Here is a 144,179-nt window from a genome sequence, read left to right on the forward strand (position 1 = left end):
GCCTCTTTTGAGATATTATACCTGTATAGTATACACGTATAATAACGGGAGTGCAGATGATTGAAAGAAACGTTTTGCTCGTTAGCAGCGCGTTTCGAGGATCGTTCAGGGGGCGGGAATTTCCGGGATTCGGAACATGCTCACGTAACAAGGTTAAATTAAATTACGCGGTACAGCGATACACGATGCGGAGGGGGCGCTGCAGGTTTCGGGTTTCGGGTATAAGGGGTATAAGACACATGCCGGTCGGGTCGTACATACCCAGAATACACCGCGGGACGAAGTAACGCGTTTTCGAGACGGAACACCCCCTGCACAATATTCCCGCGAGTCGTGATTCTACCTGTGTGACCATAATTCATACACGCTACAGCGATATGTGCGACCGCCTCCTGCCGCCCCTTAATCTCTCGCACTATACAGCACATACCACCCGGGGCTTTATATATGTTACACACATACCCGCACTCTATATACCGTAGATACGTACATATCGGAACCCGGGAAGGTAGATAGAACCGTACATACAGGATATGTAGATAAATACGCACCTCCCATACGCAAACAGGACCAGCTACGGGGCCACGGGGTGTTTTATTTTCATTTTCTTTCCTCCTTCCATCTGTCAAAATGAAGAGAAATGCTCTGAACACGTTCTCTGAATTGGTTATATAAACGCGGTAAGAGTTCAACGAACTTTTTTTTTATACGGTTAATCCTAACATTCATCTAGGGTGACAAAAAAATAATATCTGCGAGCCTTTTTTTTTTATTTTCATTGTTCCGTTTTTTTTTTTTTTTTTTTTTTTTTTTACAATTCTTTCTTCTCCCATTTTTCACCGGACCAAAGTCAATGCGGAATTCGATCGACGTCAAAGTTTCATATCTATATGCATACTTTTACCGAACATTGACGCAATTTAGGAATTGTCACGTATTCCTGCCCAGGAATAGTTCTCGGTTCGAAGGATCCTGCGGTACGAGACGCGTCCTTTGATAATATGGTCAATGACATTTCGATTCACACTTTGACGGCAATGCTGTGTCTTTTCAAATATATGTGTAAAAATGTAATGCTACTCGAATATCGAATTCTGCGAATAATATGATGAATTCTGCGAAAAAGATCAGGGAGTCTGAATGAATTAAAGTTTCCACGTGAAATGACACCGGGCATGCATCAATAAGTTCTGTTGTGTGCCTTACAACTTCTTGGGATCGAAATTTAGAAAAATTTTCTATTCCCAATATCGTCATTTTTTTTTTTTTCTTTTACATTGTACAAAGGTGGAGACTGAGTTTGATCGCGCAAAGAGAACGTTTGATGTGGTTCAAAAGTTGGAAATATTTCTTTAAACGGGAATATGCCTTGTGCGTATTTTTTTCTTACTTTTTCCCCCTTTTTTTTTTTTTTCTTACACCGCAATTTTTGGCTTCCGTCAAGACAAATTTAACGACCTGTGACAGAACAGCATTTTCACGGTTAACCCTCCGTTAGTCACGCCTTTTGAAGTTGGAGATTGCCGAGTTTCCCTCAGTGCCTACTCATATATACATATATGTATACGTATACATGATCCAACGCCAAGAAAGGAGACTGAGAGCATGCCCAGCGTCAGAAATTGAATACCGTTGAAAATGTGTAGGGGAAAAAAGGTGAAAATCAAGATAGACATTCCTTGCGAAATAGCTGTTTTGCAGAAGTGAAAAAAAAAGCGCCGAAGAAAACAGAGGAGAACTCAATATTCCTAACGTAACAAACTCGTACAAAAGCTTTGCGTTTTCAGTGTAGATGCGGATGATGATTTCGCTACGGCAGCAGTTGTGATAACAAAACGCTGGGGTCAAATTGAAACTTTTATATAAATATGCAAAGATGGAGTGCCAGAAATATTTTTGGTTTTAAAATCTGCGACATTGTTTTCTAATACCTATTCACTTAAAATTTCTTCTCGAGATTCTATATTCTAGATCGATAACTACATAATCACACTAATTGCAAGTGTGCTGCTTGTACTGTGACAATTTTTTGCGATAGGCTATTCACTTACAGATCAAGTGACGAGCGTTTAAAACGTTTCAATGATTTCAGCCGATTACAGATGATTTTAATTTCTAAGATATCCATTGATTTCGAGCAACTATTACCGTGATTTCAAAAGATTTCCAATCCGTTCGAACTACAACTGATTGTTGCTTGGAACTCGAACGATTTCAAGTAACTCCCAACCAATTTCTCAGAAGTCGCTTGACACAAAGTGCTTCGCGATATTCAAGAATTGAACAGCCCCTCGCTTTCCAGTAATTCGAACAACGTTATAACACCCGTTATTGCACCGACGCGATAACAATTTCACTATATAATCATCCATTAACCATTATATGATGAATAAAATTTCGTCCTCGATGAATCGCAAGCATAACAATTAACGCTTCACCCGTTACGTGAAGTAAATTTGTGGATATATGTGCGCGCGTTACACTCGGGCGTATCATAAAAACAAGGGGTGGATATCCAAACAGCCGCATTTCTCCGGTCTGATTCCTTCGGGCGTACGGAAAGGGGTGGTTTTGCGGTTTAAGCAAAACAACGCCGCTTTGTTTTTGCAATTAACATCCGCTTACGTATAATACTCGCGTGGAAATTCAAGGAGAAATTATTCGGAGGGTGTCAACCGCAGGAGGTACCGGCTCTCCCCCACCTCCCTACCGCCACCCCCTCACTGACCACGTGACCGTGTCACGTGCGAAAGGCCTAAGGGTGGAAGGCTCCGCTGTTTTCATCCCCTGACGACATGACGACAGGCCAAACGGACCGGTCGAACGTCATCGAGGGTGGAGGGCGTACAGCTACGTCCGAATAACCCAGCATCCCTGCAGGGTCGCATCACCCTCCACCGGGTGGAGCTCAGGTCCGAAATTGCCTCCAAGCCCAATACAATAACTCTCTTAATCCACTTTCAAGCTCGCATTATTTACTCCGTGGTGCAGACGGGGCAACGCCTTCATTTCACACTTTCTTCTCTCGTAACCGGTGACCCTGCATCTTTACCTGTTGGACGCAGCCTGCCAACTTAATGTGGAAATTTGCAACTGTCATTTATTTCGATACCGGTGGTGGGATTATTGTTGCAATGGATAATGGTAATCAATTCGGTTTTGGGAATTACCGTCGATCGTGATTCGGATAACTGTGAAATTGCAATACACTAATCGTAAGATCACGTACAGGGAAAAGTAGAATAAACTGTATATGATCATTTTTTATCCCCATCGTCATCTGAATATGTATAATAAAATCTTGCACGAACTTCTGAACTTCGTGTTTTGTTCGTTAGCTTGTCGAAAAGTGAAATTTCGATTAGTTTTCAAAGAACCTATTTTCCGACACATACTCTTACAGTGGCTTGAAAACGTAAGGATTCGTCGTAATTGGAGGAAGTAAATTTCAACGGAAACCAATACTTTTCTTACATCTGAACCATGATATAAGTTATACAAAGTAAAAACGTGCGCTCAGCTTTAATACGTATGCCAGGAGGCAACCGACTGATGAACTTCCGCCTATTCCCATCAGCCGGAAATCACGTGAAGTTCCTTTGCACCGAGTTAAGTAAGACCAACCAGAAACTGAGCTAAGCTTTATACTTGTATCCATGTTACACGTACTGATAGAAAATGGCAACAACACTTGCAATTAGCGTTTCAGTATAACAGCCGCAAGGTATCTGGCTTTGCGAGGTGTTGCCGGCTTGATTGGAGCAGAAATTAACTTAGAAAAAGAATAATAATAATGATAATGATAAGAAGAAGTATAAAAATAAGACGTAGAACAAGAAGCAGAAACAGCAGCAGCAGCATCAGCAGCAGCTTCAGGCTACGGGAATAAATTCTTGTTTAGAGACTTGTTTTTATCATGCAAAATTACTTTCAAGAGCTGTGTATAAAGATCTCTGTTAGAAAAAGTTGCAAAAAAGTTGTCGGTTTTTCAGAAATTTAATGCCGGTATAACGTCGGGCTTTTCTGATATTACACCGCAGGGCTAACAAATTCCATCAAAACCCATCGAGCTCATTGACGTAGCAGCATTAACAGTAAACTTTGGCTCGTGGATACCCGAAGAATGCGAGTAACTTATTTTCTGTTCCGTCGAGCAAATCAGGGAGAAAAATCCAGTCTGGCAATGAGGAAAAATGCGAGATGCGGAAGAGCGTCAACTCCGATCCTTGGTGTCTGTACCTATATTAATAAAACTCAATTCGCGAAATCTCTTGGATTCCCAACTTTCCAAGGATTCGCGGCTTTTAAAGCGTAAGGTGTTACGGTATGCATTCGAACGGTCGAAACGTTCATAAATACGTTACTACAGCCGTGGATGAAGTGGCTTGAGAATAATCGGAGGATAAAAATGTAGTTTCATTTGGACTGTCGCCAGAGTTGCAGACCCGCACTCTCGATCTATGGCGACCCGGACCGTTACTCAGTAAGAGACTTGGGCAAGCAGCGAGGAATCTCGGACGCCGAAGGAAGGAAATGACTCTGGCCAAGTGCACCAGTTCAAAAACAAGCCCTCCGGCGATGAAGCCATTTATGCAGCGCTTTGAGGAAGCCGGTAATACGTGGTCCATGCGGATGCCTGAAATGCCAGAAGTAGGAAGTACATCGAGCAGAAATATACCCTCCGATCTTCATCCTAGAATTAGCCGAGTTCTGGCGAACGTGAGTACTGTATTACACTCTTTACCCTGATCTGAAATCGTCTATAAGTTATGGGTACCTATAAAAGATTGTACTCTAAAAAAATTGGTCGAGTTAAAATTGATCAAAATTTTGCTAGTGCAGACTACTATAGAACCATTTATATGGTTCCTTTGAAACTTGACCATCACATAGTGTTAGACTGACATCAGACTTTTTTTTTGTCTATAGTTGTCCATGCTGAATTTCTGTTTCAGTGTGTATCAAGCATTTTCGTGGAAGTGCAACGGGGACCCCTAATTATAGGCAATTTAGGGTACAAGTCCACTCTGAGCAGCTCCGAGTTTCGCATCAGCCACGTTATACGGTAACAAATGGAAAACGGAATTGCTCAGAGTGGAGCATATCAGGTGTGTTCTTGCGCATCACTGCCGCTTCGGCCAATGAGAACGTGCCCACACATGACGTCATACCGAGCATCATTTCAAAAACTTATAAAACAGCCATTCATTCTTACGTCCACCGAATCATATTTGATGGGGGAATAATTCTCAAATGTTAAATAACTGGTTTCAACGGTTATGTTGTACTTTTTATACGACAGAAATGGATTTCTATCGTGACGTCGTGCGGGGATCACGTGACTTTGCTACTGCGCATCACCGTTTAGAGCACACCTTGACCTCACGTTGAGCATCCAGAAAACGCGCGTTTGTTAACGTGAATAATCACTCTTATGCTTCCTATCGTCGTATAATAACAATTATCCAAAATTGAAGGAATAAGGTGGGCTTCTCGTTAAATTTCTTTTGCAAAGCAAGGAGATACTTGAGAAGTTATCATCACGCAAATATGAAGGCTTTGGATGTATGAAGTGGGCGAAAGTTTAGGCGAGATGAAAGGCTGAGATAATTCACGTAACGACTCGACAGCTCGGTTGATGATACGGGTGGGTAAGTTACTGGTAGACTTATACAGACGTACAATTTACGTTTCAAATTTCAATAACCTGGACGTCCCAAGGCTTATAGATGGCTGCTCCAGAAGGAGCCTCGCGCCATGGTGTGATATGTGCGCCACGCAGAGTAACGCTTATCTGCAGGCACTTGAATACGAACTTTAATTAACTTTTGAAGACGCTGAAAGATCAACCTCTGTTATTTCAAGTATATAATGGCCTACGGCACACGCGTTACTTTGCAAACTTGATAGATCCTACCGCATGAAGCAAGCCACCCGAGAAGCGACGAGGAGAATCCACAGGGCCGTTAACCGGGGAATTTTCATTGCCGGGAAAGAAATTAAACCGTAAACCCGCTAAGTGGCTATATCGCCCCGACCAAATCGAGGCATTTGGGGGAATTCGTCCGGCGGATCAGATGTTTACCTTTCGTTAAATTCGCGGCTATGTGCGCAGGAAACGGCGACAGTTGGACACGGAATCAGTGAATAGACGATAACCAACGCCTTTCGCCGAACAAAATCGCAAAACTTTTAGTAGCTTTGTCGCACCCCGGTAGTATAATATAATATAATGATATACAGGATGTTTTCAAGTAAACGCCGAAGTCTTTTTGGGTTGCCTACCACTGAGGGGAACAAATGTCGGTAAAACAGATCCACCGAATCATTATCGCTTTACTCAAGTCGAATCTTATAGTCATTTTGAAGTGACTCCGGGACGCGATCACTGAATGCTTCAGCTGGATGACATCGGTTATAAACAACGAAACAACTGCTTAGCTTAATCAACACAACTTGGCAACACGGACAGTTTCAGCTTACTCGCGAGGACTTTAAACGCGCTACTTACCGATACTTAACTCGTACCGATATTTGTTCCCCTCAGTGGTAGGTAACCCAACATACTGTGGCGTTTACTTGAAACATCCTATATACCTTGCGTTCTGTTTACGTAAGGGTTTATACCGATACGGTTTCACTGAAATTTTCTGCAGTAAATATACCGAACGAAATTTTTCCTGCAACGAATGTTCCACAGCTCTAGCGTGGGAAAAAAGCGGGAGTATTAAAATGCAGTTGGTAGATGTCATGGGATTATAACCTGCAAAGTGGCGGGCATTACTCGAGGCATGACGCTTTGCGGTCACGAAATAAAATTAATTAGAACTGCGCGCGCCGCCCAATCGCGCGCTAAATAGCTTCGTTAAGTGCTCCGCTGCGTGTTCGGGGATTCCCCAATTTGAATGGTTCGTTCAACGACCGTTCGCACGCGCCGGGTCAGTTACCCATTTACTGGACTACGCGCTAACCGCTGAGGAAGAGGCATCGCCGCGATGCGTTTCCGGCCGGAAAAAGAGGCGGACATGGCATGGAACGGGAAATGGAGATACGGAGAAATGCGAATAGCCCTTAAATGGAACTCCAATTTAACATTTCAAGTCCTTAAAATTTATCAAGCTTGATTACTACCGATTTACATATCTCATCATAAAGTTTTCAAATGTTTTCATTTGCGTTCTAGACAATTTCCAGGGACTTCCAAATTCATAGAAGATTGCAACAAACTACTGAACGTCATCTATAAGGAATAACTGATTTGGAAAACAATAATTCGCACGAACATTATTATTTTATGAATACATGCAGAGTAAAAGATATCTGCATACATTATAAGGCATTGGACAGCTAGTTTTCTCGGCACGGGCTAGGAAATCACAATTTCCGTGCACAGGTATTAAAGTTGACATGAAAATCACGCAATAAAGTGCAGCACGATACACATTGTGGTTCAGAACTTGCAGATGGGTAGTTGCGCATGAGGCCGAAGCAGCTCGTAAACCTGTTTATTGAGACATAAAAATGGCAACAAAAAAGGACCAAAAAACCCATACAACTATCGATTTACACTGCAGGGTTAACTGAACCAAGAGTAGTAAATCGGCTCCGCATCAGACATAATCCAGTCGTCGATGTACATTATACTATATAATTTTCCGTGAATAATGTAGCGGTCAAATTGCAAAATGGCGACTTGAAACGATTGGTTGGGCAAAATTCGAAACATTAAATATTTATGAAATAATTGCATTCGTCAGTGACAAAGAAAAGCTTGGATATCCAAGCTTTGATTCAAAATCTTAAATCGCTTCGAAATTATTTTAAAAAATCTGATAGATTCGTTCGCTTTTCGTCTACGATTGCTCAATTTTACTCAGACGACTATTTTTTACAAAATCATTGAAACGGACCTTCTTTTTTGTAAACAGTTAATGCGATGTTTCATTTCTTGATCATAATTAATATCACGATGTTATAGAGTCAAATATTGGAAGATTTTTGCAGCCTACGAATACAATAATTTGTATGACTAAATGAATGAATGTCTTCTTATCAAATTAAGGAAAGTATCCTTCCTTATATTCTAATTGGTTCATTGTTCTAATCTGCTCGCGTACGATTAGATGAGACAATTGTGTAACTACTGTATGACAATCGATCACAGGAAGGAAACGCGGCCGTCTGCCTTAAACTTAACGTGTTAAAATTATGGGGATTTCCGTCAGCAATCTATGCAAATGGTTGACTTACGTCGGGCGAATTAATACCGATTCCAATCATGTTGACGTTATTGTATTACATCGCAGCGTGTTCAACACCCTGGAATAAATCACAAACTCTAGTTTAGGGGTGACAAATCCTAGTGAGAAGGACCGGGCGCCATTTTGTGGCAGGAAAACGAGAATATTATACGTGAGATCCGTGAGATTGTTGTCAGGTATAGTATGCTTTTCGGAAGAACCGATGGTCTCGATCGTCTCTATCATGTATTGTATATACATACATATAATATGTTATCTATTAAAAGGAATAACAAACGGAACTACGGCTTTGATTCGGCTGAGATGGCGGCAGTGAGGTTACGTTTGACATTGCTGTTGACGATATTCTCAGTCGGCGTATTTCTCCGTTGATTTCGCGACAGGATCAATTAAGCCATTCATAATTCAGGGAGGAAATTCCTATGCCAGAAGCAATACCTTCTGGATTTCCTTCCTCGGCCTGTCCGATGGCTAAGCCGAGTAGAGATCAGCCTGGGGTTAATTACGCTGGGCAGTGTTTTGGAAAATCAATTCCTCTGAAACCCGTGCCTAACGAAAGCTTTCCCGGAAATTAGGAAACTGCTGTTCGAACGTTAACCGAAAACGACAAGTTGTCGAACGTTATACTTTATTGTTTCATCCGTGTGATATTCAAGACACGTGATCACAGAGTACGCTGAAGAATTCTCTCGGAGAATATCTAGGGGCACGATAATAGGATATTCAAGTTATTATACCGGCAGAATAACTTTTTCATCTCCATTGCAACAATGCAGGCTTGTGGAACACACGGATTACTTAATTACATAATGAATTTAACCAAATAATGCAAATATATGTATAATGCCCGGTAAACAGTGGCGTACTTTTTGATTTTAAATTACGAATAACTGTAGAATTTTATGCTCGTGCATATAAGCCGCAAAACTTTCCTCATCGATGTATAGCCATTCCGAAATTATATTTCGTCATGTGTTTACACAGTCGGAATAACTCATAATATTAAATTCTATGTTCAATTTCTAAGTTAGTCGAGACACGTGTATATAATGTATAATTCACTGCAGGAGAATGAAAAATAATGATTAGAGTCGTCTGAATGTAATGAACCGCTATTCATTCGTTATTTGAATGAATAAATCACTCGTATACTAATTACACCTGCAGATTAAAAGTACGCACATACTTCTTCAAAGCTAATTAATTAACCAGGGTAATTAGGTTATAACACGAATGCAAACATTGCGACAACGATGAGGATATTACGGAGCAATACTGCGTGTCAATAAAGTTTAATTTATAGTCTAATAATGCGTTATTATTCAATTAATGCCTAATTAATGAATGTGTGCATAAGCATACATTTATTAGACATCGTGAAAGTGTCACGATCGTGATTATCTCAACTCTGATAAATGTCCGGTAACGCGATACTGTATTTATATTAAAAATATACACATGTATCACGTACATTTATAGGCCTATTCTACACCATTACTTATTGATACATGACAAGGTTCCATAAAATCCGACAAATTCTATGTAAACAGCATCTGCGCAAAACTTTCCGAAGAACATATTTATCAAAATGCCTGAAATATCCAGCTATCAATTTAGACTAGATATTTGCGATACTGACCTACAAACTAGTCTAGACTTTATCCATCCAAACTTTATAAGATTGGGATCTCTAATTTTTAACTCTTATGAATCTCTATATGTTATACGATCTATGTCATAGCGTCAAGCTTGAAGCTAGCCGCAGTCTGCTACTGATCCGACAGCACCTGCCACCTGGTGGAACTTGTGGGTACTAAGTTTCTTCGGGGTTGAGGACCGTCAACCGATGAACACAGTAAACTTGAAAACTGTGTCGAATTCATTCCCACTACCGATAGGTAGGTAAATACTAATAATGACTGGGTTTTACAGAACCTGCAATAAGACTCAGAAGTACCATACCATGAAACTACACACCGAATTAGCTATTTTATTCATTCTTGTGATCTTCCATATCTACATTATTGTTACATAGTCGATGTATCTGATGCATCCTGCATTGTTGTTTATTTTAGTCTCGGTCGATAACACGTGGCAGAAGGATGTCAGACTGACAACACCTGTCGGAGAAACGCAGCCACTGCGTCGGTACAACCACTGCAAACTAGCGAACCACCAATTGGTTATTATACCAGCGCTCACTTTCTGCAGAATAAGTATTTTGTACCTTGCACCCATGGAACAAAAATTTATCTCCATGCGTGAATGAGTAATTTACTAATTAATTGTAGATAATAGGAGTATTGATTGATTGGAACTGATTGAAATAATAAAGACTGCAGCTTGTGAACCAGTAGTTGATGGAATAAAACGTACAAAAATGATCGGGTAGCATAGGACTGTTCTTCACAACTGTACCTTTTTCTGAAAAAAAAAAAACCCCGACGTCTTCAACCGTGTGATTTTGCATGATATTCAACGAGTAGTGGATAGTCTTGTTGATACGCCGTATTGAGAAGAATGTGAGAAGAAAAATTATTGCAACAGGTCAAAAGTCGCTAACATGGAAAGGTCAGAAGGTACGAAAGATACGAGCGTAGTGATTTTGTTGGATTTCTCAAGCGGCAAGATGAATTCTATTCGAATTATGCGTCTTCGAATATTGCGATTAGAATCTACAAGTAAAAAATCTTTGAACAGCGTCTCAGCTCTTGGTTCTACGGTGACGTGCATGTTGTTTTTGGATTCAACGAAGAAAAATTGTTGGTTCCAGAAATAGCAAATAAAAATAAAAAGCATGGATAACTTCTTTGTATTTTTTCAGTCGCAATTTAACCGATTTTAAATAATGATGAAAATGCGTCATTGCTGCACTATATCGACTATGTTTTTCTTTCCATTTTTGCGGATGTTGAAAAATGCTGAAATCGATGTGTCCAGACTCCATGTGACCGTCACTTTGCGAGAGGAAAGTTGCGTACAGTCTCGAATCGATGTAAACAACTGATGAAAGGTTACAACTGAAAACCATGCAATTTGAACTGGGTTTTTGGAGGCAGATTTCAGTTCAATTTAAGTTTATTCAACGTAAGTTAGTATAATACAAATGTTCAAGTGTGAGTATACGCAACTTTACCAAGGTTTCGAAGAGTATGATTGTAATGTGTTATACTAATACATTGTACTAATAGAAATATGTTACACCAATGTCTAAGTATTATAATATTATATTGATTGATATAGTAAGTATGATATTTCCAATAGTATTAGAGTTCAAGCCAAACAAAATGAAATGCATAGAACGAAAATTGCATGAGAAGTCTGACTACAGTCTAGGGAATAGAAATACAATATACATTTCATCAAGCAGAGTATTACCGATACTGTATAAGATAGTTATTATTATAGTTCGTGAGAAGAGTTCAAGTTCCTTTCTGCATACAGGTCAAATGCCCCTGCCCTAGATATAATATGAACACTATTGTATCGCTACTATTTTATGTAACCTGTAATAAAATTATTGATACGTAAATAAATTTCACCGTTTGTGTTTTTGGCGAAAATTTTCGCGACTTTGAAAAGTGCTGGAATCAATCTTTTGGTGCACTATATCGACGTGATTTTGCGAGGAAATTCGATTGAGCGCAGTCCCAACACGCTGCGAGCAACGGATCAAAAGTTACAGCCAAAGAACGAGAACCTGTGTTTTTGACATTTTTCAGCTGGTGCTCTTTTGATCGTCATTTCTCTCCTAGTGGTCCCACGCTTATTTTGCTGCGTTTTCTGAGTTCCTTGGGGTCCAGTTAGTCTGGAAATAGTCGTACAAATCGAATCTGAGACTAAAAATTTTTCGCCCAAAAAAAAAGTAAGGCTAACCCCTTTGTGTTTTTGGCGAAAATTTTCGCGACTTTGAAAAGTGATGGAATCAATTCTTTGGTGCACTATATCGACGTGATTTTGCGAGGAAATTCGATTGAGCGCAGTCCCAACACGCTGCGAGCAACGGATCAAAAGTTACAGCCAAAGAACGAGAACCTGTGTTTTTGACATTTTTCACCTGGTGCTCTCTTGATCGTCATTTCTCTCCTAGTGGTCCCACGCTCATTTTGCTGCGTTTTCTGAGTTCCTTGGGGTCCAGTTAGTCTGAAAATGGTCGTACAAATCGAATCTGAGACTAAAAATTTTTCGCCCAAAAAAAAAGTAAGGCTAACCCCTTTGTGTTTTTGGCGAAAAATTTCGCGACTTTGAAAAGTGCTGGAATCAATCCTTTGGTGCACTATATCGACGTGATTTTGCGAGAAAATTCAATTGAGCGCAGTCCCAACACGCTGGGAGCAACGGATCAAAAGTTACAGCCAAAGAACGAGAACCTGTGTTTTTGACATTTTTCGGCTGGTGCTCTTTTGATCGTCATTTCTCTCCTAGTGGTCCCACGCTTATTTTGCTGCGTTTTCTGAGTTCCTTGGGGTCCGGTTAGTCTGAAAATGGTCGTACAAATCGAATCTGAGACTAAAAATTTTTCGCCCAAAAAAAAAGTAAGGCTAACCCCTTTGTGTTTTTGGCGAAAATTTTCGCGGCTTTGACAAGTGCTGGAATCAATCCTTTGGTGCACTACATCGACGTGATTTTGCGAGAAAATTCAATTGAGCGCAGTCCCAACACGCTGGGAGCAACGGATCAAAAGTTACAGCCAAAGAACGAAAACCTGTGTTTTTGACATTTTTCAGCTGGTGCTCTTTTGATCGTCATTTCTCTCCTAGTGGTCCCACGCTTATTTTGCTGCGTTTTCTGAGTTCCTTGGGGTCCGGTTAGTCTGAAAATGGTCGTACAAATCGAATCTGAGACTAAAAATTTTTCGCCCAAAAAAAAAGTAAGGCTAACCCCTTTGTGTTTTTGGCGAAAATTTTCGCGACTTTGACAAGTGCTGGAATCAATCCTTTGGTGCACTACATCGACGTGATTTTGCGAGAAAATTCAATTGAGCGCAGTCCCAACACGCTGGGAGCAACGGATCAAAAGTTACAGCCAAAGAACGAAAACCTGTGTTTTTGACATTTTTCAGCTGGTGCTCTTTTGATCGTCATTTCTCTCCTAGTGGTCCCACGCTCATTTTGCTGCGTTTTCTGAGTTCCTTGGGGTCCAGTTAGTCTGAAAATGGTCGTACAAATCGAATTTGAGACTAAAAATTTTTCGCCCAAAAAAAAAGTAAGGCTAACCCCTTTGTGTTTTTGGCGAAAAATTTCGCGACTTTGAAAAGTGCTGGAATCAATCCTTTGGTGCACTATATCGACGTGATTTTGCGAGAAAATTCAATTGAGCGCAGTCCCAACACGCTGGGAGCAACGGATCAAAAGTTACAGCCAAAAAACGAGAACCTGTGTTTTTGACATTTTTCAGCTGGTGCTCTTGTGATCGTCATTTCTCTCCTAGTGGTCCCACGCTTATTTTGCTGCGTTTTCTGAGTTCCTTGGGGTCCAGTTAGTCTGGAAATGGTTGTACAAATCGAATCTGAGACTAAAAATTTTTCGCCCAAAAAAAAAGTAAGGCTAACCCCTTTATGTTTTTGGCGAAAATTTTTGCGACTTTGAAAAGTGCTGGAATCAATCCTTTGGTGCACTATATCGACGTGATTTTGCGAGAAAATCCGATTGAGCGCAGTCCCAATACGCTGCGAGCAACGGATCAAAACTCATCGCCGAAAACATCAAATTTGAACTGGGTTTTCAAAAAGGTGGAAGGGTAAAATCACAAATTCATAGATGCTGAGTCTCATTTGTATTTCATTAAACATATCTTATTTCTAGTACAAGTGTTCGGGTGTCAGTGTATCGTACCTCACACGTAGACAAATAGTATTCACGTGATACACAAGAAGAAATGCAACATAACGATTTCACATTACATCAGAAATCTCACTATTACTTAAGGAGTACAAAGAAGAATTTACATTACTCCAAGTAAAAAGTAAAAAATGTTGTACAGAATAGTTATTTTTGTAGTTTTCAACTATAGTTTAACTTTCTCCTTATTTCCTCAGCCGTTGGTTCCATGGTGTCCCAGATATCTTTTCTAGCGTTCTCAGGGTTCAATTAGTGCACGAAGGATCGTACACAACGATTATGAGACGAAAATTTTTTCGCTCTAAAAATCGAGAAAAAAGTAATGGTAACGCCCTTGATTAAAAAAAACTTAAAAAGCATTTACCTCAGGGGCCATCCATTAATCACGTCACACGAATTTTAAAACTTCCAGACCCCTCCCCCCGTCCTTGTCACAGGTTGTCACATTTTTAGACCCCCCCCCCCTGATGTGACGTCACAAATTTTTCAAACTTATGCATGTATTTAAAAATAATCAAAAGAAAGCAGTTATTTTCATTTCATTCTTATTTTCATTAAATAATCTTCATATATAAATTTCATGTTTTAGTACTTTAAATTTTAACATGTGAGGTCACAAAACTTTTGACCCCTCCTACCCCTTATCACACTATGTCACATCACGGTGATACCCTGCCCCCCCCCCCCCCCCCCCCCCCCCCGTTAACGTACGACGTAATTCATGGATGGCCCCTTATTCCGAAAAACCTTTAATTAAACAATACCTTAGACAGTATATCGACATCTGTTCACGAGAGAGAACAGTGCATAGGCTCATTTATCCAAGATTATTATGTCCATAGTTATAGCCAAAATACACAGAATACACATATCAAAATAGTCATGGTCCGACGAATATCTCAAAAAAATCCTCAACCCATCAACCAATTCGTTTGTTTGATTTTCTCACAAATATTCTTTGAATACACCGAGTTTCCTTAGCACGTAAGAGGTTCGCAATAATTTTTCTGATACAACAAAGTTTGCGATTCAAAATTGCCATACTGTGATAGGTAATCACTTTCTTACTTTCCATATAACTCGCACATTCACTTGTGAAAAGATTTTACAATATTCTTCGAAACACTTCCTAGAACGCAGCCAATGCTGCTTCGAAGAAGTTGAACTTACTGCTATACTGCACCGGAATCCTCATCTACTTGTAGTTTTGCGTCCATACGTGATATGATGTTTTGTAATCTTTGCTTCCATAATTCTCTGGTGTAAATAGAATCGAAATTTTTTCCTGTTTCCAGGTTAACACATCCACGCATTTATCGAAGGCTAATGGCAATCTCAAAGTTAGTAAATACAAATCTACCATGAGTTAAAAGCTACAGAATCATGTAAACCAAACATGTTCTCCATCAAACATGTACACAAATCGTTCAATTCTAAAATAAGAAAAATAATGCACAACATGAAAGTTCACCTCTAGCGACTTGGTCCGCAATCTCATAGGATTAATGGTAAGAATTATTGACAATACGCCGTGCCAGGTGTAAAGTTAACCCTGCGTCGGCCACGTCGTGTTTTTGTGACTACGCCGTTCTTGGCCATTTTTAACCCACTTAGGAGTGTCCAAAAAATCTAAAAAAAATTCAGAGAATAAGATTAACATGATTACTCAATGATCCAATAGCTTTCATTGCAATATTTCTAGTTGTTCAACAAACAGAAATGTTTAAACATCAAAAAACTCCCGAGATACTGAGAAACCCAAAAGTCAGACGTAACGGTATCGTGTTGACAGTGTTAACGATACAGATTGCAACGGTAGAGTTGTAAATTATTACTTTTCAATTAAATTCAATACGTATATGTATAAAGTGTACAATTATACGATGCAATACTTCATACAAATACTATAATGCAATACATGATTATAAATCCATTTATAAATATACAATACATTACAAACATATGAAGCGAGACACGTATAACGTTATATACACAGAGTACTGTATGGAGCAATGTGACAAATCATGAGCAGTCATAGCTTAGATACACGGACCCATATATGAACATTTATACCGTCACCTTATCGTATACGGTTCCGCTTTGGGCGAAGAACGGGATGAGCGTATGACCGCAAGGACGTCTGCTTCGCATCTCGTCACTACAGCTTCGTGGCGTGGCGCGAGGGGGGAAGTTGGGAAGTTGAACGATGTCTGGAAGGGGTCAGCTAACCGAGGGGTAAAAATTGTATCATCGGACAAGGACTAAATTTACTTAACCAACTTGGTAGTAAAAGAACTTAGGATAGAAATCGTAACAACAGAACGAAAGACTGTTGATCTGAATCTAGAGGTTACGGTGGATTAGGAATTAACACCGCGTGTCCGACCACATGATGAAAAAAGGGATAAGCAGAGTAATAATAATAATTATAAGAAAAGGAAGAGGTAGAAGAAGAAGAAGACGGCGCGGAGAAGGAAGAGGGATTTGAAACGCCGAAATTTGGCAATCGGCATTAGAGACGCCGAGGTATATATCTCGCTCGGTACATGTGCATACCAGACGTTGTAAAGCATTCATATCCGTTACACCTAGCCCAACGACGCTGTGACGCGAGAGTTTCGAAACGTTTTGAAACGACAGATGAAGAGAAATAAAGAAGGACAGTAAAGTAATAAAGAGAACAGCGAAGGAATTGAACAGAGATAAGGAACTATAAAAAAGAAAACAAAAATAAAAAAAAAAAGATACGAACTCGAAGCCGCGAACGGCTAAAAGGAAACGAACGGGAGAAACAAAAGCGAAACGTAATAAGTACGAGTGTAAAAAAATAATCACAACAATTCATAAACACAGTGAAAACAAAATACGGAAAAAAGAATATCATGAGTGAAATAAAAAACGAAGATCTTCAAGAGCTGCTTGTCCATTTTGCTAAAAATACTTATCGTGCCAAAGATGCTGACAGTACGGTAATGCATACACCTAAATAATATTATATTACCTTTAATCTTAACCCACGTTTAAGGTTATGTATCACGAACGTGGCATGCTTCTCTACGTCTGCTCAAGGCCAACGTAGGTGTCGATAATTTTAAGCTTGTTCAAGAAAAAAGAGGAAAAAACAACGCGGACAAATGACTTCTTTATTTTTAACTTCTTTTCTCGGCACTAGCTAGCTTGAACCTCGACCTAACCTAATCTAACCTGGAATTCGTGTACACGCCACCTTCGTGTTTCTAATTGTCTCTATTCTGATTTCCTACCGCATCGTATTCTCAAAATTTTTTTTTCCACCCATCAGCACTTCTCATCGCACTTAAATTGTTCGCAGAGTCAAGCGATAATGCAGCGATGCCTGCTAATTTCCGACATCGATTACTCACATTCTGTGATAAGCAATAACGGTGGTGAGCTTAGCGCTCATTATCCTAGTCAAATGATCCTTTTCGAAAATGAAAAAACCAGAAGTTCTAATTCCGATTCACCGACGCCACCGCCTAGGACGACAGATACTATCTATGAGAGCATGTATGATATCAATAAGCTCAGGGAACTTATGAAAAATGCAAGATTCGCAAGATGCAGGTCCAGGTTTCCCTTGCCGGTCATACTCTACAAAGGGAAATATATCTGTCGTTCCGCCACGCTGTCTGGTGGACCTGAAATTTACGGCAGGTCTGGTCTGGACTATTTCTTTTCGGGTAACGACGGTGCCAACTCTCTCCCTCCTGAAGAAGAGGTCGACGAGGCTACTGGCGGAGAATTGACTTCTGGAGACTGGCAGCTGTTTGACAGAGTCAGAAGCCATGATATAAGACTGCTCAAAACTCTCAATGTTGGGACTATCGTTGACTTTATGGTAGAAAAGAAGAAGGTGAAATTTGGCATGAAGTAAGTATCAATATCATTAACAATAACCAATTTCAGGTGTTAAACCCCTTCGACCATTTATCTTTATGTATTTATAATATATAACGTTGGTTTGTCACAGAAATCGGAGTATAGTTTTTATTCCTGAGACAAATAGATGATTTTTTTTCTCAAACGTATGCATAAATTCTTCTTCAATTATATTCAATCCCAAATTTTATATAAAATGCAGAAGACATTGTAACGCTATATTTAAAGATGGCACAAAAAACCAAACTACCCTCTTAATTATTACTTAAACGCAGCATTTCATCATTTAAGCAAAATATAAAAAGCAAAAGTGAAAAATACGATATATACTTTTGTTTAAATAAGCTGTCAAAAGGAAACCTGCAGTCGTTGATTTTTTACTACAATAATTGTGTTGAATCACTTCACAGTGTCTTTTCACTTTTTTTGTATTGATGATAAATTTATTGAACTAAGCAGTGCTATTTTGTCCGGTACATAGTGTCACGTCTTCGGAGAAGGTCGACAAGGAGAAAAGGTACTCAGACTTTACCATTATCTCACTGCCATATCCTGGGTGCGAATTCTTCAAGGAATACAGAGACAGGAACTACAATGGGAAGGGCCTCGTGTTCGACTGGAGCCAAGCTCATGTTGATGCGACCATTGGCGTTCCAGAAGATCCAGTCTCCACTCCGCTCAGGGTAAATTGGGACCAGTACAAAATCTGGGATCTAGTCCAGCTAACGCAAAACTACATGAAGCTCGTTTTACGTTATTTAACCGACAATGGAAGCGGTTTATTAATCCATTGCATTTCTGGTGAGATACTATAAGGACGTTTTTTTTCTGAGAATCATCAACAGGACTAGCAATCGCCACTTCGTTTATGAAATACTCACTTGACTAACTCCTTTTTTTTAGGGTGGGATCGAACTCCATTGTTTGTCTCGCTGCTCAGACTAAGCTTATGGGCAGACGGAATGATCCACCAGTCACTGGACGCACACCAAATACTTTATTTCACCATAGCGTATGACTGGATGTTGTTCGGCCACAACTTAGAGGACCGGCTCAGCAAAGGAGAAGAAATATTCTTCTTTTGTTTTTCTTTCTTGAAAAACATAATGGATGAGGAATATAGCATATTGGGTTCACGCTGCTCAAAGACTAAACACCCAGTACTTAGAAACGACAGTGATTGCCAACTAGACAACGTCATGTCTGATAACGAATCCTTTGTCACGATTAGTTCGGTTAGCTCAAATTTAAGCCTCAACAGTTGGTGCAGTTCCGCTAGTCAAAATAGTCGCGATAGTCAAGACAACAATCCACCTGCTATCTCTACGGTTTCCCCTGTCAACGAAGGCCAGGAAGAATCTCAAAATAATGGGTATGGCTACAGTTGATTAATCCTAACAGTATTATGTTGCGTTCCAGGCTCGATTTCGAGGCACACTGTAAACCCGAGGAATGTTCGCTATCATCCCTGGTCCTTCGTTTCAGATCCGCCTCCTGAACGCCCTTGAATCAAAGCAGGCATTCCAAACCCAAACGACCATTAAGTATCCCTGACCCATACTATTGACGAAGTCGCTGAATTCCCTAATCTCTTAACTACCGACTGCTACCGTGAAATAAATCCGATTTTTATCTATGTACTTCAGAAACACGGTTCCACGGACCTTGCACACTACCCACAATCGGGAGAGTAGCGGATTGGGGCCGCGTTCGCCTTTGCCGCAGACTCGAACATCTCCTGTCGCCGTACCTGTTTCAGGAAGGCTTCGACAGAGAAATGAATCCACATCCTCAGTCAGCGGAGGCTCTTGGCAAATAATATCAGGTACCGGAAGTCTCCGAGGTTCAACAATGGCCAATTCTTCCGGAAGCGAAACTACTTCTGGTGCCTGTTCAACAGTTTGTAGACCAATGTGCGAAGTTTGTCCTGGACAATTATCGCATGATTCTAGCTGCACCATTACGGAAGATGGCCTGTCCCAGACCACTCTTGATCACCTTACGCAGTACGTGACCTTGATGAAAATAATATTTCTGTATTTTTAATCCGGAAATTGATCTGAGCAGATATCTTACATCTTGGCGTGAAATATTACTTGAGATGAACATATGCAAGTAGTGTCTATAATAAATTAATCGATTACGCCGGCTTCTGTAGCTTTAAATCTTTAACACTTAGAGTTTGGAGAGAAAAAAAAATTATTTTCGTTTGCTTCCAGAAGACGGAAAGAAAGACTCCACAACGTAAGAACGTTATTTTACAACGTCTACTGTTCGGCGATCGGGTTCAAGTTCAAAGACGGCGCGGATTCGGCACTGGGTAATCTGTTGGGTAATTTTGCCGAAAAGGTTGGAATCCTTTCAACGCAGCGTACATCGTTGTGACCTAAGCCGTTGATCATCGTGACATCTTAGCTTCTTCCCCTCATCATGCTAATCACAAATAATTAATTTATCGTTATTGATTCTTCTTTGATTCAACTGAGAAAATTTTATTAATATCATTATTATTCACCTGACTAAAAAGAGTGACGTGCACACATATTGATAACTCACCATTGTTGCTGACGTGTATATCATCATCATGTATCGCGATTGAAACGTGTCGTGTTCGGCTTACGTATACGTCTCAATAAGACTTGTTATTTTTGTATATAATATATCGTACGTTATCCTTTTTATAATAATCGAAGTCTTTGAATCGTTCGCGCGCCTAATAATTAACACATATATAAAATAACGTTTACAATATTACACGTACGTACTTGTATTTATTATTATAGAATTCGAAAATAGTATCGTTGATCACAAAAAGAAGATTCGGGATCGAGTCATCGACTCGCTGTATAATCGGTGAATATTAATACAATTTTTCATGTTATTTAAATCATTTTCACGTTATGAGGTATCCGAAATTCGAAGAATATTCTTAGAATTAGGAAACACCAGATCCACGTAGTTAGCTAGCTAGTTGATAACGGGAATAAAAATGTGAATTCTGAGCTGGGGATTGAAAACGTCATAGACCAAATGAACCGCAGACCTATTGATGACAAACAATTAAAAATCTATTTCTACTGCATGAGAGGACGTTATCGCAAGATTAAAGAAGAATGAAATTGTTATTGTAAAATGAAAAGTAATGGTAATTCATAATTGGCTTGTAACATATTATACCAAATTGTACAATATTTGTAAAGGGAATCATCGTTTCTTCCGTTGTTAAAAATTGCAGGCACTAAGCCTTGAACTAAACTAAGTACGTGAATTAGAATAAAACATTTATCTACTTAACACGAACTACCTATTCCATATTGAAAAGTTTACGATAAAAATCGAGCAACATGGACTATGATATAGCACGTATAACCGTTGTAATGATAAAAAAATGAACATACGAACGGCAAAAACATGTTTCACTTAAATTCTGATTTCAAATAAGATTGAAGATTTTTAATTTATTTCTTGTGTACAATGTAATTTGGAGAAAAAAAACTTTTTTTTATATATTTTAATCAGATCTGACATCGGTTGTTTGTGTTTTATTTTACCAATCTCTCCTCTTTCACAACTGGAATTTTAAATTTTTCCCATAAGTTGTTGTAATGGGTTATTGCGTGATCCTTCATCAGTGTAATAATTATAGCCAAGCTTATAATGATACAAAACGTATTTATTATCAACAAGCGAAGGAATTGTTATTATTTGGCATGCATTTACTTTTTTCATGCTGTGAAACAATCTCCGTACCTAGTACATGTATCTAACGGTTTGTCAAATTGGAATGGAAATAACGCATGTGTGTTTGCCACTTTTTTTTCTTCTCTGCCCGCATTTCTCAAATATTTAATAAATATATAATTCTAGATGGATGGGCATACTCTCTGCACAATGGGCACTGCGGTCTGGCGGCAAGCCAATCAGAAATACACTGCCAACAGAAAAGATGACCACAGGGTGTTGCGGTCGTTGGTACAACTTCGAGGCATAATTGGCAGCTACGTGAATTTGTGCCCAACCCTTTCGTGATTTCAACTGTTTTTGCCTCCTCAGATGCTGATAACTGTCGGCTGCTCCAGAGCTTCAATAAACATTGAGCGATCGTTGCCACCCCCAACAATCGCAAACCCCAACTTATCCCTTCGGCTGGACGACGGCCGTATACCTGCGAAAAATATTTGCAATTTTTACTATCAAATATGCTTTGAGCAGGGGTAGACAGTACGGTCAACGCACCTTGATGTAATCAACACCAGCGATTCTTTTGCTGAGGCTGTAATACCGACCAAGAATATAGAAGAGACCTCGATGGGCTAGAATTACAATGGGAATAGCAGTTCTGAGTCTCGTCAATGAGAAATTTAGAATAGATTTCGCCTCGGGTGTTAATTCGTTTCCTGGATTGTTGATTGAGACCAATAGTCTGTCTAATATCCTTATCAAGACTTGTTCGCCAAAGCATTCCAATAGTATGGCTAACGTTCGTGCCTGAAAGATAATTTCAGTCTGTTTATAAAAACGGGCATTTGAATTCAGCGGATGTTCCAAAACTGAATACCCACAGCGAGCGATGGAACTTTTAAGGCTTTCAGGTCAGCTTGAATAATGCCAGTGTACTCCTCACCAATAGTCTGATTGTTCATTGCTGTAGTAGCAATGAAATAGGCGAATTTGGCTGGTAGATCGGACTGTACGATGTGTAGAAGTAATTTGCTGCCACCGAGTTTGTGCATCAATTCTGATAAGTTTTCCCGCAAATTTGTAACAAACATATCATCCCGCTGACGGGCTCTTAATATTTCTGCCTGATTCGCACCCTTCGATCGGAAACCACGTGGAGTAACTCGCTCCATCGTTGACCTTCTAATTTCATCTGATTAACAGTAAGACCAAGAAACAAAAGACATTCGAACATTTGAATTTCTATACAAATTAACGCAAGATCGCGTGCACGAAGATCCGATACGTCTTCAAGTTTTATATTTCGCGGCATACGGAACTGCCAACTTAAAGAAAGTAAATTAATTTTCCGCACTCTCCATTGGCCGAGAGTGAGTAGAATTATTTGAGATTTTTGGCAGTTACCTCGAGTTTATAGCTCCGAAATAGGTAAAATCGACGCTCGTAGTAACGGAATAGAGCAAAAATTGCTGCTTAAACAGGTACGAAACAATATCCTGCTCGAATCTGGCGTTCCGGATGTCGTTCGGTGTGTGGCTGCGTATGACTAAGCGGTTGCGCTTACGTTGGTCAAATGGCTAGTGACGTCATCACATAAAAGCTGAGTGCCCATTGGGCTTGACCGACGTAAGGGAGCCCCCAATTGGCCGACGAAAGGTTACGAGAGAAGCTATCGGCGAACGTTCGTAGCGACGTGCCAATGGAAGACAGGGTGAGCGAGCGGCGACGAGCAGAGTAGGCATCGCCCTAGATAACGGTAGAATTGTGATTCGCCGGGCGTTACTTAAGGCCGTGTTATAAATTGATACGAACCGACAGAAGGAGTAAAACGTGCGGTGATATAGAGACTCTGTGGAATCGAATGATCCGTAAGAGAAAAAAAAAAACAACAAACTAGAGAATTTAAATTAACGAGTAAATGAACAAAGAAGTGTTGCGGGGAAAAAGAAAAAAGATACGGGATACAAAGAAAATAATAATAATAGTTAAAAAAAAAAAAACAATACAATTCAACAAGACTGTATAAAAGGTAAAATTAATTACTGTTATATGCTCGCGAGTTCGGCAGTAGTGCGGTGTGCGTGGAAAGGGTGCAGCATCGGCGACACGAGGCTTAGAGGGGAAGAAAATCTGTGAATGTAAAGTTGTAATAAAAGTTTCGTAGGAAGACTTTAAAGAGTTACGAACGAAAAAAAATAGAGAAAAGATATTCCTTCATTCGTGAACCGAGTATCAGTGTCACAACTCGACGACAATCTCGGCGTGCAATTGGTACGTACACCTACTCAACTGCCTGCCTACCTACCTACATCGTGACTCTGGGTAGTAGTGGGTATTTTCTCTCTCTACATGAAGTCATGGCGGTGTAGCAGCAGCAGCAACAGCAGCAGCAGCGGCGGCGGCGACGACAGAAGAAGGCAAAAGCGAACGACAGGAAACAACCAGAGAATCTAATCACAGTCAGACTTGGAAGTCGTTGCAACGAAATCGAAACGGTGGAAGTCGTAAAAAAACAAAAATAAAACAACAACAACAACAACAATCATACACCATATATCGTAATATCTACGGGAAATCAAGGATCCCCAGAGATACCAACCGCGAGATAGGCGTCAGGTATGTAACTAAGAAAATTACACACATCTACTTCATTCCGTCTCTCTTCGCTTATCTTCATCTCCGCATACAAGCGATGCATCAATTCATCCCTACACTGAAAACGCCCACAGTCCGAGCTCTCAAGTATCTTGACGTATCTCATTTTAGCTCGACAGTCGATCCCATCCGCTTCCCTCTGGTCCTCTCACTATGCAACAAAAAACAAAAAGTTAATTCGCGAGTATTCGATAATCGGAATCGGATGAATAAAGGGAGAGAAAGCGAATTTTTCTTCTTCTGTCGTTTGTCGCATATCTAGGAATTTATTATCTACGATCACAGCAGCCGGATTTATCTTGCGTTTCGACCATCCATAGACTAAATACTTGATCCACATAACTGAGAGCGTGCCCTCCCTTCCTTTCAGTACCACGTTACCGATGTTCCTCTTTTTTTCTTCTCTCCTGCTATTGCCCTTTTATTACTGTCAATCCTGTCAATTTCTTTCAATTAATCACGGTAACCAATCGCTTTTATCGGCGAACGAGGCGCGTTTTAAAATCGACCTATTGTACTGTCTACGATAAATAATTTATCAGTAATAATTTAGTCGGCTGTTTCACGTTACGAGGCGACATCTAGACATGCAATATATGGTTGTTGGTTGGCTTTACCGCAATTACGATCAGAACAAGTGACGACACGATTCAACTTACGGATACATACACTAAAAATAATCATAATCCTAATGTGACTCATGTTATAAAACGCCGTACGCACGTATTATACGGTGTATCTATGCACGATGTAACACGAGCGTGTATAAACGTCATCCATTCCCCATCATCGTCATCGCGGGACGAAAATCCTTCATGTGTTTAAGGGTCTTCGACACCCCCCCTCTGCACGTTGCGTGCATCACGGTCGTTCCTTAAATAAAATCAATTAACGTACTGCACATTTAATAATAGTACCACGCTTATACGGGCACTGATCTCGCACTCTCGAGATTACCTTCTACACGATTTTTATAATTCACGTCGAATGATTTTCAAATTTTCTTGACTGTTTCTCAGCTGTTACATACCTTCACACAGGTAACATAAAATCGAGTCACGAGAGCGGGAAATTTGAACTTGATAATAACTTCTCTTGAGATAAAATGCTAGTCATTTGTATAAACAGCATAGAATAATCTGTGTAATCGCACACGATTATATCATCGATGATTACACCGATCATGGAAATAAAATTCTTTCTTCCGTCATGCTTTTTAGACATCGATGTATCGATTATATTTTTCTTCAACCTGGCGTCATAAACGAGGACTGTACGGGTCTCTCTACGACGTGTCTTGTTGCCAGTGTTTATCATGCAGGTTATTATTAAACGCAACCTCATTTACTCGTCCGTCAATATTGTACGTACTAGTCTTAAACGTAAGTCGAATGAATATATAGTAAAATTTTCAAAGTTTTTAATGCACGTTATACAATGTAAAGAAAACTCGGCACGTTGTGTATGATTATTATATTATTCCATAGACTATTATCGGCTTACAGCAGCAGGGGGAATACAATTAAAAATTAATTCACACAGCAACGAGAAGAAAGCAAACCACCCCTCATCCTGCAGAAAGGTACAACACGTATTGTGGGAGTAACATCGCGAAGTATACAGAAACAGTTGTACGTATACGTTACAAAATTATCAACTTGAAACCACTCGAGGGTGTATACATATGTACATATAGGTAGAGACTCGTTACGTAAGTGATACCAATTATCCTTGGTGTGTGTAGGTATGTGGTTGAACTTAATCGACGAAACGATACACTCCATCTACTCAGTTTCGCCATTCTGGCAAACTGCAGGAAACAAGCAGCAACAAAGATAGAAAAAAAACACATTCCCTCGTAGATCTATTTCTGTACCATATGTCATAATTCGTACTAATTTAAAGCGATTCGTCGATTTTCCGGTAATCCTTCGTACCAAAAACGGGGATAAACTCTACACAAAAATAATCGTTGCGCCTCCTCGAGCAGCATCAAATTTCAATCGATTATCCGAAGATTGATCTGTTATTGATTGATGTTCGTTCTTAAATCAGTCAACTTCAAGCGGTTGATTTACTAGAAATAGTATTTAAATACACTTGTATAGAGATGGAGCTGTACCATTATTTAAACTTGAATTTTTATGAGTCTGAAACAACAACGGGATACATTATGTCATAAAAATTTCTCTAAACGACTGAAACCGAGCATCCAGAAATATTCTATGCACAGATAAGGATATCGCATTACACAATAAAGCTAGTCGATGATGATATTATAACGATAAGAGTCGTCCGTACGTGTGTGCGTATGTTTTTCTTACATCAACCTATTTATTATAAACGATGTATAGTACGTTATAAGTTGCAAACGATTTATTAATTAGTTTAATTTTCGTTTTCTTTTCTTCTTTCGTTTCATCGGCAAGAAACACACATGTGTTTCGAGTTGTTTTATCGGGGTTAACCGGCATTGATTTCGCTTTTTTCACTACCTTATTACACGTGTCCGATTTCGACTACGATATCGAGTCCCCCCTGACACTCATATGTGCATTTTATACGTGGGGACCCACGCTGGGCCCACGCCGCGTGCCCCACCCTCTGAACAACGCGTGTCAGCCAATAGAAAGTGAGTTGAGAGACCGACCGAGCGAAGAAGGCTGCCGCGGCTAACTACCAAGTCCCTAACCGTAACTATATAAACATAGAGAGAGCGTCGACTCCGTGGAATCCACGGGAACTTGGTTTAGAAGTCGGCAACGTTGCCAAGCACTTAATGCTGCAGGAAAGGTAAAAGGGTTCTTTTTTTATGCTTTTCTTCTCTCATTTACAAACTTGAGGGCCTTTGACTTTCCTTTCGTTCGATTACGACAGTTTCACCGTTCGGAAATGAATCAAAGAAAGATAATGTATACACTGAAGGTACAGAGCGAGTTTTCTCCGACTTTGCTGAACACTAAAAGAGGAACAACACAGATGTATAAATCGACTCGTGCACTGCGATGAGTCATAGATCAACGCACCTAACAATAAGCTATATCGCGCTTCCCCAAAATCACACCGGGTGCAACCAGCCAGCCGAAGGATGTACGGAAAGAATCGCGATTCTCGTATCCATGTATATCACAAATAATAACGCAAAGTTTGTGATGAGTATAAAGTTAGTATAATAACAACAACATTCTAACCCAGAATAAGTCGCGTATACACAGTACGTCGTACGGATCTAATAACGACTTATGAATGTAACTGTCGCGATCTGATTGAAATAATATATAAAATTTAGGATTGTACTTGGGATACGTTTTTCTCATTGTTATTATTATTTTTGAACGGCAATATTTGTTTTTCTCTTTGCTTTCGAGATAAAATATCGACAAAGTTTCATCGTTATATGTACAGTATGCGTATAATCTACGATATATCTCCTCTGTCGCTAAAAAGCCTTTCCAATTTCTTTACGGACGGCTGACGACTAGGCTGTAAGATGTATGAGGAGGCATCGCGATATGAGAAAGAGAATAAGCGAAGGAAAGCTTCCTGTGTTGAGTGCTGTAGCAGCAACGCAACGATGCTGCAAGCACACACAGAGTGAATAACTTGAGGAAACACCGCTGTTCCTGCCACAAAGGCGCGGCTTCTTCTTTCTCCTCGCAAAACTTGTACAAGGTATATAATACGGTTGCTTTGTGCATCTAGCGGTATCTATATTTAAAATATCACGTCGCATGGGGTCCTCGGTTGGCGACGCGCTCCTTCAAGATACGTCATTGTATGCGCGCGTGATGCACGAATTGAATTTACACACTTTGCCAAGTCTAGGAATGCCAGCTGATTTCATTGTCAATCGAAAATCAACGATATTGATGGTGAAATAGATGCGAATTGATAATCGCTTGATATACACGGCCTACCGATAAACGGATTTATCGTTGAGTCAAGTTGGTGAAGAACTTTTGTTGTGATTTCCAGTCACGCGTCGTTACTCCTTATCGCCTCCACCTCCTTCTCAATGCTCTTCGGTGTTTCTCGCTTGTCGCGTGTATACACAAGCCGCTTTTCCTTTCTTTATGCTTTTCACTCACAATCCGTTTGGATTTCATTACATGCGTACCGATATAACGAGCAAGGAAACTCACTCATCGGAAGAATTGCGTGGCTCTAAACGGTTTGGATCAAATTCCCTTTACAATTCTAGTTCGTTATTCGTTCAATATCATTGTCAGGTTTCAGAACTTTGAAGTTTGAGAAGTTCGAATGAAATAATAATTGTATCCTTATAAGGATAGCTACACCGCCATGAATTTACTCAATCTCCTCTCCGAATGACGTTCACTTCCGTTTCCTTTTTTGGTACGTGACTCTTTTGGCAGCGGAAGAAAGAAAACCGTTTCCGACCGCTCTCTTGATTTTGCGAAAACCGCACCGCGAGATTGCTAACGCAGTTCTTCTAATGTATATTATACCTTGGATTATTCCTTCGGTTTCAGAACTTTGAAGTTTGAGAAGTTCGAATGAAATAATAATTGTATCCTTATAAGGATAGCTACACCGCCATGAATTTACTCAATCTCCTCTGCGAATGACGTTCACTTCCGTTTCCTTTTTTGGTACGTGACTCTTTTGGCAGCGGAAGAAAGAAAACCGTTTCCGACCGCTCTCTTGATTTTGCGAAAACCGCACCGCGAGATTGCTAACGCAGTTCTTCTAATGTACATTATACCTTGGATTATTCCTTCGGTGACGAAAAAATATTAGTCATTCATTCGTTGACGCTGATTAGGTCATTCTCTGACAATGCATAAACGTGTGAATAATGAAAGGATCGAGTCGGAATTCGAAATCCAGTAATTCATAAAAAGATAAAAAGAACTATACATATATCTAACAGGAATCGCTAGAATGTTATAGGCATTATACCTGTATAAGAGTTACCGATGACGGTGCAATCAAGTCGAATCAGAATCCAAGAGAAACATAAACGTGTACAGAATTTCAGAATTAAGTATATTTCACAGGGCTCGATTCTTTGCAATACTTTGACTCGGCCATGCATTTTATAAATCCTTAACTCTACTTTCTACTTCTCACCTTCTTTACCGTCAGCAGGTAATGAGTCGTTCTTACCGATAGATACAAGTCGTTTCACGGACTGTAAGATCGCCGGTTTTCCACTCGAACAGCCAATTTCTTTTCCTGTATTATACATGCACAAATTTCGACCCGTCAAGCTTGATTAAAAACTCCGATAATGACTGCCTTGGAGAGTAAAATAATGAGACTAAGTGCAAAATTTAGTTTTCGACCAAGCTTGAGCAACCTTGTCCTGACCTTTGAATTATTCACCTTCGATTGAACGGTTACCTCAAAAAGTGAAGAAAGCAAGTCGATGGTAGAGAAAATCGTCAGGCGCTTTGAATTAGGTTCCCTAACCTAAATGGAACACCTGTTTCGTCCCCTCGTCGGCGGCAGCAATTCGAGCGCTCATCGTTCATTGTTCCTTAAGTTGCAGTGGCTCTCGATCCTCGAGTTACGTCATGCATCCGCAGCTTCCCACGAGCCAATTCCTCTCTTCGCTGCTCGTGCACTGCACTGAATTGCTTGGCGTTGAACCCGGTCAGCTATCGAGCAAAACTACAACCGCATTACACGTTATGCAAAACTTTGCTCCGCTTCGAAGAATTACCGACAGGAACCTAGATAAGAGAAAGACCGCAGAAGAACCGCCACGAGTCCTCCTGGTAAAAGAATTTAATACTCTGATCCTTTAAGCGATATGCCAACTCGGCTTGCAGCATTGAAATTGAACTGCTCGACCCGAGTCTCTTCGTCAGCGAAAAAATACGGGCTCTACTGCTTCCATTTATCGACCCAATAGGTCCACAATAAAATCGATCAATTCGCGGTCTCGCTCGTGACATCGAACTTTCCAAGAGTCGTTCTCCCGTTCGGCCATGGCGAAGACTTGACTCATCGCGCCGATGATATTCGTGCCAGACCCCTCGGGACGATGTCGCACTGGTTGGTTAATTAACCGAATTTAGGTGCATTCTACATATGGCGTGAAAAAAGGAGCCCACCCGTAAACAAAACTTACCCGTGAATCATGGGTCGTGAGATACTGTGTACTAGTTAGGTCGATTTATGCTCGTCCAAGTTCAGGAAGTTATTCTTCCTCTCCTCCTCATTATTAGGTTATTTCTTTTTTTATTATACGTGTAACTATTGATGGGCGCAAGTGATACCTTGTAAGCCTCTGGCTTATGACATTTTTGCTTGGCAGCAATTTTTTGACTCAGCCATTCACGTTCCGTGAATCCTTAACTTCTTATTACTTCCGATCCTCTTTACCGGCAACAGGTAACGAGTTATTCTTACCGATCATTACAAATCATTTCACGGACTCTAAAACCGCCGGTTTTCCACTTGATCAGACAATTTCTTCTCCAAATTGTTCCAGACGCTTCTCAGCATTTTCAGTGGAGCAGGAAAGAGGCTGAGCCATACCGTTTATTCATTTCTCCCGTTGTGGTTTCGATCTTGCAAGTTCTGACGTCATCCCTTTTTTTTTTGTGACGTTGCTGCGACGTTTGCTGCAGCGTTCTTAGGAAACTTCAAGCCTTGACTTTTAAGGAGATTCATTACCTTTGATTAAGACAAGGCCAGAATTTCGTAGAAAAAAGATTCGATCCATTATTTTTTTACAAATTTTATATGAGGCGAAAGTCGTTTGCAAAACAAGTATTCAAAGCGTTTTTCGTCTGTTCGAATTTTAAAAATCGAACGATACCGTGAATACGAGGCGTTGATTATTTCACAGAGTGTGACACTTTCCTGCGGGTATAAACTAAATTCCGTAATTTCGTTCATTCGCCGGAAAACCGCGCTTCTCTCTCTTTCTGTCTTTCGCCCGCTCGCTCTTTACAGGCATCACGGTTTAATTAAATTTCCAAACTTTTCCTTTGCACGCTACATCAGCAACGAACTTTATACGTCTGTTATACGTAAGTATGTTTGTATGTATATGTGTATACACATGCACATATATCTGTACTGTAAATTAAACATCGCGTACTTAACTCGAGTTTATATACACATAATACATACTCAATTTTATCCGGAGACAAAATTTGTTCTGTAATACATAATGTACGAATTCAGTCTGGCTTCAAATATTCAATGATTGTACAACGTTTTTACTTGTCGAGAGGATGAAAATCCATATCTGAGAATGAACAAACATTCCTCGGATACAATAAATCACCGTTTCAATCTTATGTAATCGTTAATTCTTAGCGACCTTATTTACTGCGGGATGTGGCGAAGGGTTCGCTTCGTACGTGTTTATAGAGGAAAAATTTATTGGGTTGTCACTGCTATTGCCTCATTCGCGTTTTGCCGCCTAAAGTATTTTGTTCATTTCCTCTCAATAAGTTTTAATCGATTCTCCTATTCACTGGTAGAAAAGAAGAAAAAAGAAAACCGTATTGGTAATTCGTGAAATGAAAACTCTACGGAAAAACTCGACCGAGATCATGAATATATTATATCACGCTTCAATTCGCAATCTATGTGAAATAATGATGATATCAATATAGCAAGTCACTCACTGATATAGTACATATCATTACTCGAACTTGCTATTCCCGTTTGCTGTAATCACTCTAACATTATATAACATTTCAATTATATAATCCATGTTGCATTACCGTAACATAACTTGGTTATATCCAGGTTATGTGTACATAACGGACAACAATTAACGCTATTACATCCATGATCCACGTATACATAACCGCTACGTAAGAGCCATACCACACCCATGCTGTATTAAAGATAGCAAAAGTAAAGTTAGTTCGTGAGAAAGATTTTTTTTTTTTTTAAATAACGATGCATCACATGCAATGCGACTGGTTTTCGAAGGGCAAAGATTCGCCAAGAGAACCGCGTAACTAGAGCAATTAGTTATTGGCAAAAAATAATTTTCTATATTTCTTTGAACATATCGAATTAAAAAATTTGGCGCAACTAAAATAGAAAATTAAAAATATACCGGCTGATGTAAAAAATTTGATGAAATTTTAACCCTGACTGCGTCTGCTACCGATGTGGGTTATATTATTCCGCCAGAGTGACTGTAAGAAGAGGCTGTTTGACCAGCTAGCTAATCATCAACCGGCTTTGCCAAAAGGAGCTGGTGGTGCTGCTGCTTGCTACTAAAGGCGGGCGACTAGACGAACCGACGAACAACGTCAACGAGGCAAACGAAACGGGTCATGGTATGCAGGCACATAAAGGGGGTGAAAATTTTCACCACGTGTTCAGCGCCAACTCACCTGCATGCTGCGATTGACTCTATGTATAATACCTGCATACTCGTCGTCTTTTGAACAGTTGCACAAGCCGTTTACCCAGCCGTGTGTAATTCGTTCCTGATCCCGCATCGGGGAATTCATTATCGGTGTAAACAGAGGACGGGACTCGTATTGCTAACGAACTTCACCTCTGCAATGGAAATGAAATTTACTAGAATTTTCAGATTACTTCGCTTTGGTTGATTTAGTTATGTTATATGTATGTAATTGTAAAAACGTCCCCGTTACACAGGAAATTATTTTAAAGCGTATCAATGTTTGCAGTGTCAGATATTAGTAACAACAATTATTTATTTCGTCATTTTTTTGGTTACGAATTCATGTCGCTTGTCAGATCCTAATTATAACTGTCTCGTATTGCATGAATTAAATTTAAAAAATTCATTTTTAACTATTTTACACATCGGATTTATTTTTACCACCCGATAAGATGAACGAAAAGAATTCCTGCCTCAGACGATTTGTATCAGGCATATTTAATCACGGATAAACTAATTTATTGTTCATTAGACTCAAACGAACTGTATGGATTTTATGTTAAAAAAATTTATTAGAATAATGTGACTTCTCTGAGTCATTGTTAGTAACAGATTGTTGTTAGTAAAAGAAATTTTCTCTGAATCACAAAGATGTTTTTAACTACATTCAACTTGAAGAGGTTTAGTTATATCTTTTTAATATTTTATCAGTAGCCGATGATTTGTTCCATCGTATGGTAAAATAATATTCTAATACCTATTGATTAACCACGAGCTTCTCAATTTCACTAGAGATTCATATTTTACTATATTTTTTCGCTGTTGTCATGCTTGTTATCTAAAATTCACCACTATATGGGGAATTTCCCTCGTTATAAGAGTTGGAAAATTTCGAAATAGGATAAACTTCATAAGCATGAATGATATTGCGATTTCCGGCGACACCCACGTTTCGCAATATTACGTATATATATATGCTTCGAGCAATTTTTTAACCCCGCCGTGAACGTTCCGTGAATCCCTAGACTCTTCTATCTACTCCTGATCCTCTTTATCGGTAGCCGATAACGAGCCGTTCTTACCGATCGATACAAGTCATTTCACGGACTCTAATTGTAAGACCGCCAATTTTCCAGTCAAATTTTTTCCCGAGGAATTTTTTTTCGAATTTGCCAAGTTTATTAACTTTCATCGCCGTGAAAAAATTTCCCCCCATTGCCTATTCGCGACATCGACAATTACCTCTCGATCGATTATAAAAAAAAATCCTCTTCGTTTCGTCATCCCGTTGTTCAAAGCGCCCCCAACGACTGTTGGAACCCCCTTAATTGCCACTCCTACGGTTAAGTTCGTTTCCGTCGCATCCTGGCACGGAGTGGAGTATTTTTAGTTAGTTTTCTTCGACGCGGTGTATACAGTATAGGTATGTACGTAAGTATGCGTACCGAAAAGAGTTCAGCTCTGTCGCCAAGCAGACCCGCGTTTTAAGTCTCGAAATTCGGAGGACAACAGATCGCCATACACGACGTTGGCTACCTTCGAATATCTTCGCCGCTAATTGTTGTAATGCGAAACAACGATCCTCGCTTATTGTAAACGTGACTGTGGAACACACGTCATCCCTGCTGCATATCATCACGGATAACAAGCTGAGCGAACAAACGTGCCCCGATTATAATTGTAGCACCGGATGATGAAGATCAGTGTGCATCATTTCAGACCGATTTAATCAGACTGATTGTGAGTCATTCGTCAAAGTGGTTGTCTTCTTTTTTCATTAGACACATACATCTATATGTACGTATAAATGTAGTCAACCGAAATATTCACTGCGTTGCACTTGGTCGTGATTACATATGAAAATCCCAGATAAAAATTTACTGCTGCAAACACACACAGGCTGAGGGACAAAGTTGTTTTGCACTTGAATTAGTGCAGGAAAAAACAAAGGAAAAGAAAAAGAACAGTAGAAAAATGTCCGCCACTTGTTGTACGGTCGTACGATATAACGAACCGCTACCGCTACATATGAGACGAAGTGTTTTTTCATCATCACAGGGGGATCCTTCATATATTGGACATGCGCATACTGCACGAATTGCGATGCAGTATGTATTTTTGTCTCAACTGCAGCGTCTGTCAGTTCTAACCCTGAAACGAAAATTTTTAACATGAATTGTTATTTATTCAACGATGTTTATATGGAAATATTATCCTTGATTTATCGCATAAATTTAGTGTCTGGGGACAATCTTTTATACATATAGTATGCATGTAGCTCCCAGATCGACTCTGGTATGTACGGAAAACACATGGATGGTTAATTTTATTCAATGTTTCGTTATAATCACGCGCCGACACTGAAACAGCCTTCGTGCAATCGTTTCACCGCAACATGCAGACGGATAAAACTGAGCAACGGAGAGATAACGTGATAAAGGAAATGAAGTTGCCCACGGTAGCCGGATTTTCTGGATTATTGATCCAGGCTCTACCGTTGATACGTTATAGACATCGCACAACGCGTCTACGGGTTTTCAATTTTTCAACAATATATAATAGGAATCGACTTAATGTTATTAGCGCAAACTGAAGTAGCGAAGTCAGTTTCATCAAGGGGTCAAGCGTATAACTAGTCACTTCTTTCCCCTCCGGCTAACTTGTTTTCGGTAAGAACAATAAAAGAACAAAAACAAAAACAAAACGAATTATGTGACAATGACTGGCGATGAAGGTGACGTGATAATATTAGATGCATTGTCACGTAATTCGCATAGAATCGAAGTCACATTTTGTTTCCGATCGAAAACAAGTTAGCCGGAAAAAAAGACGGCGTTAATGAATATTGGAAAATTTGACTTGGTCGGTAAAGACTGACTACACCATCCTCTTAGATCTGAAGTTGAGGATGGAACTCGCATTGCGCCAAAACAAATGCTGTCCGATTATATACTCTCGTCCAACGGCCAATAACTGTCCTTATATCTCACTCCTCACTTCCACCTCTATCTTTGATCAATTCGATCACCGAGTTTGTGCAGCAGGGCTGAATTGCCACTTCATATATTATACGGTTATGCTAGAGCGGTAACACGCTCATTCACGCTCATTGTCTGAGGCAGCAGCTGCTCATTGCGATTAGACGACGATGAGCAAAGTGGCGTGGTTGGTATCTACAACAATACTGCGCTCACAGTGTACGTAATCTAGAGACTCTTATACCCTGCGGAACGTGGGCGTTTTTCACCGTCACCGTAACGCTTCACGCTTTTAATATCATTCATCGATACCACCAGGGAATGCTGATGGGATTCTTTTTCATTAATAGTAATACCTCGATCCAATCCTCGGTAATGTTACAGAAATTTGACGTTTCGAATCTTTCGTTTAATTAATTTTTTCACTCTATAACTAACTGCAAACCCACCGTATGTAGGTAGGTATAATGAGAATTAAACCTCATCGCCACCACCCTAATTGCGGAGTATAATAATGGGCATGAAATCACGTCGTATAATCCACCAACGTGCATATATGCGAAGAGCGAAGCGACTGGCGGGGGATCAGGCCATAGAATATCTGCTGCAGGGTATACGAGCGTGCGACCATGATGATGGCACACTTTTGCAACAATAGCCCCGCAAAGTCGAACACTGATGTATGCAGCAACGGATCTACCGCCAAACGTCATTCTTCTCCGCGTATATACCTATACGTTTACAATATCTATATCTACGTCCGCCAGTTTGCCCCATTTTTCGTTATATGCGAATAAAAACCCGATGCCGGGTATACTCCGAGTATATCAACCATTATATCTATAGATACATAACTGTTCGGTCGATGCGATCAAACTACGGATTATCTAGGTTGAAATTGGTTTCCCAGAGCCTTCAAGAACGTAACTAACTCGGAAAATGATTCTTACCGAACGGGCAGATTCGTTGGACCTTCAAGTTCAGATAAGAATTATACACTGTCGTCAAATGTTCAGGGATTATACAAATTGAAGAAAAGAAAACGCCGAGATTCTTGGCACGAAATTTAATTAATCTTCAACCGTATTTTCCGCCGTTCGAATCGAACATTCGCCAATTAAGTGCACCGGTGAAAAAAAACGAAAATTCACTTGACGTTCAAATCCACGTTTAGATATGAATTTCGAAGAAAAGAAATCTGATACGAATGGTCGTTTCGCAGTTTTATCACTTTCCTCAAAGTCGATAATGACCTGCTTCGTACACAAAAAGCCCGGAAAGTGCTCATTGTCCATGGGTCTCAATTAGAACTATCGTGCATCAACGGTATAAGTAAGAAGAGACATCGATTATCATTCATTGTGAAGCTAATTTGTTCTATCTCTCGCACTATAAGATTTTACACTCCCGGGTAAAATGGATCGATAATCAGGCGAGGTTTACTGTCAGAAGTTTCGACACTTGAAGCCTCTTCTATGGTTGTTATTAAAACGTTATTTGCCGAGTCTGACAACAACGGAAAATCTCGGGCCGCTATGGACGTTAAGAGAAACATTAACACACACACACGCACACCAATCGCTGTCTCATCAAGCCGTTTTCTTCTCCACTGTTGAATTCTGTGTTATAAACTATGTCATTTACGCTCCTCTTCCATCCGCTTTCCATCTTTAAGTACCATTATCATAATCTTCTTCACTCAGTTTTTGGCCCCATCATGATTATTGTCACAAGTTTTGAATTTCATTCCGTCTTCATCCTGCATGATATATAACACTCACGATCCAATAATATAATCCAAATAGAATTAAGGGGTTTCAGAATATCAAGTTGATACGATTCCAATAAGTGCTTCCGTCTGTTCCTCAAACTCTGGCTAACATCTCAGAACTTCCTCGTCTTTTGGTCAGAAAATTGATAGTAGGCAAAAAAGTTTAAAACACCCGCAACTGTCAGAGGACTGCTGGGATTTTGGAAATTGTGCAAAGAAAGTTATGAAAACGACGTAAAGTTGAAAAAACACGTATAACGTAGAAGATGAACCTAAGCAACACGATATTTAAATCCTTAGAATACGCCTTCTTCTTTGATACAGTTCACAATTGACAGTCATTGTTATTCGTATTTACTATAAATTAATCAGGACATCGTTTATTTTCATCCCAAAAAACGTTAGACGTCTACGTTGTGCAACGAGTACGGACTTGCACCCGTGTTCGTATCGCTGCATAGGAGAAAGTGGCTGGCGAAAGGGGTTGTTGGAGACCCCAACCATTGGCTTGACTCGTTCGAGCGCAGCGATGGTACCCATCAGAGCAGATAACTCATACCGATACTCTCTGCTCGACGTGGCGACGGTAGTGGAAGAGGTGGTGGTGGTGATGGTGGTGGTGGTGATGGTGGTGGTGAACACGACGGGCGGTCGTTGCGTTGGCAGATATCGTAGAGGGCTGATTGTGAGCTTACACCTCCCCGCGCCATGTTGGTATCCGAGAAGAGCTCCACTATCGTTTGACCGAGGAATCGCCGAGGCAATATCCTCAGCTCTATTTATACACTGTTTTCCAGTGTCCGTACATCTAGTCTTCCGTCTTTGATACCCGTTGCAAAGTATTTTTATAGCGAATAAATTGGTCGAATTTTAGCACCGCTATATATACCATAGGAAAATGTTCCTTTTTTCCTTCCTCTCCTTTTTCCGAACCATTGATCATTTGGTGGTAATAGCGATCCGATCTGCTGTCATTTCTGCTGACGTCGCTGTAGTCTTTTTCTGCTCGCACGCGTGTATCTTTTATGACCTATGTGTCAATCTATGGGAGTTTATGTAACCCCGGCAATAAATAATGGTTTCTCTTTTTCTCGCTTGGCTAATCGCTGATGCATGAAAAATATTTGTGCGGATTTTTTTTTTTTTTGCGGAGGAGGGGAAAGGGGAGGGGGGAGGGGGGTGAAAAATGAAAATTGAAATACATATTGAAATCACAAATTTGAAACATGTACCGAAAATTTTAAATCGAATATTTAAAACACTTCGGGTTAATAAATAAAATTTCTTTCCTGTTCCAGATCTATCTCGCTGAAAGAGACCAAAGACACGACGTGGCGGATTCGGTGACCTCTCGGCTGTGACAGCGAGCACAGATAGATAGGCCGAGAGATGCGCGAATACAAGATAGTCGTGCTAGGTAGCGGAGGTGTCGGCAAATCTGCCCTCACCGTCCAATTTGTCCAAGGTATATTCGTCGAGAAATACGATCCGACAATTGAGGACAGCTACCGTAAACAGGTGGAGGTTGACGGGCAGCAATGCATGCTCGAAATTTTAGACACTGCTGGCACGGTAAGAACGATTATCACTATACATATACGCTTCGTCATCGTCACTAATTCATTATACTCATTCATTACGTAAATGAAAACCTGCTGCATGGGCAAAATTAATTTTTCGACGAAATACTCTTTCAATATTAGCACATTAAACTATGTACCGTAATTTTTACGTGTACGTTGCGACGCCATTTTGTCGTCGTATTTAATTTTTAATGTCATTTGATATACCGCATTTTTCACTATCGTTACTCGATGTAACAAAATAGGAAACTGGCGGTTTGCGCGACGCAATATGCCGCTTGATATTCGTGTCATTGACCTAAAACGGTCAGCTGATAACCGTTCCGGCGCCATATTGTTTCAGTCGCGTTCCCATTCGCTGATTCCCCTGAGCTCCGAAAAGAATGACAGGTCTTTTGATTGATATTTTCAGGAACAATTCACGGCCATGAGGGACCTTTACATGAAGAATGGTCAGGGCTTCGTACTGGTCTACTCGATAACGGCACAGTCGACATTCAACGACCTTCAGGATCTTAGGGAACAGATCCTCCGGGTAAAAGACACGGACGACGTGCCAATGGTACTCGTAGGCAACAAGTGTGACTTGGAGGATGAGAGGGTAGTCGGAAAGGACCAAGGAGTCAATCTGGCCAGGCAATTCAATTGCGCGTTCATGGAAACCTCTGCCAAAGCCAAAATTAACGTTAACGACGTGAGTGTTCTGCAATATTACCGAAAACGCCCTCAAAGTTCTAAACAAAAAATATCATATGACGCATCTTTAAGTACAATTTTAATCCTCTTGCCGTTTCGTTTCAGATCTTTTACGACCTGGTGCGACAAATCAACAAGAAGTCACCGGAGAAAAAGATAAAGCAAAAAAAGAAAGGGCTATGCCGACTTCTGTAAAGAGAGAAATGGGCCTAAACCCCCCATCGTATCCTTGTACGCGAAAATACATACGAAAGAGATAAACAAATGAACATATGCATATATATACATATATATATATGTGTGTGTGTGTACACATACATATATATATATATATATATATATAATATATATCTGAATCTGAACACACATACCAGTGGGGGCGTAAAACGAGGTTTCAGAGGAACGGGATAAAATACAGAATGGGGAATAGGGAAATAAACCGAACGGAGGGAGAGTATAATAAACAAGTGACGCAAGGAAGACAGGTGGGTGGGGCGGGGTGGGACTCTAAGCTTCGAAACCGATTAAAAATAGGAAGATGAGGAAGATGACGAAAAAGGAGAAGAGCAAGACATTCGAAGAAAATAGTGTTTTCTCAAGCACTGATCACAGGGAGGAGTGGAGAAGAGGGAGCGACAGAGAGGGTTATTGTATATACGTTGGTCCGGGGTGGCTCGTGTCAAAGGTGCGGCTGTAGGCGTACAACGGCGATGTCTTACCCTGTGACTTCGGTTATCACTGTAGGAGTTTTGCATAAAAATTATTAATTAATAATATTATATATTTAGGAGAAGAAAAAAAATAATAAACAAATAAGGAGATGATGATAATGATGGTGATGACGAAGATGATGATGGCGATGATGATGATGATGATGATGATAATGATTATTATGCTGAAGAAAGAAAAAAAAAACATGTTTTGGGTGTACGCCGGTGTTGGCCAAGCCCTCATGCACCATCGCTCGACGTACATCTCTCTTATATAATATAATAGTAATTATACATAGACAGTACATACATTATTATTAATGATTATTATTATTATTATTATATTATCAAAGCATCAAAATATTCATAAGTTATCAACCGTTTGTTTCTCGAAATCGATTTATGATTTTTTTTTCTTTCTCTTTTTAAAATTTTTTTTTCTATATCCGTATTGAAGCCAATAATAAAAAAAATTCAATAAATGTTAAACGTTGGTTTAATCGTTCGCAACCTCTTACAGATGGTTGGATCCTTTCCTTACTACGATAGATATTAGATTGCTGAATATCGATTGTCAAGTTGAAGAGATAAACATAGATTTAAGCGTAATTCAAGCTTTCAACTAACTGCTCGTTCAGTCAAACTCTTAACTACATGGATCGACCATTTTGACGATAACTTCTCCTAGGTGTATTCTATAATTTTAGAACTCTTTTTTTCATAACATTCGTATATGTAAAGTTAGCTGACTTGTAAGAAAGATTATAGGAGAAATCAATTTCAAATGATCCACGTCTATTATAGAACGATGTGTGAAAAGATTTATTTTCAGTTTTATGAAATTGCCAATCAACATATTGTGTAAGTGTACCAGTGACGGAAACTTTTTCGATCTTTCCTTTCGGACATCCGAAAAGCGACAGTGGAATTTCGAATATCCTCATTGGCATGACTAAGAGAGTGTATTATTAATTAATTATTGCAACTCTGCACTCTGGCTTATTACCAAAGCGGCAACAATACGTTGCGAAAAAAAAAAGAAAGCCATCAGGCATTTTCGAAGGTTCTATCGCAACGTTTCGCATATTATGCAATTTCTTTATACTTCGCAATATTGCCAATTATACGTATGAAAAGACAGAACGACGATAGTTAAATTTGATTTGAATGTTAATTTGAGTGATAATATCGCATCTATTAATCATCCGACATTGACCATTTTCAGTTTAGTATTACAATGGCGCCTAAATCAGACTTAGCAATGTTGCAGAGACAATACAATAGTTGTTTTCGACTATCCTACTCGTCAGAACAATCCGAACCTCCTGACGAACACCGGCTCCGGAACGATACTCTGCAGCACCGCGGTGAAAAAGACAATGTGGAAATTCGACGAAGCGGATGTGAGAGACTGGGCGGCTGATGTGTTGTTACAGTCACAGGATCTCGCCTCCTCGAGAACAATGGGATAATACTCGTTCCAAAACGCGAGCGCTTTGTAATCGACGGCATTGTGATCGCTCATGTTGATGGTCCTGTCGATCAGTAGAATTCCGGGATTCTCCTCGGTGTAAGGTTCCCACTTCACGCCCATGCTCGCCTGCGAAGGGTTCGCGGTCTTTACGAAGTTCGAAAAGAGCGTCATCATAACGTCGGCCATCTTCTTGTCGGCGGGGTTCCACTGCACGGAGCTTGCGGCGTGAGGAAGGCCCCAGACGAACTGGAGTTCGAACATGTGAGGGACTCCGGCCCAGTCGGGAACACCCTCCGTGGACATAGCCGTCCGCGGCCGATAATCGAACCGATAAACGAAGGCCGATTTCTGCCGCGAGACTTTTCCCGCAAGAAGAGTGAGACCAGCGGCGTAGTTCTTCTCGGTCTGAAGGTCGAGGTATCGGTCCCTCAGCACCATTTCGTCCTTGGTCGGCGGGTAGGGTTTGTAGTAGAAGAGCACCGACTTCACCAGCATATCGGAGTCCACCTCGCAGGTGGTGTTGTCCTCGAACTTCTTCGCCGCGGCGGTTATCTCGCTGTCTATCAGCGCCTCGAACTTATCCGAACTCAACGCCCCGTCAGCGTTTTCGTCCCGCCCGTTGCCGATAGACTCGATGTAGGCCAGGGCCTGCTCGTTGTTCGAATAGCCGACGAGCAGAGGAACCGCGTTGAAGTTGCCCATCTCCAGGGTGACCAGCGGGTCCTCTGGCAGGAACGGCTCCGTCGTGTTGTTCGTTTCGTAGTCGACGATCGGTCCCCACGTCTCTATGTGGGAGGATTCCTGCACCAGGATCTCTGCTCTAACGTTACGGAGACACTTGATGAGGTCCGTTGTCGGGTGACGATTGCACCCGAACTTTTCCGCTATCTGGTCTACCACCGACGTCTCCGTCTTCGGCGATCCGACAGACCCGATAGCGTCTCCGCTCATCGCTATTGCCTTGGAGAATTTTCCTCGACTCAATGGACTCAGTATGTGAAGACCCACGCTTATCGCTCCCGAACTGTGACCGTATATCGCCACGTTGTCCGGCTGACCGGAAAAGTACTGGATGTTTTTCTGCACCCAGTCCAACGCCGCTATCTGGTCCAGCATTCCGTAGTTACCAGGAGCCTCCGCGTCCGTCGATGTGAAAAATCCAAGGATGTTCAGCCGGTACGCAACCGTCACGATCAGCATCTGAGTACGTAAAAGTCACGGTCAGTTGGGATCGCATATATGATAGAAGAAATAAAAATAGTCGGGGGAAGTTTACTTGGAAAACAAATGTATGACATCGTATCTTATTGTGTGATCCTCGTTGATTCCCAGAGTATCGAGTGATTGCTATTTGACTTGTAAGGATTTCATAACGTTCCTATCAGAAATCGTAACGGCTTGGAAGGGGTCACAAGAATCATTGTAGATCACCTAAAACACTGAGGAATCATTTGAAATCAATGGAAATCATTCGGTTAACTAGAAACGAACGAAAGCACCCAATAAGATGGAAATCAATCGGAAAAACTCGTAATCAGTGTTGATAAATTGAAACCATTAATCATAAAACTTACAAAGATTTCCATCATTTTCAACACTTTCACGTAATTTTAAGTGAATTCGAGTGATGCTAAACAATTTCCGTTTTCCCTGTTTATTCCTCGTGATTTGGAAGAACATTTAAGTCGTTATGAGTTCCTATGATTGACAATACGATGTCCAACTACTGTTAAATTTAGGAAATCCTTGACACAAAAGGACGCATAATTAATGTTCTTAGACAACATGAGAACCTTGGCGATTATTAACAGATTTAGGTTGTGCAAAAACTAATCAATTTGCAACTTATTACTCTGGTGAAAACCTGCGAAACACAATTTTAGCTTCCGTCCAATACATAAAGTAACCCTAGGACTATTTTCAGTATTCAAATCCATCGCAAATTCGCATAAATTTCCTATCCTCCACGCGAATATCACGTCAGTTGGTCCGTTGCGCTTCGATTCATTGATCTAACATCATTCTAAAAATATCTTTACCGCAGCTGACATACATACAGATATAGAGGTTAAATGAATTCGTTTTATAGTCACACGACAAAACAGCAAATTTATTGCACGAGAGATTGCGTTCAGGAATAATTCTGCTCAACGAAAATTTGCCGAATAATATCAGTGTGACTATCTCTGAATTCTAACCGATCACGCTTGGTTAAAAATTCACGGTCAAGGTCCTGATCCGAGATTTCAGGTCCTGGCATGTATAAATGTATTAAAAGTTGGTGTAACGGTGACCACGCAATTACGCAACTATTATCACATACCTGCCTCTAACTGTTCCGTATTTTCGACCCCCGATCCCCTGCGATAAGTCAAATTCCAAGTCATATCTTGAACCTTACACCGTGGGCATATTTACCAGCACAGAAAGTATTGTTGATTACTCGATCTTTATCAGGCCGTAAAAAAAAAAATTAAGCCAAATCCCAGAATCGAGTTATATATTTTCACGCGACGTGTATTGTACCTGCAGTAACTCCTGCAGCACTTTTCCCAGTCCAGCTTATTTCAGGTACTGAATTGAGAAAACAAAAGTTATAAGACCTGTAGAATACGTTCGAACTTTCATTCGCATTCTATTTTCAAGCCCGAGGTCCACCTCGGACGAATTCGTGCATGTAAACCGTGACATACGTTATCACGCGCAAGACTCGGGGTCGTTATGCATGTCTCCTAAACACGCGAAACATCCAGATTTAATGACAGTAATCTCATACACGACTATCAATAGCATGCTATGAATCGATTTCGACGAGAGTCCTGCGACCCTTTCAAGGCCGTTCCGAACCTTCCGAATCGCAGTATCACGCTGAGTCCAAAGCTTACCTTCTGTTTGATCGAGAAGACTGTGGCGTCCCAAATGGCTGGAGTCCCAGTGTTGAAATCTCCGCCGTGAAACCAGACCATCACCGGCCAGCCCTCGCTCGGTGGATTGCCTGAAAGAAATTGAGCTGGTCAGTATGACGCGAAAACACCAGGCACGCGATACGTCCAAGAATACTGACTCCAAATTTGAAGTGAATCGGTCGAGCCGTTCTCGAGATATTCATGGCTCCGCAAAACGAGCCGCGAAATGGTGAACGTTATTCTAAATGACAATGCTTCCTACCGATTGATTCTAGTAAAAAAATACTTGAGTGAATCTCGATCTATACACACCCTTAAAACATGGTTAAACCCTTACAATTGAACCAGTACAAATTGCTTCGCTGTCCGCACAATGGCGCTAATTCAAACACAACACCGTTGAAAAGTAACCATTTTCATATAATTCTGTTTGATTGGCGTAAACATACGAGCTCTGGTAAGAGTTTGCCGAGTTTTTCACTCCTTGCAGTACTTGTACTATAAAAAATATTGTTGGAAGGAAAATCGAGCCTGCGGTTGGATTGCGGTAATATCACGAATCTCGCGACGGCGATCCATTGGCCCAGTCGCATTTTCGAGGGTTTAAAACCCGCGTCCAAGGTCCGTCGTGATGTGTACCTACACGAAGGGAGCGAAAAATCCAGCTAGAAATGGCGATGGAATGATTTCAGGGGTGGAGGAGAGGGCTTCGTGACTATTACCACCGTATCATGGCATCTGCGAGGAGGGCGAACGGATTGCGTGTCCAAAGCACCGTAACGCTGCAACACAACCATCCCTTCTTCTTCACCAACACTTTAAAACCGTATACTTTATTCCCTTATCGATCCAGGACCGTTAAGCTTATGTCCAAATGGCAATTCTTTCTTTGTCGTTGTTCCCGTCAACCCAGTTGCTGTTTGACTGTAAGGGTGCCCCAGTCCGGACTAACTGCTCATGGGTGCATAAGTGTGCCAAACTTCGAGTACAGTGCAGCAACTCTGGTTAGTTTGGTGCCCAGAGTCGATTTGTCGCAGGCGTCGAAACGGATTTTCGAAATACGCAGGTGATTGGCCAGCGACGGTCCGAGAGATTCTAATCGGTATATAATTTTTATTTATTTATTTATTTTTCCCCACCTTCGACAAAGAAAATGTCAGCGTTGCGTTCTTGTCGTACGTTATAATGTGAGTATCGTGGCTTTGGCTAGTTTTGTGTACCCGGGGTTGTTTATCGCAACGATTACTATCGTCATCTTCAAGGAAACTGAAAGCCCATTAACCGAGGCGATATTATATGCCCTTGGAAAGTTTTCTCGTTATATACAGGCACCTTCATGCAGGAGTCGTAAAGAAGTAAATCGTGGATTTGATTTAAGGGTTGCATGTAAGTCAGATGTATAAAGTTGACGGGCTGACTACCCTGCCGGAAATTTCATCACGTATAATCGACATGATCTGGTTAAAGAAGTAGACAAATTACTTGGCTCGTTTTCACACCGATACTGAAATTTACTTATCACAAAGGCTTCGGGGCTTGGCCATTGACCGACTGATTGTTCGCATCCGGAATCGATAATCTCAGTTATAGGCGAAACAAATCCACACTTCGGTATTCCGATCGGTTCGAATTCGCTTCTAGTTTTTCACAGTTTCGCTCGTTGAAAACATTGTAATATTCGACACTCATCCGGCTGTACGTATTTCTAAAATTTCATCCCCGTTTACTTAATGTGTTTAAATCCTTCCGTAAGGGTCTGCGAATATTATATAACAGAGGCCCTTGTGAATAAATTTTGTAACACCGATGGATTTTAATTTTAGTCAACTCTTGAGGCTTGTAAGGTCTTTGTCACGTTGAACTTTAACTTCGCGTTGCTGCGGAAAGAACTTTCTGCAGTAATATCGCGTGTCGTTGGGTGGTAAAAATTGTAAACGAGAAAAACCAATTTCAGTTGGCACAAGGCTCTGTCTCAATTTTTCTATTTTTTTCTTTTTATTCAATATGATTCATTCCTGCATTTTTCTACACCCGTACTTTTCACAATAAAATGATAGGCAGAGGTTAAATTCTTCATTCTATTTTTGTATCGGAACTACTCTACATCCAAGTCTCACTTAAATTTCATTTGATAAAATTAAGTCGAGTTGCTGTTTGCCTTTAATTACAGAACACCGTTTGTTAATCCGCAATTCTAAATCAGGATCTAATTTGTCACCTTAGCAATTCAAATGCCAAGGCACCCCCAAGTTAAACTACTTGTGACGTTCATTTTTTTCCGCCGCTGCAATCTTCCGCCGGATATTTCCATCGCACCGTTATCACGGCGAACTTACCATATCATCACGGTGATTAAAAAATTCCGCGCAATTTTTTTTACCGTCATTCTCAGCGCTACTCTGAAGCGATACATATCTCGATGGCCGAATAACTTAAATGAGGAAAAGTTTATCAGAGCTCACCATCAGGCACGAAGACATTGAGGTAAAGACAATCCTCGCTGACTCCTGGATCATCGGCATCATTGATGGCCAGAAGTCTGAGGTAAGTCCGTTCATGGAGCTTTTGTCCACCCTCTACTTGCTGACAGGACGGAGCGTAGGTGGTGGCTTCTTTAATCCCGGACCAGGATGGAAGCGGGTTTGTATCAGGCGCAGCAAATCGAAGCTGACGAATCGGAGGCTTTGCATATGGTATTCCAAGGTACGCGAAAACCTTCTGCGTCCGCATCCACGTCATCTAATAACAAATTCAATCACCAAAAGCTAGAGTAACAGAATTTGGTGAACAGTGATTCTAATCGCTCAATGTACCCTCTGATCATATGCGAAATAGGAAATGACGTGTTGTGTCACGAGTACCAAAAAGTTTCGATAAAAATGTTACAGCTACTCTTTCAGAGTCCGGTGATTATAGGGTTGTTGCCGACACGGATCACGTGACTATGAACAATTGCCCTCCCCTCACACCTTGAGAAAATATTTATTGTTCAGAAATAATGATACGGCTTTGTCTGAAAATAATTTATGTGCCGTGAAGAGATCATATTCGACTCAAAGAAATGGCAGTTTACTGTAAATACTGAATTTTACTTTTCGTACATAAGCACCCGAGTCAAATGAATGAATTCTTCGCAATGGTTGACAAACTAAATACAAAATCTTAAACACTTGAATGCATGTTTAGTTTATACGTTCGATGAATTCCGGAAAATTTTTTTTATTTGAAATTTTGCATGCGAGTATATTAATAATTGCCATAGGTACAAATTGGCAGGATGTCTAAAATACCTGCATAGCATTATTGACTCTGCGCTTTGCAGGACGTGTTTAACATGTGCGGTGGAACGAAAGATTCAGTCGCATCTTTTATAATGCACGATGATTTAGGCGTTGTAATAGGATTGGTGCTTAATAAGAAGCCAGTGCATATTAAAACCTCACCTCCTTTCCGACCAGACTACCCTGAAGGGGTATCTTGATCGTTGGTGGTTCCCTACCGACGCCTTGCCGAGCATGAGTTCTCTGGGAATCGACGTTGGGAATCCCATTACAGAACAAAGCCAGCAAGGATAAAGTGAAGGCGAATCTCGTGCTGTTCTTCATCGTGTTTAACCACCGACTGACGACTTGCTGCGACCGAGGAGGGCTTTCCGATGGTGCAAGGTAGCTTGCCAAGCGAGATCGCGTGACTGGGTTCGTCTCGAAGTAAACTCCATTCGTAAGGACCTGCGCTCTAGACTCTCCTCGTATTCGCGTCTTGGGCTTCTATAATATTTTATTTATCACAACGTAATTATTATTATTATCATCACCATCGCTGTGCTGTTAGGTTTCCGGCTGCAGCTGCATGGTCTTCTTTTTCATCGATAACAGTTTAACAATAATGCCTTATGGTCGCGAAGAGGAAGATACAGAAAGATTTCCGTTCAGTATTCCATATCGACTCTCTCAAGAACCGAATCCTGACAATCTCGACAATCCATAATCAACTTTTTTCGTTTCATTATACAACGTCTTTGCATTGTCAGGACAATTAAGCCATTAATGGACGTGAAAAGAATGGCACAAAATAATCATCCAAAGCTTTGCTCTGACAGACCTGTTTTCTGAATGGTCTCTTAACGCCGTTCGCGTCTTCGGAAGATATCTCTTCTCCTTATCTGTGCGTTGGCCCATTAGAGGTGACCTTGAACAGTGCCGAGAGTTAATTCTGTGCAGTTCACATTCTCCTAAATTATGATTACCTTGCGTCAAGCTCGTACACAATGCGCACATTACCCACTGACAAGATCTACGACATTACTTAATGTCTCTTTGGAGTAATTACCTTGAGTGCTCTCCACTGTGAACCGGCTGCAATTCGACTCCTAAATCTAGCACGTCTTCGTACCCTCATAGATCCTAGAATGCGATAACGCCGCAACTAGACCTCGGGGTCAGGCTCGTTCTAGGCTCAACATCATCACCTACTTTCAGCCAGCTTGAACTATAAACGGTGCATGATAAATAATACTCGACTAATTTCTGCTGTGATCGCCGCACCGAATCCGAAGTTTACGCATCGATACATTTGTTGCAAAATTCAGTTTTTTCACACTAGGAAATTGAGAAAGGTGGTACGAGTTTTTGCTAAATATATTTTTCGAATAATTTGGCGAATAGAAATATTCGTTCGCACGTTTGTGTTAAAAAATGTATTTGGCAAACATAGTTATAGATTATAGGAAATAATTTCTTTTCGTTAGAAGGTATATCGGTATTATGATTTATAAAAAGAAAACGTATGCTAAATAAGTACGTCCGACACACGTGGTCTCGTTCAATCGCTTAGACTAATTAATAGTATATTGTACACCAAGGGAGCGAAACGGTCACTCCTGTGGTAAACTCGATTTCCACTGTGCGCGAATGCCGATTTTGCTTCCTGTAGCGAGGAATAACGCTTCATCGATCACGCTGGTGCGATCGAGGTTAAGATTTATGACGTCCGATGGCGTTATTTTTTAAGCGATCTCTTGCGCAGCCCATCTCTTAGAACCAATCGCGTCCCGCTGCCAGTGAAAGCCATCTTGGATTTTCGACCAATCGCATTCGAGATCATTTAGCGATTTCCAAGATGGCTTCCATTGGGCTAACAGCTGACCACTGAAATATGGTCTGCGCAGACCGAAACAAAAATGCGTCCGTCGGAGGAACACACCTTTGTCTACTTTTTCACATGCTATGCTCCCGCATTACAGGGAGCGAAATCGGCCTTTCCGCGCATGTATGGAAAAGACATACGTATATGTATTTCTTATTGCTTTTTTCGTATCCTGTCTTTTTGTCTTTTGTACAAAAATATTTTACATCACTGTTGCACGAAACACAACGTGCTTAAAATTATTGTTAGCACGCAAGTTTGAGGAAGAAATTTAAGGAAAGTGAACTCACTTCGTTACAATAATATTAGCTTACAGTCGGTATGAAGTAGTGAATTAATATAGAATAAAGTTTCGAATGAGATAAAAGAAAAATTGATTGAATGTCTTAATAATTGGATAAAATAAATTACAATAAACATTAGCCGTGCACAAGAACCTTGGTATTGAGGCACAAATTAAAAATGTAATCTGATCTACAATCTTAAAAACCAATCAAATATATGCCATGTTAAGTACTCACTCGAACCTCTATTGTTTAAATTGACAAAAACACAAGGTAATTGCTCCAAAAATACGAGGATCGATTGATTGGGGTTCGGTGGAATTTGTGTGGAAAAATATTTTCAAAATACGAACTTTGAATTAAGACTCATGATAATAGTAAAAAAAAATGTTAAAAAATATTTTCCGATTGATCGACGAACCTCAATTTTTACATCTCTCAGTAACCTGAGGTACTTCGTTTCAAGTTCTTACATAAATGCTTACTAATAAATAATCATAAAAAGTGGATTACAATAAACTATATTTACATTTGATTTTTAGCGTGGTAGTTCCGTGAGATTTGAGTCAATCGTTAAAATTTATTGTAAACTGTGGACTGAATTTTTTTCTCTTTTTTGTAATAAGCTTCGTGCAACTGAATTACAAAGAAAATATGGAAATCTTCCTTTTTTTGATTTACTTATATCCAACCGAAAAGCAAAAAGCAAACAATTAACTCAAGGCTCGATCTACCGCCGCATCATGATGTTTTGCCTTCTGGCAAACTGTACATTGATCTTAACATGTATACGATAATTGTAAACTCTCTGAACTAAATATGATAAAAATTGCAATTATACGTATACTAAATTTTTTTTCACTGAAGCCATTAGTCACGCATTGTTCGCACATTTCTAAGGCACGTGTTTATGTATATATAATTTTAAGTTTATATAAGAAAAAAAAAAAAATTTCCACACAGCTTGATATGCCACGTTCAAAAATATTTCAGTGCGACATACGTACATGCAGTTGTAAAAACATGCAGAAACGGCTTTTGGAACGGTCTCAGTCTAAAATTGCTTTAAAAAATTATACAACCAAAGAAATATTCGAAAGAAATGTGCCGAAAAAATTGAAATTAAAATCGAAATCAAAATACTTGCGAGAGATACACAATGAAAAGCTAGTCACAGTTTGGAAGTGTCCAAAGGACCTGGATAAGATGGAATAAATAAAAAAAACAAAAAAAATGCAATACAGCATTCAAATTTTATCCAACCAAGGTGAAGCTTTCGAATTAATCACTTTCGCGAGAGTCATTATCAATGTTTGTCATTTTAACGTCAGATAAAATACATATTATGTGAAAAGTTAACAAGATTCAGTTAAAATTTGGCCGGGCGTTGCCAAATACTTGTTATTTTTTTTTCTTTTTTTTTTCGTGAAATGTTCACAATGCAAACTTCCCATCGTAAATTCAGTCGTTATATGTATATTGTGTATATATGTATAATATTTAAAACACTCGTTGAGATATTCAGATTACGAATACACGTATATCATATATATATATATGATATAACTACGTCTAATATATTATTCTAGTATTTTTTTATTCTACACTTTCTACACAAAATTTTTTACCCTCGTCCTTGTTTTTTTTTTCTTTCCTATTTTTTTTTTTTATCTTGAAAAAAAGGCGACAGATCTAAACATTGTCCAGTCTTAGAGTATATTTATCGCAATTAAAATATCGCTTGTCGCGTTATATTTATATCTCCGTTATAAAACAATTCTTCAACGCTCCGACTTCGAGTAATACATATTTAAGTAAATTAACCCCAAAAGGATAATTAGGAACATAGTGTGGTGATTATTTGCGGTTTTCCCGATACATCTGGATCCAGCCGTGATTGTTGAAATTTGGTTGATCGTATTATCTGTAGGGTAAAAGACACGAAAAAAAATTGGTAAGCAGAGAAAATTTTAGTCACATTTTTCAGCGCGCGAATAGTTACTCGTACTTTGACGTCTTACCTCCAACGTTTGATCGAGGTGTGGAAGTAATCCGCATTACTGGATCGTGCGGAATTGGTTTAAGCGGCGTGGGTGCGGGACTCGGAGAGTTGCCATAACATTGTCCTGGAATAGCGATCAAAAGTGACAACCTTTTATTTCTAAGTCTTATTTACAGTTAAACCTCGTTTATCCAAGATAACGTGAGGAGGAGGTACCTCGGATAAGCGAAACCTCGGATAACACGGAAGAAATAAAAAATTTGAAAATTTCAATCATTATTTACGTATTTGAAATGGTAAAATGAAATTTAATCACAGAAGTATATAAAAGTGAAAATCTAACGAACGTAGATTAATCTTTGGGGTAGAAAGCATTGTTACTACATATAAGCAACAAAGTAAAAGCTCTATCCGTATTATCCGAGCATAACGCGGAGACTCGGTTGAGCGAAGGCCGGAAGAACGAGGTTTTACTGTAGTTCGTTATATTGTGAACAAAGCGAACTAAGAAAAGAAAGCGCAGAAGCCTTCGATTCTTATAATTTGTTTTTTTTTTCTCCATGGGTAATGTAATCATTGTCCCATGTTCCTACCTTTTTTGTACAAACGCATTCCCTGCGTTTTGGGATCGATATTTCTTATACAATGATCCCCAGCTTCTTTGATGTAGATTTCCTCGTCGTTAACTATCAGTCCAACGAAGCATTCGTTTGTACTAGTGTCGTTTCTCTTCGTGTACGTATACATAACGCCATTTTCTTCCCACTGTCCAAGACACAAATAACTGCGTTCTGAAAATTTAGAAACGATAAGATAAAAAAAGCAAATATATTAACAACGATGAAATTAAATTCTTACGCACCCTCGTATAATTCACCGGTACTACAATCACTGACTTTGTAATACATGATTTCTCGCGTGTTGCAATTACTGCTTAACTCTGCGCACATTCCAGGAAGATCGGTTATAACTCCCGTATACTGGCCCGTAATTGGGCAAGGAGATTCGACCACGCGTTCTATTCCTTAAACAAAAATTGTTCCACATCTCAGATGAATGGGGCAATAAAAATTACATGGATGAGTCCAAATTTTTTTTTTCTTCTATTTTCTCTTTCGATCATCATTATTGAATAATCAGTTAATTTTATTTGTCTACTCACTGGATTGTGTCATCCAAACGGGTTTGTCGAGATTCGGATCGTCGCAGAGGTAACTTTTGTAAGTAAGACTCGTTGCCGTACCTGTAGAGAATAGAAATTTCGATAAGAAAAGGATTGTCATTTATTATATTTACTATTATTATTTCATGTTTTTTACTCTCACCTGTGGTGAATTCCAGAACGTTTTCACTACGTTGTTTCATCATCAAACACACGTAACCCTCCATCTCACTGTAAAAGAATGAGAATACAGTTCCTGATTTGTAATTTTAGAACGACTAACTTTTCATTCAATGAAATGATAGTTCTTAGGATCAAGGAAACGATATATTACCGATATAGGGAATTTTTACTTTTTATACATTTTTTTCCGTGCTCATGGATAATAGAAAATTATCAAAATTATTATAATTACCATTGGTCCTTCGAATAGACGACATAACGTCCGCTTTGATCGTTCGAATCGACAGTTACGAAAGTGTAACTTTTATATCCATTTGTATCCGTAAACGTCATCGTGCCGTTTACGATCAACGATTGTTCCCACTCGCCGTGCGACCATTTCGGGAATCTTAAAACCAAGAATGAAAAATTTGACTTTACCCGAGTTCATTTTTTCAAATATAGTTAGAAAATAAGGCACAGATTACGGATACTTACAGTGCTACATGATTTCTCACGTAGTCTGGTACCGTTTTTTGGTTCGTCGCTTTGCTCAGTACCAGAGTTTCGTATCCGCTAGTTGAATTTTCAAGATTTTGTGTGCAACTCGAGTCGCTGCTGAATGCCAGGTAGGTTTTACCTTTTTTACTATCGACATGATAAAGCTGAAAGGTAATTGGCGACGTTAAGTCATAAATCGTACATTTTTGCAGCGAATTTGTTCGTTCTCAAAACAAAACCCATATGCACCCTTGTGATGAGGTACACGTTTGAAATTTTCTAACAAGAAACTTACACCGCATCGATATTGGGGTCGACGTTCTTCGCCTCCTTGCGCGTCCAGAAGAGCCAAGTATTTCGATCCGTTCGGCCCGTCCCAAGTACCGAGACAATTGAATGTAATATCTGTCGGAGAGGAAGATATATTGCATGGTAGACAAAAATCAAATTCTCAAATTATACCCAATGCCTGTTAATCACATTGAAAAACATAGAAACATGAATTTCTGATATTTTCTATCCCGGAAACAAAAAATAGACAACTTGTTAGAAAATATATCGGTAAAAACGTGATATGTGATACTGTGGCATAAGTGGTCTTGCAAATTAGTGCGAAGTACAAATGTCAAGTCAATTTTAACGAACAAGTATTAGCGTTCATATATTAATTTTCATGCTGATCCTTGCCGAAATTACCGTTAGATACGTGTCTAAATTTTCATTTTTCTGATCTTTCGCCAAGTGCGTGTGTGATTCTGATCAATGTCACAAAACAAAGCGAACTAATGTGGATGCGCAGGTGACGATGATTCAAGCCAGCATGATTTGCGACCACGTATGATGAGTACAAAGGTATGGAAGAGAAGTAAAAAAAATGAAAATGAAAAACAAACGAAAAGAAACAAGGAATAACGAGGATGCGACAAGACCATCACGAACACAGAACACTTATGCTCACTCATTATCTGATCGCGAGACGCCTTTCTCGACAGACTGATGAAATCATCCCTACCAAGATTCTCGAACGAGCATCGTTTGAATTTCAAATGAAACACCGATCCGTCCGGGCAGTTGCCAAAGTCAGATGAGAACGTGTTACATTCAATTTTTTCTTCCGAACCGTCGTTTATATTGTACGTAAAATGGTAACGTCCTTCGATCGGGCAATATTCGTTCCTTATCGGTTGCCCAGCGAATTCCTTAGTACCTGAAATGAAAAATGAATTCTTATCACGTATCAAAACAGGGTGGAAATAATATTTCCAGTTCTAAAAACTGCACAATGTTTTTTAAATTTGATAGTTGGTGTTCAATACAGCGCCTTATTTTAAATGATACTCGTTATTCGGTGCATGTTAGGTTGCTTGCAGTCAGGCGAAATTCGAGTTTATTTCTTGAACACAACATACTCTAAGCGGATGCTTGTTCTAAACCTTTTTCTATCGTTAGTTTAAAGAATTTTCAAGAACCCTGCAAAATTCTTCACGAAAAGAACAATATTCTCTGAATATTGAGGAAAAAAAGGAATTTTTTACCAATAAATCGTATGGTAGTCGGCGAAATTTCCTAATTCAAGCAATGCAGGTTGCAAGTAGGTATGTTAATTTGCATATCGGCAGGCGTTTCGTGGATAATCACGACTGAACTTTTTAGTCGACTTTAATAACGACCATATACAATATGTAAATACCGTAAGAAACGGAATTTGAATATCATTTGTTGGCATTTGATATCTTTTTCTGATATATAATGTATGTTATGCGAAGACGTATCACTACGGATTTTCGCAAAATAAATATAGTATATTAGAGCTCCGAACCGGGTAAAGTTCGTCGAGGTTCATAAATCGCATAACCGATATCTATGGGTACCGGTGATAGAAACTACAAAACAGCTAGAGGTAAATATACAATAGAGAGGAATCCATCCTCCCCACCGGAAGTCTGGTAATTCCATACCACTTTCCCTCAAGGGTATTTTTTCTCTTTTTTTTCCGTTCGTTATTTCCTCTTTTTTTTTTTTTTTTGTAAATGTACTCTACTACCTGTGCTCACATAGATGTACCTATATATATGTATACCCATATTGGCGATGCGTAAATATTTTTGTAGGATTCTCCGAGACTCGGGTTTACCCTCGCGACACGTGGGAAATTTGAGATAGAGTTTGTTACCCTTGATTTAATATAGACTGAAATTAATACTTAAATCTATGAACAGTGAATTAGTATGCGTTGTTCAATCCTCACATGTGTCCATGAATTAAGGACGAACCTAAGGTTAAAATATTGAGGTATGAATTAGCAATTTGAAAAAAAAAAGAAAAAGTAAGAAACAACACGAATCACGTGTTAAGAATATAGGTAAAATTTATTCATGTCTAGTTTGTAGTCAAAAAATATTTCCTCGTAAAAAGTGAACGGAAAAAAATTTAAAACTTAATACAGGCGAGATAATTAGTGTGATCTCAGCTGATTCTGACTCGTATTCACTGAATATTTCATGGGACAGTGAGCCAGCTCTGGGAGATGACTTCTTTCGGCGTAACGAATTTCCTTTAGTCACGGAAAACCCAGAAGCGACAGGTAGGTAGCTTTGTATACCGTGAATTTATGGTGAACAGGAAAGATCGAGTACGCATGCGTCAACACATCCACAGATTTTACACGAGTTAAAGCAGCCCAGCGTGTGCCACGAACTGCTGCCAACCTAACCTTCACAACGGCACGACTGGCGTCACGTAAGAGGTTAGAAACCATTTCGTCAAATAGGTTGGCAGTAGTTCATAGCACGTACTGGAGCTGCGTTCATTCATGTAAAATATGTGCAATTTTCCCTGTTAACCATAAATTCACGATACACGGCGAAAGAGGTTATACCCATGGGGTACCGTATTATCGCCTGGTGAACATAATTTCGAAGAACGGAGCTCAAGACTTGGAAAGTAATAAAAATGAATAACACCGTCGTATAAATCTACTGTAATTGCACTTGCGCATGGCTATAACGTTGCAATATGGCGTCATGCGGTGTGATCAGCTGTTCGTATTAAATATGTATATTGTACGAACATGGATGCACAAAAACCTTCGTGCAAGCGTTCAGACGACTATTTTGATACATTAAATAGATACGGAGTAAAATATACGATGAAAAACAATCTTTATTATTAAATATGAGAGCAAAATGGCGTCACCCAATACCGTGGATCCCGATAGTTTTTGAATTGTTTTCATTCTCACTGCTCTTTTTTCACGCATTGATTTCACCTCTCCATCTCATGGTTCGATGGTTCTTCTTCGTATACGAAGATGTATAAAAAGACGAAAGAAAGAAAAAAAACTACCGAGCATAGAGCAAAAAGTGAGCTCATTGAGATCAGAAACTCGAGGCGAAGATCGCCGCGGAGTCCCACGCCCGACTGTTATAATACATATAGAAGAACTACCCTCGATCGCTGATCGTGTGGATGACATCGACTTAAATTCAATTGTTGTGTACGTGGTATGTACGCCATGTGTATTATATACACGTATAATTCTGAGGTAAAACTATAAATGTAAGATGGCCGGTGTCACGCTTCCGTAAACACCACGAATGCTGGGTCAACTTGCGGCAATTTTTTACACGACGAGCCTCAGCCTCATTATACGCTGGAAGAATAATACTTCGTTTCAGATTTCTTGTCGCCAAGAAACCCGACAGGTAGGTATAATAAGATAAGATGTATAATAGACACCTAGCCCTCGTCTAGCGGGATGAGAAATAAAAAAAAAAAAGAAAGTAAAATGGAAAAATAGAAAAACAATAAAAATTACCAATTTCCGCTCATCTCGCGATCGTTCCATGCGTTCGATTTTCTCATACAACAATTGTCAATTATACACCTCACAAACAATTTACAATGAATGATGAATATCAATTACGCGTGCGCGCAGGCGAGATCAACGGACGTGTGAAAAGAATACGCATACATGTATACAGGTATAAAGTGATAGCTGCAACGCTGCATCAATTGAAGTTACAAAGACGTGTCTAATGTATCAATGCATACGTAATATGGTGATGCGGGCATGGATATATAATGTGTGTATAGATATATATACATATACATATAGACACCCGTGACCAGATCGTTTATAATTCGTTACGTTAGGTCAGTTTGTGATTATAGCATCACGGCTCTTTCAGCGTTGCCAATCGTTAATTAATACCCTCGAAACAGTTACCAAAGAATCGACATCGGTATAATAGCCTTCGTAAGATAATAGAGTATGTTTTTCCAAACAGATGTTGCTCAATATCAAAATGTGATACCTAGACGTGGAAATAGATTAGCACAGGTATACCCGTGAAATAGGTGTGTGTCTAACCGGTAAGATCGAAATTAACATGTAAATTGAGAAAAACGAAAAAGCAAGTAGTATATGTACGCTATAAATACCACGAGGATAAAAAACAAATTTTCATCAACCGTTGAAACTCGTAATATTCCGTCGTGTTTTTAGCAGGTTTTCTAAACTATCAACGTCGCGCGGTGCAGAATCGTCTTGGATGGCGCCAGAGATACACTGTAAGTTTTTAATATGATTATACATACTGGATCTAGGCATCTCGCAGGGGCGTCGTTTCATGAGTAATGTACCTCGATACGAAGGTAAAAAGTAAAGAATATATACACGTATCCAGGTAGGCATGTATCAAGTGTGGGGATCAAAAACCGAGCAAAATGTATTCGGATACGCGCGTAGAGATATGAACGTACACGTATGTAAACGTATAACACACGAGTAAAAAACGGGTAGCATCCGCTGTCTAAGACATTCTTTCATAAGTGTTACACAATCTTCTCCGCACTTCCTTTCCTCTAGTTATTATACATTACGTGTGTCTTTATACACACACATATATATATATACATATATGTATGTATGTATGTAGGTGTACTTCCACTTGCTTCGTACCGTCGATGCATTGCTGTCAGTATAATGCAACGCATACAAGGAAACGAGGCGAATTAATTGGTATAAATTTATGCAATACAAATATTCATACGCTTTGTTTATACACCTGTAATAACAAAATCGGCCACACGATAACGAGTATTTGAGTTATACTGTATAACATGTAAATAAGGTGCAATCACGCTAATTTTACAAGTACAACGAGTAAAGAATTTGTAAAAAAAAAAAAATATAGGAAAGGAAACCGAACCTCGTATATATTTACATATTTACGCAGGTGAGAAAGCGTCGGCTTACAATTAATGCACATCATAATATCGAATTACCTAATTAATCATTAACGAGCCGGTATAACGTTATATATACATTATACGCATCAGGCAGGATACAAGTTTCAAACTAGAACATAATGCGTTCTTAATTGGGTATATAAGGATTTCGTTTCTATTTTTGCTTTTTCTCTATTAATTACGACGTGGATTCTGCAGCAGCGTAGATTTGAAATCACAATTCCAACATAGGTATATAACAGTGCCTGATGCGTGTCTGAGAAATCAAGAGAGAGACAAAGAGAAAGAGAGGCTAACGGAAAGGCAAACACCTTACACACCGGAATCCCGCGTGAGTCACATTTCGTAAAAGAAATATCTATAATGAATCAGTGATTATAAATTCCGCGGACTATTCGTTGCCGGTGTGACAGCGATAATTGCCAAGTAACTATTCGACGTTAGCTTCGCACGTACACATGCAATCAACGTAATATATTTAAGTGATCAATGAACCGCGAAACTTGTGAATGTGGATATGCGTGATTCGCGAATTTTTTCCTAGATGATCAAAAAATAGACGCGTGTACAATTTTTTTTTTTTTGGAATTTTTTTCCTTTGCATTTAATTTAAAAAGTCATCATTTATCGGAGCTGTTACTTTTCGATGCATTCGATTATGGTGTTGCAGATATAACACAGTTTGTCATTATACACAATACAGGTTTGAGACGAAGAAAAAGTATTGAAGGTATAAAAAAAAAAAAAATACTTACGGTATAAAATAGCCTTGGAGTATAGAGTATCACAAGATGCTGTCGCGGCAATCTCGGAAGTGTAACATCTGTTCAAATTCTCTGAGAATACTTCGATTATGTTTCGCGATCTCCTTATCAATCGGAAACATCGGATGCAATCATCGTCGTTGTATCTGTGAAAAAAAATAATAATAAAAAAAAAACAATCAATATAAAGTGCAATATAGTATGTATAATTCAATAACGTTTTTTCATATCTAAAAGACAAATTTTTTTTCTTTTTTTTTCACATCTGCGGCGAGGTCCCACGATGAGATATAATTATGCTCGAAGTGCAAAAAGAAAAAATAAAAAAAAAAAAAAACAATTACAATGCGATCGAATTTCTGTAAGATTTTACAACGCTGTCGAGAGAATTATATTTTTCAGAAGAATCGAAGCCGCGCTTTGTGGTTATCCTCAAGGTTCAGTATATATAGTTTAGCGTTGTTGTGTTGTATTTTTTTTTCTTTTTTTTTTTTTTTTGTTTCGTTCGTAGCGAAGATCCAATCGGAACTCATCACTGCTGAACCGCAACTTGTGCAGGCGAGAAGAATTCTTTCGTTCGATGATCGCGCCTCAACGACGACAACGAGGATGAAGAAGACGACGACCCAAGAACTACGTCACGGCTGAGGAAACATCCGCCGGGCAGTTTAACGACGAAGAAGAAGGGCAACCCGATCGTGTAAGAGATAAAAATCTCTGCGGTATTCGATACCAGAAAAACGGTATTAAAGAAAAAGCGAAAGACGGAAAAAAAAAAAAAAAAGAAAAAAGAAGCAAGATCTTCAACACCGGGCAACGGGCCAATCAGTTTTTAGACGTACTTGACGAGGAAACCTGCAAATCAGAAGAACCAGAAAAACGAAAAACCGAAAAAAAACAAAAAAATAACAAAAAACAAAACAAAACGCGAAGAGAAAGGTATAGAAGCAAGAAGCGCACCCAATTACGGTTCGAAAAATCTAATTTTCCCGCATCCTGCAACAACAGTTCCCGATCCCGTCCGCAGGTACTACAGACACTCACGAGAAGACTACCTTCTTATTTCAATTTTAACATCACATCCGAGGTGGTCCTACAGCTGCATCAGATCTTAAATATCATTCGCTGCAGAGCATGTGCGCAGCAGCGTAAGAGAGTTGATGAGAATTCGTAGGCACGAAGGTATCAGGAGCATGCATTATATACGCACATTTAGCTCTCCACGGAACATTATTCAGACGAGAGGTGCAGTTTCGCATTTTTTTTTTTTTTTTTTTTCTCATCTAAAAAATTTTTTATTCTCTTACAACTCTTACTTCTCTCTCTTTCTATCCCGAGCAAAAAAAAAAGAAGATCAGACTTTGCAGCGAGAGTCTCTCCAGCAGCATCCGCACGCATATGAAAATGGTAAAAATTGAGGAAGGAGCATGCGGCATATCCCTGGATCCGTCCATCCTGCTGATGCTGATGGTGGTGGTGGTGGTGGTGGTGAACGTGTATAAATAGCTCTTGGGAGATGGCAATTTAACTTCCATTAAGAAGCGCGCATGTATAACATGCATTTTGCTTTCTTTTGCGCAATCTGATTCGCTCGTGTCCCCCCTCCACCTCGCCACCTCATCTTTCCCCTTTTTTGCTCAACCGTCGCGTCGAGTCCAAGGATGTATCGTGGTCTCGTCTCATCTCGAAATGACGAACATATGGCAAAAGGTTCAGGTTCAAACTGTCGAATCAACAGGACGGTGCGAGTTCTCTCCGTATGTTACCGGTTTTTCCGTTCAGCGAACCAATTATAACGAATAATTTTCACAGAGTCATCGTAGTTTCGGGTTTCCCACCGGGAATATAAGGTGCTAATGCAGGAAACGATAATCAAAACGTGAATTCTAATACCAAAGAAAGAACAGTTGGCGTTTCAACAGTTGGTCAAATCCATGGTCTTGAACCGCCTCCGAAACAGCGTCTAATTAAAGGCTTAAAATCGAACGGTTTATGTAAACGAACTTATACCAACCTATTGACCAAAAGCACGTTCTGGCCAACTCGTCGCCGACAATATCCCCACACAGGTATCGAATTGAAGGTTATGCGGACCGAGGAGTATGGCACCGGATCACCGATGCTCCCTGAACCTTTGGAACCAGCCCCGCCAACCTGCATGATAAACTCGCCCTGATACTCGGCGGAGAAGTAACATCCTTCCTGTACCGCGTGTTCGGGATCCTCGAAACTCTGGAGCACTTCTTTGGCGGTGGCTGCGTGCGCGCCTGACGATCAAAAAACAATAAAGTTGTATAATAAATTGTATGGGTCCAATGCGGTGAGATCTACGAAAATCGATAAAATGATAGGACCCAATTAGGGGGCCCATTTCCGCCGGGCGGACATACGGATATAACAACGGATCGTAGTTTATGCGGTAAAAGTCGCGGTAGAAAGAGACTATCTGTACAGCGAACGTATTCTCATGCCGTAAAAGATGTTCCCTGCATGCTGTATGCGCGTAAAGCGATTCGTCTGTGCGAGTGAGACAAGCTCTCTGTATGTGTAACGGAGCTACAGGCATCGCGTATACCTAACTATGTGAAAGGTGTGGCATGACATAGCTGGGATTCAGTAAAGCAAGATCCAGAGTTTAGTTCTCAGGAACCTGAGACCCCTAGTTGTGCATGCCATACATCCGTAACACACGTAACCACGTACAAACACACCTTACGTAGAAGTGAGCAATGAGATTTCCGTCGACTACGAGGAGCGTCGAGAACGGTTGCACCGATAGTGCAGCTGCACCGGTACAAGCTCCCGACTCACTTTGATTCAAAGGGTAAAAGATCATTTTCAACGATCTGATCGGGTAATCGTAATAATTGTCTATTTATAAAGTCTGCAAAAGGCATCGCCAATTATCAAAGCTGCACTGACAACGAGAAGAGTTTCAACTTGTGGTTACCGTACGACGGTCCTCGACTGTTCTCATTCCACACCATAACCGAAAAATATCGTGCTCGCGATTGATCGGCTAATCGAGTTTTTCGATTAATCGAAGTTTCCTAGTAACAATTCTGCCGGTCAAACGGTATATGAATCGAAACCGTCGATTTATCGAAAATACGATTAATCGATTGATGGTAAAAACGATTAATCGATTAATCGCACAGCACTAGTTCTGGATGTTCCTTTGGCTAGCGAGACCAATCTTATTGGACTAATTAGTGAGAGATGTTAAATTACCGCACTAACGATGACGTCGGTGACCAGGACGTGGGTATATAATACAGCATACTGAAATCAATTGCAAGGGGCGAATAGAGGGACGACGGTGTTCTTTGCGAACCTGACTCCCGCCGAGACCACGACCACCGATAAAAAGAAGAGGCCAAGGTGGTGCCACGCCGCAAGTTATGACGATGTGGTCGCGGGAATCAATCATTAAGCAAATTGTGCCTAATCACTTCCTGTCGTTTAAATAACGCCGGCCGGATTCTATCGTCGCCTTGGGACAAAACATTGAACGAGAGATGTAAAGAGGATGAAGAATGGTAATGAAGAAGAGAAAAGGGTAGGGAGGGGGGGGGGGGGGGGGAGGTAAAAAAACGGCCGTTAGGTAGTCAAATCGCAAAACAAAGAGTTCGACATCGTGTTATTCACAGTTTGTAATCTTTTATTCATGAATCATCATGCCCAGCGTGTATGTACCGACATATATATATATATATATATATACGACGAACGAGCGTCGTGCATGCGTCTTTTTGTCCTTAGAGACCCATGCAGGCACAGACTCGCCAGAATTCTCTTCGATTACATCACGAATGGAATGCCTGAGAGTGATTTGCCAATTCTTTTTATTTTTTATCTGACTTTGTATTATTACTTTTTTTTTTTTGCGTTTTCACCACTTCGTCACGCATTCTCCGAGTGCGTGAACGCTGACATGTATTCTCACGCGATCGGAGTCTGTAATTTTTCATTTTGTAATTTGCGAATTCGGATAACCGATTCGAATATTTGAGAAAACAAGACACGTATTTATGCCTTCAATACTCACGAGTGAACGGTGAAACTTGACAGATTGAGTTCTCGAATTCTTATACAGGTTTACCACCTGAATCTTCGGCTCTCAAACACGGTTTACAGAGGTTATGGTTACGTACGCGGAGAAAATTTATCTGGTTCCAGCATATCTCCGATAGTTGGTATAATTATTCGGAACAGCGAAGCAGGGTTTTGTTGTTAATTTATTGATAACTGCTACGGGTCATCGTAACAAAGTAATTTCAATTCACCATTTGATCCAGAAGAGTTTGACATCTCATTCTCCATTTCGAGTCAAGTTGGCACCCCTGCTTTGCATCTCGCGGACCAATAGAGTTCGATTATTTGGCGCATGTGCAGTAATTTACTCTTGTTACGACCGAAAGTCGAGTCGGCGCCTCGCGCGATTCTTATTTGTTAATATACCCACCTGTACGTTGGGTTGCATAGATATAGGTATGTGAAACGATTTAAGCGAGTGAAAAACATACAGCGACGAACGGAAATGCATGTTTTAAGTTGAGATAAGATTATCGTATCTCTACCGGCTCTGTGTATACGTTTCGTACAACAATAACCTCAAGCAGTTCGTTCAAACACCTAAAATAGGATTATTTTTACAACGGAAGCATATAGCACGCAGCATATCGTTGTATAATTACACTCGAAGAGTCGGTGCATGGAAACCGAAATACAAGAGTTAAAACAAACCTATTTAGCCGCGACGACAAGGGGAAAAAAAAATTGTTCAAAGTTATAACCGGAAGAGACGAATAGTAGACAAAATTTGTCACTTTTCATATTTTCTTTTCATCTCGGTTCTACCCACCGCTTTATCTTCTTGTTTCTCACGACACCGTGGCTGCACTCTGTGTTTACCATACATACATCCGTACTCACGGATCTGCACAGGGTGGTTTAAATATTTCCATAACGTACGATTACTTAATTATATACGGTTTTAGGAGCAAAAAATTAACAAAATATCAACGTCGGGTTTATCTTAAAATGCTATGTTCACGTGGGAATAGAAAAAGGATTTAGTCCACAAGGACGATCAGCGTGATCGTTTGCGAAAATAACTCAAAGCCGGAAACCGTCTGGGGATAAGAGACAGGATTTAGAATATCGTTAAGTAGACGTCGCAGGAAGTTTGCCCCGTGTAATTGGGAGTGATAATTAGTTTGCTATCTTTTTGCATTCAAAAAAAAAAAAAACGTTAACCATCTCGCGGCAATGTGAGAAAAAAAAGTCAACAGAGTTCCGCTGCTCAGAGTTCGTAAGTAATAAATGTATCGTTGAATTCTGAGCAACAACCAGATGAAACGAACATAACTTTTATCTAATTTATTCATTTTTCGTTTCTCCTAAGTCGATGTATCGTACAGAAAGAAGAAGAAGAAAAATAAAATGTTATCTGCATTTTCTTATGAAAATGTCTGCGAAACATCGAAGAAGAGCCGCTGCATACCAATAATAGTATCATAAAACGGTGCGGATGAAAATGAAAAGGAGAATAAAATTAAGTGAAAAATAGAAGAAGACAGAGAACGGTTAAGGTGTTCCAATCATAAGGTCGATTATTCGTAAACTCTGCACGATCTGCAGAACTCGTATAAAAACGATAGATCGGTAACAGCTGCAAGGACTATATATTCGAACTTCCCGGAAATTATAATTGGATTATGAGAAAATAATTAATTATCACTTATCGTAACCAACCACGCGTAACGTCGATAAACGAGGATAAAATTCAACGTTATTCTTTCGTTTTATTTATCCTCTTTTCAATTTATGTTTCCTCGTGGCAGTGTATAAGATGTACACACATAAGTGCGGTGCCTTTTTCTAAATATAATCGCCCCATATCCGGTGCTCGTGAAAAAAGAAGAAATTTTTTTATACCAGCCTCTTCATCCTCCTCATCCAGAATGCACCCACCATCACCATCGCCACAGAATTAGGCCCACGATCAAAAAAACAAATCGACTGGAAGCCCTCTCGACTCGTACTCTCGAGCACATTATAGGTATAATACAGGGTTTTCCGAGAAGGTGGAGGTCTTCGCAAAAGAATTCACATATATATATGTTGCCGTCGACAAATTTTTTTACAAATCGCCAATTATTTTGCACGTTAGGGTCGTCCTTAAGCAGATTATTTTTGAATTTCGACTGTCTCATTCCGCAAATCGGTTCCAAATAATTCAAAAATAATTCCCCAATTTTTTCAAATTTTTATCTCAACTCCAGTCCGTGCCGCCAGAGGCTTGATTTTCCCATATTTAATTAGTTTCAAGGGAACAGTAATTAATCTACCCAACGGTTCTCGATGAAATTTGATATCGACGGGTTTCTTGGATCGCTGATCACGAATCTGGACTCGAAATTTTGAAATTCAAAAAAGCGGATCCAATATCAAGCAATACCAAGTGACTTTTAGAACGGTTGTCCGCCATATTGAATCTGCCGTTTTGAATTTCGCAATTTCGAGTTCAGATTCGTAATTAGGGATCCAAGAAACCCTCTCGACATCAAATTTCATCGAAATCCGTTTGGAAGATTTACTGCTCCCTTGAAAATAGTTAAATGGGGAAATCAACCCCCTAAATGGGAGTGATTATTATTATTATTAGTATTACAAATAAGAACAAAATCAGTTCACCAGATTTCCGAAATCAAAAAATTAAAAACATTACACGTAATGTTAATGAAAAAAAAACATAAATAAGCAATGATACCGTGAAATCTTCCTTTTTATTACTATTATTATTTGTATTATTATTATTGTTGTTGTTGTTGTTGTTGTTGTTGTTCTCATCATTATCAACATTTTAAGTAAATCAGCCAGCATGCGGCCTGTGAATTCTTTAGCGTTTCAAAAAGCACGAGACGAAAATTAGTATGCGGAACATCGGTTTCTCATCGGTAAGACTGTCCTAGCGAGAGCGTTTCGACTCGAGTAGTGTTTTCTTTTTTTTTCTGTCGTTTTCGTATTTCATTTTATACTTGTATTTAATTCGACTTAAAAACGCAGACGATATAATTTTTCCAAGGTGTACGGATGGTTTTATACCTGGTCAAGTTGCCAGGATAAATCGAGAGAGAACGCAAAAGAATTCGAATTACATTATAGACTTTGATTTTTTCATCCACGTTTCCGGCGATTCTTGCACGCTCCCAAGACGCTCGGGTTACAAAATTCAAATGAAGCCGGCGGTGTCGCAGCCATAAAATCGAACCTCGACACATCGATTTCCAGTATCCGATTCCGCAGCCTCGAAACCTTTAGCACTTAGAGGTTGTTCATCCCGCGCGGTAACGAGACGGGAATAGAATTTTTCTTGTAAATGATATACAAGAGGGTTGGAAGACAAGCCGTGCAGGGACAGTATAGTAGCCTAGATCTTGAGTTCGAAAAAAAAAAAATTTCTAAATATAAACCATACAGTTGCCATCGTCAAACTTGAACGCCTATTATATATATATATATATATATATATATATATATATATATATATATATTAAATATATATATATGCACACATCTACGTCGTGCATAACAACTTTAGAAAAATTTTTTCAAGATTACCGAAATCTTGGCTCGCGACGATTAGTAGGATTCTTTTCTTTTGCATTTGTCTTTTTCTTTATTTGCAGCCTTCAGCCTTCGCATACCGAATACGCATTTATCGCATGCCAGACGAAAAGTAATTTTAAAAAATACTCTATTTGCTGCAGTTGTATTTGATAAATAACAAAAATGGTAACAGTATGTAAATTCAAATTTTGCTCTTTTTTTCACACCACGAATTTGAGGATGCTTTTTTTCTCATAACATAAATCGGATCATCGATTAAAAGTTGGAGACATTAGATCTTGCTTCTTACAGGTAAGTACATGACTAAAAATTTGTCATGTATACCTAATTCATAGATATATGCAGGTGTATACAGAAGACTGTGTACGGATATCAACTGTTACACTCTGACTTTAAATTTGACACCGTAAGCTCCGAAAGGTTTCGGTCCCTCGGCATGTCGTCAGTTTCGCTCTTCTTACACCTGCATACGTCGATGTCTTTTCATCAGCAACATGCAGCAGCTTGTTGATATCAAACTGAAATAACACCTTTATACCGTATATTTTACGCATTATGTATATGTATACTGCGATAAACGGTAAACAGGCTGTAAAAAAGAAAAACATATCCGAGCAGCTGTTGAGACGTGAAAAGAGAAGGAAAAAAAAAATAAAAATTTCGGCTAAAGCTCGAGCTGAAATATTTTATTAAATTACTTGAATCTTCCAATATATATATATTTTTTTTATTTCATCTTCTTCGTATAAATTGACTTGAAAATATCCAGGTAGGATAAAAATCTCGACACTTTCATGTTTCATTTGCTTCTATTTATTTATTTATTTATTTGTCGTTTTCATACTCTCGCAGACGAGAGGCTATGGTTATAAGTTATCCAGAGAGTTTACTGACTCTCGGTATAGGTATAACGACCGGTTGGTTCGCACTGTTGTTTCTTGTTCACAAACTTGGAACACTGAGTCGAATAAGTGAGAAGCAAGCACTGGAACTACGTACCGTAACATCACTGCTCGCATAGATACCAGGTATTATGGTATCTTATGCTGGTATACCGGCGATTATTATACCGTTACCGTTTCGATCATTTGCCAAGTTTCAATGTTTCGCTCAATTTTTCTAAAGTCCACGAAACAAAAAGGGGCTACGTGTTCTTCTGTTGTTTATTTTAATTTCTTTACGTCGTAATAACTTAAAAGATAAAACGTACGAAAAACGATTTACGAAAGGAGAATTGAAAACAACAAAAAAAAAATAAAAAAAAATGACGATACTCTCTTCAAAGATCTTCCCGCCAAAATCCCGAACGAGATAAACTCGCGATATGTATGCCAAGTCTGTCGCAATAATGGTATATACTGTACACATATACCTATGTGTATATATATATATATTCGTGCATACATATCTAGCTTATCTCGTCGGGAAAATCAAACAACTTTGCGGAGGTCGTTCCTTGGTTCACTTCCATTTTTATCCTCCGGTCTCTCTTTGTTTTTACTGCACTCTTCTTCACATTTTCCCTAGATCAACATCTCACGATGCAATCTTGCATTGTTTCCGTTATACGTCACAGTAAGCACCTCGACAAGAAAAGAAAAAAAAAAAAAGAACAAAAAATCATAGAAAAACGATGACTAATAGGAAGTGGAGAAAAAATACGAAACAAAGGAATTAATTCACAGTAAATGTATATACACAATAATTATATCCTGACGAAAGTAATGGAAATTGAACATAATGTGTAGTAACGACATCGTGTTGTAAAGAATTTACGAACTATAAAATATAATATGCACATAAATTAATGTAATATGATTATAATTATCATGCGAGTGCATATAATATGTAACTCGAAGGTGTGCAGTGAAAGTTTGTATAACATTATTAATATATTAATTTTTTTCATTTTCTTCTCTGTTTTTCCAACGAAACTAAAATGTTGCAATTATGGATATAGGTATAAATGTAATATACAGAGTGAATTCCCAAGGACCGAATGGTCCGTCCTCTGCTATAATTTAATGCGCATGAGCTACAATCCGAAAGTAGTTGTTTGCCAGGTCGACCAACCGTCGTGAACGCAACCTCGAAAATTTCAATAGTTGTCGCTGGCAGTTGTGTTCAACACTGATTTCTGTCAAAATTTTCGAGGTTACATACATCGCGGCGAACTTTAGGTTGAATTTATGACGGTTGGTAGCCCTGGCAAACAGCCGCTCTCGGATTGTAGCGCATGCGCATTAAATTATAGCATAGGACGGGCCATTCGGTCGTTAATAATCCACCCTGCATAAACTGGGTTGTCAGACTTCTCCTAGAAAATGGTAACGCACGTTACGCATGCGGTCCGCGGTAGGAGCGAGTATAAATTGCACAGAGAGCGTGTGCCGTATGCTGTCTTCAATTTCTTTTCATGCGCCGCAAATGATGTACGTTCTACCTGCCTCATGCTTATAACGAATATCTTGTTTCCTGGGGTTTTAGGTTTTACAGTCAATGAGCAGCATCACGGAGCTGCAACTCAATCTACAGGGTGTTCAAACTTTTTCTACATCTGGTGCCATGTGCTTTTAACTTGAAACGGGATTTCAAAATGAAATTGTTAAACCAGTCATTTTTACTGGTTTGATAGTTCTAGTGTTAAATTTCACGCCTTTTTTTTAATATCATCGAAAATACGGCAGTCAGCAGAATTCTACATGCTGCAATATCGAATACAAATATCCGAAAAAAAAGTTTTTTTTCACACAACAATAGTGCCATGAAATCTGTCCCCAAAAATCGAATTAACATTTATTGCAGGATTTATGTTTTCTGGATTTATTTTCTCATGAAATATGCAAAAAGGTTTTTTCATAGTTTTTGTAACTTATGCATGGGTTTTAATAATAATAAAAATAAATGGGCGTTTTACTCAGTCGGTAAAGACTGACTATAACATCCTCTCAAACGACTACTCCTACCATTATTATATAAAAGTACATGCATAATTTCGAATGAATAGTGTATATAAAGTACAATTGAAGGAAGCATTATGCAGTTATAACACGAGAAAATAACGTTGCAAAAAATATAATATACATATGTATATCGCTTGTAACGATGCGCAATATCCGAGCCCCGGTAATTTTTATTATTTATTTTCATCCCGTTTTCGTTTTCCTTTTGCCCCACTCGGCGGTTATTTACTCCTCTTTATTTCTAAAGAAGTTAATCAAGCGAAGGCAGAATAAGCCGGCGTCTGGCCGTTTAAATCGCTCAAGAATGCATCTGGTGGCCAAGATTTTCGTCCGTTCGGCCCCCCCCGGGCATTTCGGCCGTTCACGCACACTTTTGTTTCTATAAGCTCCGCAGCAGCCAAGACCAACAACCATTCAAGAGCCCTGGTTATTGGCGGAGGTTATAAGGTACCGACTATTTATGCGCGCGTCTTTCATTCACGGTAACCATCCATGTTTATATTCCCCCCCAAAGATAGTCTATCTCGCTGAAAATTACCGTCTCTAATTCAAATCCGCAAACGCCGCGCAATTAAGTTCCAAACAATCGATTTAACGAAGATTGTGAAAGAAAGAAAAAACTCGCTTCATTGTACATGACGGCAGAACTTTTTGATTCCAAACTTGTGTGCATACAAATAAGAAGAGAATTAAGAAAGATCTCTTGGTTTTTTCTTTTTTTTTTTTTTTTGAATACGACGATATTATGATAATAATAATAATAATAGAATTGTTACGAGGTTATGATTGCGAAGCCGAATCTCTGTTCTCTTCACGTTTCAGGTGAATTTATATTACAGTCGGCGAGCTAAGGTGAATATAAATGAGGAGATTTTTCGTAGATGTGATCACATCACCCCAAGCAGCTTATAGCAAACTTATGGTTGGACATTTTTACTTACGCTCGTACGACCAACACGCATGACGTGTTTAACGTGCCTGGGTATATACGAAATTTATACAGTTATCAATGTATGTACCTGTATGCTCGTGGTATGATTGATTCAACAATATTATAGGTCTTTTTGTAAAATAATATTGAACATGCCTGCGAGAGCCATCTGTTTCGCTGTTGGGCTGCAGCAAAAACTACACCTTCCGATACGAATACACATATTTCAGCTCGGAAAGAATACCGCTGGGGTGTGTGTATCGAATGTGTGCGTAAGAGGACCCAGAGAGAAAACCACGCGTGAATTTCGTAAAAGACCCACCACCTGGTCCCTCGACCCGCCGCGCCGCACGCGTGTTTTTTCAACTTCTTTTCCTTTTACACGTCACGGAGCATATTATAAGGATATCCATTCGTCAATCCATTGTCAGATTCGAAGTAGAACAGCTGTGTGTTCGATATAGAAAACAAAGATAAACCCCTTGCCATTACTCTTTATATCGTTATTATTGTCATTATATTCCCATGCCGATATTTATCATCGGTGTAATGTAAATATACACATTATAATTATACCGTATTGTATGATCGTCTATAGATATCGGCGAAAAATGAAACTTGCCAAAGCGAATGATTAGCAAATGAAAACATTCGTACATCTGTGTATATGTTATTTCATACGCGGTGCAAGAGATTAAATAATATAGTTCGGGTTGTTGAAATTTTACAATAACGATTGCGATAATTGGTCGAAACAATTGAAAATACGTCGAGTTTATCCGGATCCGAACTACACGCGCTATTGTTTCGACAATTTTATAATTTTTGCTTACATAAAGTTGCGTTAAAATGAACAAACTCAAGAAACAAAGACACAGAATCTACACCTCCATGTTTCTATTTCTTACCGAATTAATAAATGATAAAATAATGTACGCTGACAGTACGCCGACAATGAGCGCAAAATACAGTTTCTGTTTTCTCGCATTTAATCTCGTACCGTTACAAAAATACGACGCTGTACGATATACTTGCGGAGTGAAGTCAATACGCGATTCGTTATCGGGATCTCGTGCATTACATTGTACGCGCATATTATAATATCATCTTATTGTTACAGCTCGCGTTGATAAGAAGAAATCGGATACACACGTGTTAAATTGGCACGCCATCTGAACTGTGACAAAAAAATTCCAACACGTTTTCCTCTCATGATAAAAAAAATGACCCCAGGTTATAATTACGCGACCGATAAAACATCGTGCAGATCATCGATCACGTTAGAAACAACAAACTCGCATCAGATGTAAGCGTCAATATATAAGGCCAATAATGATCGTATCAAAGCTTGAATGGTTATTTTTAGAAACTTATAAGTGTCATGATTTGGTTTTGGGAATTAATTGTCGAACGATTTGAAAATAGGCAGACTTTTCAATCAGAGTCACCTGACTTTGCCGCACGGTAGCAGACGCAGCAGGTCTGTGAAAACCCGGGGTAAAGGCGATGATGCGAGGCCAACTTCCTATCGATTACGCCTGCACTCAGGGGCGAATGCAGGCTCAACTCATGGAGTTTCTGGGGGGAGGCGATTTATCGAGTCCCGGGGGGTCGGCACCCGATGTGAGTTCAGCGGCAGCGCATGAGCGTCAAAGTTTGATGCTGCACCGACTCATGCCTAACCTAACCCATCGCAATAATTGGTTAGCCTGCACATCCACAACCATAGACTACGCAATTAGCCGATTCGCTATGTATAACTTTACGATACAACTATTTTGTTTTTCTAATAGTTGGCGAGGGTTATTCATAGTCTGAATCCAGAATTTCGACCATATTCTGCAGTAGCTTCGGTCGCTATCTTGATTTCATAGTTTAAGTCGAAAAATACCGCTCGTAGACAAAAAATTGTTGCAATCAAGTTTAGTCATGACCACTTGCAGCGAAAATTTGAAAATGGGCGAGATATTTGACAATAACAAATAACCCCTTGAATTCAAGATGGCGGCCGAAACTACTGCAGAATCTGGTAGAGATTATGGATTCAGATGTATGTATGTACACTTGGGGACAATGAATCTGAGACGGATAATTTCTTACACTAGACAGTTATGTTGGCAACACAGAGAAACCTACAGCGCCATAGTCGGCCGAGCGCGTACCAAACTCAATCTCAATAAACATAACATGACCCATGACCGTCGAATCTAACCTTAGAATAACCGCGGGGATAACGACTTGTCGGATCGACACGTCAATTCTACTAGGGTAAGATTCGACGGTCATGGGTTATGTTACATTTATTGAGATTGAGTTTGTTTCGCCGTCGGGCGACTATGGCGCTGTAGGTTTCTCTGTGTTGCCAACATAACTGTCTAGTGTAAAAAATTAGCCGTCTCAGATTCATTGTCCCCAAGTGTACAATACATTCCGATTGGAATAATTGTAAGTGGCTTTGTAGGTGACCGGGCATTGAATAGATCTGTCCACAGAAATGCGGGTAAAGAATCCTGCAGGCGCGACAAAACTGCGACCCGAATGTAAAAGGCTCGACGATTTTCAGGGGATGAGCCCTCGTCTCGCCTCGTTCGCCACCCCAAACAACTCGTGCATTTGGTCCGCAGCAGCAGCGGCAGTCTGGTTTACTCGGAAAGATGAATGGCGCTGTTATCCGCGCTCTGATCCTCGGATCATTTCCTAGGACCCTTCGCCCCTTATTTCACCGCCCTATTCGCCCCGTTAAATTATTCAATCACATTCCAGGGAATTACTTTATGCGGCATACAGGTTAGGTTGGGTTGGGTTTGACTCGACAAGTTCGAGTCATTCTGTGCGTCGTTGCAATTTTTTAAAATTACTTCGTGCTTACAGTATCCGTAGGAAAATTTTTCAGGAATTGGCAGACTAAACGAACCATAAAACACAATGGTTACGCACACATATTCCTAATTCATACTACTTCAAAATCCAAAACTAATGCTACACAGTAAATATTTGACCGTCATTTTTCCTTCTGATTTGTTTTGTTTCTTTTTTTCTTTACATCTAAGATTTGTTTCGGTAGTTTTATCGAAATTCTTGGAAGAAATCCCGGCTCGAATCCCCGGGACTCGACAATAAGTGCGAAATGATGTATACTTAATATTTATTCCTCCCAGGTGCGCAAATAATTCTAGCATAACCTAACCTAACATACATATCGTCCATTAATACCTACTTTTATAACATATCTTCGCGGTAAAGTTATTCGACCGACAATGAAACATCTGTCGTCTGGAATTTGAAGAAGGGACCTGCAACGATAAGTGTATACAATTTTGTGGATAACGTTAAATTCAAATGTTTCGAACACCGGCATCAACGTCTTTTTTTCGAATATGATATTTTCCCCGCAGTCCCAGTTCGAATCGACGTTGTGTGTTCAATAACAAACAACCATGTATTGTGGAATACGTTATACCTATATACTAAGGAGTTGGCAAGCTCGGGCAAAGAAATTGTCTTTTATTTCACTTATGTGAGCACGTGTGTCATAGGTATACATACACCGTGTCACACATATAAATTACGTTATCATTATACGTCTTCGTAACCACAAAAATTCTGTACTCGTTTTAAACGAATTTATTACGTCAGCTTTAACAGAGTGCTGGGAATTTTTAATAAAAACCCTCATTTTTGACCTGCTGGATAAAGATCGAGATAAAGATATTATACGAAATGCGAATACATAATCAAGTAGATAATGTTTTGTCATTCTTTTTTTTTTAATACCATCTTTAGTTTTATAACTAAATTCAACCGATTACGATATTATCACCACCTGTAAATCAAATGATATTGTATCAATATTTCTGTTTTTCGTTTTATACCTTTTATCGCGTTTATTGCTATAAATAAAATCGGCAAGTGTTACTGCTGCAGCGATAATTTCTTATGCGTAGATTTACTAAATACATACGGACCGTAATATGCCGCGGACATTAGCATATCAATAACAGACCACAGCCCACACAACAATGACGTATCGTTGACTGATGATAAATTATCGCTTGTGCATGCCTCGGCTAAATAGCTGAAAAACTAAATTGCTAAATTGCTTATTATGCCGTTTCATCGGCAAGTCGCGTATAAGGTACAATTTGAGTATTACATGTCAATCTCGAAGTTGCGTGAAAAAAGAAGCACCGAAAAAATATCTTCACCATTCTCAACCTCATTTAAAAAAAAAAGAAAATCTCACGTTTTCTCTTAAATTAAATTGTCGGAGGAGGACCACACCGTGCTCAGCAAAAGACCCCCCAATAAGCATGGGTCTCTTCAACCTCGAGGATCAATTCGTAATTTATACATGATACTTGGTAAGCATCTTGATCCAAGAGCGATATATTATAGCTGCCTTTGTTGTGCGTCCTCTGCAGAAAATATCCCCTCCTTGTTGAGGGTCGTCGCGTCTCTGCGTCCCCACGGATGTAAAATAAACCCTCGAATGTATATCCCCCCCTTGAGCATAGAATTTAACGAGGATTCACATCCTAACAGAAAATCTCTCTGCATGGGTGGTTCAAATACTTTTATTCTATTCTAAAACGTTTCGCGGGCGTTATTCTACATTTATTGATCAATGAATTCCTTCAACTACTGTAATATTTCATCTCCGCTTGGCAAATTTTTTTTTTTTGTGTATTCTTTCCGTACAAATATCCGTAAAAAAAAAAAAAAAAACATGATATTACAAGGAAACGAAGATCGAAATCGCGAATGTTAGAATACAAGTTGAAAGCTGTGTGTACTGCTTTGCGGGTTCTAATTTTTCCCAACGATCAAGATCATCCGCGGATAATAAAGGAAGAAATATTATCGGTCTACTTTTACCGCTTATATACACGCCTGCAGGCGAAGCTAAAGAACAATGCGCTAGACTTCCTTATGTATATACCTGCTCTTAACAGTCTGTTAACTCTCGAGTTATTACCACTGCTAAAACAGTATAATGGCGTCGATCTGCAGACGCGAAACAAACGATATGTATATGTATATATATATATATATATATATATATCTACCTGTACATATAATTGCATTACATCAATTATATATTTACTTGTATTGTTGTTGTTATTATTATTATTATTATTATTATTATTATTATGTAATTACAATCGGTTATTTTTCGCGTCAAAATCGATTCTAAGCTGTAGAAAAATGAAGGAAAGAAATAAAAAGTATACATCGATCCGATCCTCGATAAAGAGATTTTTTTAACGCGACTCAAGGCTCGGAGTATCTTCGGCCATGTGTAGAAGAATATGTTCAGACACGATGTAAAGTATATGTGTATATATATATATATATGTATGCAAGTATCTAAGGTAGGTAGGTATAGAATAGAAGGAAAAGTACTTCCTGTAATCAGACACCCATCAGACCACACGCTACGGATCTGGAGACCCGACGGGATTAAAAGCCCCTCCTCGATCCTTCTTTTGATCGTCCGAACGAAAAATCTCTCACCGATAATCTTTCGATCATTTCACAGTATAATAGATTATTTATACACGGTGTTTATACGGCGTTTTTTTATCGTTATTGGTAATTTTATATTAGCTATATGACGTTATTAACCAATATCAATTTAATATCATGCAAAGCGTGCATATTTCGATTTTATTAAAGTTTAATTTCAAAGCACAATTTCATAAACAATTGGATCGACGTTTAAATTGAAAACACCTTTTGCCCACTTGACATATAATTTACACTTCAAGTTTTTGTTTTAAATCCATACATAATACATGTAATGTTGTTCAAGCGTTAACAATACTTATACAAATTTAGACACAAGGAAAACGAAGGAATTTCTTTCATTGTCAATCTCACTCATCAATCTCCAAAAAGTTTTACGAGGCTGAAGTTGGTAAAAAAACAAAAATTACTATTTCGTACCATTATAATAACCGAAGAAATTGAATTTACAAAATTTGAATTGTTTGTCGATGCTTTATTAACGGTTAACTAAATTTCAGGTAATTCTTAAGTTGCAAAATAACGTGCTTTTCTAGACACGCATCGTTACGATAACGTTACAAACTTAGGCCTGATTAAGTTTTTACAGTATAACACATAATACGTTTTTGTCCAATATGCAGTATACCATAATCGAGATCTTCATCGATTGAATGACCCGAATTTTTACGTGCGCGGAGGGCAAAAAAAAAAAAAAAATTGAAAAAAGGAGAAAAGGAGAAGCGTTTTAAACCGTGGCACATCTGTCCTTCCGGTCTGCTGTACGTATGCCCACCTCTACCTAAACCTATACACGCCCAAGACGTGCATAGAATGGAGAGATATGAATCATCCCGATCCTCGAATTACTCCAGCATCCGTTCGCCATATTCCACGGAGCAACGAAAGGACTCCTGCAGCGTTTCGGAGATTACGTTGTCACGATAAGCGTCTGTATATCACATGTACACGTACACTGAATGCAAATGAGTGGACAATTTTTTCAACACGTAAACATTCATTCACTGTGTCGCTTTTTCCACGGAAACATAAAAAAAAAATTTTCAATTTGAATTATAATGTTTACCGAGTCAAATTTTACTGGTGTACTATATTTTTTCGTTGTACAGCTACGAAACTAATTTTCATTTTCTGTCTCCAATATATGGTTATTAAGAATGATAATACAACTTGACTTGTTTTCTACACAATTTTTTGCATATCCAGAGAACTTTTCAACATATTTCTTTGCGGTTTTTTGCTATTTCTGATAGTATACCGATAGATTTTCAATACTGAAGAGTAATTACTGCAATTTAAAGTAAATTGTTATTGTTAGAAACAACTTGATTAAAAAAAAACGTGAAAATTGAAGGAATAATTCATTTCCGAGAAAGTTACCTCTCTACGAATATACACGTCTTACATAAAGTATAAGTTTTTGGGGTCAATGATTACGAATCTGAAATCATATTTTGAAAATCCGGTACAGCGAATCCAATCAGCGACCCCGAAACGCCTACATAGAGTTTTTTTACCAAATTCGATCAGGTTTGAAATTTTCATCCGCCATATTATATCCGCCATATTGGATCCGCCATCTTCAATTTTAGAAATTTGATTTCAGATTTTTTGTCAGCGACCTCAAGAACCACTGCATAAAGTTTTTCGACCAGATTTGATAAGATTGGAAATCTTTATCCGCCATATTGGATCCGCCATCTTCAATTTTTGAAATTTGATTTCAGATTTTTTATCAGCGACCTCAAGAACCACCGCATAGAGTTTTTCGACCAGATTTTATAAGATTTGAAATCTTTATCCGCCATATTGGATCCACCATCTTGAACTTTTAAAATGTAATTTCATATTCGTAAACAGCGATCCGAAAAACCATACGATAACATCTTGATATAAAAGTTGACCCAGCAAAATAATGTGTGACTCAAAAGAGTTAAGAACTGTATCGTATTATATACGTAGAAACAACAACGGCGTAATTATAAAAATTTCTACCGGTGTATTTTCGAGGTTTAAAAATTTCGAATAACAATAACAACAACAATAATAATAATAATAATTTCGTACAACACATTTTTACGAGAGGTGTTCTATTCGCGAGATGACTGTAATTGCGGTAATGAATTAGGTTAATTAAATCGCGTCACCCCGTTTATCTTCTCCTCCTACAATAGCCCGTATTTATATATATATATATATATATATATATATATACGCCGACATACCTTACATGTGTGTATATAAATAGCGTCTCGGTGGCGACTTAGGAGATTTATTTCGGTGCGGTTGGGCAGGCATAGGACTGATATTTGAGCGACTCAAAAGCACCGCGAGACTCAAGCACATATCTCGAAAGTTTAAAATACACATAGGATGTCTCCCACCTTCATCAGGCACATTGAGACAATAGTCGAGGAGCGCGAAAATTAGGTTAAATTGCAATCTCGGTGGTCGTCGGCGAGAGTAAAAAAAAAAAAAAAACATCTCTCTGCCAAAAATTCACGCGACAATGACTCAGAACTGCGCGGCGCGAGAGATGTCGTCTACTTTTTCGTTTCCGCAAAGTATGGTTTACTTTTTTTTTTCCTTCTTCTTCTTCTTCTTTTGTAGTCGAAGTGAAACGATCTCTACAATTATTTTTTTTTTTCTTTTTCTATTCTCTTTTTTCTTCCAACTGTGACATATCGTTACTCAGGTATAACCCGATATCGTATAAAGAAGAATCAATGGTGAGTAATACACCTGTAAATACCAACTTTTCAATTAACAGGTTCTATGACGAGGTCAAGGTCGTAATTAAATACCGCGAATTATCATTTCTTCAATCTGCAGGTATCTTTCACATGTGTGTACGTATATGCATATACATGTATAATAAACCCGGGGATTACTATACAGTGAGTCATTCGCAGTAGTCGATATTATTATGACTCAAAAAACAAGTTTACAGTCATCATACGGCACGTGTATAATTTCCCCGTTCCGATCCCATTTCTTTAAATATTCACATTCATTGAGCAGGTTGCTTTGTTACGAACCGTATCTCTTATTAATCTTATTAGCGGGTAATCGTAATATTATATAATAATATTATCGTAATATTCGTATGCTGCAAAGATTGTTTTCTACAAAGTCACTGACAAAACAAATTTTATTTTAATTGTTTTATTCAGTAGTCAATTCAACGTTGCCTGCATTAGCTTAAACGATAATGAATATCGGTACATTGTTGTGAAATAAAGTATTCAACGGTGCCAATTTGATACAAGGAAAAAAAAAAAATGAAAGTGTTTCGTCGTCAGTGTGTATTTGCGGAAAATGATCTTTTTAATAAAATTAACCGTTGTAAAGTGAATTTGAACAAACCTACCGTAGATTTTCACGATATTGTGAAAAGATTTTTCAAACGAATCATCGACGTACGAGCCTTTCTTTGCAATTCCAATATTTTAAACGAGATCTTCGTGGACAGCTTCTGGAATGTAAGAAATTTTCTCAACAACGATGCGCCGTTCTTACACCTTGCGTAAAATATTCCGTGTATAGACCTGCAAAGGTCTGAATTTCAGGTACCGGAGTTTCGTTCCATTCAGCAAAGCATACGTTAGGTACATAAAGTACGATATTATACACAAGAGCGGTAAATTCCCGAAGGTCAGGTGCAGAATGCAGTGTAGGATAAAAAGGAAATATACACATTTTCCCAACAAGTGCGTGATAGATATAATGGAATAGGTAAACCGGACTAATGCAGGTTAATGGCCGTTGCACGGCGTGCTTCGCCTGTATAGAACGTTGGAAAGAGAGTGAATTTTTCGAAAAGAGAAACGACGCTTCCCTTCACGCGGACATTGATTTGTGTGGGTCAGGTAGAAAATACACCTGAGATATTCCGGCTGGGAGAAGGACGAATTCGCCTCCTCCCATTTCCCCCTCATCCTGGGCTTCTCCTTTCGCCGCAGGAGTGGTGAAGAAAAAAACCGAAATCTCTAACACGGCCCTAACGACGTTTTTCCTCTCCTCTCCTTATAATTCCTTTTTCTACGAGCGTCTAATTTTAGTTATCCAAAGAGAGAGAGAGAGAGAGAGAGAGAGGACAAAGTGAGACCTGTCCTACGATCCTTTCGTCCTTTCGTCCTCAGCCCTCAAGGGACAAACTTCCTGTGTCCCTTCAACCGACACAAACCGACAGGGGCGTACACACAGACATGCCATTGAAGCGGTTTAGAAAGATCAAGTAGTATTTTCCCTTGCCTTTACTTTTATCCCTCTCACTCTCTCACTCTCTATGTATACGTACATTCAAACTCGCATATACCCATAATCCACCTGTAATAGGTATGTACATGCCGCTGTGTTATACATACTTGTTATACTCTGAAGTGAACGCTTCTACCGCCCGCCTCTATAAACGTTTTTACGAATAGGTATAATAAGAGGACAAAGATTTTCGGAATTCCATTCAGATTTTCAAATCTTTCTTGCCCCACTTCCGTTCACTTTTCTGTCATTCCCTTTCCCTTCAACGTATACACGTCCTAACCTATACATATATGTATATATACTGGTTCTTTAGTTCATTCAATTCGTATCTCTGCATAGTTGAAGTTTGTAACGTTAAAAGTCGTTATTCTGCAGGTTTTGGATGGTCTGAAATCCAGTGGACCGTATAAATAATGTAAACCGTATCCGAGATGAAAAAAAAAAAAATAAATAAATATGAAACTGAAAGTCAACTTCAAAATCATTGTGAAGTTGCAGCGTTAGTGAAGGTTAAAGTTAATATAGCGTTATCGTAACGAAACGAGTGGAGAAACATTGAGGAAAAAAAACTGGTTTTTCTTAATCTTACAATGATTTTTAAGAAACTAAGATTTCGAAATACGAGTGTGTTTTGTTTTATAACTTTTTACTGAATTTCAGACAATTCCAAAATGGCGAATCGTTACGATAACGTTACTAACTTCAATATGATCTACAATATCCAAGTGCAGTTCGGGGAAATAAGAGAACCGATAAAAGGATAGGAATTACTTCACGGATTCACCATTTTATACCTTGTGCTATATTATATGCTTATGTAAAAATATGTTTGATCAATGCCGCGGGGAAACAGAGGGAGGGATGTTTCTTAATCGACGAGCCCCCAAATGCGCTGCCTCTGGGTTCCCAACGTTTCCGAAAATACTTCTGAACTTAACGACTTTCGGAAATGGAAGTTCAGTCGCGGTAGTTTACGCGTATATATATTGAGGGACGGATTCCGAATAAACGTCCACAGGTGACTCGAATTTTGAACGTGAATAATAATAATCCTAATCTATCGTAACTCTACAAACGACGTTATAAACGCATATATATATATATATATATATATTTTTGAATCATATTTTTGTATGAACGTTATTTAACTAAACGAATTTAATCACTAACGAAAAACGAATGGATTCAATGTTGCAATAACTAGAAATAAATATGGTATCGACGACTACGACAATCATACTAAATAGTTACTCTTACCACATTTTCCTGCAATTCCAAAAACATTTTAACCGTCATAGTAACGATAACCCGTTTCGCTACAATTTCCTAGTAATAATAGGCACGAAATTTTTCTCAAGAATCTGCATTTCCCGTATATACGATGTGTTCAATATTTGTTACACAAGATCGTACGTATGCAGTCGCATATACGCATAGCTTACGGTATTTTTGCGAATTTGAAAATATGAGTGAAAGAAAAATGACGCAACGTGACGTCATCGGTGTAAAGAATGACGTCAAATCTTTCGCAATGAACAAAATCAGTGTACAAAAATCAGAATTTCGAATCAATTCTTTTCACATCGCTAAATACCGTACCACACAAATATCTTTGAATCTTTGAAACGGGGATTACTTATTTTTTCAACCGCACGTTGCTGAGATTTCGTTTTCATTGTTTTTTTTTTTTTTTTGGAGCTTCTTGATTTCACGTGAAATGAATTTCTGCACATGTTGCATTCAATCACCTCGCACTGTATCATCGCGATATGTAACGTCTCAAAACCGAACAATTTGTCACGCACAAAAATCCTGAGTAATGGTTTTATGCGACGGACGTATAGGGTGAGAACTAGACATTGATAGATGGAATATAGTATTGTACCTATATCAGAGGTAAGATGTGTGTAACGTCTTCATACTCACATTGACCGCACGCTGCGACGGCGTGGAGAAAATACACAATGAGCAAAGTTCTGGTCCCCATGATGACGAGAGTAAATTTTCTTCACTCTTCTTCGAAGCACAAAATATTCACTCAATTGTCTCTTGCGGTGACCAACGAACGCGGTGCGTTGACACTTTTCTTCCAGGGAGAAATTGAAGAACAACAAAATAAGAATGAACGAACCGACGAGCGCTCACGCCGTTAATTAATTTTTATTTATTTATTTGTTTATCGTTATTTATGGTGTTTTTTTTTTTTGTTTTATTCTTAGTTTTCTGCACCGCAAGTGTCTCGTTTATATCGTTGTTATCATCAACGGATCGTTGCTGCAATTCCGTATAACGAATCGATCTGTAATTATGGAGTTGATTAGACGTGTTAGCTGAGCGAGGAGAGGAGAGAAGAAAGGACAAAGTATTTGATTATCAGGACTTGAACTTGCGACAGAACAAGAAGTGTTCTTATTTTCGTCTCGTTTTCAAGCAACGGAAAAACTGTCGGCGAATCTACAAACTCCAAATCGTCTCGAGGTTCGGGGGAAAATTTATTTTTAAATAAGGAAAACGAAAAGAAAATTGAATGGAGAATAATCCGTACCGTATTGTGAACCAGAAAAAGAAGGGGACAAAAAACAAGTAACAGGAAGTATTAAAAGATCGGTCTGAATGGAAGAAGAGCGTAAACAAACGCTCGGCCGCGAGGCGCAAACATCTTAGTTTTGTTTCTTCTTGAAATCGCGTGTATATAAATGGTATATAGCAAAAGTCAAGAAGTATTCGAGTAGCCGAGTATATTTGCAATAAACAACAAGACAGATATTTTCCAAATAACGCAGCCTCCCTTAGGCGAGTAATAATCGTATCGTCGATTTAAGTAAACAAAATATAATAATAACCATCGTATAAAAGAATAGTAGAACGCGAATACAGTTGATGTTAATAATAATATTTACCACGTGCGCATGTCTATTGTAACGTGCCTCTCAATTTCTTGCAGATTTATGAATTATACACACAAAAGTTTAACAAATATATTGTAAGTATGTAACAATAATTCATCGATATGGACACGATGTGCGAATGACCGATTGACCACAAAAATTATTCAACTTATACGTATTTCACAAATGTACGTCAGAAGCAAGGGTAAAACAAAATTTTAAGAAAATAAAATGGTTGTCAAAAAGGGAATCCAATTCGGAATAACGTTGAAGGTAAGTAAAATAAAAGTACGATTGGATTACTGCGAGTTAAAAAAAACTGATCCTTCTTTAAAAAAAAAACACACAGCGCACACACGTGTGACTGTCGACAAAATAATTTTGATAAGAATCAACCGTCGACAGCGATGAGATCCAACTAGAGGCTGTTTGAAAATTTTGTGCAAGTAAGTATTTAGGATAAGGAAGTGATAATAAAAAAAAAAAATTATCGAACGCCGTGATGCCCGTCGCGCGATCAACACACGTCCGTTCGCTGCAACAGCCGGAGACCGAATACGAAATACCTATCGCCTGATGCTTCTCTGCCGCTTCGCTCGGCTCCTCGTCACGCTCTCCCCGGCGCGAAGCGACGCACGACGCTGTTTGCCTGCTGCCGGCATGCCACGCTGCTCACGGCTCAAGCAACGATGCGTCTGGTGGACCCGTGTCTCTCCCCCCCCCCCCCCCCCCAGCGCGCCCGTGGCCCTTTTGCGCACCTTCCGCAATGCCTCGCGAAACGATCTTCCCCCTCGACCGACTGCTAGATCATTGGTTGTGTCACTCCTCCCCGCACCTCCGTCGATAATGATGCGCGCGAAAATAACTACCATTGTTTCTTCTATCCTCATTTTTCTCGCTATCAGTTTTCATCTAACTGTGACTTCCCCGCAGCTTGATCGAATCACCGAAAGTCTGATTCACCGTATACACGCAGCGAAATTTGCGGAACTTCTGATATTCAAGGGGAAGAATAGTATGTTGTTTAACGAGGAGGCAAAATCGGTGTTTCGGGCTGAGCGTAAGTTTGCAATATTAGTCGTAGGTGAACACGCGTACGGGTCAAAGGCGAGTGAGATTTTAAACTTGTACAAAACATGCTTGAGTTATATAATATCATGTATATGACCAGAGCATGTTTTACGCGTTTTTCCATGCGTGTTCTCCGTATACAAGGTACACCCGTTTCTGTGACGGTCGAGTGAGTTTGCGAATGCGCGTGCGCGGAGTATAGAAAAGACTACTTCCAAGTCCTAGGAGTTAAAAGTGGTCTTTTCTGTACAGCGCGTACGCGCTGTCGCGAACAAATCTTACATTACGCGACCCTAACCGCAATTCCTGCTTCGTGAAAAAACGCGGAATATACTCTCGTTGTATACAAAATCGCGTGCACCAAGGTGACAACGGTCTTTTCGTCTCGCCTATTTGCAATATTCGTCTTCGGCTCGTCAAGCATACGCTCGGACCGAACAGACAAAGTTTGCCTCCTTGTTATACAATATATACTGTTTTACGAATACGGGATATTGAAATTTCAGAAGGATTGTTATGTTCTTTGATGTTATACTGATGAATAAGAATTCTCGACCTCGTATATAATCTATTATAGAATCTTGGTGATCGGTCAATTAAGTAAACGTATTTTTAGTTAACGTTTCGACCCGGATATGGGCCCTCCTCAGAACGATTTATTTATTTAACTGTCAAGAACAACAAAAAATTTTTTTTATAAATAATAATACTAGAAGTAATCAGACATTAAATATTGTAGATGTAATACTCTTAGGGCTATTATATGTTATTGGTTAGTAAGAACATTTTGATTAATTGAAAAAAGAATGGCTTTAAGTGTTATTTACCTTTTTTTGTAAGTAAGTGGACTAAGATGTAGTCGAATTCACAATTTACAATTAGTGGAGACAATGTTCTTTGAGTGACGGTAGTCAATGTCAATCTTCTAGTTATTTTACATGTAGGAGTTAATAGTTGGAAGTCATTAATTAAAAAGATTAAAGAACTATGTTTCTTCACAGTCAGTATGTCATTGTGTTAAAAGGTTTTTAAAGAAGGTCTTTTTAGCAGTAAAATTAATTTGCAAGTGTCCAAGAAGTGGAGGTAGGCTTTTTATGACTATGTTCCACATGCCTAACCAAAAATTATTGTTGGTTGAACCGATTGGGTCAACAGGTGAATAACGACTGATGGGAGAAACAAATATGATCCAGAGTGAAGGTGAACCTAATATAAACAATTATACAGAAAAACAATAAATATTTTGTGAAAAAAATTATGTAGAAAGAACTGTGTTATGGGGACAAAAAATGTTTTTGTATCTAGTTAAGGTTAAACAATATTTGTTGTGTGGGCGGAGATTAGAGGTTTGTAAATATTACTTAAATGTTCAACATCTTGTCTAAGATTAACGGAATTGGTGTGACCTTCACTCTGGATCATATTTGTTTCTCCCATCAGTCGTTATTCACCTGTTGACCCAATCGGTTCAACCAACAATAATTTTTGGTTAGACATGTGGAACATAGTCATAAAAAGCCTACCTCCACTTCTTGGACACTTGCAAATTAATTTTACTGCTAAAAAGACCTTCTTTAAAAACCTTTTAACACAATGACATACTGACTGTGAAGAAACATAGTTCTTTAATCTTTTTAATTAATGACTTCCAACTATTAACTCCTACATGTAAAATAACTAGAAGATTGACATTGACTACCGTCACTCAAAGAACATTGTCTCCACTAATTGTAAATTGTGAATTCGACTACATCTTAGTCCACTTACTTACAAAAAAAGGTAAACAACACTTAAAGCCATTCTTTTTTGAATTAATCAAAATGTTCTTACTAACCAATAACATATAATAGCCCTAAGAGTATTACATCTACAATATTTAATGTCTGATTACTTCTAGTATTATTATTTATAAAAAAAATTTTTTGTTGTTCTTGACAGTTAAATATATAAATCGTTCTGAGGAGGGCCCATATCCGGATCGAAACGTTAACTAAAAATACGTTTACTTAATTGACCGATCACCAAGATTCTATAATAGGTTCTTTGATGTTACTTCTCGTACAAATATTATAAGTTCGTATAGTTATATCTCGATATTTATTTTCGTATGGATTTTTTTTTAATTTATTGTTTAAAAAAAATTCCAATTACAGGTAAAACGATTGTCTGAAGATAAACCGTTTGTTAATTAGATATATAATAAGCTATGTAGCGTGGACGGTGAAAATACGTGCACGTGTACACACAGGTTCCGTTATAAATCAATCGCAACGAAAGCGAACGCTTCCGACTGACCGAATAGGGTTCTATGCCGTGGATACATGCGGTAAGTACCGTAGCCAAGCCTCGTCGCGGGGGGTCAGCGATCGGGTCATGGGGTGCCAGGTCAACTTCTCTTCGTCTGGCGGCGCGCGGCGGCGGCAGAGGCCCGTAAGCTCGACGATGAATGAATCCCTGCACATCAATGGAACGAGTCGGCGCCTGCGCAGAAGTCGGATAAGCGGCTTCACGCTCGTCCGCTTTCCGGTATCTCCGCTTGCAGCATCACAGGCGTTTTACTTCAACTCGGCTAAATAAATATGCCTGATCAAATCAATATGCCAATGATTACAGTCAAGCGTATGATGTTATTATCGAAATAATTTCTGGATACGTTTAGAGTAACAGCAGCAATTTTTTTAAAACGTTTATACAGAGAATAAATTTTTAACAAATTAGGTATGCGCCCGTGGACCGGCAATCAAGAAATAAATTACGGCTAGGCCGGTTTTGTTGCCTATCCACTGGCGTTTCAAAAACTAGTTTTTAGGTACAATATTACAGTCTGAGGTCATGGTAGATCGAAACAAAAAGATCCAAAAATAAATATCACATACTAAATGCATTTTTATTATTCTTGATTAAAGTATAAGTATAATATTGTAATTTGTATAAGTAATAATCCAACAGCCTAGCTATGACGACGGATAAGGTTACTACAGACGTACCTTTTTTTAAGTGTCAACATTTTGGCGCGATTAATAATGCGAGGAAAAATTTTTGTGTTGTATTCAGAATTCAGTTGCATGAAAATTAATTGTTTGCAATGACATTGATTACGTCGTCTGTCGTGATATCTTTCCATTCTACATAATGATACGTAATGATTAATGTATACCTATATATTTCTATAATATTAGACAAGTGATGATCACAAAGATTAATACATTATTATAGTAATCGATAACAAATAAGTTTACATCAGACTATTATTCATATCAAATTCTTACTAATCATATTATTATGTGTATCTCGAAGTTGTTTTAAAATATTTGCAGATATATATTAATTACAGATTCGAGGTATAGCTCTTTCTCATACTCTAACCCAAGTCTAGATCCCCAAAAAATAACACTCGCACAGAGTACGACAAATCATTACAATTAGTCCGTACGAGTTTCATTTCGAGGGGTACAAGTAGGTCGATGTACAAGTATTAAGTGTTCGCAAAGTATTATTCAAAACTTCCGCCATGCAGCGCATTCTTCAAAGTTCGCATTGATAAAAATAATAATAAACGAGGTCAAGCAGAAAAAGAGAATGAAGCAAAGGAGAAATGAGGAATAATAAAATAAAAATAATATTATTGAAAGGGATGATGTTAAATTCTACTAGTATTTATTTATATTCTTAACAACTTAAAATAGAATAATATAGTCACCTAAGTTATTAAATTAAGTAGTTTGGCCAAAGTTGAAATAGAGATGGAAAGCCATGTATTTGGCTATGAGTTTCTGGATTTTTTCTTCGTTCTACCAAATGCAACAAGCGGAATGCCGTGTAGGAACGCGAGGCCGTAAAAAACGGCAAACTACAACGAAAAAATGAAAAATCTTCAATTTGTGACCCGTTATTTTCAGTTTATGAAAACTTCATGTATTTTATGCATGCAAGTCTAAAAATATTATTGTTTGGTGAATTGGATTATCGAGAGAAATAAAAAAACAATAGTCTAGCATACTATCGATATTGTAACTTCAGCAAAATATTAATCATTGTGTACTATTGTTATTATTAATTTCTTTATCACTTATCCTATTTCCTTATATAGATTTTATACTACTGTTCTATTTTCAACCACGCAACCAGTAACAGGATATAATATTATATATGAACGATCGTATTTGACGACAAATAGAGATATATGCCTATATTTTCAACAAACAATTTATAATTATTATCATTACGGTTATTACCTAAATTGACGTGTGAGCATATCCGACTATAATAATGTATGTATATAATTAAATGCGCTAGACAGCTTAGTCGTAGTTAGCCTCAGTCATAAGAACGGTTAAAAAATATACATATAATATACCTAGATAGTATATTCTAAGCACTGCCTTTATGCGATTCGATTGATCGGTAGCTCTTTAACTTCTAAACGGATTCACTCAGCACAGCGTAGGCTTTTTAGATAGATATATAGGTTGAGGTATCCTACAGAATCGTCTTCCGGATTTTTTTCTCGCAAGGTTTTTATTTTTTTATTAATGAACACGATTTTACTTTATGAAATTGAAATGAAACTGTCACCGTTATTTATAAGCATTGAAAAGCAGTTCCAATTTTTTTGTTTTTTCCTTTGTACCTTGCACTCTCAGACTGAAAAAATTCAGTTTAGGCACTTCTGTAACTCGCATTCGTAACGATTTCACATTGTATCTTCAAGTATAATTTATTTTTTTAATATCAGCACCGTTTTTCTTTGCTTCCTTTAGTTTGTTCTTTGCTTATCCTTATCTCTACCTCCATCATTAGCAAAAGTTTGTACCGAATGATATATTCCTCGCTTTACAATACTTTTCAATTGAAAATATCACCTATTAGGCTCTCGTTATTTGTTATTACAGAAAAACTATCTCTCAGTATATACGTGTATGTTTATATCTGTCTGATTCCCTATTCTGTGGGATAAGAATCTTCAATGTATGAATGAATACGTAAAATACAATATTCGAGTGTAAAGCGGTTTTCTACTGCAAATGGTTGTTCTCATTGACGTTCTGAATTAATACTCAAGTAGTACATTATGCTAATTGTTATACGTTCGACTCGACATTTCGTACTTATAGGGAATATCAGTGGCCTCTTAAAAATTTTCTTGAGAAATTTCGGTACCTCAAAGATATTTCCCTTCTTTTGAGAAGAGCCTCGAATTCACTAGTGATGTAAAAACCACGGAGCTCTTGAAATCCGTCATTTTTTATTTTATCTTAAACGTTGAATAAGATTGAAATGTATGTAATTGAGGGAAAACCCCAAAAGTTGTACATTTCTCAAAAAAGAAAGTTAGAATACGTGAAAACAATGCGATCATTTACACAAAATCAATGATTAGTTTCGTTTGTAGTTAGCCTGATGCGTCAAAATTCCGAATACTACTCGCTCTGTCAAAGACAGAAGAATGTCGGAAACACCTTAATGTTCGGTTTAACTAATATATTTTCATTCATCTGTTACTCTAACAATTACTCACACCTAGAAAATAATTCCTACGATCAAGACTTCAAAACGGAAGTTCTCTTTCGGTTGCACGTATATCAAAGTTCTAAATTCTCATGACAATTCCTTTTTTCTAGCTTATCAAAACTTTCCAAAAAACTCTGAATCTACGGGACGGGATTTTCGAATCTTCTCGAGAGTTATTTGAAATGATATCAGAGATTTTTCTTAAGTTTAATAAAAATTGCTTTACACCAGATTCCAGGTCATGTGACTTCCAGTTTCCCGTTCCAATTACCCGATAATGTTCTCTCGACGATCGGACAGCGGAAAAAAGTAGATTTCGAGGTCTGGACTAGTCTTAGAATGTTGGAAATTTTGCTTACAATATAATTCCTCAAGGATATCCCTCGCGACCAGTCAAAACGCAGAAATCGATACGTCTCTTCCATCTTCCAGTCACGATCAAAGAGAGTGGAAGGAAATATTTAGCATTCGCCCATGGTTAGCCCGTATCTCGTTATCGTCTCAATAGACGTAAACACGCAGTTAAATATGTAAAAATATGTATATGCATGTATAAAAATTTCGTTCTCAAATTCGATTGTGTATTAACTCTCACTTAGTCTCTTTTATCCACGGTGTGCACAACTAATTGAAGAGCACGCCGTTATAAGTTTGAAATAATAATTTGTTCGTCGGCTCTTGTTGTAATATAGCTTCGTATTATAATATTATAATAATTATTATCTTCCTTTCCTCAGTTGTTTTGCTTTCTTTTCTATACTAAAGTATGAAATTGTTAGAACATAATCCTAACCGTTAAAAGACTGTAACCAACGAACCTAGGAAGAAACGTAATAATACGTTTGCGATTACTGTCGTCTCTTATCCCGGCGCGAATTAAGGCGTTGTTCTAGGAAGCTGGCGTAGGGTTCGACGGTGGCGTTACGGTGTTAGCCTGCCGGGCACGCCTGCGTTTGTCCAGCAAAGCATTATTCGTGTTGTCCAACTGCTTCAACCCTGCGGTGTCGTAGTCGACTCGCATCGTAGCAAGGGATCTGGTCATTTCCTCTTGCACTTCAGGCCAGAGTTCCTCTCCTTCGCGAAGCACTCGCCCAGTGTGAAGCGGAGTGGCTGGCACTTCCGTGTGCTTCTGTTGTACATCGCCAAGAAGAAGAAAATAAACAGAGATTAATGAGATATGAAGAGCAAGATCAGCATAGCCTTTCAACCATGTTTTTTTAGATTGTTTCGTCACTCTTACCGAAATCCACTTGTTCCGCATAACTTGATCGATGTGTAGCCTTTGAGCAGGATCTGTGCACAGCATTTCCTTGATCAGATCACGCGCATCCTGACTAACATTCGACCACTCTGGTGCCGGGAAATCGTACTGACCAAGCCTGATCCTTCTCTTCATTCCAGGGGAAATAGCCAAGCCGTGGTTACTGTAAAAAGGCGGAAAACCACAGAGCCTGAAAAGAGAAAGCAACGTGGTCAAACTTCTCCTAGACTTTAAGTAATACTAAAGATGGTTTTAAATGTCGATGTGATAGAATATTTCGCCTGAAAATGTAATGAATTGAGGGAAAAAAATATATGGATACATATATCAAGATCAACACAGACATCTGTGTTGTCACTTTGAAATCATAAGCATTCTGATTAGATAATATAGCGATAGGGAGGTTGATTGCCCGCCTTGTACAAAGCAATAGCATAGTATAGTAGTTATAATGTGTTAATTTATAACGATTCAAAGATAGGAGTAATATGATAAATCGAATTATTGTAATTCTTACTTACAGTATGTACATGATCACACCGAGTGACCAAATATCGCAGCTCTTGTCGTACTTGTCTGGTCCCAAAACTTCTGGAGCTGCAAGAAAAACAAATTTGACAATGAAACATTTACTTTTCATAAGCTACTTGATTTCTTATTATATCATGTATCCAAGTCATGTTCTTTGAGACTTACCGACATAGTAAGGAGTGTAACACGGAGTTTGCAGAGTGTCTTTCAAATGTGTCTCCTTTGCAAAACCAAAGTCTGTGAGCTTGAGAATTCCTGTGATGTCTGAAAATATTATCAAAAGGTAAGTGAAAGAGTAATGATGCATTGAGTAGTGCGTAATTGTGTTATAAATGAAGAAGAAGGCAGGAAGAAGAGTGGTTTATATAACATTTTTATGAAGAAACACAAAGAATGTGTGGAAATTTCTACTCTATACCTATAATATTTACGTATTAATACGATTATAATATTACCAGGCTTCGAGTAAAGTAGATTTTCCGGCTTTAGGTCTCTATGAGCGATGTTCATGTCGTGCAGATGTTTCACAGCTATGCATATCTCGTACATTATTTGTGCCGCCTCTGAAACATATTATAATTAATCAATCACTCTAATAAGGTTGGCAACTCGACATCCCAACGTATTTATTTCTGAGCGTGACAAGCTGAGTATTCAAATCGTGCACATTATAGAAACACATAAATTCTCTCACTATTATACGACGCTTGCAAGCCTTTTAAATCGTGTTTTAAACCCGTACAAGATGGGCGCGACTATTTTTTTCCTTGTCAATATTACGACGCAGCAAAAAACATCAAAGATCATGAAAACTTTGACAATTACCTCTTTCCGTAAAAGCTCCGTCCTGTCGGTCCTGTATCCTCTGAAACAACTCGCCTCCTTCCATGCTGAAAAGAAAAAAAAAAGTCATTAAATGAAATATGAACAGTTTTCAACGGCAAGCGAAATATCTTACATTATGAGAAATGCAAGGAGCGGACAAAATGGCGACACGAGAACGTCCACCTCGTAACTTCAGGTGCAGCGTTTTCTTAGCGAGCTCAGAAGTCATTGAAAAAATTTATTACGTAGGTTTTTCCAAGGTCTGCACGACCGAAAAACGTCGGTATTATGGACGTCGAACATTAAGGGGAGCGGAAATTGCGTAACAAATTCTGTCCTCGATCTTGATGGGACATCGGCCATGTTTGTGTACCGTATAACGCCGGCAGAACGCTAACAAGATCTGTAATATTTTTCTCACCATTCCATCACGACGAGTAAACACTTGTTACCGCTGTACGTATTCTCGTACACATCCTTCACTTGTACTATATGACGACAGTGGGAGGCCCTCCAGTGCAATTCCACTTCTCTCCTAGCTTTCGTACAGTCGTGCAATACCTGCAATTCACACGTATAAATGATGCCACTGTTTTCCTTGCTTTACGACCAGAGTATAAATTAAGTATGAGAATCGGGTGATAATTTAAACTAGTTATGTATCCATGACACCGACAATAGAGCACCGGAGAAATAATTTTTACGAGATTGAAGTTCGTAGGTACGTTATTTTAACAAGCATTTTCACGAAAATTCATATTGTTTACAGATTTCAGCATTATTTTAAATCCAGTAAAGCTCAGTATAGCATTAACAAATTCATCATACTTTGCAATTTCAATTCCTTCGGTTATTCTGAAGTTGCACAATACTGTTTTTTTTTTTTTTTTTTAACGTTTATTAGGTCAAAGTTACTTTAACCATATGATCTTTCCGGGAAACGGGACAGAAATGTCCAGTTCTCGAGATCCGGGTACAAAATCTGGGCGTTGAATGAACTCGGACGAAAGCAACGACCGCAGACTTGGTCGATATGCATCGGACTTGAGCTTGGTTTAAAAAAAGTTGGACCACGTTCCGAGCATTCCTCAGCCCATGCGGTTTATACCTAAATCATCACCTTGCAAGTAAGTTTACTTTTCAATTAAAATTTCACAGCCAGTTTACGTGTTAGAGTGAATTTCTTTTTTATACATTATACCTACACACGTATGTATCTCTTTCATATTATAAATAATCGATCTTTATCTGTCCATAATGATGAATCAATCGAGGGTAAAAACGAAGTTATTGGGAATCACATGATGATATCACGTTCGCTCGTGCGAAATCGCGGTGGTTTCCGCTTATTTAGTTTTTTTTTTTTTTTTTTTTCTTCATGTTGGTTCCTCTGTCGTCACGATAACGCTATCTCCGTGGAGTGCAATTTCGCGAATAGACATATAAAAGAAATGACGTACGAGTACAAGTAGTGTTGATTACACGATAATGGGCACGTTTTTAAAAAGGTTTTGGTTGGCCAAAAATCGATCTCTTTTTACTGATTTCAATACGAGATATAGTCGTACATTGAGTATTTATAAAATATATTGTATTCGTAAGCAGGGCAGATCTATTTAAAATACAAAAATAGAAAATACTGTTATCGTAATAAAAGCTTAGATATCGAAGCTTCGTTTAAAGTTTCGTTTTAAAATTGTTAAAAATCTATAGTAATTCCGATCGATTCCAACTAACGATAATTCATTTTACGCAGACGACTGTTTTCTACAAATTCACTCGAATTTTATCGATAATACACGTCATGGCCTGCATTGTGGTAATATCTTGGCATGCTGTATTTTCTTTCTTGAAATTTCAAGGCGACTGCGAAAACGTCATTCTCCAATACCGTATTTTCGCGAAATGATCGTACGCCTTTCTTGAGTACATTGTGTACTTTATACCTATACAGACGTGACTCAAGTGACGGTAAATCAGAAGACTGTGTTTTATTTATACATACATAGATGGATTGGACGTGTTTGAAAAGTATTAAACGTTCTGCAGTCATGGGCGATTTTTTTTCCGACGTCAACGCAAATCTCTATAACCACATACCACATACCATTTACGACTTTACGGTTTTACGTCTAGAGGATACAGCGATAATGTTCTCAAACTCTTCGACATAGATATTCGTATGTATAATATGTACGGATATGCATGTATAAATGTAAACTTGTACACATGCCGATATATGTTACGTAACAAGGAGAGTTGACAGTAATTTTTCCATAATAGCTAAATTATACGCAATGAATATCAAAAAGATTGCGTCTTGACTTATTTTCAGTTAAATTTTCAGCATTCATGTTACTCTCTACCTTTTGCTGTATTCCCATCTGATTATAAAAAAATTTTGCAACAATGATTGTATCCGATTGAATGTTTTTTTTTCCTGTTTCTTTATCTGCTTCTCGTATTCTATATTCAACTCGAAGATTTTTATAATAATACTCTTTAATAGGCTTGTAAAAGTAAATACAATTTGCATAATGGATTCTCACACGGTTATTTCCACCGAGGAATAGAGAGAGAATGACTACATGCGGCAGCAAGAGTTCAGTGGGAAAGAAAAGAATAGAGAAATCTGATTTTTGTCGTTCATGTTTTTGTACAACATCGATTCAACGATTTCGCAATGATTATACCTATAACACGTGGAGCTTCGGGCATTCGCATTACTTTTTGCTAGTAACGCATATATTGCGAAATCGCATTAACAGACTGTTCCTGCAACACTTCATTTGTATAATCATTTATAAACGATCCTGCCACGTGTGGCGAATAATAAATAATTCTCACTAATTTCTTACCCAATTGAAATCATTTCAATCTATGACAATTTTTTTTTCCTGTATCATTATGGTACAAGGAAGTTCCGCATACAAGATATTTACTCGAGCGGAAGACGATCATGCAACTACTTTGGAAGTTCCCGTGAAGTCCGTAGAAAAACGTGGACAGTTTTTTCCTTCTCGATATTGACCGTGAACTTTATTTTAAAACTAGAAATTAACCGTGACTTGATGGACTTGTAAGTCGATACTTCCGGACAGGATTGTTTCTCCTCAAAATAGGCGATTGATAAAACGGAGGAAAAAAATATTGACGTACGTACCGCAGATAAGAAAGACAATTATAGAAATAGAAGAAAAATGTAGAAGAATACAATGACTCGTAATGTTTGTACAGGCGAATCGAAGAACAGAAAAACAATGTGAACGAAAAGATATCAAGATCGTTCTTATAATTCTTTCCGTTGCAGTGAAAGGTCAAGTTAATTCCACGAATCTACAATATTTATATAAGCACACAAATATATCTTCTGTCCAAACAACAATCATTCAATTAATATTTACGGTGCACGGAAAAAGTTTGTGTATCATCCCTCCAACTATTCTGATGACGTCAACCGTTTTCACGTGACCTACACATAAGCAAGTAACTGGTGCAGAAACAATAAAATGGCAGTCGATACATTCGGCATATCCTTTTGTTTATCCGTCCGTAGCAGCATGTAAACGATTCATGACGATTACTAGTGGGCATTATGAGTTGTCTGTGACAACTGATATACGCTGCGTTATAATACACGCATATAATGTACTATAAGTTGGTATGAAATACGAAGGTTGCATTCCTACGTGAAACTGTTTGCTTAGTACATACGTACACACGCTTCAAACCATCCTAATTTGTAATTCAAGCACATTCTCAACGAGACCACGACAAAATATAATTATTGCTGACAGCGGATCAGATTCGCTGTAGTTTGGTCCCGTTCACCTTTATATTTATTGCTTTGCCGCGAAATGCTGTTCCGCAATCTTTTGAATCGTCGTACTGTTTTTTTTTTTTTTTTCTTCATCGGACTTTTCAGAACCGAACACCGTCACCATAATGAGGTATTTCTCACTATTTGCAACGAATTGGAGAGTAATTACTGTCAATAAAATATCGCCCTTGCGGCGGAAAAAAGGAAATCATTGATTTTAGGACCGCCATGTTTGTTTGAAACCGAAGAATCCGCGTCTCGATCTTAAAATATTGCATCTTCGCAACAACCAGAGGCAGTGAATCTCTCTATCAGTTAGTGGGTTGGTTCTCCGATCACAAAATCGGTGATATGTGACGAAAAACGACCGTAACGGGCCTTAAAAAACGCGAAGTGGGAGCCGGGCGGGGATTTTCTTAACTATCATACTCGTCGTCGTATTTCACGCTATTTTAGCAACGCGTGCGCAGTTCTTTCGATCGGCCCAGCGACCGCAGCTCCCAAATTAATGCTACTTCAAGGCTGTCAGAGTCTAAGCCACAAAATAACTATTCAACTTGCAGGAATCAGGGAATACTCGGAATATCATACAGCTTACGCAATACCGGAATGTTGCTTTCAGCAAGTATGGATTTGGAATGGCGCGGTGCCTTTCTCGCATACGGTGATTCAGCCGTGATTGATCCAACTCTATATAATATCATCAATTTCGATTGATAATGAATTACAGATATCTAGATCGTGATTCCGATACTGTCGTCTGTCATTTGGAAAGATATTCAAGGTTCTCTCAAAATGAGTTTCAGACATATTGTGTAATAACACTTCGCCTCAAATCTGTGGAAACATTGCAGGAATGTTTTTCTTTCTCTTTATTATTCATTAATTGCAATCGGGAAGAGACTGACCCCAGTTTGAATGAGTCATTCGCAGATGACGTAGGCACATACCTATGTACGTACATGTATGCACTATCCATAAACTTGAGACGTGGTGTTAAACACGGATTGTTTGTTTCTCCACGTCTATTTTTCACCCGATTATTCGAAAAGGGTCACTCACCTTGAGCGCGTATTTAGCTCGAGTCTTTTTGTCGTAACATTGAACGACTTTTCCATTTATCCCAAGTCCCAGAACGTGATTGCTTATCTCGTAGTCGTCGACGATGGGGGTTAATTTTGGGAGACGGGTTTCCCCTCTGGTGATAGGACACTCCATGACTGTCTTTCTCTTCGATGCTTTGCTGCAGGGATTTCCCTTACCGACTTTTTCCTTTTCCTTATTCTTTTTATCAGACCGAACGTCGACCTCAGTTTCACTCAGACTCGACTTGACGATTTTCTTTTGCTTCTTGGTGGTTCCTCGAGCTCCTTCCGCTTTTCTACGAAACAATCATTGCCGACCAACTTATTATTAGCCGTGAGATCATTCTCGCTACTTTCACACCAAATCCGTTTTAAAGGCTATATCACATTTGGGGGGGATTCTGAATTTACTTAATTGTATAAAGAAGTGAGAAATGTGATGTGTACGTTTTTTTTTTTTTTTTTTTTTTTAGATCATCCAATCAATTTCATATGATCCCCATGATATACGCATACATCGAACTTACAATTTACATCTAAACATAGTTTTTATAAGCGTCAATCACAAAACCCTTTTTCCAAACAGAAATCTTGCTTGATCATTCGTTATGTTGTTTCCGCGTGGTATTTATATTCAAAGATTTTCCACCTACAGCTGGGTGAATAATTTGAAAACGTAAATCACATGGAAAAGGAATAAATTAAAAAACCGTTTCGGTGTATATTCTTCGAATTAGAAAAATACGAGCAGAATTGAAGAATGTAAAAATAAGAAGTCCGTAGATTCGTCGTAGCTTCGGCGGAAAGTCCTTTGAAACAATTTGAAGCAAAAACAACGGTTAAACCTTAAGTGATAATCTTGTAGAACAACCTGACGGGAAGTAGTCAAACTGTGCGTATATAGCTGATAATAATTGTTTTACAAAATTTTGTTAGAATTACCAGTGAGAATATGACTACAATTATGTGTTAAAAGCTTCGTAAAAAGAAGAGGAAAGATCGACAACGTAACGAATGATTAAAGATTCTAAATGAAAAGAAAAACCAAAAAAAAATATCAACAAAGCAGAAGTTATAAGGATTGGTTAATCGTTTATTGCCATGTATACTTATGCGTTTTCTAAAACAATTTACAAGCGTGATAGTCGTAGATTAGAATATACAGTTACAAATAAATATAGTTAAAATTTCATTATAAAATGGAAACACTGCTGTAGAAATAAAGTGTTATTATGTAAAGTAACGTATAACATGAGGTGAAAACTTTTTCCTTGTCAAAGTTCCTTGCGTATAATAAGAATAAGATGCATAAAGGAGAGTAGAGAAAGAGAGAGAGAGAGAGAGATATTTAAAAATAACACAGCTCTTGACTATCACGGATGCCTTCGCCACGTGTTGATTTAATTTAATTATAATAATATACTTAATACGAATATTTGTACAAATTGAAATGTGTACAAATATAGCCGTTGATAACTTTTAATTATGATACTAGAGGACGATAGTAGTTATGATCATTATCACTTTAATTATTACGTCGAAGTGATAAAGCTCTGTAGTATGAGAAGTTAGAATAAATCGGTTGCGGTATAGGAATGCCATGTCTGAGGAGAAATTTCAAATGTTACAACAGACGTTTCGGTAAGATGCGAATTCTCTATTGGGGGAAGAAAAGAAGGAGAAAAGAGTAGAAATAAGTAGGAGATATCCCGTAATGTAACTGACGAATTTGAATTTGAATTTGAATTGCGTGATTTATTAGACGGGCTTCGTTAAACTGTTTTTTACACCACGCATGCATGTATTATGTATAAAGTCGATACGTAATAATTCGCGAGAATAAATATCAGTGTATACGAAGAAGCACTGGCGATCGATAATAGACACGAGGTTGAAGTTGGCAAGGTTATCGTAACGAAACATTGGTTAAAAACTTACTATTTTCATAGTTTTACAATGATTTTTAAGGAACTAAGCTTTCGAAATATGAGTGTGTTCTGTTTCATAACGGATTTATGAATTTCAGACAATTCGAAAATGGCGATATAACGGTTTTTTCTCAACATGAATCGTTACGATAACGTTACCAAGTTCAATATGATCGATAAACAGCATAAACAAGAAGCGTGCCCAACTGCAGTCGCAGATTTAAAAGTAAAAATAATCGAATGACCCAAAACTAAAGAAGGGCATACATGGGATGCGTGTGTGCGAACATGTGCGTGTGTGTGTGTGTGTGTGTGTGACATAATTGCAGTATATTTTGAAGAACAAAAGGGAGGCGATTTATTAATAATGTTGTAAGTGAAACGGAGATGGGGAGAAAAAAAATTAAAATTTCACGAGACCTCCAAAACTTCCATTTATTAGACGACGATTTTGGCATTGCTGACCCAGCTCAATTCTCGATAAGTTTCTCCCGAAAAACTGTGGAACACCACGTATGTTATAATATTTATACAATACGGTTGGTATAGACAGGCGTAATTTTGTTGTTGTTAAAAAATAAGTACGGATGAGGGAGAAAAATCGAAATAGTCATAAAATGTAAAAAACAGTAAAAACGTACACATATTACTGTCTGAGATTGTTAAAGAGCATTAATGCAATAAGTGTAGAAAAACGAAACGACGAAGCGAATCGCATCCTGGTGAAAATCGGTTAGAACCAGAACACCACACGATAAAAGTAAGTAGTGACAGCGGTGGTTGAGAGAAAAAAGTTTCGGGAAAACCATTTGCACAGGAAGATACTGTTAAGCTTCAGGTATTTGAAATTTACGGCCTCACATACATGATTCCGGTATCACAAGTTATACAGCTACGAACGTATGCATAATATAATATGATGTATGGATATATGATCTATAATGTATGCGTATGCAGTTAGCGCTAGGTGAAAAATTATTCTGCAAATACACCGCATCGTATATTAACAAGTCATATTTATATTCCTTTTCCGTCAACACTTAACAGTTATTACGTATGACAATCTACGGTCTACCGAATACAAAAAAAAACAAAAAAAAAAAAACATTAAAAAATACGCACAAATACAAAGAAATGGTAGTCGAAACAGTTTTTTTTTATAACTACTCGATTGATCGACGGGTATGAAACACGTTTACTCCTACTTCCGCATGTTAAGTGAAGCATGATAGATGTTGTGAAGTTGTATTAAGCTCCGTTTTGACTTGTGCTTTTTTGTTTCATAAAACCGGTCTCGATTGTTTTCTAAAACGATTGGACGGGTGAAGACTTTATCAGTCAGGCGACACGCAGCCGTGTTGTGTGCTTTCTTTCTGTTCACAAACCAATGATTGCACACGTTCGCGTAAGTATAACTCGTGCTTCTAACCGTATATCACAGAAATCAGAAGGAACCACGAGTTGCGGTTCCACGTAGAGGGGCACCATATCTACCTATGCGAACACACATACATAGACTACGTATTGCGGAAGGTGTGTCACGCCAAAGTTCGTACATATGGAGGTTGAGTTCGACGGTCAGTCGGTAAGCGTAAGTAAATAGTCGACGCGTTTTAATTTCAAACTTTCGGAAGGGAATAGTTTCGACAAGGCTGGAGATTGGCTGATTTTTTAATACCAACCAATCAGATCAGTCTTTCATTTCTCTAGTTTTCAAGATGTGTCAAATAAAACACATCCAGTCTCGCGATATAGGCAAATAGAAAAGGCAACGCGTCGTCATTCGTCACTCGTGCCCACTTTTTTTTTCAATCCTTTTCATTTAACCCCCCCCCCCCCCCCCCCCTGCCGACGAGCAAAAGAACCTACTTCCATCACAGAAACGTACAGCTTTTGTTATAACCCCGACAATTTCCACCTCGGACGTACTATGCGATGTTGGTATTGTAGGTAGGTATGTACCTACGGGTGTAAGTGTGCACGTATGTACCAACACACGTATCGCGCTATTCACAATTGGATCTCTACATGCACGCGCACTCCGTGTGGCAAATTTACAACGTGCAAATCACTCACTCTACAGTGTCTATCACTCTCCCTCACCGCGCGCAGTTATGATCGATCCTTAATCCTTACTCCGTTTAGAAAAAAAAATTTCAATTCCCCAACAGACTTTTTCGTTTGGACGATGCACTATGGATAATATACTATATCGTTTAGTGTATTCCCGTGGCCATCTCTCTTTCTCTCTTAACCTACGAAAAAAGAGAGCGTCTGCCGGACAAGAGATCTCGACGAATTCCCGACTCTGACTGTGAGGCTACAGTCTCGCTGGGAAATTTTTCTTTCCCCTCCTCCTCCTCCCCACCACGATTCTCCGCCCCCACCTTACCAGCCCTACCAAATTCCAAAGTCCTCACCGACCAATGAACGAATGGACGGAACGACGCGACGAAATCAAACAAGGATGAAGAAAGGTGGTGGGCTATTAGTTAAACAGACCTGATTAGAGGCTATTGTCTCTTACTATCTATGCTACGGATATAGTTTTCTCCGTTAAATCCTTTAGGTTCGTCACTCCCTCCGGCGCCGAATTTCTCCGATTCCTCCTCCCTGCCTAATTATCTGTTTCGTTCACGGGATCACGATCTTTCCACACAGAGGGCAGCACCGTCTAGTTAATGTTTTTCACCGCAACTTATGAATTTAACGGAAAAATGCCGATGCTTAGTAGAACGGTGTTATTTTTCCTTGATATTTTAGTACGTAATTGATGATCTATAATCAGTTATTGCGGTCTCAGTTTCGCTACGGACCGTGTTCGTTAATTACTAATTTCATATGCTCACTAATTGGTTCGCAATTTAAAATTATACCGTAACTGTATTTTAAGAATAAGCTATTCAGTAGAATTTGGTAACGTTATTGAACTGTAAAGCAATTTTCCGTTGCTAATGGTAACGGGAAATTTGTAATTTCACTCACTCTAATTATCCACTAATTACCGTTGCGGATATTGCAACACAGCCCAAAATCGTGCCAAGTATAACAAAGATCTCATGAAAATCTTAAATTCAGGGTTTTCAACCGTTCTGTGAATAAATCGAAGGCCGTTTAGTAACAGAGACTTTCGTAGGTAGGATTCGGATATAAATGTGACTCATTTGTCTTTTGTCTGTTAGCTCACACCTTCATTGTAGCCTATATTATTTTTTTTTCCATCTTCCTTCCGTTGCAAAACACTTTTTGTCTGTTGCTTTGTTCTAATCTTTCGCCACGCGATCGATCTGCAATAAAATTGAGTAGAAACCTTGATTGGGAAGTTGTTGTACGTTTGTTGGATTTTCTTTTACTTCAGCTTTATGCACCAAGCCGGAAAATTTTGGAAGGAAAAACGAAAATTATAAACTATCACGTTTCATACACATACTCAGACTTCATTTATTTATTTCTCTTTTTAGTGTGTGTATATATAGATTTTATACATCTATATATATACACGTATGTACATGCACGTACATACATGGATATGTGTATATATATACATATATATATATGCTAATTACAAAATTATTATCAATATAAATATTTGTTTAATATAGGCACATTTTTTGTTATATACATTGCAGTTTTCCCTTTAATATTTTATCTATTTCTAAATATTTATACGTATGTTTACTTTTTGTTTAGCTATTTTTATCCGCTCATTGGTCTAAACATGACCAAAAACATTCAAGTACTCAACCTGGTCTTACAAGTAGAGTAAAGTAAACCACCGCAATACTTCTTCCGCATTGTATATTGTACTCTATAAAGTGGTAAATTTTATAAAAAATCTTGAGCCATGGCTCGTTTTTTCTCCTTATTTTTTTTTTCACTGATTGTTTTCTAACTTCTCTTCAATACTTAACAATGCAAATATTTTTTGTTAAATAGAAAGCCCGCACACCAATTAATAACGAATATACGTAACGCTTTAGCGTCACAGTCTAAATGATACGCAACGTAATTAATCATCGAGTTTAAAAATGAATACATGTATCCGAGAATATCCAATCGAGTCCAGTTAAATTTCACGAAATAATGCAGTTAATTATGATTTACATCACACTAATACAGGTTACAGTGAGATAATTTTTCAACGAAATGAATGCGCGCTTTTCATACATTTATAGGATTTTTCAATTCTGAATAGAATCATTTTTTTTTTTTTTTATGAACAACATGTCGTTCCTATATCACCCGACAAAGTTGACGTAACATTTATGATTTACATTATACATGTGTTCATATGCATATATGTATATATACGTATATGTATAACTTTTTTTTGTACAATGAATTTTTCTCGAAACGAGGAACGTCAATTGCGTGAATTATTTTCGATGTTTCACTGCAGCTTAACAAAATTGTGAAGTAATCCATTTCTAATTTTTGTGAAAATACTCTCATTTTACGAGTTCATTTATATAACTGATATTATACAATATTATTAGTTGATTATTATTTATTAACAATTAACCTAAATATAATGTACATTTAGTCGAGTCAACGTTTTTATTACAACTCTTTGAAAACTCTTAAAATAGTATTTAAGTATATTGACGTTTTTCGCAAGAGGGCGAAATAGATAAAAAATACAAATTTCTCATTCGTTACAAATATGCTTGGTCTCAAATACTTGTAATTTTCTAATACCTTTTTCACACGTCAAGGATGTATAATACATGTGAAATCGCAATAAAGGAATACCTATTATTACGATACAATGTTTAAAAATTCATTATTGGCTCGTTTCACATACTATACGGGAAACGCAAAACGTTTTTCAACTATTTTTATGCTATTCAAAATTTGTATTTGTTTTGTATCCAAACGGTTTTGTTCTCATGAACGAATATATTTTTCTCCAATCTCTGGCTAGAGCTTTCTTATTTTGATTCATCCTTGATCACGTACTACAGTTACTATGTTTATTTTTTTTATTCTAGTTCAGCATATCGATCGTAAACGAAACTTTACTCCAACTGTTAGAAAAATAAATACTGTATTTTCTAATAAGAAATTCTGTTCCACGAAATCATTTTCATGTTCTTGTTTAGAATATGTCTACTGTATACTGGTTGAAATTACAGGCCAATAAACTTTTATTTCTCCCTATATCCTTTCTTATTTATAACTACAACTTTATAGCAAGACCCATATTACTACAATATTGACAATACAGTGAACCTTTTTCATTAAATTTCTCGTGATACGTTGCATTTTTAAAATGTCGCGAACCACTTTCACCTGATCTGGCCAGAGTTTATTTACCACATGGTCTTATAGCATCGTAAATACTTAAACAACTGCGACAGAGGCAAATTAAACTTGGTCATCCCATGTGGTTCTCGGGCTCAGTTTTACAGTCTGGCATGGTGAGAATGTAAGGCACTACGCTAGCAACGCTTACCCTGCCAATAAGACCAGCAAAAAAAAGATCCTCGAGTACTCGTGGGTCGATGGAACGCAACGGCGGAAGCCTGATTAGGAGACGGGGTAATCTTTCAGCCCCGACACACCGCTGCAGCTCGTTCCAGGCAGCCTCTTGCAGGACCTCAACTTTCTTACGCCAAACGCCAGACATCACGTTATCTGAAGGGGGCAGAAAAATTTCTCTTGACAAAAAACAAAAATATAAATTTGGTTTAGCTTCATCCTAATATTGATTAGACAATTTGCCCATTACTAAGTTTTCCACTGCCGTTGTTGTTAATGCTATCATCATTATTATTTACCGGCGCTGAACAGAGTGAGAGCTTTCAAGTAGGCGAATTCCGTCGCGTCAACTTGGAGCTTGTGAAGCGAACTGACGCAGTCTTGAAGACGGCATATGTGTTCGGTAACAAGTTTAACTTTGCTAGCTGTTATTTTTTCCTGGGCTATACTAGCTTGAAGATGATTAACAATTGATGTTAAAATACTGGGAAGAGACAACGTGTGAGCACACTGTGCTAAGCCTAGGGTGAAAAGTTGACCCCAAGAACTACGCACCAGTGTCGTCTGCACTTCGGAGCTGTGAAAAAAAGAATACACGTTTTCAATCTTATTGGACTGAACTGCGAAGATTAGGTATATTAGTCGAAAGAGGCAGTCTGTCTGTATCGCATAAACGAAATCTGAGTTAGACCACCTCCTAATTCGTAATAACAGGGTTGGTAGCAGCGAGCTTAACTCTGAACGTGAAAGAAAATTCACTACATAAAAATATCCGAAATCAGAAAAGTGACTTGCTGCCAGCCCTTCGAATAATTTGTGTAAAAGAAAAGCTTACGGTAATGCTTGAAATGCTGGTATACCTCTGGCCCAGTGTACAGATAAAAATAACAATCTAGCAGCGCTTTCACATATGTAATGTACCGAAAGATAAGCAGGTGCTGGACTAGGAGCTTTGAGTTCAAACTGCGTGTGTTTTTCGTACAATAATTGGCCTGTCCATTCCTCCTCGGATTCATTAGTGCCATTGACGCTCTAGAATCATCAACAGAATTAATATCAAGAAGTAACTCATTTCCAGGTCGCCAAATCAATAAACAGACAAAGCAAATGAAACGCCACTTTTTTCTTAAAAAGTGTCGCTTACCTCCCCAATAAGTCTGGCCATACTGTCCAGGGCGTGAGAAATTAAAGAACGCTCTCTGGCAAGGGTCAAAACGTCGCTGAGATCGCTGTCGTTGCTCTGTTCCTCCATACTCGGACTTTCTGGCTGTTCCCAAGTCAGCGGTGTCTCAGGGATCGATTGTTGTGGTTCTGGCTTCACCCTGGGACTACGATTCCCGACTTTTCCGCTACCCGAGTCCCCCAAAACAGGCTTCCTCTCGTGCTGTACCGCTGCAACACCCCAAGCTTGCTTATGTTTATTACATCCATCAAGTTTTTCACTGACAATCATCGTTCGATAGTGAACCAGGTAAAAATTTAAAGCTCGTTCTAATGTCCGAGGTCATTTCGATTCTAAAAGGATTGATTTTGAAATTTAACAGTCGTAATTTACTCCCATCCAGTGAAATGGGACTTACAGTCACTGCGCATTCCCATCGCCAAGCATTTCTGAAGTCTGCAATATTGGCAACGATTTCTGTGATGTTTCGTTACTTCGCACGTTTTACTACCCCTGCACTGGTACCCGAGCTGCTTTCTAATGCTCCGTTTGAAGAAGCCTTTACATCCCTCGCAACTTATCGCACCATAGTGCCGTCCGCTTGCACGATCTCCGCAAACGACGCACAACTCCAACGATAAACCCAAACCAAGAGGGCCTCGAGCGTCTCTGTTAAATGGGAGCTGAAATGATACAAAATATGATAAATAATTGGTCAAAATAAGACTGTCGTCAGGCCATAAAAACCAGAACAATGTCGGTAAGTAATTTCACAATTGACAAAAAAAATTTCTATGCATTTTGACGTATGTAAGTGAATTATATGATTCTTACCACTACTTCGATGTCCCCGATATGATCCATGCCTGGCTGCTGTACCAGACTGCAAAAATCTCTTTCCAGTTTAACATCTGCTTCACTATTGTTCAAATTGTTTGCATGATCGCTCTGCTCAACGTGATTTCTGTCCATGTCTTTCTGAAATGATTTATGAAAAAATTTATTGTTATTTGAAAAATTACCTATTTATAACAACAAATATCAGTATTGTAGCTTATATTAATATATAGTTAATCGCATCTTATTTTTCCCCTGAAACCAATTACTCGAATGATCAAGCATAAATGGCGATATCGCCACAAGAATAAGATCGAATCAATTTATCATTGTTAAACAATTGTAACTATAAATTCTAGTAAGTAAAAATCCCCTGTGATGTGAGCAAGAATTATTCAAATACTAAGAATGAATAATTGAAGTACATATACGTATAACGGTTTAATTTTACGATCAATTTGCAAATATTCTGAATATAATAATATTTACTGATAGTGATAACAATAATATTAATAAACGGAAGAAATTTTTATTATCTTTTATTCATTAATTGTATGTACCATTCGTTTGAAAATACACTTGAGGTAAATACTAATTCTCGACATGAGACAGAACGAGAATAAAAGAGTTGTGTAAATAAATTTAAAAATACACACATATATATATATATATATATATATATGTATATATATGTCAAGTAAAGAAACTGTTGCATATAGAACAGCCAGGTATTACGGTTTGTTTCGAAAACCGTGTGTAATAATAAAGGGCTCGCTGCGGCGTACGAATTTTCGACATTATTTTTAATACATTCCAGGTCCTGTTCGGCACGGTCAAAGCACAGGAATGTAAACTAGATCGTTCGGTTCGAACGTCTGCCTCCTTTCCTCCACTACCCCTTCCGTTTCTTGCCTCCCCCCCTCTCCCTATCCCTCCCCCTCTCCCCTTTAACCTTATCCTCTTCGGGCGCCATTTTAAGAAGTGAAAGATGGTCCTCATCTCCGCAACAGAGTCTACAATTCCTCACCTTCCGTTGTGCATGACCTAAGCTACCTGCCTGTCATAAAAAGTTTGATTTTATTATATAATCTACGTATGTATTATGTACAGCATATGCACTATAATTCGTCATTGATATCCCCGACGAAATCGAAGACGAACCTGACGCAACGGAATTCACGTTCGAAACTGTTCCGTTTGAACTGTGGTAACGAGAAAGAGAAGCGAATACCGTTTGACAAAAATTTCATGCATTATACTTGTAACGCGTAGACGGGGCCAACTACGTGTGCATTATATCGATTCCTCAAAATACATTAGTTAATTGATATATTCTGATCGGGAATTTATTTGAAATTACTCTATTTTTTTTCCTTGGTATTCGACTGTTTTTGAAATAATGGAAAAAATCGAAACCTCGAACGGACTAAGAAATCATACTCCCAGCTCCGATGACGCGTTATTTTACATGCCACGCTGATTTCGGAGGCAATTAGAAGTGGATTTAGAAATTTTGAAGACTGCGAAATCCAGACGTCCCAGTTTAGTATAGCAAATTCTGATTTCAAACGGCGAAATACGAAATTGGATAAAATAGAACGGCACGAACTGGTTGATTGAACAGCGTCAAGAATTTATTATATATTCATTGAAATTTATATTTTCCAAGATTAAATGTACACATGATATACGTCCGTGTTACGTCATTAATTTTGTACTTCATATTACCGACCACATTGTATTTACACCTAACTTGTAATGATCCACGAAAACTGCGGAAAATTGAAATTTTAAAATTTGAACACGAATGAAAGAACGATTCGTTCATATTAACAAAACAACGTGAAAATGAGTGGCTCCGATTATTTAAATATTCCGAGAAACATCGACGGTTGAATAAACCTACATTATGTCTCTATCCGTGTACATATTTATCCCTATGTATGCTTTATTCCTTCTTCTATAGAATTAAGGTGCACGCTATATACAACAAATATTATAGCTTTCGCGATACGCTGATGACGTGAAACCTTCGATGTGTAACGTCTTCGAAGCTGACATGCTGACATACGAACATTTCGAATGAATTGCAGCATGACTGCAGTGAACGACCTGAAATTTACCTCGGAAACATAATATAATATACCTCACAATTTACCCGTCGCGGATGCAATTATTTTTCAAACCCCGAGGCAATCGTTGCTATTTAATTAAGCACGTCTTGACATTGCTTATATAAGAACTCGTGGGTTCAAGTGATGAATCATTAAAAAAAAAAAAAAAAAAACCTAAACCTTAAAAACAAAACGATTTAAAGAAAATAAAAATGATAATCACGTACTACTTTCCCGCCAAGAACAAATCGAAGAAGGCCTCCAGACGGTATTACTATACCTCAACTAAATACAACTGCGAAGATTTTTGACAACGACTATACAACATGGCCACCAAAGGTCAAAGTGAGTTGAAAGTGTATTGGAGTCAACGAGGCACGTTCATACTCGTACACGTTGAATTTCCAACGGAAACAACTGGCTATCGAATGTGTACACAGTCACAAAGGTTAGAAAGAATTCCTTCGACCGTTCGACGACTTGGAATAATTTTAGTAATGACAAACGGACACCACCTATTACAGAAGTCTTATGCGTTGTAAAATACGTCTACACGCTCTACCGTGCGGTATATTATACTGTACCTGGTATTCGTATCATGAGGTCAAGCATACGTATATAGGTGTTATACACATAGGTATCTATGCAGAAACGGTGAGCAATCGCAGAGTTGAACGTCGACGAAGGTTTGGAAGTACCATTCGCATAGGAATATGGTATCCGATTTCGTGACAGGGTTATTATTACTTAGATATTAATCGGCACATGATTTGAGAACCGATCCGAAACCCGGCAGCGACGAACGCGCACGAAAATAACACTATTATAAAGCGAGAATTCACCAGGTTCACGAATCCACTACTCAATAAGAGCGAAACGTACCACGTGAAATTTACCACTGACTGCCCAAACTCAACCTTGTACAGGTACACAACCATTCACGAGCCGTTCTCTGCTCTGGCAGGTTGGCAGGTTGCGGGTCACTTCGACACTCCGATTTTCGAACGACAGCAGCAGCCAGGTGCATTCTAAGCTCACCTGCGATGCCGCAAGCATGTATCTGCCGAGCCTGTGCCATAGATAATAGATTCGCGTAATCGGACATCGGAACACCGATGCTCACGAAATTGGTCCGAACGATTTACTCTTGCAAACAATATGTCTACAAGTATATAATTAAAGCGAGAGGTCCGTTATAATTCTCGTGTTTTGCGCCTGCAGATATACCGCTCGCACTCTTATGCATATTATGTGGCCTTGAAAAGATTGTTGTCTTTCTTTGCACAGGTTTGTTCGATTCGACGGTACACCACGTAACATGGAGGACAATTACGTGTTCTTTTATTTGTATTTTATTTATTTATTTTTTTTTCTTTTCCAATAATGATGCTCGCATGTGTATAACAAGACGACGAAGTTGCAAAACGGAATGGAAAAGAACATACGGGGCGAGTCATTTAGAAGCGATTTTACGTTTGCGTAGACGCCAGCCATGTCAGGTGTATAAGTATACCGGTATACCTATTATACCTATTCGTAAGCATATACGTACAAAGGCATAGCATACATTCAACGGACGGTCGCATGCAGCAGCAGGTAAAGGTCGCCACAGGTCCGAAGGTTACTTGACCGACATGGCGTATATCTCTGGTGTTAACGGCAGCGCAGGTGCAATTGACACGTACATACGTTCAACAGAGAAATGATAATATTATCTCTGCCGCGTGCCTTCTGTAGCTGTACGCAAACGCGTTAAAAACAAGTAACGTTTCAAGCGAACTTCTTTCTTTTTTTTTCTGCTGATACGTTCGAAAAATTCGAATTAAGAAAATCGAACTTTTACAAGAAATCTCTTCCAACTATGTTCACCGTGCAATAGTAATACCGCGCACGCGGTATTGCATATTCGTATTTATATTATCTTTCAGATTACTCACAGGTAGAGTTGATATTTCGACTGAAAGTGAGTCATAAAATTTAATGACTCGCTGACGAAGAAAGAAAAAGGAATATATGTAACGAAATATTTTAAACTGAGAAGAAAAAAATAAAAAAGAAAAAATTAAACGATCGAGACAAATTTATATACGTGATATTCATTTATCATGATCGCAAGCCAATTAGCGTGTCGCGTTTACTGTTTATATATCAACAAATCATTGCGGTCGGTCGGAAAATAATCTGTCCACAATTTCTAAACCTTACCATTTAGTCGTGATGAATTCGTTGGAAAAGCAAAATCGACGATCGAGGTGTACGCTTAAGAATTATTTTGGACTTTCAAGAACTTATACGTGATTTTATCACGTGACCGATTGTCTCGGATAAGTCCGTGGATGTGTTATGTTCATGTCGACAGGTGAGTATTGTTTTTTCACGGAATAAAAGTGAAAGGGTCACGCGGTGATAGTTTTCAAATGTGTGATCAACTGGTATCGAAGTATGCGGAGAAATATATTTTGAGTGTGCATGACGCATCTCTTCGGTTATTACAGGGGTTTATATGCGTGTAAAACGGTAAATGTGGGCGAACTTTAGCCCTGAGCTCGCGTAACACGACGAACTCGCGGCAAAAGATCGTAACTCTCATCGAGTGGGGAGATTAAATGGACGCAATCCGATGTGAATTATTTAATAGATAAATTGTTAAGACTTCGGTGGTAAAACTTACCCTTTGTAAGCCGACAGAGAGAAATGATTTAACTACGCGACATTTGAATATTTGACAGCTGCTACCAGACTTCACCACCCATCCATGGGTTAGAGTTCATAACCTCTTCTAACCTTTACTTTACCTTTCCATTCCCCTCCCTCCTGCCCTCGCAGCTTCCCCTGTCGCCGCTCTGCCCCCTTTACCTCTAACCTATCCCTACCTTTCACCCTTCTTCTCTTAACTTATGTCTGCTTTTAAACAGCCAATCACAATGCAAAGTTGAAAATAACTTACCCGATGTTCGGAACTTGGGGTCAGGCGCCATGTTTTGCCCATGTCAATTCAAGATGGCGTCATATGATCGATTGAATCTCGGGATTTTCTTATCCACTCAGGTTTTCTTCATTGTCATATTTTTCATGGATGCTGTAATAGCCTAAAGCCACGATGATGAACTGAAATTATTTTACATTGTCATGCGATGGATGGGTAAAATTTTCAAATATATTCTTTCTGCTTTGCACATTTGAACACGTACATACAAACATGGACGACGCTCTGTTTTATCTGACGCTATTTTTCTTATTCTAAGATCGTTGACCAATCATGGTACTCCGTACATGCTGTTTACAGTTCCGCGCTAATTTCAAAATTACGGTCAATGTAGGATGTTCGTTACTACTGACGGTAAAGGTTGAACCGTGAGATTGGTACAGACGAGAAAAAAAAGAACATGAGAAGAGAATACGAACTGAATGTTATGAATATAGATATATATTAAAAAAGAAAAAGTACTAAGTATCTTGAAAGGTAGATAATCAAATAATCAACACAAATAAAAATCAGTTCATTTACCATGAAAATTCCGAACCCTGACGTCGCATTTACCAAGTAAAACTTTTACATTTTTAATAAATATCGTCCCTCAAACACAGCTAGTATAGCCAGTCAAGGTGTCCTCTGTGAAGGTAAACATCAGATGAACTGAGAGTAAACAAACACCGCGTCCTTATACTCGACAATACCAATCTCATTGGTAGATCCAGCCCAGTATACGAATTGAGTTTTGCCCATTTGAATTGTACCTGCGTTAAAGCCTCATAATTAGCAGTTGACTGCAGCGATTGTGAAAATGAATGCTGTTCAAATTCTCATCCCTGATTAAATTTGGCATAGGTAAAAATCATTAGACTAATTGTGAATTGTATGAATGTGCAATTAATGATAATAATACGTATAACAGAAGTTTCATCAATTTTAGCAACAGATCTTTGGTCACAAGAACAAATTATTGTAAACAACGATGGAATTTGAATAGGTCTACCAGTAACGGAATCATTGTTAAAACTCGAAAACGAATCTGAGGCAGAAAGGACAACAATATCGATATTCTGTTGTGTATTTTTATTATTTCAAATTATATGTTTACCTCTATACTGTGCGCGAAAATGCAAATGTTATTTTTCCAAATACATCAGTAAAATCATTAAAAGAAAATAAAATTCCACGGTGAACAAATATTCTTAACGTAAAGATATCTGATCGAAGTCAGGATACCGTGGAAAAACATCAGTCATTATAAGAAAAGAAAATAATTCACAAGTATCATAAAGTAATAATATTTATTTAAACAAAGGAGATATTACATGATAATTATATTAATCAATAATTCACAGCTGATTCTACCTGAATAGTTTCAAAAACACTCGTAGTTGCCTGACATAGGAATTCAATGAGTATTTTTTCCTCCGAATTGTAATTTATCTTTTTGTATAGAATAAGTATATTATATGCACGTTATTAATGACAGTTTATTGCATCTAGTTTGAAGGAAAGAGTAAGCAAAAAATATATTATTTTCAAGAAGGCTATTTGATATTTTAAATAACTAACAGTTTTTTTTATTAACCCATGCTTTGAACTACCGAAAAGATGAAACTATCATCAAAGAAAATTCAATTGATTAAGATAAACAAAAATAGCAAATACGAAACACTTCGTTTCGATTGGTCTATGAAGATCTTACGAACAAATGAATTTTGATATTACTAAGAAAAACTATCAGCCTCAAAAAAATTAATAATTATAATGTGAGAAAAACTTACAATATTCTAATTACTAAAAAATACTTGTACGAACATATTGCAAAATCTGTTAACTTTAGAATATTTGTTGCCATTTTCGTCAACTAACTACTAACGTACAAAATACTATTAACGCTACTTAATACATTTTATCTGTAAATATATTCCAATATTATCATAAAGGAGATTATTTGTTTAGATTCTACTGTAACATTTCTTGAACAAGGATAAGATTGTTACAAAACAATTATTTTTCAGCAGGCAATTTGAGGAACTATCATGATATAATTATACATGAGCGAGTGTAGTTAATACAAATTAATAAGTAACAATAGGATATGACGCTTAAACAAAAACGGTTAATAAAGAAATCTCAATGTCAACATTCAGGCTGAAATAAAAATATGATATTTCGTAGTATTTTTTCATCAAGTGTTTGAGCTGTTTCACACTAGTAGTTCGACTTGTTATAACATTATAGTGATTGACGTGATAATTAAACTTTCAGTACAATGAATGGGTACAATAAAACGATAATTAAGTCAAGAATAATCAACTACTAGGATTATCAGCTCTCTTTTTACTGGAGGTATATAATTTGTTTACTTTCCTTTTTATTCTTTAATTCAGTTTGCATTTAACATGTCCCTCATGTATTCTCAAACTTATTCTCACACAACACGCAGCAGCCTAATCACAGTTGCAATAAGTTCAACAGTATTTATCACCCGTCGTTCGATATTTTTGTATAAAATAATTAAATCTGAAATAGCAATAAGTCGGTTTTCAGTATTAGACATTCGTAACGCATGCATGTATAGAAAAGACAGAGGCATCCTCTGATTCATGTATCCTAATGTAAATAAAATACAATAAAAAAACGACAGTAAATATTACAGGTAAAGTGTCCTTGAAATTTACTCAACAACAACAATGCAGTGAATTGATTTTATTAATTTTTATATCACTTTAACAACAGATATAGGATAATATTTCAAGAAAATGTTATTTGAAATAGAAAACCCAGCTTTCTATACACTGTATTATAATTCGATAAAATTACTCATATTTATTTGAATACAATTTACATCGCTGTTTGCATGTATTTGATACCATTAAAAGTCAGTAAATACAAGTAAAAGTAAGATATGTGTAACAATTCATCCTTTTTTTGGATATTAGTCATCTTTAATGTTCACGCAGCAGTTTTTGGCACTAGCTATGAATTCTTTGCAACACACAGAGCATAAGTACGCCAAGTTCTTTTATTTCATATTATATAGGTAATTCTTACAATTTGTGTATAATCACCGAAGACTCACCTAGAATCACACCAGTCGCAATTTAGCAACCAAATACTTCTTGGCTAGCGAAAACAATGTAAAGAAAACCATCGGCGTCTTTTTCGTGCTGATAGAGCTGCGCCATTGTCAAGCTTCCACTAGCCATGCTTCTTTGATTAATTAACAGAAAAAATGCTTGGGTCGGATGAAGGTGTAGTCTGCGCCTATTTCCAAGAATGACGAAACAGAGTTTTTATGTCATTTGATTTAATAAACTACTGCAACATATTCAGAAAATTGTTTTGCACAAAGTAGATATAAAAGAAAATTTCTGGCGACCTATCTCAGAGAGAGATAATAAAGAAGTGGATTAATTCGAAATAATTACATGAGTTATAATTTAGTAAGAACACTAAAAAAAAAATAATAAAAATGAAACATGATTCCTTTGTGAAATTGCGACTCACCTAATAATTTTTATAAGCTCGGCTACAGTCAGGTGATCAGGTACTAAAAATTTGACTTTATCCATAATTGGCAATTGTTTTTCTCCGGCGAATCTTTCGACAATTATCGGAATCTTATTTGGATGTTGTTGCCTAATTAATTCAACCTCAGCGACACGCTGCACTGTAAATAGTTAAAGTAAAGTTGAAAATAGTGAAAAAGAAGTATTATAGGTGGTTTTCGATTTGTTTATTTATATAATAAAAATGGTTTTAGTTCTCTCAAGGATTAAAAAGAAACATCTTATTGCATATTATTTTCATTGTTATGATTACGGCTATCATTATTATTATTATTTTTGTTTGTTTCCATAATTATACGTGCGGAATAGCGAAAATAATAGCCTTATACGCATTAAGCAGTAGATTAAATAACCTAAATTTGATGTTATCATTTATTCATTTATTTACTTACCGAACGGACGCATTTCTTTAAACGATTTTGACGAGGACTTCATTTTCTCACGGTTATTGAGCTTTGCTTTATGGTATTGGGTACTGGAACTGCGACTCAATTCCTTGTATTTCTCGTGCGTAGACGTAAATATCTGTACGAACTACAATTTGCGCGTTCAAGTTGCACGCATTAACTAAGCGTGTTACTCAAAAGTAAGTATCTTGTCAATGCGACGTTACCGATTCTCGTGGGAAAAATAAAATGCGAATGATTGGTAGGCTGATCGAAATGTCAACACGATCGATTTTGACCAATGCACTCGGAGTTATGATACATACGTATGTAAATATTTATTTAGTGATTATTGCGACGATTCCAGCTCCTCTCGTTGTAATAGTGTTGATATATCAAACTAACGATTATCTGCGCTATCGTGTGCGATCATCAACTATTCTTTTGTTTTGATTAGCTGCTTGGCGTCTTTTTGCTGTACTTCTTCTTGAATCCTCGCTTCCTAACGGACTTTTTTGTCTCCTCTCCCCTGCTGCTGGGCAGCAAACAACACGCCACGAAGTAAATAAATTGATAAGATCGAAAGACCGTGCTATAAGTTTCGCCTCGGATATTCTACAAACGGAGACAGGATACGTTTGCTCTTCTTGTCGCACTGACGCTTGAACCAATTTGGAATACCTAAGCGTTGTGACGCCGACGTCAGTTGCACGTCGTTAGTACGAAAATTGTACGGACAAGGTTTTTGCATTTACAACCATGCTTCATATTTATCGCGTCTCTCTTACTTCTAAATCCACTGCTATGGTTGCAAAATTTGTGCAAAAGCATAAAGCATTTCGTAGTTTAGTCGTATTCATTAATAAATTCTCACTGGCTTACTATTTTTTTGGAATCAAAACTGTAAGGAGTTTCCTTTCTAATCAAATTTCATATGCCAGTGACTAGCGACGCAAGTAAGAGAAAGAAGAAGCAAACTGCTCGAAATAAACGACGCGTTGAACTAAGACACGTAAAATTTCTATAGAAAGAACACTCGTTTTACTTTTCATGACAAAAAAATAGTCAGTCAGCGTAAACCTATTAATGAACATTACTGTTCAGGAAAGTGCATGAATGCCCTAACCTCCAGACTGACTTACTTTCGGTCCGAAACAGAATGCTACTTTGATTTATTATCTCACGTTATCTGCATGTTACGTTATTTGCATCGTCACACAAAGTGAACTCGCATTTTGTTTTAGACCGAAAACAAAAAGGCATTTATGCATTTTACTGTACATATATTACGAGAAACCATCAAAATGTACAGCTACACTGTATACGTAGATGCTAACCTGCGCGTATAGTTAACAACATTTGCGGCAAGATGGCGCCGTGAGCCGAGAAGAGGCCGAATAGCGGGTTCGTGCGACGTTCTGCAATCGCATTAGTAGGTTTTTGGCCTTCCTCGGGGTTCGGTGATCGCGTGCGTGTGTGCGTGGGTGTATTAAGCTGGCGTTTTCCTACGGTCCGAAGGAGCACGCCTCGAGTATTTCTAACAAATTTTCGCCTGTTTATATATGAAAAACTGTGTAACCTGACAATACCCAGTATAAAAATTGACGCACGTAACGGTACCCGACAAAGTACGGGTACACCTCTGAAATATCCGACTCGAAACAGGAACACTAGAACGCGAAAACCCCTGATTTGCACCCCCACAATAAACTAGTGAAAGAACGACCAAAAGATAGTGCACCTGTGCCGGATGTACAGTTACACGCGAGTCGTATACAAAACAAAATAAGAATAATGACCAATTAGGGTTATACGTATACGTATATGCATGCATATCGTACCTGCACACATCTATTTGACGTTTCGAATAGAAAAAAAGATACTCCACTACACTCGTGTTCGGTCTGTTTTCCCCTCTTTTGTTCGAGTGACTCGAATAAAAATAAAAAAAGAAAGAAGATCAAATAAATAGTTAATTAATTATCTTTTCACGCAATAACACACCGAGCGATAGAATAAACAAAGAAATTCGATCAAGATAGATGTATAGAAAGAGAGAGAGCTGGACTGAACAGGGAAAAACAACAGAAGAGTGGTGACATATTGTCTCGCGTTTGAAATAAACGAGTAACAGAAAACACAGGAGAATTTTCAAATAAATGTTCTCGTGCAACGTGGAAAGCTCTCGCAACGGGCTTAAATACACCCTGTTCGTACGCCCGTCTCTCTGTCTACCCAACACCTTACGGGGGCTACAAAAAGTATAAATATGGTGGATGGTGTGCGTGATGGTTAGCGAACTGGCGCGGGTTCGACAAGGGGCCAAGAAATCATACGGCAGACAGTGACTGTGTGTGGCGTTGGTCGGAAGCTAGAAACGACCCCGACCATCTGAATAATAGTAGAGGTGCGTTGTATGACGAGGACGACGACGACGACGAGGTGGAAATCGAAAAAGAGAAGGAAAAGAAAGAAGCCGCCTCCTTCTCATTCTACTGCTGGTTCATGCTCATTCTACTGACGTTGCCTTTGTCTCATCCGTATTAATCGACAAATGAAAAGTCTATCCGCTACCTGCACAGATATGCCGATCGCGAACATCGTTTTAACACCGGATAGAGTGCGTGGTGGTGGTGGTGTGCGGCTGTGAATGAAATTCGACGTCTGGGATGAATAATAAATAAACAAAAGAATCGGCCTCAGTCGTCCATCTATCATAATTATTACGAATGAATTGTTCAAATTTTTTATCAACTTTTCGAGTACGCGCATGGATACGCGACTTTGTGTGCGTTATGTGATTAATTAATACAGCAAATTTTTAACGTAAATATATATATATATATATATATATACATATGTGCATAAATACGCCGGTTTGAGGGCGAATATTATATATGCGAATGGAAAATTGTGCAAAGTGAAATATCGCACCGCAACGAAACACGGAGACAAAGACAATTGATGATAATCATCGCGGTAATGGTGATAGGTGTTTTTCAACCTCAAGTCGTGATAAAACTGCCCAAAGGAATTTTATTGTGAAGAATATATGATATAAATAAAATCATAATCGACGTACGAAAGTTTCGAAAAGAAGAACGACGATCTCAGATAAGACGCTGAAGTAAAACGTGAACGAATGATAACAGATTTGACGCACGTAACTTGAATCGTCAGTGATACATAAATATACATATGCTGTTTGATATATTGCGTGCGTGTGTGTGAGTGAATGAGTGAGTGACTGAGTGTCTGTGTGCGTGCGTATAATTTCGGATGTACGAAGTCGGAGAAATCAATCTGTCGGATTTAACCAATGAAAACTGGAGGATATCTAATTCGTGACTGAAACATATATTGCACTGCCAGGGTTAAGGTGAATACATATGATCATATTGACACTTCAAATTATACGTACGCTAACGCGTAACTCTGTGTGCGGAGAAGAGAAATGATCGATATTGATACAGGTTCTCAACGGTGTGCGTGATTGAAAAGTAAAGTGGAAGTGTGACCACTCTTGCTGTTTACCTGTAAACCGAGAAACAAGTGAGCGCCGGATTTGATACGATTAAATAGCGAATACTTATTTTCGTTCTCCGACGGTGATAAAAGTAATAAATAATAATATTAACCACAATAGTAGGAGAATAAAGAAAGCGCGAAGCGGGAGAGACTGAGAAAAACAATGAAAAACAATTGAATGGAGCGAAGTCATCAAACTTGGTCGGCCGGCCTCGTGCCAACAACCTCTCGGCTAAACGCGTGCATCTCATAATGCGTTTGTCCTCCTCGTTTACCATAGAGTATAAAATTAGACGTTCGAATCAACGTTTGAAATTTTTTCTCAAAAATATACGACGGACAAAACAAAAGAGATAGGTAATACAATCGGTTTATTAATTGCTGTTTAACGAAAATAAAGGGAATTATTAATTCAAATAAATGAACAAATAAATAAGTGAATCATAAGTGACATTTTAATAACAATCGACGATCCTATTTCAAAGTGTTGTTTCATATGAGTGTAGAAACTCGTTTTCCATAGTTCCTTACTGCATTTAAGCGGGCAATTTGAAATAGATATTTTGTATTTCAAATTGAGACTAACACTAACCGATTTCCGTGATCTTTTTATACGTTACGATTTTCATAATAAAAACGCGCAAGTATCTCTGTTTGAAGAAAATAGATTCAAACTTCGTCTAGTCTACCACATTTTTTGCATCGTTTTATTTTTCGTTTGACACTTCATTACTTGTTTTTGTTTCGTTTTATTTCTCTCTATTTAAATTATTTCATTGAAAGTACTTGTCCAATCGTTTCATCTTCATTTTTCTTTTTCGTTGTAAAAAGAAAACAACAAAAAAATTCCAAAAAAAAAAAAAAACAAAGAGGGAAAGAAACACTTTTGAAATCGTGATATAAACCAACGCTACTGCCTCTGCAATCGACGATCTCAATAAACCACAGTCACACAACTTAAATATCGCAAGACAGCAGGTGTAGACAAGAGGAAAAAGAAAAATAGAAAAGCTCTGTTCTCGGTTTTTTGTTTTGTTTTTTCTTCTCATTTAAAGTGAACATCCGCGTCTCCCCTATCAGTATAATAATCGAACAAATATATTACCGTAAAATTGAGACTGAAAACTTAACAACAAATCTCTCTATCACGTTTTAAATAAGCCGAAGTAAAAAGTTTTTCCCTTCGACGATATAATTAAATAAAATAAATACATAATAATTTTTCTAAACAGAAAAAAAAACAAAAATCATTGTAATAAATATGAGCAGGATAGAATAAATACTAACCGAAGGGAAGAACGCGATAAATATTAAATATTACAATAAAAAAATTACAATTCTAAATGGGCACAAATGACTAGCTTAGCACTAGTTAGTAGTTTTATCGAGATGCCGCTATCAAGACCGAACGCGTTTGTACCATCGAACGCGATATCGACGCAGACATACATCTCGACAAACGAAAGTAACCACTTGCCCCCGTTAAAAGGGGGCAGTCTAGTCTTGAAACAGGGTGAATCGCCCCAGAGTCACTCGGCGCACGGAAGTACGCACTTGCCAAGTTTGGGTTCGAGCGCTAACAACAGCCTGCAAAACCTTCCTAGCAATTCAGACAGCCTGAACATCAGCCTGAGTTCTCACACGAGCCATACGAGCCACAATTCTAGCTGCCACAACTCCCATTCCCAACCAAACAGCCAGTCGAGCAGTCCTATGGTGAAAAATGGCAGGACGGAAGGAAACTCTACGATTGGCGGAAAGCCTGCGACAACAATCGCGACTCCCGACACAGTTATGAAACTCTACATGAAGTACCTTACGCCGCACGAACATCACGAGATATTCAACTATCCGCAGATATACTACATCGGAGCTAACGCTAAGAAGCGACCGGGGATCATCGGGATCGCTGCTAACAACAACGGGTACGACAACGACCAGGGATCGTACATTCACATCACTCACGATCACGTAGCCTACAGATATGAGGTACTCAAGGTAATCGGCAAGGGTTCGTTTGGTCAGGTCGTCAAGGCCTATGATCACAAGACCCAGGAACACGTCGCGCTTAAGATGGTCAGGAACGAGAAGAGATTCTATCGACAGGCTCAGGAGGAGATTAGAATATTGAAGAATTTGAAGGAACAGGATAAGGACAATACAATGAACATTATACACATGTACGATTCGTTTTCCTTCAGAAATCATATGTGCATCACCTTCGAACTGCTTAGTATTAATCTTTACGAACTCATTAAGAAGAACAAGTTTCAAGGCTTCAGCCTCGCTCTTGTTAGAAAGTTTTCACACTCTCTGCTACAGTGCCTCGACGCTCTCTATAAGAACAAAATCATTCACTGCGACATGAAGCCTGAAAACGTCCTCCTCAAACAACAGGGACGCAGCGGTATCAAGGTCAGTTTATATTCATATTATACAGTACTCACTGTTTTATTGATTGGCTCAATTGTATTCAAGTACAAATGTGTCGGATGTATCTCTCACTGTCAAGTTCGAACTCCGACTATTGTCATAGTTTCACATTCGATCCATCGCTCTGTCGTTATTTTGTGTAATTTGTCTACGGTTCTTCAATCAAGCCCTTTGTATTAAATTGTATTATATTTCACATGAAAGTGGAGAGATATACTTGACGTTGAAGACGCCTTGCAAAATCACGAATTAAACATCCAACCAAAGCGATAAAATGGAAACTTCGTTGCGAAACGATGATTCTGAAATTAAGGGTTGAGGGTGTAAACTGACTTGATTCCTTGTTCAACTACTCGTTAAAAGCACACTTAACTACCCACCGTGCGTGTGACACGAATAGTGCTGCTGGTTTATTTTTATACTCGAAACAGCAGTATATTTTGAAAAATGCCAATGAGTAAAGAAACGAAAATTCTTCCCGGAAATAAACTCTTCATACTGTTGAAGAAATAAAACCTTGGATTTCAGTTGTACGACGGTGACGTTAATGAACGGCTGCTGTCTGCGAGTGGTTGCATATATAGAAACATGCACACCTTAAAGGGGGAATCTTTAAAGAGCAGAACTCAACTCAAGCAGATTTTCTAATAAGACGCTTTCAGTGAGACGGTAGTAGACTACTTACTTAGTCTTTCAAAGTGACATCACACAAGCATCAGAATTTATGGATAATGTCTCTTTACGCCTCGACGCTGTCATCGATGAATTAGTCATTTCAAGATTTTACATCTTTCGGATTCAAAATTTTCATTCAAGATAAAATCTACTTATGTACAATAATTACAATATTTCTTCTCATCTCAAGTTTGACCATAAACGAGAAAGAATGACAAAAATAACGCAATTTGTCTCTAGTAAGAAGTTCTCTGACGTCATATTGATTTGACACACTGTGCTGATCTGTGAAAAGTACTGTGATATTTTATTCAATAATTAGTGAATATTTAACACTGACAGTACAATTTCAATTATTTTTGCATGCTGTGTTAATTGTACTCGTATTTATCTGAAAAATACTTTGCACAAATTGATCCGATCTACTAATGAAACTTAACTATTCTTTGGTATTCATGTTTGGTAAAAGAGTCTTTTCAATAGTGCGCATTATGCACAGTACTTTGAAAGATCAGTAAACTTCGTTAGGTGTACGATAAAAAAAAAAAAAAAATGAATCCTGGTAAAACGAATATCTACTTTATCGACACTTGAGATTCGATTGTCTCCCAATTTTCATGATTCTTTCGACTTCTTGGAGAGCTTCAAGTTAATCCGTTTTAGGAACAGACCGCGAATGTCTTTGGCTGAGAAACGAACCCTCCCGAGTTCCTCTCTCCGAGTAAAAGTATTATTTTCTCCTTTCAAAATATAGATAGAGTGTGCTCTGGGTGAATCTTTGGTCTAGGCTAGGGGAAAACCTATGGCACCCTCTCTTCTCGTTCCTTTCTTTTCTTCCTCGGGTTTTCCGTCTAAATGTGTACCACTTCTATAAATATACTGTACTTAAAGCTTCCCGAGTAATATATATAGATATATATATATATATATATATATGCATATATATATCTACTATACGTACTTAAAAAAGTTATCTATACCTCATCTTTCGAGAATGTCCTTTACCCTTTGAGTCATAGTGTTAAGTATTCTTACCACCTATTTTATATCCATTTTTTGTATATTTAAAGAACTTTTCAACACATTTCTTTGCGGTTTTCTTCTATTTCTGATAGTATAGGTAATAGGTTTTCAATACTCGAAAGTGATTGTTGCGATATAATGTAACTTATTATTGTTAGAAACAAATTGATTGGAAAATATGTATTAGTGTTCGGGGCCTCTAATTACGAATCTGAATTCGGATTTTGAAAATTCAAGATTGGCGGATGCAATATGGTGGATAGAAATTAGAAATTTGATCGAATCCGGAGAAAAAACTCCGTCCAGGAGTTTTTGGGTTCGCCGATTACGAGTCTGAAACCAGATATTGAAAATTCAGTATGGCGAATCCAAACATGGAGTGTGTTGACCGTATTCGATCAAATTTCAAATTTTTGTCCACCACATAGGATCCGCCATTTTGAATTTTCAGAATCTAATTTCAGATTTGTAATCAGCGACCCCGAAAACTGCCTAAAGTTTTTCGGCCGGATTTGATTAAATTTGAAATTTTTGTCCGCCATCTTCAAATTTTGAAATCTGATTTCATATCCGCAATCAGCGACCATGAAAACCGTAGAATACCATCTTGTTATAAAAGTTGACTCGGCACAATAATGCGTGACTCGAGGGTTAAAAGAAGCATTTTTTTTTTCACCTCTATCTTATTAGATTTTCTTCTTTGTCCTTACTGGTGTTCGAATTTACAAGCGTGATTATCATTTTCAACGTAAGATTTCTCATACACTTTATAATATCTCTACGGAAAAAGACAACGAGTCACAAGTAAAACCTGTGTGCAAAGATGCGAGCGAAGAACAAAGAAACGATTTTCCGGTAACTGAGGAAAAAACACTGAATTCAACAGCCATCTATTTATATTCCTTTCTCATTTCTTTCCTTTCCTTTTATTCTTCTCCGTTATGTTTAACTATACATATACCTATACGTACACACTTACTCACGGTCGAGTTGTTTAACTGCTGTATGTATGTATGCATGTTATATTTTTAGGCAGCTTCGGACGAAAGACTTCCTGGGAATAAATTGGCCTATCCTAATTTTGTTTCCTCGTCATTAGATTTTTGTCGTTGTGTCGTTGTCGTTGTTGTTGTTTTTATTATTATTATTATTATTATTATTATTATTATCGTCGATATTGTCGTTGCTATTTTAAATTTATTACATTATCGAAGTTAATTCTATTCTATACAGTATTTTCTGCTAAGTTTTGCATCAATTTATCAATTTGAAAATCCCGAAATTTTTTCTTGGCAATAGAAAGCGGCTTGATAAAATATATCCACAGTTCTATTTATTGCACTCGGACATTACTCCTCTTCTGCATGTCCGCTGGCTTTCAATTTCTATAGCGCGGAAAACTTCTTTTTCTTTTAAATCCAATACGCTTGCCGTTGCTGCTGCCCAATCCTAATAAAATTTAATAAACGGCCGATTTGTCCGTGAAGTGTCAAATACAAGTTTATCGAATCAATTTGAAGCGACAGAATGACGAGGTTGACCTTTGTGACTTTAATGTCGCGATACATTTTTGAGAAATATTTTTATCTCTCAAATTTATAAAGATCGTTTGAAACTTTAGTAAACCATAGTACAGTAGTACAGATTATTATGACGCGCGTATATCTCGTTGGAAACTAAGTTACTTCAAAATAATTTTGATTATATCACATTAACTTCTGTAAGACGTTATATTTTATTTTCTATGATTTGGGGATGCAATAAATATTTGCAGTTATTGACATTTGTCGTCGCGCATTTAAGCTAATATTCACCGTCATATTTACACAATTTATTTATGGACACGTGTACATGTCCCGTTGTGTTATGTTTGAAATAATGATTTTTTTTTGTCATGTTTATTTATTGCTTGGTCGGTAGTCGTCAATCTTCGACGGCGATGTTTTGCTGCTGCTGCTTGCTGTACACATCTTTTGCCTTGCCTGCTGCAAAGCTGCCCTTATGACTCTTTGCTAAATTCAATTCCAGATTACTGTCGCAAACTGGTTTTGCCAGTCCTCTTGGTAACCGACAACTTTGTTGTGACCTCACAACACTGCCGGGGATATAGTGTCGAGGCTAAGAAATTATAACGTATATTATACTCTGGCGTATACATATATAATATGTCACGTATCTTTTTACAGGGTGTTTCAGTATCGCGCTCACGTGTTCCGTTAAGAGGATGCCACAGGCACTCGTTACCGACCGAGTAAAATGTCCCTTATTTTGGTTTTAGACGATCCTTACTGACCGAACGAAACATCCCTTATTTTGGTTACGGTCAGTCTTTATCGACCGAGTAAAATGTCCCTTATTCTGGTTGTAGACAGTCCTTACCGATCGAGAAAAACGTCCCTTATTTTGGCTATAGTCAGTCCTAGCCGGTGGAGTAGAATATCTATTATTTTTACTATAATCAGAACCTGAACATCACTGACACGAAATTACGACTGAGAATAAATCTCAAATTGTTATGTTGCGAGAATAACGGCAGGAAATACTTTACTTACAATTAGCAGTTATTCGATCAGAGATCAGACATTTTATGGCATTATTTTCGTCTTCTGTCCAGCATTACATGATGTATAATTACATAGGTTCCGATAGTAGTCAAAATAACCGACGTTATACTAGGTCGGTAAACATTGATTATACCATCCTCTTAATACCACAGCCGCAGAACTAAAAACAGGTTGCAATCTTGCTTTTTTTCAATTTAGACGATTATTATTATTATTTTTTTTTAACTGTCGTTTCTCTCCGTGCAAATCAATTATTCGATGTGTTTAATTCCTCGTGTTTTCTTTCGTTCTTCTCTTGGATATAAAACAAATTTCAAGAGTATACGAGTAAAAATACTCGTTCCTAATGCCGCGGTTATCGTAAAATTTGTTTCAACTCTCTGCGCGACGGATTTAGACTCTCTTCTTTCCGTTTCGAGTTAGGCTAATTTTTTGCTTCTTCTTCCGTCAACTTCTGCTTTTATTGGCCTGGCAACGTCGTCTGTTACAGACGCTTCTTCCGGTCAGTTTTTCAGATTGTTCAAATTGCCGATCGTAAAGATATTTTCATTCTTTTTTCCACCCCCCTTTTTTTTTTTATAGTCCACATTCTCTCCTTCGATTATCGCGCGTCATTGAAAGCTAAGCTAAGACAGCTGTACATACAAACAAAACTGAGTTACGCTAATGCAGTTATGATTTCTACCGTTAGCTGACGAAGTTTTTGTATTATAGCGCACTGATAGTAAATAATTCTTCTAATTCACAACATTAAGAATTGAATTTCATTCGAAACGTGTTAACTGTAACACGTAAGAATAACAAAAAAAAATCGATACAATTTTGTTTTTTTTCTCCTTGAGGAAAATGAACTAATTGAACAGAAAAATTGGAATAATTTTTAGTTTTGGACAGTATAACAATGAACCATTACGGCACCTCTTCTACTCGTTCTTCCGGTTTCTTAACCTTGACGATTGGATCGCGATACCGGACTAATAATAATTATGCACGTGAGGATTTTATTACTTCTTAAATTCCCCTGCATTGTCTTTGACCTAGTTAAATTAATAACTCAATCCATCGGTCGTCAATGAGCGACGTGAAACAAGAGACACATTCAACTCGATGATGTTGCGTATGAGACCATATTCAAAGAGTTCGTATACCCTACGATATAAGCCTGTGTACGAATATATATTTATTTTTTTAATTTTTTATTAATTTGCTACTCTTGCAAGTAGTACGCGACCGATGACCTTGATGCTACATCGCTTTACACTGTACAGTCATTGCTTTATAAATCTGTATAGTGTATAATAACACTCAAGGTTTGATTAACACTACGCAGTATAACGTACTCCGTGTTATTGTAAAACATGTTTGTTTGTTTTTTCTTTTTTTGGTTTATCATTATCATCGTCGTTGGGATTTAAATAAGTTTTCTTCTTCCGCGTCTACAATATATTATTCGCGATCTTTCTTCTTTTCGATTCATTCGTCATAGGATTGATCGAACAATTCTTAATTAATTGCCGGACAATCGAGCAGCGCAGATAAGAAGTAATACAAAAGACGAGAAGAATCACAAAGATTAGCGGTTGGACCGCGTTTAATAAAACTCTTCAATTCGCACATCTAAACGGTTTTCTAATCGTTTATAGCAACCAATCATCGACCTTTCTCCAGTATTTTTACTCTCCGTCAGCAGTGATTATACACACGAAATTTTATATTTAGATTTTTCGGCTATGCTAAACATTGAAAATATGTTTTAAAAAACGGTGTATATAAATATATATATACACAGAATACAGTTCTGATTATTAAATGAAAACAAATTTTGTACCCGTTATAACTTAATATTTTTATTCTTATCAAAAGCAAGAGATTTACTGCAGACGGACATTTCAAGTATCTGAATATTGACTACCTTGGGTTACTATGTATGTACAAGTATCCGTGTCTTATCTATAGATATGTCAATAGAATTATATAGATTCCGGAACATATATAAGGTAAATGAGCGTTGATCTATAACGGATTTATTATCGTATCGTAGAACGATCGTTATAATCTCTGGATATGCTAGATGAACGATGAAAAGGATTCCACACAATTTCTCGAATCAGTTCCGCAACGAAAGATAAAATACCGCGGGGATAACGACTTGTTAGATTGACACGTATTCTAAGGTTAGATTCGACGGTCATGGGTTACGTTACGTTTATTGAGATTGAGTTTGTTTCGCGCTCGGCCGACTGTGGCGCTGTAGGTTGCCCTGCGTTGCCAACATAACTGTCTAGTGTAAAAAATTAGCGGTCTCAGATTCGTTGTCCCCAAGTGTACATATCATATACTTACAATTCCGATCCATATATTTATATATATATACCGCGTTTGCAATCTTCAGACAGCCTACTTTCCCCCGGCAGTTCGATTTATTTTGTATAGTTTAATTGTTACGTTGTTGAAAAATTGATATTCTAAAAAATTAAAAGAAACGTCCTCACTTATTCAAGCTTCCAGTTTTTTTTTTTGTCGTAAAATCTTGCAAAACAATCATTTTCATCGCACAGTCTTATAAAATGCCTCGCATTCGCGGTGATTTTCTAATTCGTCAAAAAACTAATGTTCAGATCTTGTAAGAGCAAAAAAATAAAAAGGGGGGGGGGGCGACGAAAATATTTTTCTAATCTGAAACAATAAAATAATTTACATACGTACATAGAGTTATATAAGGTATACACTCATATCTATGTTCAATACAGTGTATCTTATATACTTGTGACATATTTCAACTGAGAAGGGACACATTTATACGTATTTTAGTCGAATCGATAAAATCAATGTGAGACCACGAAAATAACTGTGCTTGAAATTCATAAGGTACAAGGTAACGGTGTGTGCGTTTATGTATATACATTTGTACACATATATATATATATATATAATACATTCGGACTTATGCCTGCGTATACCGTTTGCCACGTATAAAGTTAAATTATTTTCAGTAATAAGCTCTGTGAGCTGAATGCATACATATATATAATATATTAATAACGTGCATCGTAATACGTACATGAGTATCGAACGGTAAAAATGGGAACAAAAATTAAAATATAATCCACGTTTCGTTTTACTCGTGTTGTTGTTATAATGAAGAATTTGGAAATTGAGGGGCTTTGCTAATTGGATTCAAAGAAACAGTAATTAACCGGCACTGTGATGATCCGATCATTTTCTCCCGTCCCTTTATCGCTCATTGATTGTATTATTAATGTCATTGTTATTATTATTATTGAAATATATATGTAAACTTGAATACAAGAGCCAAAGAGTTTAATAGAAATGTTAATTGATCCATTTTAATGATTAGACTTTGCGAAGTAAGGTTTCTTCACGTTGTGTATACCGTGACTCGGCAAGTTTGAATTATCAACTATTTTAGTTAGGGCTTGGAAAAGAGAAAAATAAAGAGTAATAAAAAATAATCACTCAACGTCCTTGACGTAATACTCAGGTTTATTTATTCCGGTTGACATAATTGGTTCTTTGTACACAATGATAAACCACCATGTGAATTTCAACTTCCGTAGTTGATTGTTAGACCTCCGATCTATTTCAATCGTTTATTATTTCTTTTCTCCTCTCCATCTGAACCGGAAATCTCTTGTGGTTATTATTAGACATAAAGTGTAACATGAATATAATAGTGTTGATGTTATATATATATTAGACTTCGTTTTAGATAAGGTGCAATTTTTTTTTTTTCACATATACTAGGTGGTAAAGACTAACGTTCAGACCTCGTTTCGGCAAAAAGATAATAAAAATATTGCTCCAATTTGAAACATTCTAATATTTCTTACACAGGCTTATCATTTCTTTCGCCAATATCCGATTATACATATATGTATATGCTTCGAGCTTGCAAGCTCTGGTGAAAGTGAATAACGGTTTCCGAGTGTAATAAAATTTGCATACAAACTTTTGCGGGCGTGTAATAGTGGGAAAAAAAAGAAAAAAAGAAAAAAAAATGTCGGTGATTATTTTGACTTGAAGTATTATATAGTTACGTTTTATCCCACCGTGCGAATCTCCTGCATCAGAAAATGTAAGACTGTACCTACATACCTAATAATAAAACACGAGAACGACGACCACTGGCATAATCTAAGAATTCTAACAACTAGCGAAAATATATAATACATATCGCGTCTGGACTAGTTTTCGCACGTGGTGTACTTCTCCACCTCGACGACGGGATCATAGACCCGTAGACATATCTGCACGCTTTTTTTTCTTCCCCCCCTTTGCCTACATCTAGTGAGTGAAAACTTGGCAGACGTGCAACGACGCTCTGTGAAAACTTTTTTTTTTTCTTATTTTTTTTTCATTTAACAGAACCAATTTGTAGACCCCTTTAATAGAGGAACGTTTTGTATTTAAGGAGGCCACTATCCTTCATTCCAAATATATGTATACTAACGAAAGATACTTTACGCATGTACGAAATATCGATGTTGGTTTCTTAAATTTGCTTAGAAATAACAGGCAGATAGTGGTTTAATTATATTATCTAAATAATTGAGCGGCATCTGGTAGCTTCAAATATATTGATTCGTACAGTTTACTGAATCTATTTCGTGTGGATGAAGTCTAGCCAAATTTCACCAGATCAATAGAGGCGCTATTCGATGAAATCCAAAGGTGATGTTGACCTGCCGTTTGATACGATGTTTGATAAACTCTTTTTTATCTCCCAAGTAATTTGTAGTATTGCTGTGCGATTGATCGATTAATCGGCAGCTTCGATTGGTAGTTTTTCTAATTAATCGATTAATCAACGGTTTCGATTAATCGGCAGTTTCGATTCATGTACCGATTGAGCTGCAGAATTATTACTAGGCAACTTCGATTAATCGATTAATCGAAAAAAATGATTAATCGAAGCTATCGATTAGTCTCATAGCACTAATTTGTACATGTTTTTTCGTACTAAACTTTTTCTAACCAACCTAATATCTCAGGGACTAACAGACATCTAGAAAGTTGTTGGACAACCAGTTGAGGAAATGTAAAAAAGATTTTTACGATTTTGAGCTGTGATCTTTTTTCGAATCATTGATCGCAGCCTTTGGGACTGTAGTTCGCGATCGTTTTTCATTTGCAAATTAAATACTAATTCGATAGGTAAAATAGTATAATATTGCAAAACTTAATTCTACCGTTGTTCAAAATGAGCCACCTTCGTTGTTGAGTAAAAATAATCGAACTTGTCATGAGGAATTAACGACCTATTAATCTGCAAAAGATCCGTTAGATTTCTTTACGTTACAACACAGTCGTGACATAACTCCGTGGTGAAAAACGTGTAATCTCATGTACACCCACGCGCAAACCATCAGCAATGATTTGTTGCTTTCAATGCTATAATTGGTACAGATTTTCTTCTCTCCGAGTCGCGCACGCAGGCTAGGCGAGTGGAAAATTTGTTTCGCGACATACGCACAGTGTCGTCTTTTTCTTCTCGACTATAGATAGACATGCCTTAATAATGGAACCAGCGTCAGAGTAGTTATAATAATCTCGTTAAACGGGAAATCGCGGCCCGGTATACGAAGGCTAAGAATTTACTGTTTCTAGGTCTGTCGAGATGAAACTGTGAAACTTGGCTGATCGAGCGTCTCATTGCGCATGCGCGAGATTTATCGTCTTTTAACGCAGGTTTGCCAACTCAAAATAATTCAGCTGTCAAACGGAGCTCGTTGAGGTTACGTCGGTGACGCGAATGTTTTTAGGTTAACCGAATCCCGGATAGTTGACGTAGTGATTCAAGGAGGCTCGGAAAACTCTTGTTATCATCAATTCGCCAATTGACGCGGAAGAGTTTCACATCTCACACCCCGTTTCGATCCAAGTTGGCAACCCTGCGACGTGTTCCAATCTCGCCCACCGGTAGAGTTGGATTATTTTGTGTTCGGGAGTCGATCGCTCGTCATGCCGAGTTTCACTGTTTCAGCTCTCGGTGTAAAAACAAACCAAATCTTTGGTTTATCCGCCCAAGTTCCCGATGAAAAATGCCGAATGTATCTAACCTCTCCTTGTATAATCTGTTCCCAGGTGATTGATTTCGGCTCAAGCTGTTACGAACACCAACGAGTGTACACGTATATACAGAGCAGATTTTACCGAGCGCCCGAAGTGATATTGGGAGCTAGATATGGGATGCCGATTGACATGTGGAGTCTGGGTTGTATACTGGCGGAGATGTTCACCGGTTTCCCCCTCCTACCAGGCGAAGACGAGGCCGATCAGCTGGCCTGCATAATAGAGCTGCTGGGCATGCCGCCTCAGAGGTTACTCGACAGTGCTAAGAGGTCGCGGAACTTCATAAGCTCGAAGGGGTACCCGAGGTACTGCACGGCAACTACGATGAGCGACGGGACGACAATGCTCAGTGGCGGCCTCTCGCGTCGGGGGAAAAGAAGAGGTCCTCCAGGATCTAAGGAGCTGAAGAGGGCGCTGAAGGGATGCGAAGACGCCTACTTTCTCGACTTCATACGAAAGTGCCTAGAGTGGGATCCCGAGCTTCGGATGACGCCGAATAAGGCGTTGAAGCACAACTGGCTTAGGAGGAGGCTGCCCAAACCGCCCGGTGAAAAAAATGACTCTCAACAACAGCAGCAGCAGCAGCAACAGCAACAGCAACAGCAGCAAAACGCTGTGCCGGTAACAGCGCCAACTTCCGGACTGAGGACACCCGCTTCCGGAAGTAGAAACTCGAGCAAAACAACGTCGATTCCGCCGTTAAGTTGGCGGACGGACGCGGATTTACGATCTATGCTTAAGAATTACAAATAGTACGAGATTTACCAGTCCAGTTATGGATAGTTGCGGTTGTTACTATTGTCATTATTGTGTCATCGATATGTTTGATCATCGTCGTTGCATACCTGCTGCATATGACGTCGGTTCATCGTTATCGGGTCATTGCTTATACAATGTCGTACTGCGATGACCAAAACAAAAATTGAAAGAAGAAAATACCGCGGACTAGTTTTTCTTTCTTTCTTGATTTGTTTTGGAGACTACGGGAACTTGACGAGTACGTCTGCACGGTATAGCCCTGGACTCTTTACACCCTCATTAACATGTGACAATTGTTTGGACGGCGTCCGTCAGACGAGTAGTATAGATTAAGTGATGAACGGCGGCTACGTGCGAATGACAAATTCGAATTTTAACTGTCTCTGCGTTTTTCTAAAAAAAAAAAAAAAAACACAAGACGTTTATTTTAGAGTCGACCCAAATTAAGGGTTTTAGTGTTTTGACTAACTCCAGCGTGCTGGCGGTACTACAAACTCAATTAACAAGCGGCTGGATATCGTTTTCCTTTTTTCCTCTATTTCTCTCTCTCTCTCTCTCTCTCCCCCTCTCTCTACCCCTTTTTTTTGTTATACCCAGTGATTGTGCAGGGTCTGATACGTATTGTCTAATATTGCGATTGACATAAATAAAATATGTATCTATCTATCTATGTCTCTCTCTTTCGCTCTCTCGAGATGTCTTGTGTTAGGTGAATTTAATATTGAACGAGATGAGATCGCTTCGTCGTCACATCTGCGTTTCTCTTTCGTCTGTAAATTGCCAAGAGAGGTACAGAAGGCTTCGTGACTAAGGCAGCAGTTTCAACTTGGGTCAGTTTTCTTTTTCGAACATAAAACCAGTGTCGTTCATATATGTATGTATAGAGTTTTCTTGAAACCCGACCATTGCAAACGGACCACTCAAAATCTCAATTCCCTGACCTGCTGCAGCTTTTGAGCCATCTTGGATCATATCCAGACTTTTGTAATGCATGTTTCTCATCACGTCACATGTGCAGTAAACACCTAAGTTATATGGCAATTAATATGAACCGAGTGGTCGGTTTATTCTCGACCTAAATCGGCCCTTCAATACAGACCGGGGTAAAGTATTTTTGTAAGTAAAATACTCAGCAACGGAAAATTAGCTTCAACGTTGAACCGAGAAAAAATATTTCTTACTACGACAACGGTTGTCAATATCGTTGACATTGCAGAAAAATGTGGTACAATTGAATGTTTAACGTCATTTTAATTGTCAATAGATAAACGAGATGGAGGATCGTTCATTCCATGGAACGTGGAAAAAGTTCGAAAGATATTTCTTGTCCTGATACTTCATATCTTTTAGCTGCTGCGTTGACGAGGCTACAAATTCATGTGTCTTAACTAAATTTTATCGTAAAATTCAGTGCAGTAAACTTTGTTGCTGGTTGACAGTGCGAATATAAAGTGGTGTAATAAAATAGACCGTGAATGCTGGTGACGCTCGTTAAGTTTCATTATATGCAATGAAAGAAGAAGACAAAGAGAGAGGGAGGGAGGGTGGGAGAAAGAGAGATAGAGAGAGAGAGAGTGAGGGGGGGTGGGGGGAGGGTAATTATAGGAATATGAAATAAGGATGAACTGCTGCGGGTAGTAAGATTAATATTTCAAGGCAATTGAGTTAGTCTAGTCCTTTTCAAACTATTATACCTGTAACGATAATAATTCGCGATTTTTAAGTACTACCTACTTACAGGTTTCTGTAACCATTTATTCTTATTCCACTGTTACCGATCCCCATTTCTCGTACATTTTTTATCACGCATGATTCTTTCCTTTGTTAATCGGCATAATTGAATGGTTTGGACACAGGTGAAGGAGCTAGTTCCGTCTGATAGCTTCTGACCTACATAACTATTCGTGTGCATATATATATATATATATATATATACACACACACACGCAATACAATACATACGTCTCTAGGAAGACGTCCGAGGAACAAATAGATAAACTGTTACATGTGGGCCGGCTCGTTAGTCCGCCATGACAGTTCGAATTTAGAAATCTGAGAGGGAGAGAGAGAGAGAGAGAGAGAGAGAAAGAGAGAAAGAGATAGATAGATAGATATATTGCGAGAAAAGCTTTTACCTACTTTTTATTCTTCTTTGTAATTGTTTCATTTTTAAATGTGTAATACATTGAGGGGAAAATATCTCGATGTTGTTACAGTCGCTTTAGCGACGTATTGAAACTTGAACCATCTTAAACTGATGAAACTTTTAGTCAAATTTTTAATTTCCCATAGTTGACAATCTATCGAATTGGGTATCCACATCCAACGTTATATTCTTCATCAGATATCGCAACGGCTGCTACATATGTATAAGTATATACATAATTTCTAACGTGCGTGTAATTTTTAAATTTCGAATTGCACGATCGTCCTTGCTTTTATTACGTTTTGCAATCGGAATCGCTGTAAAAAAAAAGAAATCTGGAAAAGTAATCAACTTGAAATGATTTGTAGCATGAGAAAAGATGCGGGAAAAAGAAACATGTTAATAACCATTGAAAACAGGTTGCTGGGTTACTTGACCTCAAGACTACATGCGATAAGATATAACTTCTTCTCATACAGAAGTGAAAACTCAAATTAATTTCCGGTAAGAAAACAGAAAAAAAAAAAAAAAATAGACAAAAAAAAACAAAAAACAATGAACCAAAAACAATTCTGAGATTGCGGTTAAATTGTATGAGGTAAAAAAGTGAGCGATATTTGAGATGCAAAGCCGTTCAGAAATCTACAATAGTGAAATAAGAAAGAAATGAAAATGAAACAAAATTATATAGATATATATATTGACACAGATAGTTGAAGAAGTCATTATTACATACCTATATGTATAGACGATGAGGATGTTTAGTAATTGAGCCCCGTGATATACGGAACAGAGTAATTGTTTTGTGATATGGAACTTAAAGACACACACAGGCATATATGTATATACACACATGGTGCATACCCACCTGTTATATATTACATGGATAGTTTATATCCGATAGTAGGCTACATACGCTACGAGTTGAATGGAAATTGTTTAATAAGAGTTTGACTAGCAGCGGTTGCGTCTTGAAAGTACTGTAAAAATGGTAGTAAAAAGACCGACGAGAGAAAGAAGTGTTTAGTAAATGAGGCTGATTCTCTTTTTTTTTATTTATTTTATCTCCCATCTCCACAGGAGAAACGAACAAAACGATTTTGAAATTCTTTGCAATTTCAAGTTTTCAATTCATGTCTTTTCGAAGTGTCGTAGCGTATTAATTTTAATTATAGCGAAAGAAGGAAAATGAGAAAAAGAAAAACATAAAACGAAAGAAAGAAACCAAAATTCAACACCGACAGCAGTTGCCCGCAGGTAACGGTGGGCTCCTAGGGACTTTTTTCTGACTGTCGCGATTGGTATTGCGTCGGCTGCTGACTCGCAATCGGGCGCTAACTGTCAGCCAATAAAATTCGAACGACTTGACGCACGCGCATAAGGTGCGCACTTTCTTCATGGACACGGTATATACATATATATATATGTATGTATGTATGTGTCGTTTCGTATAAGTGATATATAATAGGATTAGCAATTGTAGACGTATTTATATTGTAATAGATATATCTAGAATATTTGCGTGATATATTTGCATTCGGTCGAGTTTTTACGCTTTTGTATTACACAATGTACGTATAAGCACGTATAACGAACCGAGAGATTCGCAACACGGCGGGGTGTTTTCCAGTTCGAATACTTTTGTCGCGGTAAATTAAACGATTAAAAAGATAGAGAAAAATATAGGTTTTTACAGACCTTAAACAAATAGAAAAAAAAAAAAAATACGATAATTCTGAGCATGAAATATCTACACACACACACACCCACACGCGCGTATCGTATTATATACAAATTATACGTGAACTATTGGACGAAATATAGTTTACTTTTTTTACTTTATTTATGCATACGTTATAACCTATATACACATATAGTATGAATTTTTATTTTAAATATATACTCGACAAGTTTTTAGTTTCATCTTTTGTTTGTATATGATAGAAAGTTGAGTTTTTTAAACATTCTTTTTTTATCCATCATCTCCGTATTGAGTCTGTAGCTTGGTGCTAGTTTTTGATTTGTCACTATCTTTGTTTCGAGACAGCTCCCTTATGAGCTCTTAGCATTTTTTTGAAATTGGCCAGCAGCTGCGTGAATTAAGTTCAATCAATTGACAAAGATCTTTCGTACGCATATGATATTGTGATATTGGTTTAACGTAAGCCTTATTTTTATTTCTTATGACAATTTAGAGACAATAATGATGAGAAAAAAAGTACAGATTTGTCGGTAAAACATTGAAAATCGATTTACTTCCGGTAGAACCGAAAGTTCAAATTAAACGGGACATGGCAATTTTTCACGCCCACCATTTGGTTGTAAAATCCTGTAAGTTTCAAGTTTTTTCATCGCTCCGTTTCCTAGATCGTCGCCAAGAGTTTTTCGGACATACCGACATCCGCGGCGACATTTTTCTAAAAAGATGTTTTTCGGGTTCTAGAGGTTCGCAATAATTCGTTGAAATTAGGAAAAATTATTTTCGACCGAAACCAATACTTTTCTTATATAGTAAAAATAAAAATCTAACTCAATGTGATAAAAGTAATAAGAATTTCGAAATATATATATATATATATATATATATATATATTTTTCTTAAAGTTTTCAAAATATGTCAAATCTCGAAATTGAAAGCTTGAGTTATGGTACACGTAATTTTTACATCATTTTTTAATATAATTGCGTCACTCCGGGCACTGACATTATTTCGCTAGCGAGTAATTAAGCGGTGATTCACGGTTATTTACATTTTTGTTTTTTTTTACCCTCTTCTACAAGTCTTAAATAACGTTCATAACTAAATTTTAGCATAGAATTGGAACGCAGTCTAACCAACCTCAGAGTCTTTGGTGCGATATGTCCGACTGCATGTCCTTGCTTTCAGGAAGAAAAAAGAAAAACAATTGAAAGTGGCAGATTAAAAATGGCGAAGTAAAACCAATCGAACGTTTTTCGCCGATGGTTAACGATTCGAAAATTTGTAGAAAATGTTTTTCTCCACCGCTATCGTATATCGAAGTTAATCTCTCTGTCTAATAAAAAATATCTTAAAAAAAAAAAAAATTCGAGTCAAACGGGAAGCGGAACGTTAGTCTCATGAATACATGCATATTAATTCGTTGTGCTTGTGTTTCCGTGTGTTTTCTTACTTATTCTAAATTACGGAATTAATGCTCTCGTGCTTTCTTACGGTATAACGTATACACGTGAATACGGTTGAAAGACGATGGTAGAGAAATTTCAATTTTTATTACACTCGTAACCATAGATTTGTTCTCTTTTTATCTTTCTTCTCTCCCCGTTTTTCTCTCCATTTCACTCTTCTCTCACCCCGCAGATCGATACTCGAGGATCATGTTATGTAACACATGTTTAATCCAATCCGGTTGTATGTATAAGTATAAGTGTTATATCGACCCTCGTATTCAACAGAAAAGTTGAACACATTTTCAATATTATTATTATATACGATATACAAACATGGACACATTTATACACCCTTACTTTTATAAAATAATATATTATATACGTGACAAAGAAGAAAAAAATGTTCGAAAATGGAAAATGAAGAGGCAAGAATTACTCGTGAAGAAAAACTTTCAGTTTAAATTAATTATACGGTGTTGTGTGTTACATATATATGTATATACGAGTAGCTTACAGTCAAATCGTCCGAAGCCCATGCGCTAAAATTCTAGAGCAAAAGCAGTTCTTCTGTCAGGTTGACCAACCGTCATAATTTCAGATGACAGATCGCTGCGACGTATGTAACCTAAAAAATTTTGACCAGTTGTCAGTGGCGGTTGTGCTCCACTTCGGTCACTCGTCGAATAATAATTCTTACGAATAAAAACATTCGCAATCTGCCCATTCGATCTTCAAAAACAGTTGGGACGGCCAAAATGTTTTATCCATTACAGATATCGGCTATATTTTTGCAGTAATTGAACAACATTGACAACTGCCATCGCCATCTGTCAAAACCTTTCAGGTTACATACGTCGCGGTGATTTTTCTTCTGAACTTATGACGGTTGGTCAACCTGACAAGAGAACTGCTTTTGCGGCAGAATTTTAGAGCATGCGCGTTGGACCATTCGGTCGTTAGATACTCACTCTGTACGTATATTAGGATCTCTGGCAGAGGATTGGCTCAAGAAATTTCACCTAGCGGTGAAAATATGCACTAGAGTGAGTGGTCACGCTGTACGTAAACAAATGCAGACAAGTGTATTTTTGTTAAAATACATTTTGTTTCTGTAATTTTAAAATATAATACGAAACGTTCATTACAAGAAATTTATAAATTTCTTTAAACACACACAAAAAAAAAAAAAGTCCAAATCAGCTGATGCGATTCGACCTACTCGCTCAAATGTTGAATATCGCCACCAGATAGCGTATCCGAGTGCTAGAGTTCCCAATTAAAAGTGAATTCCTAATAACCGCATGGTCTGTCGTCTGCTACGCTTCGATGCGCACGCGGGACAATTCGAGAGCAGTTGTTTGGCAGGGCGATAAACCGTCGTAAATTTTCTAACTAAGCGGTAGTTCACCGCTATGTATCTAACCTCAAATAATTTGATAGTTGTTAGTGGCAGTTGCAGTGAATTCACGACAGTAAAAAATTTTTGAGTTTCGAGACAGTTCGTCGAACCGACAAACACTTGCCCTCGGATTTTAGCGGATGCGCATTAAATTTTAGCAGACGACGGACCGTGCAGTAGTTAGAAATTCACTCTGTATATGTATATATGGTATGTCGCCTAAATGCTACAGTGGCATGAAATTTTTATTTATCGTAATTATTTATTTATGTTACTTTTCTCTTATCATCGCGGAAAAGGGAAAGGGTGGTGAAAAAAACAATGAAAAGAAACAAAATGAAATCGGAAATTGAAACAGAAACGGCATAAATTCTTAAACCAGTTCAACTACCTACACATATTGACATATGCATATGCTTACGAAAGAGATTTGATAGGTCCTATAACATTAAGTAAGCGTTATAAATATACATATATACATACACATGTATATTGTATAAATATACCGCCGTACCTATGCGGATAATATTATATTGGCGCAACAACTTGAGATAATTGCGGGGTATAAATTTTAATGATGATAATAATAATAACAAAAATAATAACGATGCTACATTATTATATAAATGTCGTACGTACATAATATAGTCATTAAATTTCTCCGCGGCAACGTTTTTTTTTTACATTTCTACCCGTTGAATTACGAATATATTACATATATATATATATATATACATATATATAGTACGAATACAAAAAAATGGAATACCGTAACCGAGGAATATGAAAAACGTAAACTTATAAAAAACAAAAGAGAGAAAAGTACCACGCAACGGGAAAGGAACGAATCGATGCTGTAACATTTTTTTAATTTTATCATCGGAATCAGGTGTATTTTCTTATGCAACACAACACATGTACCCTGTCACACATATTAATATACCTATTATACGAGACAAATTAATCACTAAAAAGGTAACGTCAACATTAATAACAGCAACAACAGCAACAAGAACAACAAGAATAACAACAACTGATAATATAAATAATTATATAATATACAAGAAACAATTGAACTGATGTGAGACTGTATTACATTTCTAGTATAATATTATTGCATATGTATAGTAAACGTTTGTATGATATATTTCGTAATAATATAAAGTATGGATAATATGGATATATACCATATATATTCAAATTAAACGCAGGGTATTTCACAGTTTATTCGTCAAGCATAATGTATAAAATTTTATACTTATATAATAATAACGACGCTGCGAGGATCGTAAATGTTGAATTTCATTTTTTTTTTTTTTTTTTTTTTTTTTCTTTGTTCCTCTCATCTTCCCAACAACGCAAAGTGAAAACTGCCGAGAGAGGACGATTTCTTCTCTTCCGAATCTCGATAAAAAAAAAAAAAAAAAAAAAAAAAAGTCAAAAAAAAAAACAAGCGAATTTTTCGCACACCGTCGCTGTAATAATTTTTATTTAGCAAGATAATGGACATGAGTTGAAAACGAAACTATTTAAAACAAGTTTGACAAAAAAAGAAAAAAAAAAGGGGGGGTGGGGGAATCTATTCGATCCAATTTTTTGATTCGACTACGGATCAAACGTGACGAATAAATTTCTGAATCACCCTGTGTCTACTGATAACGATGACGCTGACGATTATCTGTATGTATATACATACATGTATTACTTAACGTAAAGTATAAAATAACTACTTAAAAATACGCGTAGCAATTGAAATACTTTGTACACGTATAATAATGAATAAATATTAAACGCGTTGTCAAGCTGCTATTATGTGTATACGACGCGTTGCGTAGCGTAGCCTGAAAAAGATTATGAAATGGAGGAGTATAAAGAAAGAAAAAAAAAAAAAATAACGTTTAATTAAATAATAAGGAGATATGAAAAAGAAGAATGCGAATTGAATGCCAGATAATAATGATAATAATGATAAGAACGACAACCACAATAATAATAATAATAGTTAACTAATATCGGATTAAACGATAAGTAATTATTGTAATAGTAATTGAGGTAAACATTAGTGAAATAATGATAATTACAATTTATAGACAAGAAAAAGAAGGAAAAAAATTTGTAGATCATAATAGTATATTATACATATATACATTTATATATATATATATAATATATATATATTGCTGTTTAGTCACGATCATGTCTCGATGTATTTATTTAAATTAATCGATTTACGCTTATAACACCGCAAATTGTGTTATAAACGTTCTAAGCTGAATACTTATATATATATATGTATTTTATTATTATATACAAATACGTATATATATACATATAAAGCAAAGCATCATTTCACACGGAAAAAATGAATAAGAAAGAGAATGAAGTTGAAAAAAAATTGAATAAAAGAAAGAAGTCGAAAACAAAAGAAAAAAAAAAATAAAAAAACAACCAAGCAGTGCATTTTAGGATAATAATTTTCTGACTTTTTTAAATATTTTTTTTCTTCCTCTAGTTCTCTTGTTTTCTAACCACACGTGTGGATGAATATCTCATGAGGCTGAAGTTAGTAACGTTACCGTAACGAAACATCGGGGAAAGAAATTAGAATGGGATGGAAGGAATTGCCTTTTCGAAATAAGAGTATGTTGTTTTTTTTCTTTTTTTTTTTTTTTTTCTTGTTTCGTTTGTTTCCTTATCATGGTTTACTAAATTTCGGACATTGCTAAAGGTGCGAAGCAACGATTAAATAATCTCCGCGAAAGACTGCCTCTCGTTAATTCTGCACAGTTCGTGTCCTTTAAAATGTATTACTACTATTCTTTATTACTATAGCTTATGCTATCATTATTGTTATTATTATTATTATTATTATTAATTTTAATTTTAATATCATAATTATTATACTCATTAATTTTAAAATTTTTTCGTTTTATTCCTATTCTGTAATATTGTTTTTTTTTTTTTTTTTCGAATTCCCTCGTATGTAACTACAATAACGTGATCATAATTCGCCAAAAACAATTATAAACGACGCATATATATATGTTTATTATATATATTGTTACAAAGGGTGAAATCACCCGTTTTGTCCCGTTTTTAATGATCAGTAGTCGTCATAGATAAAAGACGTTTATAAACCTCTTATGTCTTTCAAAAGAATAAAGTTGCTGCGTCAACCAACATTATTGTAAAAACAGACTTGTTTCAGACTTTAAAAGGAGAGCTTCGTCACAAAATAAATCCTTTTCCTCTCTTAATTTTCCGCTTTGTAACAATATTATACTCGTTTTATTTTACGTTGCACTCTCCTTTTTGTTTTCTTATCGCGTGTAATGTGAATGCAAACGTGTGGAGCTCAAGTTATAGCAGAAATATCGAAACAGTGAAGCACGTGACAAAATTACGTTTACTCACCGCACGTGTATAACATGCGTATTACGTACAGTATATTATATTTCAATGACAACGGGTTAGAATTACTCATCTTATTTATTTTGTTCAAATATTTACTTTTTAACTGTTTCTTCGTTAATCCGCTCGTTTCCCAAAACTACAACG

General features: G+C 37.9%; 9 protein-coding genes and 2 long non-coding RNA genes across 40 annotated transcripts; 4 read left to right on the forward strand and 7 right to left on the reverse strand.

Moving 5' to 3' along the window:
• Positions 1-14,248: 14,248 nt before the first annotated feature.
• LOC124183884 lies at positions 14,249-16,524 on the reverse strand. 2 transcript variants are annotated; one of them, XR_006871072.1, is made up of 4 exons: positions 16,181-16,524; positions 15,573-15,730; positions 15,272-15,424; positions 14,249-14,402 (listed from the first exon to the last, which is right to left on the reverse strand). It is a non-coding gene; the product is annotated as an uncharacterized LOC124183884 (long non-coding RNA). The 2 variants fall into 2 exon arrangements; XR_006871071.1 differs by having other exon boundaries at positions 15,272-15,730.
• Positions 16,525-16,560: 36 nt separating this feature from the next.
• On the forward strand, positions 16,561-21,526 carry LOC124183879 (myotubularin-related protein 14). Of its 2 annotated transcripts, none has more exons than XM_046573014.1 (6): positions 16,561-17,070; positions 17,433-17,992; positions 18,483-18,802; positions 18,905-19,373; positions 19,648-20,007; positions 20,224-21,526. In XM_046573014.1, the coding sequence occupies exons 1-6, from the start codon at positions 16,984-16,986 to the stop codon at positions 20,384-20,386; spliced, it is 1,959 nt and encodes a 652-aa protein (XP_046428970.1). In that variant the 5' UTR covers positions 16,561-16,983; the 3' UTR covers positions 20,387-21,526. The 2 variants fall into 2 exon arrangements, with proteins under 2 accessions (XP_046428970.1, XP_046428969.1); XM_046573013.1 differs by having other exon boundaries at positions 16,564-17,070; positions 20,221-21,526.
• LOC124183882 (peroxisome biogenesis factor 10) lies at positions 21,197-23,258 on the reverse strand. Of its 3 annotated transcripts, none has more exons than XM_046573023.1 (4): positions 23,087-23,258; positions 22,564-22,861; positions 22,238-22,489; positions 21,197-22,166 (listed from the first exon to the last, which is right to left on the reverse strand). In XM_046573023.1, exons 2-4 carry the CDS (start codon positions 22,852-22,854, stop codon positions 21,840-21,842), a joined length of 870 nt encoding a protein of 289 aa, XP_046428979.1. In that variant the 5' UTR covers positions 22,855-22,861; positions 23,087-23,258; the 3' UTR covers positions 21,197-21,839. The 3 variants fall into 3 exon arrangements, with proteins under 3 accessions (XP_046428979.1, XP_046428978.1, XP_046428977.1); XM_046573022.1 differs by having other exon boundaries at positions 22,564-22,864; positions 23,087-23,256; XM_046573021.1 differs by having other exon boundaries at positions 22,564-22,874; positions 23,087-23,253.
• Positions 23,259-23,682: 424 nt separating this feature from the next.
• LOC124183883 (ras-related protein Rap1) lies at positions 23,683-40,021 on the forward strand. Its single transcript, XM_046573024.1, has 4 exons — positions 23,683-24,298; positions 38,741-39,014; positions 39,438-39,719; positions 39,827-40,021. Exons 2-4 carry the CDS (start codon positions 38,832-38,834, stop codon positions 39,914-39,916), a joined length of 555 nt encoding a protein of 184 aa, XP_046428980.1. The 5' UTR covers positions 23,683-24,298; positions 38,741-38,831; the 3' UTR covers positions 39,917-40,021.
• A 1,208-nt stretch (positions 40,022-41,229) lies between these two features.
• Positions 41,230-48,888, reverse strand: LOC124183880 (carboxylesterase 5A-like). Its single transcript, XM_046573015.1, has 4 exons — positions 48,255-48,888; positions 47,274-47,550; positions 44,791-44,900; positions 41,230-43,105 (listed from the first exon to the last, which is right to left on the reverse strand). The coding sequence occupies exons 1-4, from the start codon at positions 48,414-48,416 to the stop codon at positions 41,738-41,740; spliced, it is 1,917 nt and encodes a 638-aa protein (XP_046428971.1). The 5' UTR covers positions 48,417-48,888; the 3' UTR covers positions 41,230-41,737.
• Positions 48,889-49,247: 359 nt separating this feature from the next.
• On the reverse strand, positions 49,248-86,445 carry LOC124183881. Of its 4 annotated transcripts, none has more exons than XM_046573018.1 (14): positions 86,189-86,445; positions 83,329-83,701; positions 62,099-62,351; positions 60,076-60,230; positions 55,026-55,274; positions 54,363-54,472; positions 54,065-54,231; positions 53,820-53,975; positions 53,568-53,635; positions 53,405-53,485; positions 53,105-53,266; positions 52,836-53,033; positions 52,262-52,366; positions 49,248-52,164 (listed from the first exon to the last, which is right to left on the reverse strand). In XM_046573018.1, exons 2-14 carry the CDS (start codon positions 83,387-83,389, stop codon positions 52,022-52,024), a joined length of 1,908 nt encoding a protein of 635 aa, XP_046428974.1. In that variant the 5' UTR covers positions 83,390-83,701; positions 86,189-86,445; the 3' UTR covers positions 49,248-52,021. The 4 variants fall into 4 exon arrangements, with proteins under 4 accessions (XP_046428974.1, XP_046428975.1, XP_046428976.1 ...); XM_046573019.1 differs by lacking the exon at positions 86,189-86,445 and adding an exon at positions 84,857-84,933; XM_046573020.1 differs by lacking the exon at positions 86,189-86,445 and adding an exon at positions 84,303-84,823 and having other exon boundaries at positions 55,080-55,274.
• Positions 86,446-88,227: 1,782 nt separating this feature from the next.
• On the reverse strand, positions 88,228-102,628 carry LOC124183133 (MAP kinase-activated protein kinase 2). Of its 12 annotated transcripts, none has more exons than XM_046571226.1 (10): positions 102,459-102,628; positions 100,743-100,821; positions 98,372-98,690; positions 93,911-94,050; positions 93,490-93,554; positions 93,120-93,227; positions 92,830-92,928; positions 92,655-92,730; positions 92,113-92,323; positions 88,228-92,001 (listed from the first exon to the last, which is right to left on the reverse strand). In XM_046571226.1, exons 2-10 carry the CDS (start codon positions 100,778-100,780, stop codon positions 91,762-91,764), a joined length of 1,296 nt encoding a protein of 431 aa, XP_046427182.1. In that variant the 5' UTR covers positions 100,781-100,821; positions 102,459-102,628; the 3' UTR covers positions 88,228-91,761. The 12 variants fall into 12 exon arrangements, with proteins under 12 accessions (XP_046427182.1, XP_046427181.1, XP_046427180.1 ...); XM_046571225.1 differs by having other exon boundaries at positions 102,426-102,628; XM_046571224.1 differs by having other exon boundaries at positions 102,399-102,628.
• Positions 102,629-104,102: 1,474 nt separating this feature from the next.
• On the reverse strand, positions 104,103-113,065 carry LOC124183132 (orphan steroid hormone receptor 2). 12 transcript variants are annotated; one of them, XM_046571212.1, is made up of 7 exons: positions 112,864-113,065; positions 107,800-107,939; positions 107,384-107,648; positions 106,948-107,210; positions 106,639-106,835; positions 106,103-106,380; positions 104,103-105,959 (listed from the first exon to the last, which is right to left on the reverse strand). In XM_046571212.1, the coding sequence occupies exons 1-7, from the start codon at positions 112,892-112,894 to the stop codon at positions 105,700-105,702; spliced, it is 1,434 nt and encodes a 477-aa protein (XP_046427168.1). In that variant the 5' UTR covers positions 112,895-113,065; the 3' UTR covers positions 104,103-105,699. The 12 variants fall into 12 exon arrangements, with proteins under 12 accessions (XP_046427168.1, XP_046427167.1, XP_046427166.1 ...); XM_046571211.1 differs by having other exon boundaries at positions 106,948-107,195; positions 107,800-107,943; XM_046571210.1 differs by having other exon boundaries at positions 107,800-107,943.
• A 149-nt stretch (positions 113,066-113,214) lies between these two features.
• On the forward strand, positions 113,215-116,116 carry LOC124183138. Its single transcript, XR_006870932.1, has 2 exons — positions 113,215-113,745; positions 113,831-116,116. It is a non-coding gene; the product is annotated as an uncharacterized LOC124183138 (long non-coding RNA).
• On the reverse strand, positions 114,173-117,387 carry LOC124183137 (microtubule-associated proteins 1A/1B light chain 3A-like). The gene is made up of 3 exons (XM_046571240.1): positions 116,858-117,387; positions 116,404-116,566; positions 114,173-116,160 (listed from the first exon to the last, which is right to left on the reverse strand). Exons 1-3 carry the CDS (start codon positions 116,898-116,900, stop codon positions 115,998-116,000), a joined length of 369 nt encoding a protein of 122 aa, XP_046427196.1. The 5' UTR covers positions 116,901-117,387; the 3' UTR covers positions 114,173-115,997.
• An 889-nt stretch (positions 117,388-118,276) lies between these two features.
• LOC124183131 (dual specificity tyrosine-phosphorylation-regulated kinase 2) lies at positions 118,277-134,098 on the forward strand. Its single transcript, XM_046571208.1, has 2 exons — positions 118,277-122,794; positions 133,180-134,098. The coding sequence occupies exons 1-2, from the start codon at positions 121,733-121,735 to the stop codon at positions 133,918-133,920; spliced, it is 1,803 nt and encodes a 600-aa protein (XP_046427164.1). The 5' UTR covers positions 118,277-121,732; the 3' UTR covers positions 133,921-134,098.
• The last annotated feature ends 10,081 nt before the right edge of the window (positions 134,099-144,179 follow it).

Source organism: Neodiprion fabricii, chromosome 5 (assembly GCF_021155785.1).
Source record: "Neodiprion fabricii isolate iyNeoFabr1 chromosome 5, iyNeoFabr1.1, whole genome shotgun sequence".
NCBI lineage: Eukaryota > Metazoa > Arthropoda > Insecta > Hymenoptera > Diprionidae > Neodiprion > Neodiprion fabricii.

Coding starts and splice junctions, on each gene's coding strand:
- LOC124183879 (XM_046573013.1), top strand. CDS start 16,984: ATGAGTGAAATAAAAAACGAAGATCTTCAAGAGCTGCTTGTCCATTTT. Junction 17,993..18,482: donor AAGGTGAAATTTGGCATGAA/GTAAGTATCAAT, acceptor TCCGGTACATAG/TGTCACGTCTTCGGAGAAGG. Junction 19,374..19,647: donor GAAGAATCTCAAAATAATGG/GTATGGCTACAG, acceptor TATGTACTTCAG/AAACACGGTTCCACGGACCT.
- LOC124183882 (XM_046573023.1), bottom strand. CDS start 22,854: ATGGAGCGAGTTACTCCACGTGGTTTCCGATCGAAGGGTGCGAATCAG. Junction 22,490..22,563: donor TAAAAGTTCCATCGCTCGCT/GTGGGTATTCAG, acceptor ATTATCTTTCAG/GCACGAACGTTAGCCATACT. Junction 22,167..22,237: donor CTGGTGTTGATTACATCAAG/GTGCGTTGACCG, acceptor TATTTTTCGCAG/GTATACGGCCGTCGTCCAGC.
- LOC124183883 (XM_046573024.1), top strand. CDS start 38,832: ATGCGCGAATACAAGATAGTCGTGCTAGGTAGCGGAGGTGTCGGCAAA. Junction 39,015..39,437: donor TTTTAGACACTGCTGGCACG/GTAAGAACGATT, acceptor TGATATTTTCAG/GAACAATTCACGGCCATGAG. Junction 39,720..39,826: donor CCAAAATTAACGTTAACGAC/GTGAGTGTTCTG, acceptor GTTTCGTTTCAG/ATCTTTTACGACCTGGTGCG.
- LOC124183880 (XM_046573015.1), bottom strand. CDS start 48,416: ATGAAGAACAGCACGAGATTCGCCTTCACTTTATCCTTGCTGGCTTTG. Junction 44,901..47,273: donor CAATGTCTTCGTGCCTGATG/GTGAGCTCTGAT, acceptor AATTTCTTTCAG/GCAATCCACCGAGCGAGGGC. Junction 43,106..44,790: donor TCTTCTCGATCAAACAGAAG/GTAAGCTTTGGA, acceptor TTACGTACTCAG/ATGCTGATCGTGACGGTTGC.
- LOC124183881 (XM_046573018.1), bottom strand. CDS start 83,389: ATGGGGACCAGAACTTTGCTCATTGTGTATTTTCTCCACGCCGTCGCA. Junction 60,231..62,098: donor AACGTGCTTTTGGTCAATAG/GTTGGTATAAGT, acceptor TTTTTTTCACAG/ATACAACGACGATGATTGCA. Junction 55,275..60,075: donor CTCCAAGGCTATTTTATACC/GTAAGTATTTTT, acceptor TTTTCATTTCAG/GTACTAAGGAATTCGCTGGG.
- LOC124183133 (XM_046571226.1), bottom strand. CDS start 100,780: ATGCCAAAATCGTCGTCTAATAAATGGAAGTTTTGGAG. Junction 98,691..100,742: donor AATAAATGGAAGTTTTGGAG/GTCTCGTGAAAT, acceptor ATTGTTTCGTAG/AAAAGCGGAAGGAGCTCGAG. Junction 92,324..92,654: donor GGTGTGATCATGTACATACT/GTAAGTAAGAAT, acceptor TTCTCTTTTCAG/GCTCTGTGGTTTTCCGCCTT.
- LOC124183132 (XM_046571210.1), bottom strand. CDS start 112,905: ATGGGCAAAACATGGCGCCTGACCCCAAGTTCCGAACATCGG. Junction 107,649..107,799: donor TCGGGGACATCGAAGTAGTG/GTAAGAATCATA, acceptor GTATCATTTCAG/CTCCCATTTAACAGAGACGC. Junction 106,381..106,638: donor CCAGCATTTCAAGCATTACC/GTAAGCTTTTCT, acceptor TTTTTTTCACAG/CTCCGAAGTGCAGACGACAC.
- LOC124183137 (XM_046571240.1), bottom strand. CDS start 116,900: ATGAAGTCCTCGTCAAAATCGTTTAAAGAAATGCGTCCGTTCG. Junction 116,567..116,857: donor TAAAGAAATGCGTCCGTTCG/GTAAGTAAATAA, acceptor AACTATTTACAG/TGCAGCGTGTCGCTGAGGTT. Junction 116,161..116,403: donor GAGCTTATAAAAATTATTAG/GTGAGTCGCAAT, acceptor TCTTGGAAATAG/GCGCAGACTACACCTTCATC.
- LOC124183131 (XM_046571208.1), top strand. CDS start 121,733: ATGACTAGCTTAGCACTAGTTAGTAGTTTTATCGAGATGCCGCTATCA. Junction 122,795..133,179: donor AGGGACGCAGCGGTATCAAG/GTCAGTTTATAT, acceptor ATCTGTTCCCAG/GTGATTGATTTCGGCTCAAG.